Source organism: Geotrypetes seraphini, chromosome 12 (assembly GCF_902459505.1).
Source record: "Geotrypetes seraphini chromosome 12, aGeoSer1.1, whole genome shotgun sequence".
NCBI classification, from domain to species: domain Eukaryota; kingdom Metazoa; phylum Chordata; class Amphibia; order Gymnophiona; family Dermophiidae; genus Geotrypetes; species Geotrypetes seraphini.
In genome coordinates this window covers 116361108-116468116 of record NC_047095.1, presented here as the reverse complement: position 1 = coordinate 116468116, position 107009 = coordinate 116361108, and the positions used below count along the sequence as shown (strand labels likewise).

The following is a 107009-nucleotide window of genomic DNA, read 5'->3' as shown; positions in this document are numbered from 1 at the left end:
TGAGACCACTGATCTAGAACAACTGCTCGTGTCTACTATTTATAGGGAATTCAGGAAACGACTAAAAACACATCTGTTCCTGAAGTACTTAGGTAACTGACCTATACAATCTTAGTCCTCAACAAAAGATCTTTAGAACTGTTATTCACCAACTCCGAACTTTGCTTATTCCACTCGATCTGTAATACCTTATAATCATTGTAAACCGCATAGAACTTCACGGTCCTGCGGTATATAAACTGTTATTATTATTATTTGAAACAGGCTGAAAGGCAAGTAACTAACATGGAGAAAAAGACCTCAGTGTTTCAAGGAAACAACCAAGAAACTATATGTTCAGTTATAAACTTCCATACAAAACACATCCCAGGTCAAAAAAACTCCATGGAAAAGATTCATAAAGATACAGTTTAAAATACACAAATTAAACTGCAAATAACAGCAAAAAACTGTAAAAACTTGCCCTTATCTTCCATTCATCTCCCACAAGCAGTGGAATTAAATATCCGTTGCTCCAATACGGAACCAGACTCAATTTTCAAAGAATGAACTCAGTATTCCCGACAGGCCCTGTTTCGCCAAGTGGCTGCGTCAGGGGGATATCTTTAGAAAAAGAGCAACTGCTTCAAAAAATCTTCCGCGGGAAAAATAGGGCCTGTCGGGAATACTGAGTTTATTCTTTGAAAAGTGTGTCTGGTTCCGTATTGGAGCAACGGATATTTATTTCCACTGCTTGTGGGAGATGAATGGAAGATAAGTGCAAGTTTTTACAGTTTTTTGCTGTTTTTTTTGCAGTTTAACTTGTGTATTTTAAACTGTATCTTTATGAATCTTTTCCATGGAGTTTTTTGACCTGGGATGTGTTTTTTATGGCAGTTTATAACTGAACATATAGTTTCTTGGTTGTTTTCCTTGAAACACTGAGGTCTTTTTCTCCATGTTAGTTACTTGCCTTTCAGCCTGTTACCTTCCACTATTAGCAGCTTTATTCTGAATATTTGTTGGTTATTTTTTTGATTTTTTTGGATATTCAGCTTGTATACTTTTTGATAAATGTCAGTTTGAAAGTGGCCCCCACAATATTAGGTGGTAGGGGTTAAGTGAAATGCGTACTGACAAACGCTAGTCCCAGGTTCAGTTCCCTCACAGATGACTCACCAGGAAGTAGAATAATAGACACAACCAGAGGTGATTGCATAAAGAATATATTATAGAAATAGTCTTACAGAAAAGTAATATTTATAAGCATTACAATTAAGCAGAGAGCATTACACTTAAGCAGAGAGCAAGCAGTCTCATTGCCTTACAGAGGTCAGAGGCAGAGAGGGACATAGAAGCTTGTAGTTCTAGGAAGCTTCGTGTTAGATAAATAAAGGGAAGGATAGACAGAGAGAGGGAGAGCCAAGACAGAACCAGAGTGCCGAGCAAAGAGCCAAGAGATAGCTCCATAGAAAAAGAGAGAGCGATCACTTGATAGAGCAGAGAGCAGGCTTTTATACCTTGGAATCTTATTCTGAATAGAGAAAATATTGTATCTCCCAGTATCTTTCTGTTTAGAATTTGTAAACTGTTTGAGACAATGGTTAATTTAATTGCTAAGGAGGGTGAGATACCTGTAAGCATGGTGATGGGATTAAGTCTCTGGCTTGATCTGTGCACCATTGTCCTAAGCACCCTCTTAATCAGACGTTAACACCTTTTAGCTAGCCATGATTCAATCAGGGCTACTTAAAACAGTTTCCCTGCACTAAGGGTCTATCTGCCTTCCCATGCCAGGGTCAGATTGATATAATCTCCCAGAGACCTCTAGGCTGACAATAATTTGTTATTATTATTATTTGCCCAGGACTTTTATGCACTCCTCAATGCTCCTATTCAGTTTCCTGTTGTTTTTCTTTCCCAAGTGAACATGGACTACAATGGAGATCTCAGATCACAGATAAAATTGTTATTCAGCACTGATTCTGAACTACTTCCCTGTGCTGAAGAGGAGAGGTGTTTTCCCAGCAATGTCACAAAACAATGGTCACCTCCTCCATACTCAGACTTTCCGGCTTTAACTTTGCAAACAGAGGTGTGACCTGCCGTTAGACAAGTCTTGAGTGTGCAAGAAGTGGAATGTTTTCAACCTTGTTCTGTTGGGGCATTGGCTAAAGCTACCAGACGTCGGACTCCTGATGTACCCGGACATGTCCTCTTTTTAGAGGACTGTCCAGTCATCTGGACGGCTTTTCAAAACCCAGCACTTTGTCCGGGTTTTGAAAAGCTTCAAGCTCAGGGCAACGTCTAGAGGGCATTGTGCATGTGTGGATGCAACGCGGTGACATAACATGCATGCACACGTGTGTGTGATGTAATTGCATCACACCTGTGCATGCTCGGAAGCCTTCCAAACATGACTCTGAGCTTGGGGAGAAGAGGTTGTGGGGGGGGGAGATGGGACCGAACGGGGCGTGACTTGGGCATAGAAACATAGAAAATGTCGGCAGAAAAGGGCCACGGCCCATCTAGTCTGCCCACATTAATGGCCCACCACCTAACTACCTCCATGAAGAGATCCCACATGCCAAATAGAAACATAGAACATGACGGCAGAAAAGGGCCACGGCCCATCTAGTCTGCCCACCCTAATGGCCCACCCCTAACTACCTCCATGAAGAGATCCCACATGCCAAATAGAAACATAGAACATGACGGCAGAAAAGGGCCATGGCCCATCTAGTCTGCCCACCCTAATGGCCCACCCCCTAACTACCTCCATGAAGAGATCCCACATGCCAATCCCATCTTTTCTTAAAATCTGGCACGCTGCTGGCCTCAATTACCTGTTATGGAAGATTATTCCAGCGGTCAACCACCCTTTCGGTGAAGAAATATTTTCTGGTGTCGCCATGAAATTTCCCACCCCTGATTTTCAACAGATGCCCTCTTGTCGCCGTGGGTCCTTTAAGGAAAAAAGAGATCCTCTTCCACCTCGATACGGCCCGTGACCTATTTGAACGTCTCGATCATGTCTCCCCTCTCTCTGCGTTCCTCGAGTGAGTACAGCTGCAACTTACCCAGTCGTTCCTCATACGGGAGATCCTTGAGTCCTGAGACCATCCTGGTGGCCATTCGCTGAACTGACTCAACTCTCCGCACACCTTTTTGATAATGCGGCCTCCAGAATTGTACACAGTATTCCAGATGGGGATCTCACCATGGATCTGTACATCGGCATTATGGCCTCGGGCTTACGGCTGACGAAACTTCTACGGATACAGCCCATGATCTGTCTAGCCCTGGATGAAGCTATCGCCACTTGATTGGCAGTCTTCATGTCTTCGTTAATAATCACCCCCAAGTCACGTTCTGCTACAGTCCTTGCTAGGATCTCATCATTTAGGGTGTAAGTCCTGCATGGATTTTTGCCGCCAAGGTGCATGACCTTGCATTTTTTGGCATTGAAACTTAGTTGCTAAGTCTTTGACCAATGCTCCAGCAGGAGTAGGTCCTGCGTCATACTGTCGGGCATTGAGCTTTTGTCGGACACTGTGCTTTCATCTGTTGTGCAGAACATGGCGGGGCTGGGTGGACCTGGGGGCAGGGTTATGTGTCCGGATTGTACAATCATAAAATATGATAACCCTAGCATTGGCTGTCCACAATAAATCTACTGTGTAAGCACAGCTGCTGTTTATTAGTTCCAGCAAGCACAACTTTAGGCCAGTCCTGGTTTTGAATTTAAAATCCCAATGCGGTATGGGATTTGTAGTCCTTGATTCTGCTTATTGAAGTTTCATGTGTTCGAGTTTATTAGGATTTTGTATACCGCATGTTGCTGGTCCATGTCACAACACGATATGATTGTCTGAAATCCAGCCCTGATCTAGGATGTCCCCTACTGGTACTGGGAAAGTTGGCAGCTGCATTTTCACTTTTGGTTTTAGGCCTGGGCTTTCCAGTAAAGCACCCTCCTTTTCCAAGTTCCGACTATAGACACTTTCTATCACCAAGCAAGTCCTGGATGCAGAACTACCAAGTTACTGTACCAGGATGCAGCCTTTTAATCCTGCTTTTGAACTTGCATTCCCAAGTAGCCTGGGATTAAGCCCAGATTTTACTTATCCCCAAATTCTGTATATGTAAAGATGTGCACGCACAGCTTAATTGATTATAGGGCCTAATTTGTGCAGGTAATTGGCAATAAACACCTCATACTTTAACAGCCTGATTTAGGTTTGGACGGATCTAGGGCAGAATTTTATAAGCTTCTGGGGCAAAATATTGCGACCCCTTTGGTTTTCATCTAATATAATAAAACCCTTACCCGCGCATGCGCAGTTGAAATGACGTGATCCCTGCCACCGTGATTAGTGCCTCGGTGGCCGTGTTCCATTTGCGACACATGCGGCGGTTTCAGCGATGACGAGAGCAACGGTAGGAAGGTGTCCTTTGGCCTGGATGAGGCCGACAGGGTGCGGGTGCTGCGAGGTGTCCAGCTGCTACTGATGCACAGGGAAGTGGAGGGGGAGAGGGAAAGGGGGCTGCTTTGGGGGGAGAGGTGTGCTGGGGGGCAGGCAGCAATCTTGGTTTGCTCTGGGGGGGAGACAGAAGGGGCCATTCTATTTTATTTGGGTTCATTATGGGATAGTCCTGTGGTGGGATCTCCAAAGGGGGTGCTATTTGGTAAGGCAGCTGCCTGTGGGGTATATATATGGTCAAGGAAGATGCCTTTTATTTCAGAAAGCTTGTATAGTGGGTCATAAATGTCATGCAATATTGGTTACAAACAGAACCTCCTAGTTTTTGGCATTGGAGGAACCAATTACATTATGTACTTTTATTTACTTTACTAGTGTTTAAGCCCGTTACATTAACGGGTGCTAGAGTAGATGTCTGTCTATCTTTTTTTTCTTTTCTTTGTCTCTCTCTCTCCGTGTACGCTGTCTGTCTTTCTTTCTTTCTCTGTCTCCCTGGCCCCCTGCCTGCCTGTATTTCTTTGTTGTGCCATGCCTGCCTGACTCTCTGTGACCCCCTTCCTATGTTCTTAATGTCCCATCTTATGTCTTTAGTGCCTCCTTCCTATGTCCTTAGTGCCCCTTCCTATGTCCTTAGTGCCCCCAGTGCCTCCTTCCTGTCCTTAGTGTCCCATCCTATGTCCTCAGTGCCTCCTTCCTATGTCCTTAGTGCCCCTTCCTATGTCCTTAGTGCCCTCAGTGCCTCCTATGTCCTTAGTGCCCCCAGTGCCACCTTCCTATGTCCTTAGTGCCCCCAGTGCCTCCTATGTCTTTAGTGCCCTCAGTGCCCCCTCCTATGTCCTTAGTGCCCCCAGTGCCTCCTTCCTATGCCCCCCTCACTGCCTTCCAGACTTTGTCCCCCACACCCCCAAAGCCAGCCAGCCTGCCTGCCTCCCTTCCTCCCCCCCTGTACAGTAGAACCTATCATTTTTCTATCCCTCCCTCCCATCCCCCTGTGCAGTAGAACCCTTGAGCAGCATGTTTCCATCTCCCCCCCCCGCCACTACCGCAGAAGTGCAGCCAACCCCACTTACCCTCCCATACGACCCTCCCACCGTGAGATGACCAGAAACCTCCCGGCTCGAGCAGCGTCCGCAGCACTCTAAACACGCTGCTTCGCGGCCTTCTACTGCCCGTGATTCCCTCTGCTGCATTACCGGCAGAGCAAATCTGGGCAGTAGAAAGCCGCGAAGCAGCGTGTTTAGAGTACTGCGGCCGCTACTGGAGTCAAGGTTTGTCGGGACCGTAGGAAGGGAAGGGGAGCGGCGGCAAGGGACTAAGGGAGCCAGCCAGACCACAGTTGGAGGGTCGGATGGGAGGCTCAACGGGGAATCGGGTGCGCCGAGGTAGGGGGAGCGAAGACGACGACACTCAACCTCTCGCTGGGGGCAGAAAGTCTATGGACGCGAGCTGGGAGGAAGACCAGCATTTGCTGCGGCTGCGGCCGCCCAGAGACTGCGTTCAGCTGCCCAGGAACCCCGTTACACTCTCGGTGTGCCTCCGGGTCCATGTGTACGGCCTGCACTGCACACTCCAAAGAGGAGACGATAGCCAAATTCCACCCATACTCGCACCGGTGGAGGAGGGTCGCGGTAGCTTCTCAGGGAGTGAGGATGGCCATCAGAGCCATGGTGAACAGGACTGGACAGCAGTGGACATGGGCCTAGAGGAGCTGGACCGGTGGATATTGTGACAGGGAAGCCTGCTCTAAAACCCTAAACCTAAGCCAGTTCAGCAGCCAGAGAATAGGGTTTTAGGCAGAGTAAAACAAGCGGGGTTAAAACAAGAGAGCCATCCACCAGGAAACCCAGGAGGGAGGGCTCCCAAACCACAGTCTAATTTCCATTATTCCTTTCCCAAGAGCAGAGAAGTTTCCCTGCAAAACCAAGCTGGGAAACAGAGAATCAACCCAGAAGGGGGCGGGGCTACACCTGGGAAACTGCAAGCACGTAAGCCTTCAGACGTGAAGCAGAAGGGAAATAAATTAACTCCAGCTGAGGCTGGAATAGAGATTCGAGCCCAGCCCACAGCTCCACGCTGGACATTCTTTCCACAGAGACAAATGCAGCTTTTTGCTACCAAGAGAACGACAAACAGAAATTCCCCAAGCAGCTAAGTACTGGGACCTTGCAGAGGGTTTTGTAAGGGAAAGGCAAAGTAATTCTACAGAAGGGGGGGGGGGAAGGGAAACTCGGCCAGCCTGCTCTTCTAACTACCCTGAAGGGGGAGGGGAATGGGAAAATGTAAATGCAGAAAGCATGGAAATAGCTGAGTATGATTGTGATACTAATAGTATGGGCTGGGAGAGCCATGCTAATATCCCAGAAGAATATCATTTGCCAGAAGAAGGCATGGAGTTGTAATGAAACTGCTCACCAGCACTGCACTTTGCAAACATTTCTCCAGCCAGAATATTAAATGAGCTAGGAACGTGTATGTGCTGGGGAGAGGGCTACAGAGTGCTGATAAGAAACAGGGACCAAGCACAAGTGCTAGGGGAATTAGCCAATCCCTTGAACAAACTTTTAAATTGCAATGCAGAAGCAAGGGGTGCTTGGAAACTCGGGTGGCGCATAGCACAACTTTATGCCTAGGAAGGGTTGTTTGGTTTCCACCCCCACTGCTTAGGCAGAATGGGAGAGGTCCCAAGAGAGAAAAGCAGTGAAAGCTGAGAAACCAAAAGTCAATGAAAACTGTTTTGGTTTATTGTTTGGACTGGCTATGATATACCAGGCATTGCCTTAACAGAGCGGAGTAAGCTGGCGAGCGCTCCCTAGCAACCTGCGGGTAAGGGTCCCCACAGAGACTATCATATTATTTGGACAGTAGTTTTAGAGGCAGATGAAGCCTGGTGGCAATGAACTATGAAAGGAAATACAATAATGAGAATGAATGCTTTACCCAGGTGGCAGTGAAGACTGAACTTCAGGGAAATTATCACTGAATTTAAGTCTGATATTTTTGTTTTTTTTTCTTGTGGACAAATAAAGTGTAATTCCGTGTTTTTCTTTTTACCAACCAAATCAAAGGCGCCCAAAATCTTGCCTGAGGTCCGAGCTGGGTCTTTCGCTTGCCGAGAGCCTGGCCCGGCCACAATATTCATGAAGGTGTGGAAGGAGCCAGCAGGTAAGAAAGAGATTCTATTTCTTGAAGTTTATAAAATAGATCAAATGAGACTCTTAGAATGTACTGATAGTTTTATGGGGTTTTTTTTTAAATGAAGGTCAGCAACAAAAGGAACACCCAATGATTCCACAGGAAAAGGGGCAACCCACAAAAAAAAGAAGACACTGTAGAATTGATGTTCTGGATGCAAATGTTTATCGAGGCATGAAATAAAAGCTCAAGAAAGGGCTAAGAGGCAATGAAAGCAATTATCTCAAAACAAGCAATGCAAGTAATATAAAGCCGATAAACCAGGGGTAATATATGATGTGGACCCAACGTGGTCCGTGTTTCGGCTAAAAAAATGCCTTCTTCGGGGGTCCAAATGGTATAGGATCGGGCTGAGTTGGAAGTAAAATGAAATCCAAAAAAATAAAACTGTAAAATGAAAGTAATCACACGCTGCCTCTACTTTGCCTCTCGTGCCCAGTACACCATCAATTGCGCACAAGACAAACGCACGCAGTCAAATACACACAGACAATTGTGCACAGGAGAATTGGCACGCACGTTTCTCTTGCGCGCATTTGACTGGTCACCCTCACGCCCACAACTTTCAGAAAAGCTAAGTAAAAAAAAAAAGTTTTCAGAAAAAGTACAGACAGGAATGTGTAAATCAGACAGCATGACATCGGAGACCAGCACAATGACATCATCAGTGGGGTTGGTGGCTCACTGGATGAGCGGCAGAGGCTGCTCTCTTAGTTGCTCGGCAGATTTATGCAAAGCAAGATGGGTGGCTGTTGCGTATTTAAAAAGGAACGGGTAGTGCATACTGGGGGCAGCAGAGACATCACTGTGGCTCAGCCTCTGCCGCAGGGGTGCAGGAGGGCCACGGCAGCTCTTCAGGGAGTGAAGAGGAACATCAGAGCCGTGGTGAACAGGACTGGACAGCAGCGGACTTGGGCCTTGAGGAGCTGGATTGGTGGATATTCACGAGGTTCTGGAAAGAGCCATCAGGTAAGAAAGATAATCTATTTCTTGAAGTTTATAAAATAGACCATATGAGACTCTTAGAATGTACTGACGGTCTATGTTTTGTTTTGTTTTTTTATCACATTTGTCTCTTCTCTTTCTACAGAGTTGCCTCTTTCTCACAGAAGAAAGCATGAAACACCTCGCCCCTCCCCCACTCATGTTGACCCCTCCTTCAGACCATCATGGAAGAGGAGGAACAGGTAAAGATGAAGCACCCGGAGGTGAGGGAAGCTAGCGTTTGAAGGAGACACCTTTAAGCCTATTCTCAGAGTCTCCTTCTATGGCCTGCCCTTAGCACTACCATCTCTAGGGGGCATTTTGTTCTCCTTCTAGCCCTCCCCATCCTTTTCTATTCCTGTAGGCCTGCCATACCATCACTAGGGATTGAACATCAAGAAGCTGCCATGGCTGTCTCTGTTAGACAGTACTTGGACAGTAAAGCCTCAAGATGCTGGAAGAGACTTTGAGACTGCTCCATAGAGCTCCCAGATACAGCATCAGAAGAAGACATGCAATGTGGAATCCACAAAAGAACCATGTAACTGATATTTATTCCATTTGGAAGGTGATACATCTTAGGGATGTAATAAAAGGAATACAAGTTGTTAAACATTCTCTTTTTCCTTCACAGTTAATTGACAAGAGAAGAAAACATTGGCTGAACTAGAAAGAATAAATGATGCCAACAAGAAATCTCCTGAAGTAAGGATGTAAAAAAGAGTTAATTTTGTGCATGTGTCTTTAGACAGAATCATTACAGTTCCAAAAACGTTTTTATCCTTAATCTCATAGTCTTTTTACTCCCTCACCATTTTGTCTTTTCCAGAAACCTCCCATCCTCCATTCTCTGTATAAGAAAAGCTAAATTTTAAAAAAAGAATCTTCAGGAAAAGCACAGACAGAAACATGTAAATCAGGCAGTATAACATCAAAGACCAGCACAATGACATCATAATAAAATTAGGTTGTTTTTCCCAGCTCTCTATCATAGAGCTGTTCTTTTCAGCACCCTACTTCATTCATGGTGAGTGGACAGCTCCCAGGTCTGGAATGAGCCGGCAGTTAAGAAAGATAACCTATTTCTTTAAATGTATAAAATAGATCATATGAGACTCTTAGAATGTAACGATGGTCTATTTTTTTAATCACATTTGTCTCTTTTTCTACAGAGCTGACCAAATAGACCATATGAGACTCTTAGAATGTACTGATGGTCTTTTTTTATAATCACATTTGTCTCTTTTTCTACAGGCTGGCCTCACCCCCACTCATGTCCACCATACCTTCTTCAGACTTTCATGGAGGAGGAAGAAGAGGAACAGGTAAAGATGAAGGGCTCTGAGGTGAGGGAAGCTAACATTTGAAGGAGACCCTTTGAGCCTGTTCGAGTATCCATCTATGGCCTGCCTCCTAGCACTTCTGTACTTGCCCCCTACAGCTTCTGCTTGTGTCCTTTTCTGAAATAAACAAGTTGGTTTTACATCACTGATCTTCAGTGGAATGTTCATTATCCATTCCCACTTCCTTTTGTACTGTTTTATACCTGTGGGTTCTTTGTCCTGTTGGACTTTTTGGTGTTTACTGCCCCCTAGCACTACCATCGCTAGGGGGCATTTTTATTTTCTCAGGTGATGCTGTTTCCATCTCCTGGCCCTTCATATCCTTTTCTCTTCTTGCAGGGCCGCGCCATATCCTCAGCCATAACATCCACTGTGAATCGAACATCAAGAAGCTGCCGTGGCTGTCTCTGTTCGCAATTCATCAGTAATTGGATAGTAAAGCCTTAAGATGCTGGAAGAGAAACAAGAAAATGTACAGAATGCAACCTTGTAGTTGCTTCATAGCACTCCCAGACTTGGCATCCCACGTGGGAAGGGGTGGGGGACGGTCATCGGGCAGAAGGGGTTGGGCTCCCTCCTGCTGCAATTGTACTTGGGGGGTGGGCGGTCATCGAGCAGGTGGGGTTTGGCTCCCTTCTGCCGCGATTGAACATGGGGGGGATGGGCGGTCATCAGGCAGGAGGGGTTGGACTCCTTCCTGCCGCAATCGTACGGGGGTGGGCGGACTGGCAGCCGCAGCCACTATACTTATTGCGACAGGGAGATCCCTTGCTATGATAAGTATAGCGCATGCGTCTACAATAACCGGCATCTGTAACATGGACATTGGTTACAGAATCGGGTTCATTTTGGATGGGCCTAGGCCCGATTCTGTATAGGACGCCCTTCCCGGGCGCCCTATACAGAACCCGGGCCCAAATGTCTGAAATGAACTTTCTGTAGAAAGGTAAAAAGGCAGAGGTCCAAAGGGGAGGAGCCATAACTGAAAAAGAAGAAGCGTAACTCTCAGTATACTTTAGGAGATTATCCCACTAAGAATCCATTCTCTGAGAGGACTGATTAGGGAGGTAAGTGGCATCTTTTTAGCTCCCTCCACCGTCTTGATACACGGCGAGAGAGTGAAAAGAATTATTTTTCTCCTGATGCCGAGTCAAGCAAAGCAAGTGGCTGTCGTTGAGGACTAGAAGACTGTGTGTTGGAATTTGGTTAAAGCTGACTGTAGGTTTTTTTGAAAGTGATCATGAGTTGAGGTAAGTAATTATTTTAAAATAAATTTCCTGTGCACATCCACTTTTAGGAACATTCTTTTCAAGGATAGCTTTTGGTGAAGAGAGCATCATGCTAAATATTGATGAACTGCTCCTCTTTCTTCCTAAACCCTCTGATCCTCTCCCTCCGTTCTCCGTCTCTATAAATAATACTGTTATCGCTCCTGTCTCCTCTGCTCGTAACCTTGGAGTCGTCTTCAACTCCAACTTCATTTTCTGTCCACATCAAGTAGACTGCTAAAGGCTGTTGCTTCTATATCTACTGCTGCAAAACCTCCCCAACCCCAAGAAAAACAACTGACAAGGGGGAGAGACAAGAAGAAACCTCAATCTAAATTAATCAGCAAATTACACATGGTGTGAAACAGGAGAACCCTCAGTAACACAGCCGCCCACTAAGGGAAAGGCTGTCACCGGCTGACACTCAGAAAGAGTGTAAACTGTGAAACATCCCCGGGTTCTTCCTGTGAGTGAGAATAAATCAAGTGCACCCCCAAAAAGTGCTACGTGTGAAAAAAGATTCTAGAAATCAAAAAAACACACTATGAGGTTAAGAAATTCTTGTCTCTACTCCTTGCCAGGGGGGCCAAACAAGGAAGGAAAGTGTCCAAATCTGTCCAAATCAGAACCAAGCCAGTCAATGAATGGAAGTACTTAGCTTCTTTAGACTGTAGAACAGCCAGCCGATGTGTGACATCATCCGTCCAACGGGACTCCGTTTCGGGGGTGCACACCCCCTTCCTCAGGAACAACTGGACTGTAATAAGACTGGTGATTCCTCCGGCGTGGCTTGGAAAGTAAGGCAGAAAATGGCCATTGCCACTTGCCATTTTCTGCCTTACTTTCCAAGCCACGCCGGAGGAATCACCAGTCTTATTACAGTCCAGTTGTTCCTGAGGAAGGGGGTGTGCACCCCCGAAACGGAGTCCCGTTGGACGGATGATGTCACACATCGGCTGGCTGTTCTACAGTCTAAAGAAGCTAAGTACTTCCATTCATTGACTGGCTTGGTTCTGATTTGGACAGATTTGGACACTTTCCTTCCTTGTTTGGCCCCCCTGGCAAGGAGTAGAGACAAGAATTTCTTAACCTCATAGTGTGTTTTTTTGATTTCTAGAATCTTTTTTCACACGTAGCACTTTTTGGGGGTGCACTTGATTTATTCTCACTCACAGGAAGAACCCGGGGATGTTTCACAGTTTACACTCTTTCTGAGTGTCAGCCGGTGACAGCCTTTCCCTTAGTGGGCGGCTGTGTTACTGAGGGTTCTCCTGTTTCACACCATGTGTAATTTGCTGATTAATTTAGATTGAGGTTTCTTCTTGTCTCTCCCCCTTGTCAGTTGTTTTTCTTGGGGTTGGGGAGGTTTTGCAGCAGTTATATATTTTTCCTCCCTATACATTTTTGGGTTCTATTTTGTGCTTCTATATCTACAACATCACCAAAGTTTGCCCCTTCCTCTCTGAGCACACTACTCAGACCCTTGTCCACACTCTTATAACCTCATGCTTAGACTGCTGCAATCTACTTCTAACAGGTCTCCCACTGAACCGCCTCTCCCCCCTGCAATGTGTACAAAACTGTGCTATACAACTTATTCTGCCAGCCTTGCTACACTCACCTCACCCCTATTCTCAAATCATTTCACTTGCATCCTAGCCGCCTTCACATACACTTCAAATCCTATTCTGCTGCCCCTCAATATCTCTCCTCTCTTCTCTCTCCTTATACACCTCCCAGAGAACTCCGTTCTTCAGACAAATTGCTTTTATCTGTACCCTTCTCCTCAACTTCCAATTCCAGACTTTGTTCCTTTCATCTCCCCGCCCCATATGCCTAGAATAAACTACCTGAGTCTGTCTGTCACACCCATTCCCTTGTTCAAAAGTAGGCTGAAAACCCACCTTTTTGAGACAGTCTTCAACTCATAACCCTTCTCCCCTCTGCTCACCACCCTAGCCAGCAGTTTAATCATCCCCTCTAACTGTGACCCCTACACTGGCATCCTGTTTATCAGTCTTGATCGTTTAGATTGTAAGCTCACTTGACACAAGCAAAAACGTTGACCCTGGTTATTCCACAGAAAGGAATCCAACAGAAACAAAAGACTCTGTGGAGAGTAGATGTTCAAGATGTAGGCTTTATTTTTATTTTTTTTCCCATTATTTTTTATTTTCAAATTTTACATAAAGTGTACAACATATTAGAATACAATTGATAAATACACAATATCACTTTTATATCTAATACATCATGTTCTAAATATATTTTCTCCCTCTCCCTCCCCCCACCCTTCTATTACTTTTCAATCATACATTGCATATTATATATCATATTATATAAAAATTATTTTCATTACCTCCCCTCTATGTGTGTCACTCAAAAATTATTAAAAAGAAGAAAAGAAGAAGAAGAATTCTATTGTTTATTCATTGCAATATTTTGTCAATGGCCCCCATATTTTTATAAATTTAGTATATGTCCCTCTTTGTATTGCTATTACTCTTTCCATTTTGTATATATGACAAATTGTATTCCACCAAAATGTATAATTTAGGTTTTTATAATTCTTCCAGTTGTTAGTTATATGTTGAATGGCAACTCCTGTCATAATTAATAAAAGCTTGTTATTTTCTGGTGTAATTTGACTTTTTTTCCTCATCATCATTCCAAATAATATTGTATCATATGATATTGATATATGATTTTCCATCAATTTATTAATTTGTGGCCAAATTGAATTCCAAAAAGTTTTAATGTAGGGACAATGATACAATAAATGATCTAATGTCCCTGGTTCTAGATTACAGTGCCAGCATTTATTAGACTTAGAACTGTCTAATTTTTGTAAACGTGTAGGGGTCCAAAAAGCTCTATGTAATAAAAAGAACCATGTTTGTCTCATAGATGCTGACACTGTACATCTCATTCTCCAAGACCAAATTAGTGGCCATTGAGATGCATTAATTTGATGCTTAATCTCAATGCTCCAAATATCTCTTAGACCATTTTTTGGTTTTTTATTCAAATATCCAGATATTAATTTATACCACAATGCGGCTTGATGTCCTAGGAAGTCTGCTTGAAAGCATAAGAACTTTAAACTATATTGATTATTCAATGACCCTTGTAGGGGGCGTGGCTTAACGCGAACACAAATGGAGGTGTGATCGCGACACTCCTCTCCACTAGACAATTATTAATTAAAAAAATTTAACCCCTTATTACATATATTCATCAAAAATAATTTCCTTCGATGCTGATTTAAAGACAAATCGATATTGACCTTCTTTTACTGAGACGGAAGAGAAGCCTAAGAGAGAAAAGCTAAGAAGTAGAGGTGCCGTTTTTTTTTATCTTGAAGCAGCGCGGAATTAAGGGCTGGATGAATGACGGGTTTTGAAGGATCTTGAATATTGAAGTAGACTGGCATTAGACTACCCGATGACAGAGAGGAAAATAGAGAAGTTTCCCTTTTGACTGATTTCGCTGGAAAGCTGATACCTGTCAGTATATAAAGTGTGACAGTTCGATGTAGCCCTCCCCTGCCGCTGTTGAAGCGAGGTCTTGTATGCTGTATGACATCAAATAAACAATTTTTTTCTCTCAACGCTAAAACGGTGAGTCATCGGGGGTGAGTAACTGACAGAGCTGGTAAATTGTTGTGGAAGAGGGAAGAGAACTGGTAGATTAAATATTGCCCTCTTTCGCCGAAACTGAGACAGGGCTTGAGAGAGGAGAGCCAAAGGAAAAGATTAACGATTTTTTCTCTCAGCGCTGGAACAGCGAGGCACTGGGGACAGGAAACTGACAGTTGATTCAAGATTACTGTGAGGAAAGACTTGTGCCTGTAGACGCTGGAAAAAAAAAATAAAAATCCTGAACTGAGACCCTGAGGGTGAAAGTTAGTGACTTTCTCTCTTTTAATGAAACGGCAGAAGATTGAATATAGGCTACAGTGAAAGCGCGGCATTGAAGCAAATAACTGACAGGGAAAATCTGTTGAGAAAATTTCTGCTGCCGAAGCTAAAACAAAATACAGAGAGAGAAAGACTCAGAAGGAAAAAAAGAAGATCAATTTCTTTTATTGAATATTATCTCTGGATAAATTGCTGATGAAGTGACTGACAAAGAATTGTAATCTTCTTAATGCTGGAGTAAAGCAACAGCAAGAACAGGTTGCTAAAGGTGCTAAATGTAAACAAGATTTGGAAAAACACTGAGAAGAAATTTTGTTCCTGTCAAAACTGAAACAAAACCTTAGAAGAAGAGCTAGAGAAACTTGATATTCCCTCACTGTTTGGTGTAATAAAATATCAAAGACAGATTACTGGGAATTGTGACTGAAAAAAGAATTTTGTGTCTACTAACAACTGTAAAGAACTAAAACCTAAGAAAAAGAAAAACAACAACATGGCAAGCACCAGACAAAACAAAAATGAGACTGGCATGTCAGCAAAAAGACAAAAACAGGATCAAATAACACCAAGCAAGATCCCACTTCCTACTGAAGAACCTGACATATTGAGTAAAGCAGAAGTTATGGAAGAACTAAGACAAATTAAACAAATGCTTAAGGAAACTGTAACCAATATGTCTGAAATGAAGGAAGAAATATTAAACATTCACAGACAAATGGAAATTAATAACAAAAGAACAACTGAATTAGAATCTAAAATGGAGGTCATAGAAAGTGAAGCAAACAGATGCAAAAATGACAGTCTGGAATTGAATAAATTGAAAGATCAACTGGAAGACTATGAGAATCGAGGAAGAAGGAAAAACATTAAACTTTTTGGAATACAAGAAAATTTAGAAGGGAAAAATGCAATACAATTTCTAGAAAACTTAATTCCAAAAATATTACAACTGGACTTGAAGCAACCACTAGAAATAGAAAGGGCGCATAGGATTCCAGTTAAAAATGTAGAAAATAAAGGCAGGCCAAGACCACTAATATATTCAAAATGCTTAGATACCAACAAGCATTAGAAATATTAAATGCTGCAAAGAAAGACAAAAATCTAAATTATAAAGGATCCAGAATATGGTTTTTACCGGACTTTGCTAAAAACACAGCAAATAAAAGAAAGAGACTATTAGACATGAGACCTCAACTAAAAGAAAAAGGTTTTAAATACGGACTATATTATCTGGCAAAAATGAGAGTATCATCTGGAGATAAATCCTTGTATTTCGAGGATCCAGAAAAACTAAAAGCTTTTCTTTCTAAATCAGAACCTATGATATTTTAACATAAAACATTAAGATGGGTTTTGATGACATTATGAAAAATTATAAAAGTATGAAATATTGAAATATCTGAAGAAAGAAAAATATGATATAAAGAAAAGACATTAACAATATAAAGAGAGAAAGAACAAGATATAGGAAAAATATTAATAACATACTAAATATATGTTTAAGATAAAATTTTATGATGAAAATAATAATACTAAGGAAATATAAATTAAAAACTGTTAAATGGATAAAGATACATTAATGAAATGTTAGATGAAAATATGACTAAAGATATTAAAGGTTAATATAGATAGATAGAAGGGGATTTTGATTGAACATTGATTGCCTAGGGGGGAGGAGAATGTTCGGGTTACAATTCCAATGTGTATCCTTAAGCAGTCATTGTATTGGGTGGGAAAGGGAGGGAAAGTGAGAGTATTTACTAGAATGATTAAGGAAAAAATAAATACGGGTTTGGATACTTTAGGGGTAAATATGTGTGTCATGAAAAACATTTTTTGGATTCTAAATATGAAAGAAAAGGGGAAGAAGATTATACTGATAAGCTTTAAAATATATAATGTCTTTTAAGATATACTCTATTAATGTCAATGGCCTGAATCATGTAATTAAAAGAAAAAAGGTATTAGCATTTTTAAAAAAGCAAAATGCGGATATTTACTGTCTGCAAGAGACTCATCTTAATACAAAAGAATCACAGAAATTAACGGGTGGGTGGGTAAAAGAAAGTTTTTTTGCTCCAGCAGAGGGTAAAAAAGCAGGGGTAGCAATTCTTATAAATAAAAAATGTATGGCCAAGATTAAGGTAATAAATTCAGACCCACATGGAAGATGGATACATGTTGATATAGGTATGGGAAATAATGCCCTGACGTTGTTTAATATATATGCCCCTAATTCGAATCAATCAGAATTTTTCAAAAAATTACAAAATATGTTATTACCACTGGCTACTTCTAATTTAGTGGTGGCTGGAGATTTTAATGCTGTAATGGATCCATTATTGGATAAAAAACCAGGTAAAAGTATAAAATCTTTAGGTTTAGATAATTTGGCTCAATCATGTGATTTGAAGGATATATGGCGTATTCTTCATTTTAATGATCAGGAATTTTCATTTTGTTCACAGGTTCATAAATCATTTTCAAGAATAGATTATATTTTTGTTTCAACAAATAAAGTGCAACAGGTGATTAAAGCTTCCATAGATCCTATTATTATATCGGATCATGCGGGAGTATGGATAGAATTACAATTAGATCAATTAGAGAATAGTAGACCTCTTTGGAGATTTGATAATGCATTGCTTGTGGATGACAAATTTTTGGAAAATTTCAAAACACAAATTAACGATTTCTTTCAAATAAATTTAGTGGAGGATACATCTATTGAGAATGTATGGGATACATTTAAAGCAACTATGAGGGGTAATATATCATATTCAGCTTATATTAGGAAACAGATTAAAATACAATATATAGAATTAGAAAAAGAAATAAAAATATTAGAAGCTAAATTGGTAAGTAAATGGGAATATGAAGTTTTGCAAGCTCTTTTGAAAGCAAAAGGTAAATATAATGAATTAACTTCAAAAATGATAAGAAGAGATTTGTTTTCCAAGCAAACAATGTATTATGGAAATTCTAATAAGGCGGGAAGATTATTGGCTAATTATCTTAAAGCAAAAAAAAGAAGAACTAATATAAATGGAATAAAAGATGATAATGACATAATAACAAATCAAACAAATATAATTTTAAAACAATTTCTGAAATTTTATAAGGACCTGTATTCTTCCGAGCCTTATTTTGAGAGACAAAAAGATGGTAAAAATTTTTTAGATTTTATTAATGGACCTAAGATCCCTGATCATATAAAACGGAGTTTAGATGAACCTATATCATTAAAAGAATTAGAAACAGCATTGAGATCTCTTAGAGTTGGATCCGCTCCAGGTGGTGATGGTTATACAGTAGAATTTTACAAAACATTTCAAAATGTCCTTTCCCCATATTTACTAAATTTATATCAGACACAACTTATAAAAGGTATTATTAAAGGTACTATGGCTGAATCAATAATAATTGTTTTGCCTAAGCCAAATAAAGATCCTACTTTGGTTTCGAACTACAGGCCTATATCTTTGATAAATGTGGATAATAAACTTTTGGCGAAAATTTTGGCTTTGAGATTAGCCAAAGCTCTCCCACATATTATAGATATGCATCAAACGGGTTTCGTTGCTAAAAGACATTCCTCTAATAACTCTAGATTATTGTTTCATATGTTAAATTTATCAAAAAAAATGGATGAACCGACTTTTACAGTTTCATTGGATGCAGAAAAAGCGTTTGATAGGGTAGAATGGAATTTTATGTATCAGGCTTTAGAATGGTTTGGTATAGGATCTGGATTTATACAAATGGTAAAAACTTTGTATAGCTTCCCGATTGCAAGACTAAATATTAATAATAAGATATCTGATGGTTTTCAATTGCAGAGGGGAGTTAGACAGGGTTGTCCATTATCTCCTTTGTTATTTGATGTTGTATTAGAACCCTTATTGTTAGCAATACAGCAAACGAGGGAGATACAGGGTATTCCATATTCAGATATGGAATATAAAATTTCGGCTTATGCTGATGATATTTTACTTTATTTGAGAAATCCAGAGTCTACCTTATCTTCTTTATTGGAATTAATTGATAAATTTGGCAAATTTTCAGGTTATAAAATTAATTGGAATAAATCTGAAATTATACCTTTAAATATTCATTGTGTAAAAGGATTATTTGATACTTTTCCATTCATATGGAAAGAAGAAGGATTTAAATATCTTGGCATTCAAGTTAAAAATAAAATTGAAGATACTGTAAAAGAGAATGAAAAATATGTATTAAAAAAAGTTACGGAGTTATGTGAGCAATGGAACCCACTACATATTTCTTGGTGGGGTAGAGTTCAAACTATTAAAATGATGATGTTACCTGTAGTTTGCTACCAAATGAGTATGATACCTATTTATTTTCAGGGGTCCTTTTATAAAAAACTTAATAGCATATTAACAAAATTTCTTTGGCTTGGTAAAACACCTAGAATAGCTTTAGTGACTTTGCAAAAATCAATTAAGGAGGGAGGGGTAAATTTTCCAAATTTCTATAGGTACCATCAAGCCTATATTCTACATCAGGGTATGTATTGGATCCTCCCAGAACTTATAGATAATTCACCAGATTGGTTATATTTGGAATGGCGCCTTATGTTTCCCCTAAATTTAGTTCACCTGCCAAGTATTAATATACCTAGAAGATACAGAGAAAATAAAATATTAATGGATACTTGGAAAACGTTGAGGTTTATTAGTAAATTAACACCTATCCCAATAAACAAATCAACTAATCAATCTCTATGGATAAACTCCAAGATCAAAATTGGCGGAGCTCAAATCCTTTGGAAGAACTGGATTATTGCAGGCATTAGATCTCTAGATGATGTTATTTCAGAAGGTAAACTGCTGGATTTTCCACAATTGCAACATAGATTTGGTCTTAGTAAAACACAAAGTTTTAAATGGTTGCAATTGAAGCAGGCCATTCAGGTTGGGTTCCCTGAATAGATGTAGGCTTTATTAAAAAATCTACTTGGTAATCCACATAAAAATGTCTAGGACCCAATACATGGGGAACTTTGGACCCAACACGGTCCGTGCTTTCACAATACAGTCTTTCTCAGAGGCCCCTATAGGTCCTATGATAAGACCTCGTGGATTAAGAAGCCCTAATTAGGAGAAGAAGATTGTGTTGTTGAAACACGGACCATGTTGTGTCCAAAGTTCCCAGTGTATTGGGTCCTAGACATTTTTATGAGGATTACCAAGTTGAATTTTTAAAAAAGCCTACATCTTGAACAGCTACTCTCCACAGAGTCTTTAGATTGTAAGCTCACTTGGGCCATATTTCGACCTTTCTTCTGTTAGGTTATTGATGCAGTCTTTCATCCTGAGCACTTTAGATTACTGTAATTTTTTCTATCAATTTGAAAAAACAAAAAACACAAAACCCACACTAAAAGGTTGCAGCTGATCTTTGGATTGAAAAAATCCTATCATGTGTCACAGTATTATCATAAGCTACATTGGTTGTCCATTGAGGCGAGAGTGATTTTCAAGTTTGGTTGTACATGTTTTAAGGCTTTGAGTGGGTTATTACCCAGCTACTTTCTCGATCACTTTGAATTTGCCAATAGGAAACATTTGCGTGGTCTACGATTTTTGGATTTTCCATCTATTAAAGGATGTGTCTATAAACGATTTTTTGGTAGGACCCTATCGTATCAGGCTGGAATGTGGGATAAACAAATTGGTAACTTTATATCAACTTCCATTTCTTACCAGGCTTTTAGAAAAAGCCTGAAAACATATCTGTTTGGCAAATATTCTGAATAGCTGATTGTGATCAACTGTGAATGTTAAGTAATTTTATCTTTTGTTAACCGTGTTTGTTATGTTATGTTATGTGTATGTCTGGTAGTGCTCTAGAAATAATTAATAATAGTCGTAGTAGTATTCCATTTGGAAGGTGATAAATCATGGGGATAAATTTAGAGGACTGTTTCTAACCATTTTCTTTTTCCTTCTCTTTCACAGTTAATTGACAAGAGAACAAAACATTGGCTGAACTAGAAACAATTTTTCTTTGTTGAACTAGAAACATTAAACGATGTCAACATGAAACCTCTTGAAGTAAGGATGTCAAAAAGAGTCCAGCTGAACTAGGACTTAAAATACTTAAATATCTCAACATACCGAAGGAGGTAGTGTCATTATCACTTCATGAGGACTTGGTGGAGACTCAGAAGTCCATATGGAGCACTCCATATACGTCGAGGGTGACTCGTACTCTGGAGCACAAATACAAGGTACAGGATGTGGCGGGATTTGGTAAACCACAATTGCAGCATCAGTCATTAGTGGTCCGCTCAGCTTTGAGGAAATCCAAATCCCCTAAAGATTTTGCTTCAACTCCCCCTATTCGGGTCATGAGGATCATGGAGGGCATGGGGAAGAAGAGGTCATATCAGAATTCCATGCTTTCTGGAAAGATTGCTGTTCATCAATTTTTCTATACACAGTACCTGTACGCCAATATGGAGGACATGAGAAAACTGGTAGAAACCCTACCTGTGCCCACTCAAGAAGCATTCAATTTGATTCTTGCCAACTTCAAAAAATTCTCAATATGAGCAGCGGATGATGGGTTCGATACAGCTATGAGGGGAGCAGCTACGGGCATTTGCACCAGGAGGCTGGCCTGGTTGCAAAGTTCTAAATTGGGAATCGATGTACATGCTAAGGTAGCAGATGCCCCTTGCCTGGGGGACAGCTTGTTTGGAGATAAGGTCAAAGAAGATTGCACCACTCTGGATGCCCTGAAGGAAGACACTGTTCATCACTCCAAGCAGCCATTCAAGAAGCAGCAGTCTTACCACGCACAGAGAAATTACAATTCCAAGGAACCATATTCCTCTTCCAGGCACCATATTCCTTACTATCCACAGAAACAATTTCGACCATTTAAACAGCAATATTCAGCCAGGGCACCAAGGTACCGAAGATCACAGAAGCCTTCCCAACCTGCTGGCCAGAAACCCAGCAATCATTTTGACATCCTTCCACTTCCATCTATCCCAGTGAGAGGCCAGTTATGGTTCTTCCTCAATGCTTGGCAGGGCATTACCACAGACACTTGGGTTCTTCGTATTGCACAAAATGAATACCGAATGCGTTTCCAGACTTCACCTCCATGGTGCCCACCATCGCTTCAGATCATTCAACCGGCTCATCTTCTTCCATTACAGCAGGAATTGTCTCGGCTGCTTGACATCCAAGCAGTAGAACTGGTTCCAGAGATTCAGTGAGGTCAGTGGCGTACCAAGGGGGGGGGGCGGTCCACCACAGGTGCAGCCTTAGGGGGCTGCACAGCCAGCCCGGTCCCTATCGCACTCCCTCCCTCCTTTATGCCGCCCTCCCTACTGTTGCCATCGAGTTGAATCAGCTCCCTTTCTCCCTCCCTGCCCCTTACCTTCGTGGCGCTTTCACCCCCCCCCTTACCTTCGTGGCGCTTTCACACACCCCCATTCCCAACAGGCCCGGTCTGACAAACCTCCCTGCCCTGTGGCCGGCGATGTCTAAACTGCCTTCTTACAGCAGCCGGAGCATTGTAATTGTTATCCCCATAGTAGCACATCTTCGCAAGCAGGGGCTGTCAATCTTCTTTTATCTAGATGATTGGCTTATTTCCACTTCAACGTCCAGCCTCACCTGCCAGGCATTGAGTCAGACCGTAAACCTTCTTTTGAGATTGGGGTTTCTGCTCAACTTTCCAAAGTCTCATCTCAAGCCATCTCAAACGCTGCAATTCATAGGAGCAATCTTCAAGACACAGAATGCTGCAGTCTTCCTGCCACCCATGAGAGCTCGAGCGCTTCAAGACTAGATGGTTCAGGAACCGGTATACCCAGAGAATACTGTGCACGAAGATAGCAGGGAAACTCACCGGATCATAGGCAAGACAGAAATCATGACGGAACAAAAGGGACACAAGAGGGAAGGAAATGCAAGAAAGTATCAGGCCGCAAACTCAAGTGTATGTACACAAACGCAGGGAGCCTAAGGAATAAGATGGGGAAACTGGAAGAAATGGCCCAAAAAGATAACCTTGACATCATCGGCATCATGGAAACATGGTGGACCGAGGAAAATATCTGGGACACTATGCTACTGGGATACAAGTTATACCGCAGAGACAGAGTGGGTCAAAAGGGGGGGGGGGTATTGCCCTATACGTCAAACAAGGAATTGAGTCTACCTGAGAGAACTTGTTGGAAACGAAGAATAAGTTAGAGTCCCTATGGGTCAACATTTTGGGAACAAATGGAACAGAAACGAAGATCGGCATCTACTACCAACCCCCAGGGCAGTCTGAAGAAATTGATGGAGAAATGACGGACGAGATTAAACGCAACTGCAAGGAAGGCAACACCATTATCTTGGGTGACTTCAATTATCTGGGGATAGACTGGAACCTAGGCACCTCCGGCTGCAGTAGGGAGACCAAGTTCCTGGATGCTGTAGGTGATTACTTCCTGGAACAACTTGTCAAGAAAAATACGAGAGGAAATGCAATTCTGGACTTAATTCTAAATGGACTACGAGGACTGGCGCAAGGTGTAGAAGTAGAAGGGATGCTGGGAAACAGTGATCACAATATGATCCGCTTCAACCTGGACACAGGGGGAAAACATCGATCCAATATGACGGCCACGGCACTGAACTTCTGAAAAGGGAATTATGAAGGGATGAGACTCATGGTGGGAAATAAGATTAAGAAGAGGATAAGCACTGTAAGAATGTTAGAGCAAGCATGATCCCTTTTTAAAGACACAGTCACCGAGGCGCAAAATCTATATATACCACGTATCAACAAGGGATCCAAGAGAAAAAAGAACAAGGAACCGGCATGGCTCACTGTATTGGTGAAGGAAGCAATCAGAGAGAAGAAGACTTCATTTAAGGAATGGAAAAGATCAAAAATGGATGAAAACTGGAAAAAGCACAAACATCAAAGCAGGTACCATAAGGCGGTAAGAGGGGCCAAAAGAGACTACGAGGAAAAAATAGCCAAGGAGGCAAAAAACTTCAAGCCGTTCTTTCAATATATTAAGGGGAAACGACCCGCAAAGGAAGAGGTGGGGTCATTGGATGACCATGGAATAAAGGGAGTGCTAAAGGAGGACAAAGCCATTGCTGACAAACTGAACACATTTTTTGCAACTGTATTTACCAAAGAGAATATACACAACATAACGGAAGCCGACAGGCTATATGCAGGAAACGAAGACGGGAAACTGACAGGGTTGACAGTCAGTCTAGAAAAGGTATACAGGCAGATTGATAGGCTTAAAAATGATAAATCCCCGGGACCAGATGGCATCATCCGAGGGTAATTAAGGAACTGAATGGGGCTATAGCTGAACTATTTCAACTAATAGCCAATCTGTCGATCAAATCGGGAAGGATTCCAGAAGACTGGAAGGTGGCAAATGTTATGCCGATCTTCAAGAAAGGTTCAAGGGGAAACTATAGACTGGTGAATCTGACCTCGGTACCAGGAAAGATGGCAGAGGCACTGATAAAGGACTGCATCATTGATCACCTTGACGGTCACAATCTGATGAGGACCAGCCAGCATGGCTTCAGCAAAGGAAGATCTTGCATGACGAACTTGCTGCACCTCTTCGAGGGAGTAAACAGGCAGATAAACAAGGGTCGACATTGTATATCTGGATTATCAGAAGGCGTTCAATAAGGTTCTGCATGAACGACTAATTTGAAAAATTGCGAGCCATGGAATTGAGGGTGAAATACTCACGTGGATTAAAAACTGGCTGGCGGATAGGAAACAGAGAGTGGGAGTAAATGGATGATACTCAGACTGGAAAAGTGTCACAAGTGGAGTGCCGCAGGGTTCGGTGCTTGGATCCGTGCTCTTCAACATATTTATAAACGATCTGGAAATTGGTGCGACAAGTGAGGTGATTAAATTTGCAGACGACACAAAGTTATTCAGAGTAGTGAAGACGCAGGAGGATTGCGAAGACCTGCAATGTGACATAAACATGCTCGAGAAATGGGCCACGACATGGCAAATGAGGTTCAACGTGGATAAGTGTAAGGTGATGCATGTCGGTAACAAAAATCTTATACACAAATACAGGATGTCCGGTGTGGTACTTGGAGAGACCCCCCCCCCCCCCAGGAAAGAGACTTGGGAATACTGATTGACAAGTCGATGAAGCCGTTCACGCAATGCACAGTGGCGGCAAAAAGGGCAAACAGAATGCTAGGGATGATTAAGAAGGGGATCACAAACAGAATGGAGAAAGTTATCATGCTGCTGTACCGGGCCATGGTAAGCCCTCACCTGGAATACTGCGTCCAGCACTGGTAGCCGTACATGAAGACGGACACAGTACTACTTGAAAGGGTCCAGAGAAGAGCGACTAAAATGGTTAAGGGGCTGGAGGAGTTGCCATACAGCGAGAGATGATCAAAACATTCAAGATAATGAAGCGAATAGACATAGTAAATAAAGACAGGTTGTTCACCCTCTCCAAAGTAGAGAGAACAAGAGGGCACTCTCTAAAGCTAAAAGGGGATAGATTCCGTACAAACGTAAGGAAGTTCTTCTTCACCCAGAGAATGGTAGGAAACTGGAACGCTCTTCCAGAGGCTGTTATAGGGGAACACCCTCCAGGGATTCAAGACAAAGTTAGACAAGGTCCTGCTGAACCGGAACATACGCAGGTAAGGCTAATCTCAGTTAGGGCACTGGTCTTTGATCTAAGGGCTGTCGTGTGAGCAGACTGCGGGGTACAATGGACAACTGGTCTGACCCAGCAGTGGCAATTCTCATGTTCTTATGTTCATCCTTTGTCCCAAGAAGCGGTGGCCATATGGAACCTGGTCATACAACTCCAGTCCACATTGCAAGCAGTTTACCTTCTGGGCAAGGACAACGTGCTCGCTGACAAGCTCAGCCCTCACGAGTGGTCGCTACAGAGCACAGTTCCACAAGAGATATTCGCCAAGTGGGGAACGCCTTAGATAGATCTCTTTGCGTCCCAGATGAACACCAAATGTCACAAATTTTGCTTCAGGTACGGAGAACAGGACTGCCTGGCAGAGGATGCGTTTCAACTCCACTGGTTCGACCAACTCCTCTATGCATTCCCTCCTATTCCTCTGATAGGAAAGGTCATTCAGAAGGCGATCTCAGACAATGCCTCCATGATCCTCATCACACCGTGTTGGCCCAGGCATACATGGTTTCCAGTACTTCTCAACAAGGCATCTCAGTCCCTGTGGTTTCTTCCAAAGTGCCCAGACCTTCTCACATAACAGAATGGGCAGTTACTTCAACCAAACCTTCAGTCTCTCAATTTGACAGCATGGCTTCTCCGTCCTCGCTAACTGGGGATCTCACCTTTACACCAGAAATCCTTCGCATTCTCATGGCTTCCAGAGCAGACTCAACTCAGCGTTCTTACACAGGAAAATGGAAGCGATTCCATAACTGGTGTTCCACACATCATGTTCACCCTATCTCAGCACCTATAGCGCAGGTCTTGCACTATCTCACCACCTTAAAAGCTGCTGGACTGACATATAACTCAATCCGCACTCAGTGGCGCTCTCAGTCTTTTATAACCCAGTGGACGACGTATCTCTAGTGCGACATCCTGTGGTCAAACAATACTTCAAAGGACTTTTACATCTCCACTCTCCTCTCCACCCCCTGTGCTGGTCCAGGATCTCAATCTAGTGCTGCAGGCTCTCATGGATCTTCCATTCAAGCCTCTCTCTTCAATACCTCTTAAGCTTACGGCTTGGAAGACACTGTTCCTTGTCGCAATAACATCAGCTCGCAGAATTGGGGAGATCCATGCCTTAGTGTACTATAGTCCATACACTCAGTTTCTCCATGATAAACTTATTACGTACTGTCTTATTACGTATTGTCTTATTACGTACTCATCCAAAATTTTTGCCAAAAGTAGTCTCAGCATTCCACTTGAACCAGACAATTGTGCTGCCTACTTTCTCTCCGCCACCGCATGCTTCTCCAGAGGACAAGAAGCTGCATACGCTGTACTGTGCCAGAGCATTGCGGACCTATCTGGACAGAATGGCGGGGCCTCAGCGGCCGTCTCAACTATTCCTACCCATAGTGCCAACCTCATCTCCTCGGCTGGTTTCAAAACTGACCTTATCGCGTTGGATTTCACAGCTGATTGCGTTCTGTTATTCATCAGCCTTATCTCCTGCTCCTCAAGAGTCTTCTCCGCATGTTACGGCGCATGATCTCAGAGCTATGGCAACAACCTGGGCCCACATTTGTCTCGCTCCACTCCAGGAGATATGCAGAGCATTATTGCCTTGATGTGGAATCCGGTATAGATGCATCGCTGGGTTCTGTTGTATTGCAAGCGGCATTATGAGGCGTCAACTTCCCTCCTCTGCTGTTTCTCAGGTAACAGACTGTTTCTTTATATTATTCATGCATATGATTTGTCTGTTACCTTCAGCTCAGGAGGCACCAACTTGTATGGCTGGAAGATCTGTGACCAAGGAGAAATAGAAGTTGCTTACCTGTAACAGTAGTTCTCCTTGGACAGATGATCTTACAGCCACGCAATCCCGCCCATACTCCCCTTCAGTTGCCGCCAGCTATACACCAAATTAGAGGGTGACAGTTGGGGGCTTGTGTTATGTGTATGTACAGTAGATACATTCAGGCGGGAGGGCTGGCGCATACACCAAGCTTTTAGCTTTGCGGCTTGTAGACTACCGGGTCAACTCCGTCATGGTAACATCACCAACTTGTGTGGTTGTAAGATCATCTGTCCAAGGAGAACTACCGTTACAGGTAAGCAACTTCTATTTCTACATAGTAACAGAGTAAATGACGGCAGATAAAGACCTGAATGGTCCGTCCAATCTGCCCAACCGTACATGCTCCATAAATTAATCATTTAATTTTAAATGGTCCTTTTTTTAGATATTTCTGGGCCAGAAACCCAGAGCTCTGCCTGGTATTGTGCATCTACTGGAGTCTCCATCGAAGCTCACTCCAGCTCATCTAAACCATCCCAGCCCATCCTCAACTGAATGGCCATATACGTGAAACAGACCGTGCAAGTCTGCCCAATACTGGTCTTAGTTCTTCAATATATACCATTATTTTTTTTAACTCTGTCACAGTTTTCCTCTCCACCACTTCCCTCGGGAGCGCATTACAGGCATCAACCACCCTTTCCGTAAAGAAGAATTTCCTAACATTACTCTTGAGTCTACCACCCCTCAACCTCAGATTATGCTCTCTGGTTTTACCTCGGTGTTGTCACAAAATTTCTTCCCCCAGGTGACGCCACAAAGTAATCTCCCTTAAACGTGAACTTCAATCCTGCACATCCCTTTGGCCAGTGATTTCATGAAGTATGAATGATTTCCTTATCTTGTTTATACCTATTACCTGTACATAACCATCAGGTGCTCCTCCTCAACTAGTTCTTTCAGAAACATAGAGCCATATTAAACGGAGGCAGATAAAGATCAAATGACCTATCCAGTCTGTTCATTCATAAAACTACTAATCTTTATTGTCCCTTCCTATCTGTTGTCCCATGCTTTCTTGAATTCAGATGAAGTCTTCCATCTGCCACCACCACTGGGCAGCTATTTCGTACACCCACCACATTTTTTATTCCTGAATCTCTTCCCTCTCCCCTTCATCCTATTTCCCCCTCATTCCAGAGCTTCTTTTTTGTAGAAACATGATGGCAGATAAAGGCCAAATGGCCCATCTAGTCTGCCCAACTGCTGTGACCATTATCTCTTTCTCTCTCTGAGAGATTCCACGGGCCTATCCCCCTTTTCCCATCCATTTAGAGGTATTCAGTGATTTACTTACCTGAGGGCTTATACTCACCTGGTAGCTTTGATCACCCTGCCCTGCTGTGGAGGTATTTATAAAGGCCTCTATCCTATCTCCCCTCTCCCAAATTTCCTCTGTCTCTAAGTGCTTTAAGATGAAGAAGACCATTGACCACTTCCTCTGGCACCACTCTCCCCCTCCATTAGGGCAGCAAGCACTAATATTTGCCAATGATATAAAGGACAGTGATTGGGATGTGGTGATCAACTTGTACCCGCAGTGTGAATGGTGACGAACAGTCTGAATGATCTTTCTGGACAGGTGCTGGTGTCTGGCTATGCCCCATGGCTAATGTGAGACTCCAGAACCCACCTTATCCCTTCCTTATCAAACAACCTATGTTGAGATGAGCAAAGTACTCTATTACGATGTAATTCTTTCAACTTTGCCCTAAGATATCCTGGCTGATATTTAAAAAAAATGCTTTAAATACAAGGCAAAATCATGTAAATGAAATACGTTCAGTGCTAAGGAGCCAATGTAGATCTTTAAGAATAGGTGTTATATGATTCTGACTGAATTCTTCAAACAAAAAGGATACAACCCTTAAAATAATCTCCAAGAATGCATCTTCCCTCAAAAGCAGGGAATGTCTATTTAATGTCAAAATGTACAGCACTGCATACGCCTTTTAGCACTAGTAGTAGTATCATCAAATTAGGTATTTCATGTTAATAGTTTTGTAGGGCTGTTTTGATAATTGTAAAGCTTAATTGTAAGCAGTTAGTTTGATTGTAAACCCCTCTTAAATCTTATATACTGGGCAGTATATAAAGTAAATGAATCAAATCAGATCAAATGTGCTTATCTCTGTCTCTTGGATCAGAGTAGATGCAGTAGCTTGGCTCTGTATAATGGATAGAATTCTGGAGGTAGGTGTATCTGCCAGTAGGTTTCATATATATACACACCGTATATACTCGAATATAAGTCGAGACTCCCATTTTTCCCCCAAAAAGGAGGAAAAACAGTTGACTCGAATATAAGTCAGGAAGCTTAAGATTCAAGTGCCCTGCTCTGCCAGGCTCTGCACCCAGCCCATCTCTACCAGGCTCTGCAGCTAGCCCCCTCCCTGCCAGGCATTGCACCCAGCCCCCTTCCTGTCAGGCACTGCACCCAGCTCCTTCCCTCCATCTCCTGTCAGGCACTACACCTAGCCCCCTTCCCTCCCAATCCGTCAGGCTCTGCACCCATCCACCCTCCCTATCAGATTCTGTACCCAGCCTCCCTTCCCTGTCAGGCTCTGCACCCTGTCCTATCCGCTCCTCGTACCTGCTCTGCCAATCCCTGGTGGTCCAGAGGTGCAGCGGGCAGGAGCGAGCTTTCCATGCTCCTAACCCACTGCTAACCTGGTCGGTGGTGGCTGCTGCGAGATTGGGTTTCTTCAGCTGCTGTAACATTGTCAGAGTCTCTTTTCCTTCAGTCCAAATCTTAAAATAACATAGTAACATAGTAGATGACGGCAGATAAAGACCCAAATGGTCCATCCAGTCTGCCCAACTTAATGTAATGTAATCAATAGACCAGTAGTATTTTAGGAATGTAGGTCAGAACAGAGACCTAACCTTTCCCTTGATATACAGAGCACTGCACTCTCCAATGTCCATCTTAGATGACCTGCTAGCCATCCTTAGCAAACTGGTCATCACATACAACTGGGTCATCATACTCAGAGACTTTAACTTTGCAAACTACCCAAACGAGACCGGATCTCCGGCAGACTTCATCACTTCAATGTGAATGTATGAATTGAGGACCAAGTGGCTGCTTTGCAAATCTCATCAATAGGAGTAGAACATAAAAAAGCTACTGAGGTCGACATTGCTTGAACTTTGTGAGCCATAACACATCCCTCGAGATGCAACACAGCCTGAGTGTAGCAGAATGAAATACATGCTGCCAACCATGTAGAAATAGTTCTCTTAGTAATAGGACAGCCAAGTCTGTTAGGATCGAAGGAGATGAACAGTTGAGGTGAATTCCTGTGCGACTTAGTTCTTTGAAGATAGTACGCTAGGGCAGTGTTTCTCAACCTTATCAAGCCATGTACCCCCTAAGCCTAACAAATACCAACCGAGTACCCCCGCCCAAACTCCGCCCCTGACTCCACCCCCATAATAATAGTACTAATTGTAATGCAATTTCTTCCATTAACCACAAAATTAAAAAAAACACAAAGCACACTGTACACAGATAAAATATTAATTATGATTTATATTCGGGGGGTTTTCAAAGAGGTCAAGGCAGATGACTTTAAAATATGCAATGTCACCTCAGTAACAGCTGAACAACTATAGAAAAATAGACAATTATAGTGCAAAATATAAACAGCAGATATAAATTCTTAAAACTGACACATTTTGATCACTAAATTGAAAACAAAATCACTTTTCCTACCTTTGTTGTCTGGTGATTTCATGAGTCTCTGGTTGCACTTCCTTCTGCTGACTGTAAATCCAATATTTCTTTCTTTCTGCCTCCTGTATGCTTCCTCTCCTCCAGACCTCATTCCATTCTAGAGGTCTGCTCGGGAACGGGGATTGCGGGAGTTCCGCGGGACTCCCGCAGGGATCCCCCCCCAGGTCTATGGGACTCCCGCAGGGATCCTCCCCCAGGTCTATGGAACACCCATGGGGATCCCCCCCCCCAGGCTCATGGGACTCCTATGGGGATTCATTCCCCAACCAACATCTCTCTCTCTCTGTCCCTCCAGGAGTCCAACTTTTCTTCTTCTCTCATCCCCCAGATCATGTGCAGCATTTTACACCACTGCCCACCAGCCTCATGCCCATATCTCTATCACCCTTCTCCAAAACCATGCCACATCTCTCCCTCCATCACTATACCTAACATTCCCCCCCTTGCATCCCCGTCAATCTATCCCTGTTCCCTCTCCACCACATCAAACATTTCTCCCTCTCATCCTTCTCTTCCCCATGCATCTCTACCTCACTCCTTTCTCTGACCAATTTTCCTTTCCTCGTGCATGATCTCTTTCCCTCTCATTCACTCATGCCCAACAATTCTCCCAAGTTAGTGCTTCCTTCCTCCCTCCCTTCTGTGTCCCATGTTGTCCCTCCCTTCCTTCTGTGTCCCAAGTTTGTGCCCCCTCCCTGCATTCCAGCCTTTATCACAAATCCCCCCCTACTTTCTCCCTTTGTCCTACGATCATGTCGCCTCTCTCCATTACTTGCTACAATGTGCTCACTCCCTTCAGGGCCGTCCAGTTGGGCTGCTCCTTCCTGCCTTCAGCAGCACAGAGATGCATTGTGGGCAGCGACTCTTATATGCTGCCCGTGGCTGACCCACAAGCCTTCCCTCTGACGTCAGCTCACGTTGGAAAGAACGCTTCTGGGTCAGCCATGTGCAGCGTGCAAAAGCCGCTGCCCGCAACATATCCCTCTGTGGCTGAAGGCCAGAAGGATCAGCCCTGGAGGAGGTAACTGGGATCTCCTGTTGACTCAGAAGGATTCCCTCTGATATCAGTTCTGACTTTGAAGGGAAGCCTTTTCGGGTTGGCTTTGGCGGAAATGTAGGAAGGAGGGCATGGGATTCCTGGCGGCAGCGATTAAGGAGGAAGGGGGTGGGAGAACCGAGCAGTGCCACGTACCCCCAACAAGCAGCTTGTGTACCCCTAAGGGTATGCTTACCGCATGTTGAGAAACTCTGAGCTATAGAGTCCCATAGTGAATAAGGAGGAAGGGGGGCGGGAGACCTGAGCAGTGCTGCGTATCCCCAACAAGCAGCTCGTGTACCCCCTAAGGGTATGCTTACCGCATGTTGAGAAACTCTGAGCTAGGGAGTCCCGAATGTGAGAATATGTTGCCTACTAGTCCTAGGATAAAGCAGTTACTTACCATAACAGGTGTTTTCCTGAGACAGCAGGCAGATATTCTCACATCCCTCCCACCTCCCCTGGCTGGCTTCTTAGCTTGTTTACGGAACTGGGGTATCCTCAGCAGTTGGGAAGCAGTTCCCTCTAAGCTGAGCAGGTGTCCTCCAGCTGCATTGCTACCACTAGGGGGTGGAATATTTTCAGTCGCTAAGGACAGGTATGTTCCCTGGAGTCCTGCAGAACTTGCCTGTCCCTCACAATTGAAAAATGTGACAGTAAAACAGCACCCTCTATTGGTGAGACTGTGGGTGGAGGACTCCTGCTCAGCTCATGCATGTGTGGTAGCAGGCAATCTGGAATGAGAGGGCAAAGGATGAAGTTAAGAGGTGATAGGTGCAGGAGTAATCTAAGGAAATACTTTTTTACAGAAAGGGTGCTAGATGCATGGAACAGTCTTCCGGAAGAGGTGCTGGAGACAGAGACTGTGTCTGATTTCAAGAAAGCCTGGGATAGTCACGTGGGATCTCATAGCGAGAGGAAAAGATCATGCTTACTGCGGATGGGCCATTTGGCCTTTATCTACCATCATGTTTCTATGTTAAAGTGCCAATGCACTATTTACTGTCTGTGCCGGGGCTCCATGGATGATGTTACCCACATGTGAGAATATGCTGCCTGCTTGTCCTAGGATAATAGCTCTATCTCACTAATTTATAGGGGCATCTGACTGTGATGATGCTATCTCACAGTTCTGTAACAGTGCTATCTGAAAATTTTCCCCCTTTTTACAAAACCATGATAGCGTTTTTTAGTGCAGGCCAGTGCGCTGAATGCTCTGAGCTGCTCCCGATACCGAGTTCCTATGAGCGTCGGGAACAGCGCATTCAGTGCTTTAGCCTGCGCTAAAAACCCCTATCAGGGGTTAATTACAGAACAATCTTACCCACTATTAATAGAGCTGTCTCAAAAGTCTGTAAGTTACGTGTGTAACCGAGAGGCCCACCTATGATCCATCCACATATGACCTCGCATTTCTGTGCTAACCAATTTTGTATCCCTACTACTTGTGCACACATTAAGTGATATTGCATAACTTACTCATGCAAGTGGTGCCTATCTCTAGGATAACATCAACTATACGGGTGTTATCCTAGAGATCAATAATAATGCTATTGTACTAATCTACAGTAATAATAGTGTTTTCTGTCCTCATGATATTATGGTTCATTAATGTGTTATCTGATGAATATAACTAAACATATTTTTCTGCTAGCATGGAACTGGTCAACGTCCAATTTTCTCTAATTTGCTAAGGATCCAACCATAATACCAAGACCTATGTCAATGTCTTGAGTGACTGCAATGGAATCAAGCCCGAGAGAATCAGCAACGCAGCCAAAAACCTAACAAAACTCAAAGCAAAGAAACAATGTTGCTTCTTCTATTTCACCCTATGGCTCACGGCCCTTGGTTTTGGTAGTTTGAATAACTGCAATCAAATGAAAATTTCAAGTTTGCATAGACAAGATACAACCCCCATATGAATATAAGCCAAGCTGAGTCTTGACCAGGTTCATTGAGCCCAGCATCCTGTCTCTGACAATGGCCAGTCCAGAGTGCAAGTAAGAACATAAGAATAGCCTTAATGGGGCAGACCAATGGTTCATCCAGCCCAATATCCCATCTTCACAGAGGCCAATCCAAGTCACAAGTACCTAGCAAAAACCCAAATAGTAGCAGCAATCCATGGTCAATCTCAAAAAGGAGGTATCAGGACCACTTATCCTTTACCATTCCACTCCTCCTCTCTCTGGCAAAATAACCAGATGCATACACACCTATCTCATATCCCCTATGGTACGAGAATATGTATGTAAGGGAGGAGTCTTAACACCAATGGATGCACAAGGAAATAATTTGTGCTTCTACCTTTAAGAGTTATGCTCTAAAACTAGACCTTTGATTTTACTAGGAAATGTCTAACTACGAAGCAGAGGTTCCTAATCTTTATAAGAACTCAAGAATTGCCATAATGGGACAAACTAAAGGTCCATGAAGCCCAGTATCCTGTTTCCAACAGAGGCCAATCCAGGTCCCAAGTATCTATCTGGATCCCAAATTGCAAAAGATTCTTCTATGCTGCTTATCCTAGGAAAAGCAGTGGATTTCCCCAAACCATCTCAATAATGGCCTATGGATTTCTCTTTTAGGAAATTATCCAAACCTTTTTTAAACCCCGCTAAGCTAACTGACCACATTCTCCAGCAACAAATTCTAGAGTTTAATTACACGTTGTGTGAAGCAATATTTTCTCCAGTTTGTTTTAAATCTACTACTTAGTAAAATCATTACATGTCCCCTAGTTCTAGTATTTTTGGAGTGAACAAGCGATTCACATCTACCCTTTCCACTCCACTCATTGTTTTATAGACCTGTATATCACCTTTGAGCCGTCTCTTCTCCAAACTGAAGAGCCCTAGCCGCTTTAGCCTTTCATCATAGGGAAGTTGTCCCATCCCTTTTATCATTTTTATTGCATTTCTCTGTACCTTTTTTGAGATATGCAACCAGAACTGCACACCCTCTTCCTAAACCACTTATCTACTAGTGACTACTTACAGCTAAATATATCGCTAACTACTGTGTCGTTAAAACTGCAATAGTACAGTTAAATTACCACTATCTCTCCTAATAACTGCCTTTACTCTTGAGGATTTCAATAAATTGCTTTAGATTTCAAGATCAGTTTGTTCTTTACTATGATACATATCCAGGGCAGGAGGGGAGAGGGATTCTTTATGTCATAAATTGATTTTTTAATATTTATAATTGGGATGGGTGTGAAGATATCATTATTCAGAATAGATAGGATATTTATGATAATATATGTTTGTGTTATATGGAATGATAATTGTTTGGGTGGGTGGGTGGAAATGGATGATTATGAACATGAGAAAGATGAATGTGCTTTTATTGTATTACTATGAGATTGCATTGGTTGTATTGCACTGTTGTAGTTTCGAAAATTAATAAAGAATAAAAAAAAAAGATTTCAGATCCTTCTTCACGCCCTATTTGACCTGTTCCCTTTGGAGTGCAGGAAGCACTGGTGATGAACCCCTGCTGTCGAACCTAACATGTTTCAAAACCAAGACAGACCACCATCTGTATCTCAGTAAAAAATGAATAAGTTGACAGACAGCATTAGGAATCACTTTACTGTTCAGTATCCTGAATTATTTCCTTGATCTTTTCCTGCCTTTACAATACAGTACTATACAAATTTTAATAAATTAGCAGAGTAAAAGAAAAGACATGATCTTCTGTTCAACATTTTTTAATAAAATAAATACTTTTGAATTTGTAGTTTTGAATTTGGTTATTAATACAGATAAAGCAGCACGTGGTGACAAACAGATTAGTATTAAAACAATATTATTCAACAAATGCTTTCAATTATCTAACAAGATCTGTTATCTGTCACTCTGGCAATAGGCAAAAATAACAGAATTGCACTATTCATTTTTAGGTAAACTGGAAGTACGAAATAATTCCAATGTCCACCAAAATCTGATTAATCCACTTCCTCTATGGTGGGGCCTGTACTAGAGGTGCGTGGGCAAGGCTGACCTCCACAACCTCTCCCTGGCATTCCCTGATACAATTTGGTGATAATCGGGTTGCACACTTTCTCCAACTCCTTTTGCTGATGCTCATACTCCTCTTTTTCAGCCAGCTGGTTACTTTCTAGCCAGGAGATGGTCTGGTTGCATTTCTCCACAATTCTCCTCTTCTCATCTTCACTGATCTTGCCTTTCAGGTTCTCATCCTCCACAGTACTTTTCATGTTAAAAGCATAAGATTCAAGGGAGTTCTTGGCAGAGACCTTTGCCCGTTGAGCTTCATCATCAGCTTTGTACTTCTCTGCATCTTGCACCATTTTCTCAATCTCATCTTTGCTCAGCCGGCCCTTATCATTGGTGATGGTGATCTTGTTCTGCTTGCCTGTACTTTTGTCAACAGCAGAAACACTCAGGATGCCATTGGCATCAATGTCAAAGGTGACTTCAATCTGTGGCACACCACGAGGAGCAGGTGGGATTCCAGACAATTCAAATTTACCCAATAGGTTATTGTCCTTGGTCATGGCTCTTTCACCTTCATACACCTGGATCAGGACACCAGGTTGGTTATCTGAGTAGGTGGTGAAGATCTGCGTTTGCTTGGTTGGAATGGTGGAGTTGCGTTTAATAAGAGCAGTCATTACCCCCCCTGCTGTCTCCAGACCCAAGGACAATGGTGCCACATCTAAGAGAAGCAGATCCTGCACGTTTTCAGATTTGTCCCCCATCAAGATGGCTCCCTGCACAGCTGCACCATAGGCCACAGCCTCATCTGGGTTGATGCTCTTGTTCAGCTCACGGCCATTAAAAAAATCTTGCAGTAACTTTTGGATTTTAGGGATGCGGGTAGATCCCCCAACCAGCACAATGTCATGTATCTGTGCCTTGTCTGTCTTTGCATCTCTTAAGGACTTTTCCACTGGCTCCAGGGTCCCTCGGAAGAGGTCAGAACATAGTTCTTCAAAGCGAGCCCTGGTGATTGAAGTGTAGAAGTCAATGCCTTCATATAGGGAATCAATTTCAATACTAGCTTGGGTGCTGGATGATAAAGTCCTTTTAGCTCTCTCACAGGCCGTCCTCAACCTCCTGATCGCTCTCTTGTTCTGGGTAAGATCTTTCTTGTGCTTTCTCTTGAATTCATCCATGAAGTGGTTCACCATGCGGTTGTCAAAGTCCTCTCCACCCAGGTGAGTGTCTCCCGCTGTGGCTTTCACCTCAAAGATCCCGTCGTCGATGGTCAATATGGAGACGTCAAAGGTGCCCCCGCCTAAGTCAAAGATGAGGACGTTGCGCTCTCCTCGGCCGCCCTTGTCTAGGCCGTAGGCAATGGCGGCCGCAGTGGGCTCATTGATGATCCTCAGCACATTCAGTCCGGCTATCACCCCGGCATCTTTGGTGGCCTGGCGCTGGGAGTCGTTGAAATAGGCCGGCACCGTGATGACAGCATTGGTGACTTTGTGCCCCAGGTAAGCCTCAGCAATTTCTTTCATCTTGGTCAGCACCATGGAAGAAATCTCTTCCGGGTAGAAGGTCTTCAACTCTCCTTTGTACTCCACCTGCACCTTGGGCTTGCCCCCGTCGCTCACCACCCGGAAGGGCCAGTGCTTCATGTCGGATTGCACCACGGGGTCCTCGAACTTCCGGCCAATCAGCCTCTTGGCGTCGAAGACGGTGTTCTGGGGGTTCATGGCCACCTGGTTCTTGGCGGCATCACCGATCAGCCTCTCGGCGTCGGTGAAGGCCACGTAGCTGGGGGTGGTCCGGTTGCCCTGGTCGTTGGCCACGATCTCCACCTTGCCATGCTGGAAGACCCCCACGCAGGAGTAGGTGGTGCCCAGGTCGATGCCGATGGCCACAGTTTTGGATGACGACATCTCGGCTCGCTTCGACGAAAGGCTTCGGGCCCAGGTCCTCTTGCTTCAGTTTCCTTTCGCTAACTGCCGTTTTCCCGCTCGGCGACCCGCTATTTATGGCACCGGCTCTGCCTTCCAAAGAACGCGGCGCGAGCGAACGCGCCCCCCTTGCCCCGACCAATCAGAGCACGGCATCGCCAGGCACCATGGCAACGGTGGAGAGCTTCAAAGGCAAGCGCTCGCTCGCGCAGCCAATAACGACGGGCTGCGGAAGCGGGCTGTCCCCCTAGAGCCAATCAATGTGCGGCCCCTGCTGATGCGCCTCCGCCCACTTTGGGAAGAGCTCTCCGGGCTGGGCTCTTGGTCCGAGAGGCTGGTGCTAATGTGCCTTTCGCTGTTCGGCCGGTGATCAGGGCTTTAGCAGTTTCGTCTTCTTTATTCCCGGTTTGACTGCGGGGAATGAGTTCTTACTACCCAACTCCTCCTAGAGCAGGGGTGTCAAAGTCTCTCCTCGAGGGCCGCAATCCAGTCGGGTTTTCAGGATTTCCCCAATGAATATGCATGAGATCTATTAGCATACGATGAAAGCAGTGCATGCAAATAGATCTCATGCAGATTCATTGGGGAAATCCTGAAAACCCGACTGGATTGCGGCCCTCAAGGAGGGACTTTGAGATCCCTGATTTGACCTGTTTTAATTGTTTTAACTAAGGAAATACTTTTTATTTACAGAAAGGGTGGTAGATGCATGGAACAGTCTAATCCAGGGGTAGGGAACTCCGGTCCTCAACAGCCGTATTCCAGTCGGGTTTTCAGGATTTCCTCAATGAATATGCATTGAAAGCAGTGCATGTAAATAGATCTCATGCATATTCATTGCGGATATCCTGAAAACCCGACTGGATTGCAGCCCTCGAGGAGGGACTTTGACACCCCTGTCCTAGAGCAGTGGTTCCCAACCCTGTCCTGGAGGAACACCAGGCCAATTGGGTTTTCAGGCTAGCCCTAATGAATATGCATGAAGCAAATTTGCATGCCTATCACTTCCATCCTATGCAAATATCTCTCATGCATATTCATTAGGGCTAGCCTGAAAACCCGATTGGCCTGGTGTTCCTCCAGGACAGGGTTGGGAATCACTGTCCTAGAGCAGGGGTGTCAAAGTCCCTCCTCGAGGGCCGGAATCCAGTCAAGTTTTATGGATTTCCCCAATGAATATGCATTGAAAGCAGTGCATGCAAATAGATCTCATGCAGATTCATTAGGGAAATCCTGAAAACCCGACTGGATTCTGGCCCTCGAGGACCGACTTTGACACCTGTGTCCTAGAGCATTGCTCTGGGTATCAGTTGTAGGATAGGTTGGTGGTGGTACCAAAATTTGCAAATGTTTTCATGCTCCCGTTGCTTTGCCTCTCTGGGCATGGACGTGAGCACAAAATTCTTTTAACAAAAACATAATGATGCAAACAAAGGGGCTGGAGACCCCCCCCATCATTTTGAAATGGATGAAAGAGACTGGCACTGGTAGATCCTGTCCTGAGCGTATTGCAGTACATGCTGGGGCTTGTAGTTCCCCATTGCATGCTCTAATAAAAGCACAACTACACGTCCTTGCATGCAATGGGGTACACACAGCATTGGACTCATCCTTTCAGGCAAATCTGGATCCAGGTGAGAACCTTAGGTGTGTGGTGTACAGTCTCTGTCCTTCTCAAGTGCACTACTACTACTGTGAATTATTTCTATAGCACTACCAGACGTACGCAGCGCTGTACAGAGTCACAAAGAAGAAAACAGCTCCTGCTCAAAAAAGCTTACAATCTAAACAGCCAAGACAGACAAACAGGATGTCATGGCTACAGTTAAGGGGAAGGGTTAATCAGCTGGCTCGGTTGGAGGGCAGAGGAGTAGGGTTAAGGATTGAAGGCTATATCAAAAAGGTGGGTTTTTAGACTGCTTTTAAACAAGGGAAGGGAAGGGGCTTAACAGACAAACTCAGGTAATTTATTCCAGGCATAGGGGACAGCTAGATGAAAGGAACAAAGTCTGGAATTGGCAGTGGAGGAGAAGGGTAAAGCTAAGGGCAACTTATCTGAGGAACGGAGTTCTCTGGGAGGTGTATAAGGAGAGAGGAGAGATATTGAGGGGCAGCAGAATGAACACACTTGTAGGTCAGCAATATAGGAGCTTGAACTGTATGCGATGGTGGATAGGGAGCCAGTGAAGTGATTTAAGGAGGGGTGCCATAAGCATATCGAGATTGGTAGAAGATGAGGAGAAGGGGTAAAATGCGGCCCTGACGGATCTAAAACCGCACGTCCTTAAAAATCTGAGGTCCGTGCCCCTTGTAGTTTCTGGCTCTGACAGATCTCAATGACAATTTAGCGCTGACGGATCCGTCTCAGCATAGGGAGGGAAAAGTATTCGGATCCGTCAGCGCTAAAATGTCATAGAGGTCTGGCAGAGCCAGAGACAAAAAGTGGTGCGGCTACTTTGCTGGCAATAATTGAATGTTTATAGAGCCCGGACGGTTGGGCTGGGTCCCCGTCACTGGTATCTTTTGCAGGAGAGATTTTCTGCAAAAGTTCATTAAGGGGAATGGTCTTAGTCTCTGGCTCTGCCAGACCTCGATGACATTTTAGCGCTGATGGATCCTAATACTTTTCCCTCTCTATGCTGAGACAGATCCGTCAGCGCTAAATTGTCATCGAGGTCTGTCAGAGCCAGAAACTACAAGGGGCATGGACCTCAGATTTTTAAAGACATGCGGTTTTAGATCCGCGAGGTCCGTGTTTGACCCCTTCCCGAAGATGAGTTGTGCAGCAGAGTTTGCACAGATTGCAAGGGGGAGAGGTGACACTGTGGGAGACCAGTTAGAAGTAGATTGGATAAAATTTTGTCTTTTTTTCGGTTTGGTGTGGGAGGTTCTGTTTCGATAGTTGGGTGTAAACTGAGTTATGTTTGTGCTGTGATCTGGGTAGTGTGTTAGGGATCTGAGTGTTGGTGAAAGGCTGGAATAGGTGTGTTAGGTCTGTTGAGGGTGTAATGGATCGGAATTTTTGTAACCCATCCCATTCTTCTACACCATGTGAGGTGGAGCAGCAGGGAAGGTCAGCATGATGGCCTTGAACAGTGGTTGATTTTTGAGTGATATTGTGGGAAAGGCTGGGCTTCAGTGGTGCTGGAAGCGGGTACTAGAGTTGCAGGACAGTCTGTTTAGTCTCTGACCCTACAGTCCTATTGGTCTCATAGGAACTCTATGACCGCCAGAGCAGTGTAGAGTATTCAGCACACTGGCGGGTGCTAAAAACCTCATGCACAGTTTTGTAAATTAAGGGGGGGGTAGTATTTGTCATTTTCTTCATAATTCTTCATTTGGGGGGGGGGGGGGTCCACTTTTTCCTTGAATCTGGATCAGTTTGGTCAATTTATTTTTTGGCATTCAGGCCAGCCCTTATTCTACCTAGGGAGTTTCAAGGTTTCTCCCTATACTTTTCACTCAACCTCCTCGGGCCGCACCAGAACCCCTTGCACTTTAAAAGGTAAGGGGATCTTCAGAATGGGGTGAGGACTGGAGAAGGAAGGACATCCTGGACCATGGGGGCCTCTGGAGCAGCTGATTTGGGAAAGATGATGAATGGCAGGGCATGTGGTGGACTGGGGGATGGGAAGGAGGCGGAAGGGAGAAAGTGTGGTGGGTGGGAAAATTTGGGGAGGATGCAAGGAGAGGTATTGGGGGCCCCCCTTCATTTTTGCTCTGGGCCCCAAAGTGTCTAACACCAGGCCTGCTTAGCACTGTCAACATTTGGAACCCTAGGCTGTTGCCTATGTCTAAAACCAGCTTGAGTATCATTTTAACAGGTTTGTTCCAGGAGGAATGATGTTGGAAAAATCACTAAGATATATGCCAAGAGAACAGAACAGCTGCCGTTTTCTAAACTTAAAAAGGGCTCTGCGTCTTTAAAGAAAACAAAACAAAAAAAAAGAGTCCCGCCCCTTATTTGCCCACGTTCAAAATCCGGCGCTCCCTCCAAATCTCGCGAGAGTTGGAGCGTCCTGACCCGCGCTAGCGGAAATGACCTGGACGTCATAACCGTTCCCTTCTTGGTTCCGTCAGGCGACTCTCGCGAGAGCAAAGAAAGAGGCGGATTTAAACGAACCGAAGAAAAAAAAAAAAAAGCCCTGGAGGAAGCGTGGGAAAGGCCGGAGCGACGATGGTAAGGAGAAGGGACGGTTTCCGCGATTCCCCTCGGGGTGCAAGTGGTACGACCACGCGCTTATAGGTGCTGTGCCGAGCGCGCGCCGAACCCCGCGTCTGTGGGGTTTTTTTTCCAGCGCGTTGGGTTCTGGGAAGGAGCTGAGCGTTCTGTCACGTGGGCTGCGTCCGTGCCTGTGTTTGCCGAGTGGCTGCTCGTGGGCCTCGTCCTCGGTGCAGTCGCTTCTGATCTCGCATGCAACTATTACCACTGCTATGAATTATTTCTATAGCGCTACCAGATGTACGCGGCGCTGTACAGAGTCCCAAAGAAAACAGTCCCTGCTCCAAAGCGCTTACAATAGACAGACAAATAGGATGTCATGGATACACTTAAGGGGAACGGTTAAGCAGGTGGGCGGTGGGAGAGTACAGGACAATCAAGCCATTGTGACATCACTGAGGAGGTTGGCTCTTATTGGTGGAATGTGGCGTTATGACATCACAATCCCAGCTCGGCTTCTCAGAGACTGAAACGCTTCACACTACTACTATGAATTATTTCTAGAGCGCTACCAGGTGTACCGAGTGCTGCACAGAGTCACAGAGAAGACAGTCCCTGCTCCAAAGAGCTTACAATCTAAACAGCCAAGACAGACAGATAGGATGTCATAGATAAGCAGGTGGGCGGTGGGAGAGTACAGGACAATCAAGCCATTGTGACATCACTGAGGAGGTTGGCTCTTATTGGTGGAATGTGGCGTTATGACATCACAATCCCAGCTCGGCTTCTCAGAGACTGAAACGCTTCACACTACTACTATGAATTATTTCTAGAGCGCTACCAGGTGTACCGAGTGCTGCACAGAGTCACAGAGAAGACAGTCCCTGCTCCAAAGAGCTTACAATCTAAACAGCCAAGACAGACAGATAGGATGTCATAGATAAGCAGGTGGGCGGTGGGAGAGTACAGGACAATCAAGCCATTGTGACATCACTGAGGAGGTTGGCTCTTATTGGTGGAATGTGGCGTTATGACATCACAATCCCAGCTCGGCTTCTCAGAGACTGAAACGCTTCACGCTACTACTATGAATTATTTCTAGAGCGCTACCAGGTGTACCGAGCGCTGCACAGAGTCGCAGAGAAGACAGTCCCTGCTCCAAAGAGCTTACAATCTAAACAGCCAAGACAGACAGATAGGATGTCATAGATACACTTAAGGGGAACGGTTAAGCAGGTGGGCGGTGGGAGAATACAGGACAATCAAGCCATTGTGACATCACTGAGGAGGTTGGCTCTTATTGGTGGAATGTGGCGTTATGACATCACAATCCCAGCTCGGCTTCTCAGAGACTGAAACTCTTCACACTACTACAATGAATTATTTGTAGAGCGCTACCAGGTGTACCGAGCGCTGTACAGAGTCGCAGAGAAGACAGTCCCTGCTCCAATGAGCCTACAATCTACACAAACAGGGTGTCATGCATATTGCTGCTGAACAGCCAACACAACCAGCAAGGTTAGGGATGGGGAGGGGCAGACACAGGGTGAAATATGGACCTAGCCAGTTAGTGGAAACAGTTAGAAAAGCAGTGAGCTAGGTAAGCACAGAAAATTAGGACAGAAAAAAAAGCAGCCCTAACTTTATGCACCAAGTTTAATCAGGCTCCTGTCTGATTGGTGAGCGCCTGCTTAAACTCACCTAGGCAGACCCCAACCCCCCCACCTCACTATTTGCAATTCACCCTCCCTCTCCCTGAAAGAAATGGAAGGCTCTCCCAGTCCCCCCCATACCTACCAAAAGCTTCCCTGTAATCTTCTGGAAATGACCAGAATCTCTTCCTTTTGTAATCCGCCTAGAACCGCAAGGTATTGGCGGAATAAAAGAAACTAATGTAATATAAAAGTAAAAATTTTAGAAAGCTATTAATAACTTTGTTTTAGTAAATTAAGTGTGGTTGTGTGAAATAATGAGCTTGATATTTATTCATTTAATTATATTTTGTTGTCTATGCCGTTGTCCCCAAAGAGCTCAGAACAGGTTACAAGTTAAACATACATAATTTCAGCACAATTTCAGCACAATACATAATTTCACACTAGGGTCTAATATTAATATATACAGTGGAACCTTGGTTTACGAGCATAATTCGTTCCAGAAGCATGCTTGTAAACCAAATTGCTCGTATATCAAATTGAGTTTCCCCATAGGAAGTAAGGGAAATTCGCTTTGATTTGTTTCACCTCCTCCTCCCCCCCCCCCCCCCGAGGCTACCGGTGCTGCTCCATCACCCCCCTCCTCCACCCGCTGCGTGCCGGTGCCATTTAAGGAGAGATCCCACCCCTTGCCTGGGCTGGGCCTTGAGCATCTGCACATGCTCAAGGCCTTCTGGATTTCGTTCTCTGAGACTACATTCATTACAATAAGAGGTGGACAAAACAGACAAGTACAAAAGGAAAAACGGGTGGAACTACAAATTAAAGAAAAGAAGGTAAGAACAGAAAGGGAAGGGAGGTTTTTATCCAATAAAGATGAGCAAGCCGGGCAAAAGTTTCAAGATTCAAGTACATCTTTATATAGCCGACATTTTAGTGTTCATTTGAATCTATTAAGGATCCTTTCTTCCCTAATATAAGATGGTAGTGAGTTCCATATTTGTGGAACTGTAACTGAAAAAATTGTCTCCAGTCGTGTGTGTGTATATATATATATTTTTTTTTAATTTGTTTATAATTTTACAAATTGTTAAACAACAATGTAATAGAAATAAACATTTAAGAAGAAACATAACATAAATTATAAATCAAAGATTCCACAAATTTAACTAAGTTCATAGTCCACAAACTAGGGAGAGAGAATCCTACACCTCCAAGGGAAGTTGGTTTTCCAAGAAATGTTCATTCAAATTAAATTAGGAGATCAAACAGTTGGATTAAATTAAATTATCATCCTGGTTAATAGAAAAGGCATGGAGGGGATTGGAGCTTAACCAGCTGCCTTACCCTCAAGAAAAAATTTCAACTGATCAGGTTCATAAAATATATATCTATTATTCTGATAGGTAATACAGCATTTACAGGGAAAGCGTAACTGAAAAGTTGCTCCTATACTCAAAATTGGCTGATGATAAATTAAAAATTTCTTTCGTCTATCTTGAGTCCATTTTGATACATCAGGAAAAATTGAGACTTTTGAACCATGAAATTCTGAATTGTCAGTTTTATAGAATAGACGAAGAACTGCTTCCTTATCTTGTTGAAAAACAAAGGTTACCAATAAAGTTGCTCTTCCCATAATTTCTTCTTGTTGAGATGTTTCCAGGATGGCTGTGAGATCTAAATCTCCTGCTACGGTTCCTTTTCCTTTATCTTCTTTAGGAATATTTAAATATATATGTATATTTATTTATGGTTTATTTCTCTGTTTTTGTCTTTACCATCTGCTGCAGCTCTTCTACTCTTTCTTCAAATCTCTGGTGGGAAAGGATGTGGTGGTGGAGCTGAAGAATGACTTAAGGTGTGTGCTTCAAATCTGCTTTAACTATTTGCACTCTTTGCCTGCCAGAACACATGGGACGCTTGGAGGCCGCAAGTGATTTGCAAAGACATTGACTGCATAATCCTGCCTTGTAGTAGCTTCTGTTCAAATTTGGTTATACCCCCGCTCCAGATCTCCACAGATATACAGTGCTTACACTATATAATTCCAGCGATCATGTTGAGCCCTAAAAGCATAAATATGTACTAACCCATGCTTAGGTCAGGGTTAAAAGAGGATTCGTTCAGCAGAAATATGTTGATGTTATGGAGACACTGCACTACAAACAAAATCTTTACCTATCTTAAATGTAATTAGCACTATGACAATCACTTTTGCTTTCTGTAAAACGGACTTATTTTTATGAAGATTTTAACACAAAACCCGTTAATGAAAATAAAACAAGTTGGTCAACATACTTGTGTTTAATGTAAGAGGAAAATGTAGGCAGATTTTTAAACACCACAGTGCATTTCAAATAGTTGGCATCCAGCTGCAGTTGAATTCAAGTAACTGCTAAGTTTGTGTTGGACACGGAAACAAATATGTCCCCGCAGGAACTCAGTTTCCCAGCCCCGTCTCCGTGAGTTTTGTCCCTGCCCCGTTCCTCTAAGTTCTGCCCTAACCCCACAAGCCTCAAACACTTACGATTTTAAAGTGTTTGAGGCTTGTGCAGATGAGGATGGAGCTTGCAGGAACGGGGCAGAGACAGGATGGGAAAACGAGTTCCCGCTGGGACGGGGAAAAATTTGTCCCCGTGTCATCCTCTAGTTTCTGTTATTCACTCACAAAACTCTTCAAAGGAACCTCAGTCCAGCATTTTTCATTCCATAGTCACATGGGAGGTGAGCACGCCAGTGATGATGTGCTGTCTCTGCGACATTTACAAGCATGTTTATGCCCGCCACTGGCCAGATGTAAGCGTTTGTACCGAAATGCTGACTTAGATTCTATTCTAGAACATCTGGCTCTCTAGATGCCATTTCAGAGTAGCCCCCCCCCCATCTGCAATATTGTTTACAAAAGGTAAGGACATCCCATGTCTTCTTGCCTTATTTACATTGGCGTTACAGGATTTTTTTTGTAATGACCTTCTCTTTGGTCTGTTTTGCAAAATAAGTTGAAGTTTCTTCATCTATTTTGTTGCACACTAGTTTTTGAATCGCACAGAGCCTAAGTTAAATATACAATATCAAGGATGGTTTTTCCTGCCTATGAGGTTTTAGCCTGAACACCTTATATCCATTCGTGGATGGTGGAAGGGGCTTTTTCCATCCTTGACTTATTGTGCTTTTGGCCTGTTTATATGCAATTAATACCTTGTTGCACGGTCCATGTGAATGTGTGATTTACTTCTGTTTTGTCTGTTACAGTATTTGTGGGACGCTGCATTCGGTTGACCAGGTAAGGAAGTGCATGGCTTTTCCCTCCCTTCTTTTATGTAGTTGGTTTGGCACTAGCATTCAGCTTAATGTGAGAGAGACTGCCAATGGTGTTGGGCTCTTAATCGCACAAGCCTCGAACACTTAGGATTTTAAAGTGTTTGAGGCTTGTGCAGATGAGGACAGAGCTTTCAGGAATGGGACAGGGACAGAAAAAGAACTCGCTGGGAAGACAGGAAAAAATTTGTCCCCGTGTCATTCTCTACTTTGGATGTCTTCCCTATAACTGGGTTTTTTGTGGGGGTTTTGTTATTCTTTTTTGAAATTTTGCAATTTAAAAATTGTTTTGAATGACTTGTAATGGTTTAGTGCAGTAATCAAAACTTTTGAGGTTTTTTTCTGACGCTGCTGGTGCTGTTTTTCCTCTCACTAATTACGAGGGCTTTAAAAACCTTTTTTTATTAGATTTGATTGCTTGAATACTGGTTTGGAGGATTTTCTTTGATATGCAGCTTCGTAGGGTCAGGTGTTCAATATCTGTCTCCTGATCGCTGCTGGAAAATATTTTTAAATCTCTTCTGGAAGTTCCCCAATATAGCTTCCTCTTAACTCAGTGGTCTTGACTAATTTGTAAGCCAAGGTCACTTTGGATCCAAATGAGCTGAAGAGTCGCCAAATATCTTCGTATGCGGAAACAGTGGTGACCAATGTGTGTCCACTAGCCTGCCTTCAAATTAATCACTGGGCGTACGCATATCTTCAGCAAGGTGGGCATTTCCAAATACATTTTCTTGTCCTTTGAGCATGCAGCTGCTTCCCCCATCCATGTCCCCTTTCCTGGTGTAAGAGAAGCAGAGTAGTGAAAAAAAGCCCATAATGATGATACAGACACTCTTGAGGGCCACCAGTGGCTCTTGGGCCTTGCACTGAAGAGCCCTGCCTCATCTGAATCGCTCTGTTGACTAATCAGTTATCTATTGGTGGGAATTACTAGTTGCAGACGGAAAAATCGGTAACTACAAATTAACTCCCATTTTCTTTTTTTCTTTTGCTGGCAGTACTTGAATATCAAATTGACTGATATCAGCGTGACAGACCCTGAGAAGTATCCACACATGGTAAATCCTGATTTGAGTCTTAAATCCTAAACGGAACCTTGGGCAAGACCCTGCGTCTCTGATTCAGTTCTAATCCCCAGTTTGTCACATCTTTCCATTTTTATCATCCAAGTGTAAATATTCTCCTGACTTCTGCACCCCCAAGATGGCTTTTGCATGTGTGTATCTCAAGAGTGGTTCTCAACTCAGTACTCACTATCTTTATTACCTTGGTCGTAGCCAACAGGCCATGTTTTCAGAATATCCTTAATGAATTTGCATGGGAGACATGCATGCCTAATACATTCACCGTGTGTAAGTCTTTCTCGTGCATAGTTTTGTGGGTATCCTGAAAATCTAACTTTGGCGATCGGGCCGGGAGTGAAGACTAAAATCCCAGCTAGTTCAAGTTCAATTTATTTAATATACCGCAAATATAAAACCAAAGTTTTTACAATTAATATAAATTGGGGAGGTAAAACGATAAGGTTAGATTACTTTAAAATTTGCTAGGGAAAAGGGGGAAGCCATTGTATAACCTACTTAAAAGAAAAAACTGTGAGCAAAATGCTTGAGACATATGCATGAGATATGTATATGCAAATCTATTTGTTATGGAGATCTGAAAAAACTGCATTGAGAACTACTGACCTGGAGCTGTAAAGCACCTGGATTACATAAGAATAGTCTTACTGGGTCAGACCAATGGTCCATCAAGCCCAGTAGCCTGTTCTCATGGTGGCCAATCCAGGTCCCTAGTACCTGGCCAAAACCCAAAAAGTAGCAACATTCTAGACAGAATCTCAAAGAATAGCAAGATTATGGAATCCCAGAGTGTAACAAAATCCCAAAGAGTAGCAACATTCCATGCTACCGATCCAGAGCAAGCAGTGGCTTCCCCTATGTCTGTCTCAATAACAGACTATGAACTTTTCTGCCAGGAAATTGTACAAATCCTTCTTAAAACCTATTTGAATGAAATGGGGTTCGTCTGATCTTGCTCTTTTCTATTCTTGTCTCGTTGCCATGTTCCCTTTCAGTTGTCCGTGAAGAACTGCTTCATCCGAGGCTCGGTGGTACGCTATGTGCAGCTGCCGGCAGACGAGGTGGATACCCAGCTCCTGCAAGACGCAGCCCGCAAAGAAGCCATGCAGCAGAAGCAGTGATGTCGCTACCAGAGTGGCTTGCACAGAATTGGATTGGATGGAGCAGGCAAGCAGGGTCATTGGTGATATGACCCTGCCCAATATATTTCTCCTCCCATTTTCCCTACACATAAAACAAATCCCAGCATCTACCCAAAACACCGATTCTTAACTACAGTCTTCACACAGCCCTGTTTTTAGAGCAGTGAAGATAAGACATACATGAGTCGTACTTGCATACATTTCAGCTGAGAGCCAAGCTGATCAATGTATGTGATGTCTCGAAGAACAGGTGCACTTGGGCGTGATATAGAGTTGAGAACCACTAGTGCAAGCGAATGCAGAACCATATCTGCCCTGTCCTGAAAAATGGTTCAAGGTGATGACAGCAGCACTGAAAATGGTATACCAGGGCTGCAATATTCTTGTAGATTGAATTAGGAAATATTGAAATGGGTTTTCAAAAATGAAGCCTTCAGGTAAACTGCCACTGAATCCTTGTCTATTCTCTCACCAGCTGTGACCCTTTGGACCGGGTCTTTAAGCAGACCGGTATGTCGGATCAAATTCCATAATTAAAAAAAAAAGAACCTCTTTATTTTGAAAGATTAATAACTGTAGTTTCCAGGATTCCTGACTTTGGTGTTTGAAGTGGAGAATGAAACTGGGACAAATTTTTTCCTGTCCCCACAGGAACTTAATTTCGCCGCCCCTGCCCCTTCCTGTAAGCTCTGGCTTAACCCCACAAGCCTCAAACATTTATGATTTTAAAATGTTTGAGGCTTGTGCAGATGAGGCTGGAGCTTGCAGGACTGGGGCAGAGACAGGAAAAGAAATCTCGGGGATGGGGAAAAATTTGTCCCCGTGTCATTCTCTAGTTTGAAGCTACATGTCCAACGTTCCTGAAGCTCTTAAAATTTGGTTGTAAATAGGGACGGAGGTGGGTTTTTCTGTTAAAATATACTTCGCCCTTGTTCTAATAACTAGTTTGAGCTGCTGGATTTTCCTAGTCAGTTAATTTTAGATCTGGGCAGATCCACCAGGCTTATTTCATGATGGTCAGGCTGAAGCGATGGGTTTAGTTCACCAGCTTCCTTCATCCCTCCCTCCCCTCTCTGAAACTGGAGAGAAAGACAGTAGGAGCCAGTAGAAACATGCTGACAAATATTAGTATTTAATTTGGGGAGATTTTTACTGTATGGATATTTGCCAACTGAAGACACATTCTGTTTTGGTTATGTTCAAACCCAAGTAAGATGGCTGGAATAGCAAGATAGTTGTGTGTGCATTTTTTGTGTTGGAAGGTGGGGCTTTTGTTTCTCTTTGTTGTGATCAGTACGATCTGGAGACCAGATGAAACTTTTTTCTTTTTTTCTATCTGTGTGATACATTTTATTTGTATTATGAAAGAGATATTTTGGAAATAAAAACAGAATCACCTGCTGACTTTTTGTCCTGTCTGTTTATTTATTTAGATTTCTATCTCGTCCTCCCCAAAGAGCTTGGAACTGGTTACTGTTTACATTCACAGTGTTACAATATAGGGCTTACGTACAGTGTGTTGTAATATATATCTTCACAGGATTACTTACTGATGCTGGTGAAGGGTTGAGGGAGTGACTAGGCAAAGAGATAGGTTTTTATAACTTTTCTAAAGTTAAGAAGCCCTTTAACCCTTTCAGGACCAAGGGACATATTTGTCCTATAACTTTAAAATCCTATAAATTTTGATTGGGATAGCCTACAGTTCTAAATTTGATATGTACGGATTCCATATGATACTGCCTTTATGTAAACAAACTGGTTCCGACATTCATTCATTAGCGTCGTTGCCAGATTGACGAGAAGATTCACTTGCCACACTGTCCATAAGCCAGAAGTGTGATTTTTTTAAATAAAAATAATGATATTTCACAAAAAAAAATCAATTTTTTGGCATCTGCAAGCCCTTTTTACCATAAAAATGTCGTCAAAACCACAAAAATTGGCCTACGATCCTTATGGTCCTGAAAGGGTTAAGGGCTCTGATATGAGGAGCTAGGCTGTTCCAGAGATTTAGATTTTTTTTCCAGGGTACCGTAAGGTAATGGCGGAATAGAAATCTCTAATGTAATGTAATGCACTGAAGAATTTGAATGTCAGCACCACTATTTCACCTGCATAAGGTATTGGAGAAATTCTTTCTGATTTAGTAAGAAGATCCTAGGGCAGGGCTTCCCAAACTAGGTTGTGACAATCCCCCTCTCCCATGGGGTTTCAGCTGGGGTGGGTGCCTGTAGAAATGAGTCACAGCCATAGAAAGTTTGGCAAGTGTGTCCTAGAGAGAGTGGTGAGGCTTGCATTCAGGAGAATGGTCTTCATCGTGCCATTTCCAGCAGTCAAAGAGCTATTTTTAGATTCTGTGCCTGCTTTCATGGCAGAATTCTGGGAGCCTCTTCGTATTGGTAGCTGAAGCAATGATCTTGGTAAATAAAGAGTCATTAACCACTGGTTATTAGCAAAAACTGTGATAGGAGAAAAATGTATCTGTGGTCCTGTCATGATTGGTGACCTTGCAATATTGTTATACCACGGTTAGTAATTCTCTCCCCCCCCCCCCAATCATATGTTCAAGCAACCACAAACAGTTTTCAAACTAGCATGAGCCATTTTTAATCATGAATATTAATGGTCAGCATTACAATAGTCATGGTAAGTGACCAAAGCTGCAGTGAGGTTGCTATACAAAGGGTCTGTCTGAATAGTTTTTGCAGTCTCGCTTTCCAGCCCCCACCCCTTCTGAGTATCTATATTTTGTCTGGGTATTTTGGAGACATTCCCAGGACCCATCACAACGTTATCTGGCTGGGTAAAATTAGAAGGGCAAGTTAGTCTATACAAGAAGCTTTCCTAAAGTCAACTGCATAAAGCTATGTGGTTAAATTTTATCCAGACATATTTAGAGAAATGCCACTGCAGTCCAGATTATGCACCGTTTGCCAGCTTAATGACTATAGTCCATATTGCCACTCATTGGCCAGCTTTGTGCAATGCTCAGTATTAAGAACATAAGCAGTGCCTCCGCCGGGTCAGACCATAGGTCCATCATGCCCAGCAGTCCGCTCCCGCGGCGGCCCAAACAGGTCACCTGTCTGAATCATCAGAAGGGGCCCCCTTGCCACCCTGGTTTCCCATTGAAGTCCTATCTTCCCATCGAAGTCCTAACCCTCCGGTTTTGCACATGCACGACCTGGTCGGGTTTCTATACTTATTTCCTGGATACTTCTCTCAGTATCCCACGATCCCTTTATCCCTCAGGAATCCGTCCAATCCCTGTTTGAATCCCTGTACCGTACTGTGCCCGACCACCTCCTCCGGCAGCGCATTCCAAGTGTCCACGACCCTCTGGGTGAAAAAAAACTTCCTTGCATTTGTTTTGAACCTATCTCCCTTCAGTTTCTCCGAGTGCCCCCTCGTACCTGTTGTCCCCTTCAGTCTGAAGAATCTGTCCCTATCCACCCTCTCTATGCCCCTCATGATCTTGAAGGTCTCTATCATATCTCCCCTGAGCCTCCTTTTTTCCAGGGAGAAGAGCCCCAGCTTATCCAACCTCTCGGCGTATGGGCAGTGTTCCAGCCCTCTTACCAGTTTCGTCGCTCTCCTTTGGACTCTCTCAAGCACCGCCATGTCCTTCTTGAGGTATGGCGACCAATACTGCACGCAGTATTCCAGATGCGGACGCACCATCGCTCGATACAATGGCATGATGACTTCCCGCGTAATGGCATGATGACTTCCCGCGTTGGAGATGGATAAATACTCCCCCCCCCCACACACCCATCAAATCATGTGCTGTGCAACAGAAAGGCCAGTTATTCTTTACAGTTGCCCGTTTTTCATAGTTTCAATGCTGTAGAACTGAACCTCAAATTATAACTCTATAATGGCAGCAATGAATTTTAAATAAATCTCCATCTCTTCAAGTGTACGTGGAAACGAAATGAGGAACCTACCAAGACACAAAGGAGCCCGACTTGATTTTCATTCATCTCTGGTTATGATTTAGAGCAAGTGGATGTCTTGTCCCCTCTGCTTTCCCTTCCCTCTTGTCTCCAGCTAGTGCAAAACCCTCTGAAGGTTGTGATACTGCTTTGCATCTGCTCCATCTTTTTTAGCTTTTTTTTTTTTTAAAAATCAGCTTGCAAGGAAATAAAGGGTGGAGGGTATAATTGTTGGCAGTGGTTATTTTGTACCTAAATGTTCAGGACTGGATGCCATCTGGATATCTGCACTAAATATCTGTGTATGGGGCAGTTAAGATCAGTGACCTTGGAGTATGGTCACACTAGTCTTTTCCCCATTGAACAGTGGCAGTGCCTGGTTAAATCATTAATTTGCCCTCAGACACTTAACTGCATAGTGCCACAATAGGGTCTGCTTGAATTTTCAACAGCATTATCCAATTAAGTACTGCAGAAAATCCAATCTATGTTAAGTAGCTCTGAATATGGGGCCCTTAATCCATTTGTAAAATCACAAAGTCCAGCAGCTGTTTTAGTCACACTTGGAAGATCATTAAGCAGGTTTATTAAACTTAATACAGTATACCACCTAACTACTGAAGCTTGACTGAGAACTGCTGTCTCTCAGGATCAGGAAAGCAATGAACTGAATAAAGGGAAGCAGATTTGTTTGATACCAAGTCAGCCTTGGGCCTTTGTTTCTTTAACCATAAGACCTGTTCAACCAAAGACACAAGAAGTTAATATTTATAACTCTGTTTCCATCATATTACTACCTCTCAAAGCTTCACAGTGGTTGCTTGTTGAGTGTAGGGTTACAATTTAAAATCTGGGTGCAGAAGGACATGGTGTGGACTGCCCTGGGCACTGACAGGGGTTCCAGTGCCTCCCATTCATCCCCACCCCAGCGATGGGATGGGTCTCTGAAGGGCACCCTTCCCCACCACCATTACCTCTTCAAATCTTCACCGACAGCAACCAGCGTTACCTATGTGCTGCCTGCACCAGCCTTGTCCCTCGCGCTGATGTTCATGGCCAAGAAATGCTGTTTTTAGCGGGGGGAGACAGGAGAGGGCGGCCGTAGAAGCAGGAGAGAGCAGCTGGAGCGCCAGCGAGTGAAGGAAATCACTCGCGGTATGCTCCGACCGCCTTGTCCTGTACTAAAGTCGGGCCTCACCAATCAGGAGAAGGGTAGAAGGGTATAGATAGAGTATTACTATACAGGTCCTGGACCTGATGGGCCGCCGCGTGAGCGGACTGCTGGGCATGATGGACCTCTGGTCTGACCCAGCAGAGGCACTGCTTATGTTCTTATGTAAGTGACGTCAGAAGGAAGGCTCAGCCAGTACAAGCACTGAGTATTCCAGCCTGCTTGCTGCTGGTGAAGAGGTTTGGGGCTGGGTTGGCAGGAAAGAACACATCCCCCCCAATTTGGTGCACAGGGCACCAAATTCTCTGCACCACTACAGGCACAGGTTCACTTTATGGTTCATTCTTGAGGTATACTTTAGTACAGTCACTTTAGGCTTTGTAAGCTTGGAAGCCATGGTATACAAGCAGTGGTGTAGTAAGGTTGAGCGGTCATGTCGGTGTTGGCTCGCCCTTTGACGTCACTTCCTAGGTGCGGGTCCTGGAAGTGACATCGGAGAAAGCGTCGATGCCGACGCGGGCAGCAATCTCATACTGGGGAAGTAAAAAAGGTACGGCAAGGGAGAAGAGGAGGGGTTCTGTGCCCCTAGCAAGATGGTGCCTGAGGCAGACCGCCCCCCCCCCCCTTTACTACTCCACTGTATACAAGTCCCGTCTCATTTACCCTTTGTCTTTAGCAGTACAAAGTATACTTAAGCGTGGTAACATGCCTGCCAGTGACGGTCTTGAAATTTCCATAGCTTTATTTGTTATTACTTATGTTTTATCTTCTTTGTCCTGGACAGATTGTGAGCTCTGTTGAATAGGGTCTTACATATTCGTGTACAGCGCACTTCCTTAATGATAAGTAGTAATAATAGTATTTTGGCTTTAAGAACATAAGCATTGCCATAGTTGGACACCTCAAAGATCCATCAAGCCCAATAGCCAGTGGTCAAATCCAGGTCACAAGTACCTGGCATTATCCAAACTTCACTGGCTCCCAGTTCACTCCAGAGTCCTCTTTAAACGTGCCTGTTTAGCATTCAAGATCCTACATGGCATCCTCCCTCCCGTTATCCCACTCTTCTGGAACTCCTCTAACCCTAATTCCACTAGATCCTCCCAAAAACTGAAACTATCATTCCCCTCTACAAAAGGTATATCCCGCGTAGGAAAACTAGGAACATCCCTCCCCTTTAGAACCACAGAACTCTGGAATAACCTCACCTCCCCACTCATAGTTTCAAGTTCCCTCCAATCCTTCTGCAAACACCTGAAAACTTGGCTCTTTTCAAAAATCTAACACCTCCCGCTCTTTGGTTCTTTATCTTCCTAGCTCCTTTCCTATAACCCTTCATTGTAGCTCCTTTTCAACCTAACCCTGTAAACCGTGCCGAGCTCTACGCTTGTGGAGATGATGCGGTATAGAAACCTAAGGTTTAGTTTAGATTTTATACTGCTTTTCTAGAAATAAGCAGTGGATTCCCTCCAGTCCATTTAATAATGGCTTAATGGACCTTTAAAAAAAAAAAAGCCTGCTATGCTAACTGCATTTATTACATTCTGTGGCAAACAAATTCGAGTTTAATTAGGTACTGAAAGAAGAAATATTTTCTCCAGTTCGTTTTAAAATGACTACTTAGTAAATTCCTTGCATGCGCCCTAGTCCTAGTATATTTGCAAAGAGTAAATTTGCAATTCATGTCTTCCCATTCCACTCATAATTGAATGTTATCCAGGTAGAGCTGCAACACCATGGTTATATTACTACTGTACTGTATTTGCTTGTATCATGGCGCTAAAGTTACCTGCCGACCAATAGGTGGCGCTGCCGATACGCTGTAACGCAGCTTCGCTCACACGTAGCGGTTGGGGTGACCGTTGTCGGTCAGCAGGTGACGCTGCTGCCACGCCATAAACCCGATTGCGTCACATTTATATATAGTGGTTCGGCCATTTGTTAGCATCACCCACCCAGAGCTCTCCAGTGACAGCTTCCCGGCGGCAGGTGGCGCTGTGACCGCCTACACCTCGCTTCGCCGCGTTCTTCCTGCACTTCAGGACCCTGGATGCGGGGGCTGTCCCAGGCTCGCCTGACTAGATGTAGTGAAGGGAAAGCTGCTTCCGTCGTTATCGTCGGCTAGGGCAGAGTACCGGCGTGTACGTCTGGTAGGTCGGGAGAGAAAAGAGAGGGCTGGGCAGGGGCAGCCGCAGGTCGAATGTGTGTGTGTGGGGTGGGGTGGGAGAGGGGTCTTGAGATGGGGGCGTGGCCTGGAAGGCGGAAGAGGCCCGGCAAAGGACACGTGGGTGCTGCGGGGGACAGGTGAGAGTTTGGGGCAGTTGTTGTTTCGTGTATATGTCTTTTCTTGGGAAGTCGATAAATTATTATTCTTATTCTGCTGTTGATCCCAATTCTTGCCTGCAGTAGTTTGGAGCATTCCCTGCTTGGATCACTTGGCATCAGTTGTGTTCTAGTTCTTGATTCTTTGTCTCCCCCCCCCCCCTCCCAGCCTTAATTCTGCCAAAGAGGATCAGAACTGAAGGGAGGCAGAACCAGGGTTGGATCAGCCCTGTGGGGATGAGCACAGGGCAGAATAGATGGTAAATGCAAGTGGTGGTGTCCTAATCTGGGGAAAGCAGTGTCTTGCGTGTGCTGGATGGAAAAAGGATAAAGGGATGATGGATTTGATAAACTGCCTTTCTGTGGTACAACCAAAATAGGTTTTATAGTGGGGGAGGGGGGGAGTGTTTCTTCCTTTGCAGCTCAGATAAGACTTGCTTTTTTGGTGGGGACCCCAACACCAGATGGTGTTTATTTATTTTAGGTATTTACATACCGCCTATCAAAGTTGTCTTAAGTGGTATTCAATCAGGTACTCATTTTCCCTATCTGGCCTGGTGGGCTCACAATCTGTCTAATGTACCTAGTTATTGATATACTAGTACTTAAGCCGGTTACATTAACGGGTGCGAAAATAGATGTGTGTGTCTGTCTCTCTTTCTTTCTCTCTCTCTCCTTGGCCGCTTTCTGTCTGTTTACATACTTGATGTAATAAAAAAATGCGAACAAGAAAGGGATTTGGGGGTACTGATTGACAGTACCCTAAAGCCATCGGTACAATGTGCGGTGGCGGCGGCGAAGAAAGCTAACAGAATGTTAGGCATAATTAAGAAAGGGATCACGAGTAGATCGGAAGATGTCATAATGCCACTTTATAGAACAATGGTCAGACCGCACTTAGAATATTGTGTCCAACACTGGTCTCCATACCTCAAGAGGGATATAACTCTGTTGGAGAAAGTGCAGAGGCGAGCCACGAAACTTGTCAAAGGAATGGAGCATTTGAGCTATAAAGAACGACTCAGGAAACTGGGATTGTTTACCCTCGAGAAGAGAAGACTGAGAGGGGATTTGATAGAGACTTTTAAAATATTAAAAGGATTTGATATAATAGACCAAGAAGCAGCATTGCTAACATTTTCTGATGTGACACGGACAAGAGGTCATAGCCTGAAACTGAGCGGCAGCAGGTTCAGGACAAATGTCAGGAAGTTCTGTTTCACACAGCGAGTGGTGGGTGCTTGGAATGCACTCCCGGAGGAGGTTGTGGCGGAGACTACTCTACTGGGATTCAAGCGCAGGTTGGATGCACACCTTCTTGCATGTCATATTGAGGGATACGGTAAAGTCGGGTCTCCAAAAAGGAGTACCTAAATGGGCCGCCGCGTGTGCGGAGCACCAGACTAGATGGACCTCGGTCTGATCCGGTGAAGGCGTTTCTTATGTTCTTATGTTAAAAATGTTATAAATAAATTGTTATAAATACCTAAGTGGTGTAAATGCGCATGAGGCGAGTCTCTTTCATTTGAAAGGAAGCTGTGGAATGAGAGGGCACAGGATGAAGTTAAGAGGTGATAGGCTCAGGAGTAATCTAAGGAAATACTTTTTTACAGAAAGGGTGGTAGATGCATGGAATAGTCTGCCCTTAGAGCTGGTGGAAGCAAATACTGTGACTGAATTCAGGAAAGTATAGGACAGGCCCATGGTATCTCTTAGGGAGAGGAGGAGATAGTGGATACTGCGGATGGGCAGACTGGATGGGCCATTTGGCCTTTACTTACCATCATGTTTCTATCAGGGGGTTATGGTAAAATATGTACCTGGTCCTTTTTATATGAAGTTCACTGTAGTGCAGTGCTCTGTGGCCAGTCTACTAAAAATGACTTGTTTTGTGTGTTTTTCTTTTGGCCGTTTTTTTTTTTTTTTCTCCAAAAATGTTTTAAAAATAGATGCACATATTAGAAATGGTCTTTTTTGAACACATCTAGAAATTGTCTTTTTTGAAGGAAAAAAAAGACATTTTGCTGTTTTGAAAAAGGCCATTTCTCTGCCTGATTTTTGGACACACCTCCAAAAACGTCTAAGCTCGGATTTAGATGTCACATTGAAAATGGCCTTCTATGTCTCTCTCTTCCTTGAAAATTCCAAATCATTTTGCAGTGAACAACCTCTCTCCAACCGTCACTCTGCTAGTGCAGGAACTGCAGGATACCAGCTGACTGAGAGAAATGCCTGGGCGGCCGCACGAACCGAGCAGCACGGGTCCCGACCATCCGTTTCCCCTCCCCCTGTGGAAATCACCTTCAGAGGGGCGGATTTGAAGCCTCCGTTCGGGCTTACTGTCGGCAGCTCTTTTCACGGACCGAACAGCCAGGGCCCCGACCATCCGCTTCCCCTCCCCCTCCCCAGCTGGGAATCAACTTCAGGGGCGGATTTGAACCTTCCGATCGCCGCTCCCCCTACCTCCCCAGCCTCGCTCGCTCCTCCATCCATGCCGCCGCCGCCGAGATGGCGATCCAGGGCGGCCGGGTAATGGCGTACGCCACATGCGGCCACTGAAATAGGAAGGCCGCCGCAGCCTCCCTCCCGATCTGTGCTGTAGCTTTTCCGATTAGGGAGAGCTCTTTTTTGCTGGCTCCGGAACGAGTGTGGGGCCGTTACTGCAGCGGCGCGGGGTGGAGAGCAGGGAGGCTTGTCTGGCGAGCATGCGCACTCATACTGACCACAGGGTGGCAGATCAGGGAAGCATGGGGTAAGAGTACACATGCGCGCTTAGCGTTTTATTATATAGATTATATACGGAGGGATGTAAATTTATCAGGGCTGTGAAGTCGGTACATAAAACTTTCGACCCAGACTACTTTATGGTATCTCCACTTCAACTCCGTTATTTATATATCTGTATAGGTGTTGTACTACATGCAAGGTGTGGCTCCTTAGGATATTAGTTTAATTTATGTTTGGTTTTTTTTTTGTTTTTTTATTTATAAATTTATTCATTTGTTACAACTTATAACAATTCCATGAAAACAAATAATCAAGGAAAATACATCAAAATAAAAGAAAATCTAATTCAAGTCCACATTATATGAGGGCTGCTTGTTCTATTGGCATCACCAAATCATAAGTAAAAATAGTTTAATTTATGTTTTATCATTTTTGGATCAACTATTATGGATTTCGCATTTTTGTTCTGTGTGTGTGATCAAGATATTCTGTGAGCATGATTTTTCTATGCAGCATTTTGGCTTGTTCAGTTGTCTTGATAGTTGGTGGAGGGGATATTTGTGAGGGGGAGGGGGCAGATGGGTTTTGTTGATCCTTGTTCTGTATTTGTGATTTATAAAATGACAGTTGTACAGAATATTGCTTCTTTTTATACTTTGATAAAATGATTTCATTCTAAAATCATAACTATTTGAGGCTTTGTGCGGATGGGATCAGACAGTTTGCGGGGATGAGGCAGGGAAAAATTTTGTCCTCGTGTCATTCTCTAGGTGCCACTTTCTCTAATATAAATATCATTAAATATATTACTTTTTTATCATCAAAGCTAATACTGCTGCGGCCAGTGATAAAAAAAAAAAAAAATAAAGCCTAACACGGCTTCTTAAAAGGGGGGATAAATTAAAAAGAAAAAAAAATTTTTTTTACCTGTATGATTATATGATTCTTTATCTTCGTTTATGAGGTTTATATTTTCAAAAGTGAATAAAACCGAGAAAACATTAATAGAGGGCTGTGGCCGCCTATATGATTCTTTAAAAATAGGGGAGGTTTTTTATTGCCGATGATTTATTGATTGAATGTGAGCAAATGTGATTACTCCATACTGAATACCTATATAGGTGCTGGCTCCACTGAGGCTTTTCCTACCCCTTAGTTGACAGATATATGAGGGCTCCTCCCGAAACCAGCGCGGTTGAACCTCTCCTCCTGGCGCGGTTTTTCCGTTTGTGTGACAGTTTTGGATAAGTATTGTTTCTTTTGGACATGTTTTTCACTTTTTGGTATGGTTTTTGACTTTGTTTGTGATTTTGCGTGAGTCTTTTGAGGGGGTTTGGCTGGCAGGGTTTGTGTGGGGGTCGCTCAGGTTGCTTGTGTTGAGTTTCATTTACTCACTTTGATTGTTGATTGGTTTGATTTCTGCACACACAGGGCGCTCGATGATGGTGTGCGGGTGGAGGCTTATGGCCTTGGCCCAGAAGTGAAGTGTCGGAGCTGTGCTCCTCTCACTGAGGGTTCACACTGAGAGCGCCCTATAGCATCATATAATGTGACATGTTCTTTGACATATTACACTATATTTGGTTTGCAAGTTGTGAGCCAAGTTAGGCACTCTGAGCTTCCCCCTCACAGACCTTGATGTGACTTGGTTGCCTTCCTTGTTTTTTCTAGTTTAGGATTTGTTTGGCAAATTAGGAGTGTGTTGTTGTTGAGATATATGAGGGGTGACATGATCGAGACATTCAAGTATCTCACGGGCCGCATCGAGGTGGAAGAGGATATCTTCTTTTTCAAGGGTCCCGCGGCAACAAGGGGGGCATCCGTGGAAAATCAGGGGCGGGAAACTGCACTGGGACACCAGGAAATTCTTTTTCACTGAAAGGGGGGTTGATCGCTGGAATAGTCTTCCACGTCAGGTGATTGAGGCCAGCAGCGTGCCTGATTTTAAGGCCAAATGGGACAGACACGTGGGATCTATTCCCAGAGACAGGTAGGGGAGGGCCATTGGGGTGGGCAGACTAGATGGGCCGTGGCCCTTATCTGCCGTCTATTTCTATGTTTCTATGATATATATCACCTTTGTATTTATTGAGAATTTCATTTTATTAAATGTATTGTATTGTTTGACCACTACTCCACATATTTTGGTTTGGTATTTCTAATTTGTTGTCAGTCACTTATTCTGTCTTTGGAGAGAATCCATCGGTTACTAAGGTGAAGGTTTCTACTACTGTAGTGTGTACGGATCTGGAGCAATCCAACCTGCTTTTCCCAGAGGAGGTGTCTCAGTGTTCAGAGCATGATGTACGGTAATATTTGGTGCTACCTTTTCATAACAGGATTGTTGCTGTTTGAATTCTGAGTGTGTAGAGTTGTTTTGGTATAAGGGATATGCAAGGTTTGTTTCGTATGTTTTATTGCAGGGTATTAATTACCTTGTTTAAAAGCAGATTGAAATTCCACCTTTTTGATGTAGCTTTCGATCCATAACTCTACTCCCTCCTGCCCTAGCCAGCAGATTAACCATTCCCTCTAGCTATATCCATGACATCCAGTTTGTCTTGTCTGTTTAGATTGTAAGCTCTTTCGAGCAGGAACTATTTTCTTCTTCTTTATGACTCTGTACAGCACTGCATGTGTCTGGTAGAGCTATAGAAATAATTCATAGTAGTAGTAGTGTGAAGAGTTTCAGTCTTTGGGAAGCAGAGCTGAGATTGTGATGTCATAATGCCTCATTCTACCAATAAGAGCCAACCTCATCAGTGATGTCACAATGGCTTGATTGTCCTGTACTCCCCTCTGCCCTCCAATCCAACCAGCAGATTAACCGTTCCCCTTAACTGGATCTATGACATCCTGTTTGTCTGTCCTGTCTGTTTAGATTGTAAGCTCTTTGGAGCAGGGACTGTTTTCTTTGTGACTCTGTACAGCGCTGCGTGCGTCTGGTAGCGCTATAGAAATAATTCATAGCATCAGTAGTAGTGTGAAGAGTTTGCAGAGCTGAGATTGTGATGTCATAATGCCTCATTCCACCAATAAGATATAACCTCATCAGTGATGTCACAATGGCTTGATTGTCCTGTACTCCCCTCTGCCCTCCAACCCAGCCATAAGATTAACCGTTCATGTATCCATGACATCCTGCTTGTCTGTCTTGGCTGCTTATTGTAAGCTCTTTTGAGCAGGGACTGTCTCCTTTGTGACTCTGTACAGGAGTAATTACAGTGGACCTTGGCACTGGAGAGAGCTTGTGTTGCTGTTACCGATTTGACACCAGACTCTGGATATGCTGGGTTTAGTTATGAGGAGCAGTAAAGGGAAGCAACTTAGCCCTGCCTTTCTTTCTTTGCATTTTGCTGTAATGGTTCTCCTTTCCTCCTTGGGGAGCATGAGATTAGGCTGATCTTAATGGATACACATTACCATTTTTTTCTTTTCTTTGCAGGTGAGTGCTGTCAGAGCTTCTCCTGGATCCTCAAAATGTTGACCCTCTACCTCTCCCCACACCGGGACAATTTCCACAACTTGCGGGTGCTGATCGCAGCCCAGTATGCAGAGATCAAGCCTCGGGTGGTGGAAATCTCCGCAGCTGCGGGCGATGCCCTGAAACGCTTCCCTGTGCTGCCGGCGCTGGAGTCAGAGGGCGGGCTTTCCATCTCGGGCCCTGCAGCAGTGTCATACATGCTGGTCTCTCGCCGGCTGAAAGGGTCAGGCCTGGCCAAAGCTGCCCTGATCCAGCAGTGGGTGAACTTTGCTGAAAACGAGATCATTCCATCTGCCTGCGGCTGGACCTTCTCGGTGTTGGGGCTTGCACAGCTGGGCAAACAGGTGAGGGATGAGAAAAATAGAGGCGGTGGATAGAAGGAAAAAGGTGAGGGGAGGGGGTCAAGGAGAGAAAGTGAGGCAGAAAAGGAACAAGGAACAAACTTTCGTTTGGATTAGAAAAATTTGCCGGATTATGATTATGTAAAGACTTTTATGGTTCATTAATGACATAATATTGGGTATGTAATTACTGGATTATGGTGTTTGAAATGTTTATATATATATATATATATATATATATATATATCTAATATAATAAAACGGTAAGCCGCGCATGCGCACTTCCTATGCGTGCGTCCGTTTTCCGTGAGCTGTAGCGACCCATAGGAAATGTGCATGCGCGGCTTACGGTCTGGCCTCACACGAGGCAAGACAAGTGCGCATGCACGTCCTTCCTTGCTCTCCACCTGCAGAGCGGCGGCTGCCGGCCGCTAGCACCCCCTGCGATCTCTGTCACCTCCCGGCTCCAGCGGCGTAGGCAGCACTATAAACACGCTGCTGCGCGCCCTTCTCTGCTGATTTCCTCTGCCGCGTCTCTGATGACATCATCGGAGACAGACGCGGCAGAGGAAATCGCCAGTAGAAGGCCACGAAGCAGCGTGTTTAAAGTGCTGCCTACGCGGCAGGAACCCCGAGGTTTGTTGGCGGTGGGAGGGTCAGGAGCAGGCCGGATCGACAACGGCAGTAAAAGAAGGGGAGGGGCCGAACAGAGCAGGGAAGAGAAGGGAAAGGGGGAGTGGGGGAAAATGCTGCTACTGCTTCTACACAGGAAAGGGGGGATAGGAGGGAAATGCTGTTGCTGCTGCATAGGGAAGTGGGATGGAAATGCTGCTGCACAGGGAAATGGGGAAAAATGACAGACAGACAGCGGGAGGGAGGGAGACAGAAAGAAAGAAAGACACCGGGGCAGGGAGAGGGACAGAAAGAAAGACAGAGAAAGGGGGCCAGAGAGAGAGTCAGCGGGAGAAGGAAAGGGGGCTGCTTTGGGAGGAGGGGTGTGCTTGGGGCAAACAGCTTTGCTCTGGGGAGGAAGACAGAAGGGGCCATGGAGAGACAGGGAGAGGGATAGGGGGCTGCTTTGGGGGGAGGGGTGTGCTGGGGGGAGACAGAAGGGGCCATGGAGAGATAGGGAAATGGGGCTGCTTAGGGGGGAGGTGTGCTGGGGACAGACAGCTTTGCTCTGGGGGGGAAGACAGAAGAGGGCCATGGAGAGACATTTGGGGGGGAGGTGGGTGCTGGGGGCAGACAGCTTTGCTCGGGGGGGGAGAGGGGGAGACAGAAGGATACAGACAGCGGCCAAGGAGAGAGAGATAAAGAAACACAGACAGACAGACACATCTATTCTAGCACCCATTAATGTAACGGGCTTAAAGACTAGTAATATATATATATATATAGTCTTGAAGTTTCATTTGAATTTTTAGTTTAAGTATGTAAGCAGTGGGTTATAAAATCCTGTTGCCTTAGGTTTGTGGGCTGTGTTCGTCTTATGTCTGATCCTTTCGCCTTACAGGTGATGGAGCGAGCGAGGCAGGAGTTGATGCAAGCGCTGAAAGTCCTGGACGCACACCTGAAACTGCGCACCTTCCTGGTTGAGGAGCACGTCTCGCTGGCCGACATCACAGTGGCGGTCTCCCTCTTGCTGCCGTACAGATATGTAAGTCTGTTCCAGCTCCAGTGGCTTTGCGCGATTACTGCGGAGTAGCAATGGAGTACAAAGTGAGGGATGTCTTCTCTTGTGAATTAAGTTCAAGTTTATTTGTTGTTTGACAAGACTATAAACAGTGACGTTTCGAGGGTAGCAGGCGCCTGGGTCGGTAGCACCCTCCCGTTCCTTCTGTGCCCCCCACACCAGACACGTGTCCTCCCTTATCACCCCCGTACCTCTTTAAATCTTTACCAGCGCAAGCAGCTTCTCCGGCCTGGCTTTCCTTCTGAAGTCACTTCCTGGCCCCCACGACCCGGAAGTGATTTCAGAGGGAGTCAGGCCGGACATTGGGCTTAGCATTGCAAATGTCTGCTGCCATTCATAGAGTGAAGAGTGGATTTTCATCACTCTTAACCCCCTTCTAGCCTTATGATTAGAGCAGCAGGCTGGGAACTAGAAGAACCAGGGTGTAAGTCCCTCTGACTTTTTTTTAATGTTGAAATCTTTTTACTGAACAAAGAAATAGCGCATAAAGAATGGATTCCGTCCAAACAAAGATTTACCAAATACAGTGGTACCTCGGTTTACGAGTGGACCGGTTTGCGAGTGTTTTGCAAGACGAGCAAAACATTTGCAAAATTGGTGCCTCGGAAACCGAGCATGGCTCGATTTACGAGCACCCCCCCCCCCCCCCGCAATCCGGCACCCCCCCTGCGATCCAGCACCCCCCCTGCCTCGAACCGGCACCCCCCGCCACTATCTGACTCCCCCCCTCCCCCCGCCGCTTCTTACCCTCATCTGGGCACTCTTGAAGATCGGCCTCCTCGTCTGCTGGGCCTTGAGCATCTGAGCATGCTCAAGGCCTGCGAGCTCAGATGCTCAAGGCCCAGCAGACGAGGAGGCCGATCTTCAAGAGTGCCCAGATGAGGGTAAGAAGCGGTGGGGGGGGTGCCCAATTGTGTCGGAGGGGATGTCGGATCGTGTCAGGGGGGTGCCCAATCGTGTCGGGAGGGAGGTTGGATCGTGGCGGGGGGGTGCCCAATCATGTCAGGGGGGGTCGGATCGTGGCAGGGGGGTGCCGGTTCGAGGCAGGGGGGGTGCCGGATCGCAGGGGGGGGCCTTCGAGGGGAGCAATGCCGGTTCTCGGGGAGGGGGGGAATGCATCAAAGCGAGTTTCCATTATTTCCTATGGGGAAACTCGCATTTTGGATTACGAGCATGCTCCTGGAACGGATTATGCTCGTAATCCAAGGTACCACTGTACAACTCTTTATAGTTTCTCCTCTCAAAACCCTCCCCTTGCCAACCAATCCCAATTACCTCTGTAAGAAAAAAATTAACTAGTCTGATTGGAGCTATTCATCCAGGATAAGTCCAACAAGTATTTAAACCAAACTAGAAAATAAGTTGTTGGCATAGCAATCAAGCTAGTCATATAGAAAGTCGAACTCACTTCTCCCACAGTCTCTACCCCGATGCTATCCCTCCCCACCTACCCCCTTCCAAAATTGAGATCGGGGGCCGAGAAAAATGTGCATAAAACAGCCTAAAAGGAGTAACCTTTCTCAGGGCCAGCCTTTATATCTTTATAAGAAACTCATCCCCCATTATTCTCCACATACTTTGAGGTCAACAGACCAAAAACCTTTACAAATTCCTTCAATCAAAGAATTCTATTATACCCGGAAAACAAACTTTACAGTTGTCGCCTCAACACTATGGAATGCTTTACCACAACAACTTAGAGAAGAATAACATCTAGATAATTTCAAGACCAATTTGAAGACATTTTTATTCCGAGATGCTTTTGTCTGTTCTTAGTTCCACCTTTTTCTTCTTCCCTCTTTTTTTTGGTTTTGTTTTTCTCTTTCTCCTAAATTCTTTCCTTTACTTACCCTACTTTTTCAATCTTTGCCTACCTTTTTCTCCTCTATCCCGCCCTTTTCCTTATCTTTTCTCTTCTTCAGCTGATTCGTTTCAACTTATTTAGCCAACCGCTCTAATTAAACCGAACCTACCCAATATGTTTTTTCCCTACCCTCACTATTTCCCTCTCTCCTCCAGAATATGTAACTTCCCCCCCCCTTCCCCTCATATCCTCACTTTCATGTTAGTCAAATGATGTCTTTAATGTTCACCCACTACATTTTATATTTTAAATTTTATCTCTTTTTCCTTTGTATAAATTGTATTGTAAACCGGCCAGATACTTGGTGATGGTCGGTATATTAAAAAGTTAATAAACTTGAAACTTGTGGCCTTCAGTCGATATCAACAATCTCTCCCCTTTTTGGTGGAATTCAATTTGTCATATATATAAAATGGAAAAAGTATTGGCATTACAACAAGGTTATATTAAAAAATTTAATAAAATATGGGGACCATTGACAAATTATTCTACTGATCAGATATAATAACACATGTATAGAACATATAGAAGGGGTAGGGAGGGAAAACTATTGTAATATTAATATGTAATGTAATGTAATTTATTTCTTATATACCGCTACATCCGTTAGGTTCTAAGCGGTTTATAGAAAATATACATTAGGATTATAAATAAGAAAAGTACTTGAAAAATTCCCTTACTGTCCCGAAGGCTCACAATCTAACTAAAGTACCTGGAGGGTAATAGAGAAGTGAAAAGTAGAGTTAGAGGAAAAATAAAAATAAAATAAACATTTTAACAAGACAGCATTGATCTAAATACTTTGGAAGGTAGAAGAGAGGAGAGAAAGGAATAGAAGCAGAAGGGGGAGCCGTTGAACAGTAGAATTCTGGAGAAATTTAAATGATAGAAATAGAACAAAACAAAGACAAAAGGCAAAACAATAGATAAGATTAAAGATAAATCATAAGCTGGAAAGAAAAATAAAATAAAACTTTGTCTTCAATCCACGGTTTCAGCGTCAGTGATGAAGTGGAGTAAGTAAGTTTAGGAGGAGCGATTGACGTTTCCAGAAAGGGCTTCTTCAGGGAAGAGACTTGGCCGACAGTCCCAGGATGCCTATGTCTCCTCCCCTGCGATGTTCTCCCATCCATGCATTCCCTCCCAGACACACTGCCCGTGCCCCAGCCGCTCCAAGGAGGCTGCCCCAGATGAGGCCCACGGTGAATGCAGGATTCTCTCCTCTGCGGGAAAGCCGCCCGGAGCCGACAGTCGATCTTCTTAGCGGATTGCATGATATAAAATTCTGATAAAGGGTTTATTTAATTCACATTGTAAGAACATTTAATAATAATTTCAAGTGTTTTTTCTTAATTGAATGTATTACATGTATTTCACTTGATGTAAGAATTTAAAAAAAGAATAAAAAATATTTATTAAAAAAAAAAAAAAAAACAACAATCTCTCCCCCAAGCCACTGGGGCTGTTTAACCTTCCGTTGCCTCAGGCACAAAATTTAGATTTTGAGCCCTCCAAGGGACAGGGAAATACCTAGTATGCCCGAATGTAACACCTTGAGCTATTACTGGGACGGCCTGAGCCAAAATGCCTTCCCTTTCTCCTTTAGGTTCTGGATGCCAGCTTCCGAGCATCGTTCGCCAATGTCACTCGCTGGTTCCTCACCTGCACGCACCAGCCGGAGTTCCAGAAGGTCCTTGGGAAGGTAACGCTCTGCGAAAAATTGGCACCAGCCGACAGAGCTCCCGACGATCCTTTGAAGAAAGGTAGGTCTGGGGAGGGAAACGAGGACGAGAGGGTTTGGCCTGTAGCAGTGGCTCTAAAACGTGTCATCTGGGCTAGAGAATGACACGGGGCACAAATTTTTCCCCGTCCTCGCAGAAACTCAATTTCCCCGTCCCGTCCCCGCAAGTTTTGCCACTGTGTCTGTCCCTGTCCCATTCCTGCAAGCTCTGCCTCAGACACTTCTGATTTTAAAGCGTTTGAGGCTTGTGCAGATGAGGACGGAGCTTAGGCATTGGTGGAATGAGGCATTATGACATCACAATTGAGCGCTACAGTGTTGCTACTTAAGAGGCTTGTGCAGATGAGGACGGAGCTTAGGCATTGGTGGAATGAGGCATTATGACACCACAATCTGAGCTCTAGAATCTTGCTACTTAAGAGAGTTGTGCAGATGAGGACGGAGCTTAGGCATTGGTGGAATGAGGCATTATGACATCACAATCAGAGCTCTAGAATGTTGTTTCTACTTATGATTTTAAAGTGTTTGAGGCTTGTGCAGATGAGGACGGAGCTTAGGCATTGGTGGAATGAGGCATTATGACATCACAATCAGAGCTCTAGAATGTTGTTTCTACTTATGATTTTAAAGTGTTTGAGGCTTGTGCAGATGAGGACGGAGCTTAGGCATTGGTGGAATGAGGCATTATGACATCACAATCAGAGCTCTAGAATGTTGTTTCTACTTATGATTTTAAAGTGTTTGAGGCTTGTGCAGATGAGGATGGAGCTTGCAGGAATGGGGCAGGGACAGGAAAAGAACTTGCGGGGATGGGAGAATGAGTTCCTGCAGGGATGTGGAAAAATATGTCCCCATGTCATTCTCAGCTGGGTGTGGTTTTTAGTATATTCACAATGAATATGCTTGAGAGTTTTGCTTGCAAATGTCTATCTTCAGAATTCAGATATTCTAAAAACACTACTACTACTATTACTACTTATTTCCATAGCGCTGCCAGACGTACGTAGTGCTGTATATTAAGAGGTAATCCCTGCTCGATAGAGCTTACAATCTAGTGAAAACAGACAAACGGGACAAATTTGGTACCTCAGACTGAAGACTATAGAGAGAATTTCTGTGCCTCATTCCAGGGGAGCAGACCACGGCTGCCGAGACACCTGTGGGGCCTGCCAATGAAGACGGGAAGCCAAAGAGCGCGGCACAGCTGAAAAAGGAAGCCAAGAAGAAAGAGAAACTGGAGAAATTTCAGCAGAAGCAGGACAAACTGAAGGAACAGCAGACTGAAGTTAGTGTCCCTTCGCCCCTTCCTCAGCCACCATCATTCCCTTTCCTTGCAATAACAATTTATTATTTCTATAGAGCTACAAGACGCACCCAGCACTGCACATTGTACACGCAAGAGACGGTCCCTGCTCAGAAGAGCTTGCAATCTAATTATGACAGACACACAGGACAAAAGGGGTATCAGAATATAGTGCTCATGCAGGGAAGTGGGGAAGGGGGGGGGGGCTGATGAAGTGGAATCGTATAGGAGAAAAGGGAGTCTGAGCTTAGTGCTCAAGAAGGGAATTAGAGGGGGCTGGAGAGGTGGGAGGGGACTATTGAGAGGCTGACAAGACAGATAGGTTGAATACTGCCAGAGACGGAGCCTGAGGCTCCGCAAAGTAGAAGGGACGGAGACGGGAGTTGGCAGTAGAGGAGAAGGGTACCGACAGGAGGGACTTGTCTGACGAACATGTGCTCGATTACTGCTGAGTTGCAATGGAATGCAAAGTGAGGGATGTCTTCTCGCTTATGAATTAAGTTCATTTGTTATTTGACAAACTGCAAACAGTGGTGTAGCGAGAGGCGGTGGCACCCTCCCGCTTCTTCCCTGCCCCCCCCCCCACGACACACTCGCGTCCTCCCTTCCCACCCCCTTATCTCTTTAAATCTTCACCAGCGCAAGCAACTTCTCCGGCCTGCTGCTTGCGCTGGCTTTGGCTTTCTTTTTGAAGCCACTTCCTGGCTCCACAACCTGGAAGCAATTTCAGAGGAAGCCAGGCCGGTGTGAGCAGCAGGTCAGAGTAGTTGCTCACGCTGGTGAAGATTTAAAGAGATACCGGGGAGGTGGGAGAGGGTGGAAAGGTGTCGGCAATACCACCAAGATAGCGCCTGGAGCGGTCCGCACCGGGCCCCTCCCCTCGCCACTGACTGCAAATCAGTACAAAAAACCCATCTAACTGGTGTTATCTCAGAGTTAAGTGATGTCATTAAATAGTGATCAGTGTGCGGTAGAATCCACATTGCTGAGATCACAGCCCAAACTTTTATCTTCTCCTCCAGACCCTGGTAATTATGCCTAGAGGGAAGAGGACAGGGGGCTTTGAGCTGAGCTGCACCGTAGATCTGCCTGTACTCTGATTATTTCCCCCCTCCCCCCTGTGTTTCTCCAATTAATCCAGAAAAAGCCAAAAGCAGAGAAAAAGGAGAAGAAGGACCTTGAGGTGATCACCTACAATTTGCCAACTCCTCTGGGCGAGAAAAAAGGTACTGGAACTCTCTGGCCCCCTCGAGAAAGTGTGTAAGCGATTAAATATGTGTTACAAAGAGGAGATAGCCCTATAGTGGAGTTGATGTGGTGTGGGAGGCCTTGGGGGACAGATGAGAATATATATTTAGGATTTGCTTGTAGTTTATTTTTAAGTTGAGGTTTACGATTGGACTGGTATTGATGGTGATCACATGGAGACGGTGACATGATTCTAGTGGTGTGAATGCTTTTAGGAAATCTGATGTGATAGATATACGAAATAACTGACCCTTAAAGATAAATTGTCAATAGAGGGTGATCAAAAAATATATAAAAAGCTCAGAGATGCGAAACTCTGAAAGGAAGGCTGAAAAACCTCCCTTGAAGTAAGAGTTTACCTTCCAGTCATTGCAACTTTATAAAGTTCTGATCACGCTCAATGACTCAACATAAATTTAAAATGGTGTTAAAGTATTTCACTATTTCAAAGTGCAACAATATCTTCTTTCTTTCTCGATATATCAATAATGCATACAGTCACTGCACGAGGTGTGGTAAAAATTAGCGTTTAGAGGAAAGCTTGTAATACTGCCCCCGGAGGATTCAGCGGGGTCTGCTCCAGAAGGGCTGAGGGCCTGATTCTATAAATTGCACCCTTATCACAGACACCTAGGGCTCCTTTTATCAAGCTGCGGTAGGGGGGGGTTTAACGCACGGAATACCACGCATTAAACCGCCTGCCGCGCTAGTCACTAACGCCTCCATTGACGAGGCGTTAGTTTTTTGGCTTGCCGCAGGAGTTAGCGCGTGCTGAAATGTCCGACGGGCTAACCCCCGTAGTGTGCCTTGATAAAAGGAGCCCCTAGTCATGCCTAACTTACCCTCCCCCCCTTTTATGAAGCCGCGTTGGGCGCTTTTATCGCCGGCCGAGGCGGTATTAGTTCTAACGCTCATATTCCTATGAGTGTCGGAACTAATACCGCCGCGGCTTCGTCAAAGGGGAAGGGGGTTAATTCTGCACAGAATTAAATTATTTTTAATTGGTTGAAATCAGTGGTCTCAAACTCGCGGCCTGGGGGCCACATGTGGTCCACCAGTTACTATTTTGAGGCCCATGGTATGTTTGTCATAATCACAAAAGTAAAATAAAACAGTAATATAATAATAATAATAATAAGTGGTATATAAGCTGTTATTATTATTATTATTATTATATGTCTCTAGCTATAAATTACAATATTACTATTAAGACTTAGCTAAAAGGAAAGATTTATAAACTATAAAGAGTTTTACCTCATGCAAAATTGTCATTTCTTTAAGACATTAACTATTTTTTTATGAGGCCCTTCAAGTACCTACAAATCCAAAGTGTGGCCCCCGAAAAGGGTATGAGTTTGAGACCAATGGTTTAAATGGTGTGGTAATTGACCACGCCATTAAAAAAAAAAACAGATTACAAATTTTTTAATGATCGATTTTAGGTTTCACGCGGAATACCATGCGACGCCTAAGTCGAGGGCGCCCAACGACGCCTATCCAAAAAGTAGACGTTAGTGGCAGAGAATAGGCCTGGTTGACTTGGGCATCGCCAGGTGTCATAGGTGCCAGTAACTTCTATAAGTGACGCCTCACAGTTGATTGACAACCGCGCCGACTGACGCCTAGAATTCAGTTGCCATTTATAGAATCTGGTCCAGTTTCAAGTTTATTAAAATTTTGATAGAAACATAGAAGATGACGGCAGATAAGGGCCATAGCCCATCAGGTCTGCCCACTCTGCTGACCCACCCCCAAGTCTACTATCCTAGGGATCCCACTCCTGGTGACAGGTTCCCTTGGCTTAACCCTCTAAGGGATCCCACATGGGCATCCCATTTGCTCTTAAATTCTTGCACGCTGTTTGCCTCCATCACCTGCACCGGGAGCTCGTTCCAAGGATCAACCACTCTCTCGGTGAAGAAATATTTCCTGCTGTCGCCATGAAATTTCCCGCCCCTGAGTTTGAGCGCATATAAATTGTCTAAGTGGTGTGTACTTGATTAAAAAACTAAAATTATAAAATTAAAGGGTAATCGTGGTAACCGAGACAGACGAACACGTTTGTAGGGGGAAAAAAAGCTGGTGTGGGGGGGGGGGGGGGAGGGGGCGGTGGAGAAGACAGATACAAAATTCAGTAGGAAAGAAAGACATTAAAAGGGAAACACGAAACATAAATGTGTTTAAATTTTGTAAGAGAGGAATCTTCTCGAAGGTGAAAGGGCATAACTGTCCCATGGAGATGGAGCAGTGACAGAAAAGGTTTGATTTTCTGGTCGTATCGTATATTATGCGTCGAGTTGATGGGACCCCTAATAAATTTTGATTGCTTGAATGTCGTGATCGTGTGGGTGTATATGGCGTAAGATATCTAGGGCCCTCTTCTATCTAACTGCGAAAGCAGTTTTTAGCGCGGGGAGCCGCGCTTCTGTCGCAGTTTGATAGAAGAGGGGCCTAAGTGTCCCCGTAACACAGGATTCAGCGTGGACTGGGCTGAGTGTCTCTGACACATACTCAACCCTTTTCTCTCCTTTAGATGTCACCTGCCCCATGCCGGAGTCCTATAGCCCTCAGTATGTAGAGGCTGCCTGGTACCCCTGGTGGGAGAAGCGAGGATTTTTCAAGCCAGAGTATGGGGTAAGCAAAAAGGGAACAGGCAGGGATGGAGGTAGGATTGCAGGCACTCCCCTGCAGCTATGTGCTAATTCTCCCCCCTTCCCAATGTCTGATTTAATTGCTACTGCTGACACCATTGCCGCCTCCTCTCCTGGGTCTGTTTCCCCCCCCCCCCCCCGCAGTTTTGACCACGACCCGCCTGCACAGTTGTGTCCAACCTCTCTGATGACTTCCCTGTTTAAAGCAGTAGGACACAACGGGGCCTAGCACTGCGGCGACGAAGGAGGTTTAATTAACAGGAAATGGGATCACTTGACAGTGCTGAAGCCATCTCCTCATGCTGCCGCCATCTTGATAACACTCAACACGGTCTCTGATTGGTGCTATCTCCGCTTCACGTCAAGTAATGGGCCAAGCCCGCTTTTGCTGTCTCCCGTCACGTAAACCTCTTTGGCAGTGACAGAGTCAACAAAACCAGAGGGAATTGGCAGCGTAAGCCAAAGGGCAAGGAAAATGAAATGTAGTGGGCCTAGATGGGAATAAAAAGAGGTGGAGTCTCGAACAAGACAACGCAATGGTTTATTGATGGACCACGACAAGGCCCATGTTTCAGCTGAATGCCCATGTCAGAGGTCGTATTGTTTGCCTCCTTAAAAGACTTGGTCCGATGGTTTCCAAATACAAAGCTACTGCAGTTCCTCCCTGGTTAGTTGTTCGGCTTTTTAGCTCTGAGATTTGGAAGTGGGAAACCCGAGAGATGCTGGAAGCTGTACACTAACCTGAGAGGAACAAGAGAAGCTTTATATTTGGAGACAGACCATCGGACCGAGTCTTTTAAGGAGGCAAGCAATGCAACCCCTGATGCAGGCATTCATCTGCAACATGGGTCATGTCGGATCCACGAACCACCCGTTGTTTCCTCAGGTTTGAGAATCTGCCCCCCCCCCCTTTTTTTTTTTTAATCTTTATTGATTTTCAAACTTTTTTTTTTTTTAATATTCTTTATTCATTTTCATATTTTACATCAAGTGCACAAAATATTAAATTACAACAAATTATTACACAATATCACTTTTATATCTACTACATAAAATTCTAATAATATTTTTACCCCCTCCCCCACCACCCACCCTTCAACTGCTTTCCGATCACCATATACACATTATATAACATATTATAACATATTATGTAATCTTATTTCCATTACCCACCACTCCTGATGTGCCATAAAGAAGAAAAAGAAAAGAAGAAGAGAAAAACTGATGATTATTCACTACAATATTTTGTCAATGGCCCCCATATTTTTATAAATTTAGTATACGAAGCAATGAGGGAATTGGTAAGGAAGAAACTTAGGAACACTTCCAAAACATGGCTAACGGTAAATCATGCCTGGTCCTTCTTCAGGGACATGGTGAACGAGGTGCAAAATCTGTATATCCCCAGATTCAGGAAGGGGTGCAAAAAGAATCGAACAAAAGACCCGGCGTGGATAACCAAAACAGTGAAGGAAGCGATAGGCAATAAGAAAAATTCATTCAAGAAATGGAAAAAGGACAAATCTGAGGGGAACTGGAAAGAGCACAAGAAGTATCAAAAAGAATGTCACCGTGAGGTTCGGAAAGCTAAAAGAGAGTATGAAGAAAGGCTAGCCAGGGAAGCAAGAAATTTCAAACCGTTCTTCAGATATGTTAAAGGGAAGCAGCCAGCTAGAGAGGAAGTGGGACCGCTAGACGACGGAAACAGGAAGGGAGTGGCAGAAAGGCTTAACATGTTCTTCTCGTCTGTATTTACTAACGAAAACATGTCCAACATGCCGGAACCTGAGCAATTCTTCAACGGAAGTCAAGCAGAAAAATTAACATTCATAGAAGTGAGCATTGAGGACGTTCGCAGGCAGATAGAAAAACTAAAAACTGACAAATCCCCGGGTCTGGATGGCATACATCCAAGGGTTCTGAAGGAATTAAAGGAGGAGATAGCGGAACTACTGCAGCAAATTTGCAACTTATCCCTGAAAACAGGCGAGATCCCGGAGGATTGGAAGATAGCCAATGTTATGCCCATCTTTAAAAAGGGATCAAGAGGTGATCCGGGAAACTACAGGCCAGTGAGCCTGACTTCAGTTCCTGGGAAAATGGCAGAAGCACTGATAAAAGAAAGCATTGATCAACATTTTGAAAAGCACGAACTTCTGATAGCCAGCCAGCATGGTTTCTGCAAGGGACGATCGTGCCAAACAAACTTATTGCACTTCTTTGAAGGGATTAACAAACAGATGGACAAAGGAGACCCCATTGACATCATATATCTAGATTTCCAAAAAGCCTTTGACAAGGTGCCCCATGAACGCCTACTCCGGAAACTAAAGAACCATGGGGTGGAAGGAGACGTACATAGATGGATCAGAAACTGGTTGGAGGGTAGAAAACAAAGGGTAGGAGTGAAGAGCCACTACTCCGACTGGAGGAGGGTCACGAGTGGTGTCCCGCAGGGCTCGGTGCTCGGGCCGCTACTATTTAATATCTTCATAAATGATCTAGAAACAGGGACGAAGTGCGAGATAATAAAATTTGCGGACGACACTAAACTATTTAATGGAGCTCGGACTACAGAGGAATGTGAAGAATTGCAAAGGGACTTGAACAAACTAGAAGATTGGGCGACGAGATGGCAGATGAAGTTCAACGTTGAGAAATGTAAGGTATTACATGTGGGGAGCAGAAACTCGAGGTACAACTATACAATGGGAGGGATATTATTGAATAAGAGTACCCAGGAAAGGGACTTGGGGGTATTGGTGGACATGACAATGAAGCCGACGACACAGTGTGCAGCAGCCACTAAGAGAGCGATTAGAATGCTTGGTATAATCAAAAAGGGTATTACAGCCAGAACGAAAGAGGTTATCCTGCCGTTGTATTGGGCAATGGTGCGCCCGCATTTGGAGTACTGCGTCCAATATTGGTCGCCGTACCTTAAGAAGGATATGGCGTTAGTCGAGAGGGTTCAGAGGAGAGCGACACGTCTGATAAAAGGGATGGAAAATCTTTCATACGCTGAGAGATTGGAGAAGCTGGGTCTCTTTTCCCTGGAGAAGAGGAGACTTAGAGGGGATATGATAGAGACTTATAAGATCATGAAGGGCATAGAGAGAGTAGAGAGGGACAGAAAGAGAGAGAGAAAGGGAGACAGAAAGAAATAGAGAGAGAGAAAGAAAGAGACAGAAAGGGAGACAGAAATAGAGAGAGATAGAGAAAGATTGGAGAAACTGGGACTCTTTTCCCTGGAGAAGAGGAGGCTTAGAGGGAATATGATAGAGACTTACAAGATCATGAAGGGCATAGAGAGAATAGAGAGGGACAGATTCTTCAAACTTTCGAATAATAAAAGAACAAGAGGGCACTCGGAAAAGTTGTAGGAGACAGATTCAAAACAAATACTAGGAAGTTCTTCTTTACCCAACGTGTGGTGGACACCTGGAATGCGCTTCCAGAGAGCGTAATAGGGTAGAGTACGGTACTGGGGTTCAAGAAAGGATTAGACAAATTCCTACTGGCAAAGAGGATAGAGGGGTATAGATAGAAGATTACTGCACAGGTCCTGGACCTGCTGGGCCACCACGTGAGCGGACTGGTGGGCACGATGGACCTCGGGTCTGACCCAGCAGAGGCATTTCTTATGTTCTTATGTTCTTTGTATTGCTATTGCTCTTTCCATTTTGAATATATGACAAATTGTATTCCACCAAAATGTATAAGGTTACTATGATTCTTCCAATTGTTGATTTTTCAAACTTTTAATAGTGCAATACAATTGATTGAACATATAAAAACTGCATAAAACACACTATTAACTACACAGATAGTACATTAAACATTATTTTCTCCCATTCATATATCAATTATTAGTACAATAATGCATATAATGTAATTACAATATTATGAGTAATTTAACTCCTCAAAATACATTCCCCTCCCCCCATCCGCCCACCCTCCCTGGATGTGTAAGGAAATCCATTGAAAAAGAAAGATATACATTGAAGGCAACAAATGCCTTCAATGGACTCCACACTTTATTAAATGATTTACTAGTCCCTAAACGTTCCGCCATCATTCTTTCATATTTATATGCGGTACACACATTTTCCCACCAAAAAGTATAATTGATCCTGTCATGGATCTTCCAATTATGTGTGACCATTTGAACAGCTATTCCTGTCATGATCAGGAAAAGGCGACTTTTGTATTTAAGAACATAAGAAGTTGCCTCCACTGGGTCAGACCAGAGGTCCATCGCGCCCAGCGGTCCGCTCCTGCGGCGGCCCATCAGGTCCATGACCTGTGAAGTGGTTTCTGACTAATCCTATAACCTAACTCTGCTTCTATTTGTACCCCTCAATCCCCTTTTCTTTTAGGAACCTAGCTAGACCCTCCTTGAACCCCTGTAGCATGCTCTGGCCTATCACAGCCTCCGGGAGCGCGTTCCATGTGTCCACCACCCTCTGAGTGAAAAAGAACTTCCTAGCATTTGTTCTAAACCTGTCCTTTTTCAATTTCTCCGAGTGCCCCCTTATACTTGTGGCTCCCCACAGCCTGAAGAATTTGTCCCTGTCTACCTTCTCTATGCCCTTCATGATTTTGAAGGTTTCTATCATGTCTCCCCTAAGTCTGCTTTTCCAGGGAGAATAGCCCCAGCATTTCCAACCTGTCAGCGTATGAGAAGTTTTCCATACCTTTTATCAGCTTTGTCGCTCTTCTCTGGACTCCCTCAAGTACCGCCATGTCCTTTTTGAGGTACGGCGACCAGTACTGGACACAGTACTCCAGATGTGGGCGCACCATCGCCCGATACAGCGGCAAAATGACTTCCTTCGTCCTGGTCGTGATACCCTATTTGATGATACCCAACATTCTGTTCGCTTTCTTTGAGGCTGTCACACACTGTGCTGATGCTTTCAATGTTGTGTCCACCATCACCCCCAGGTCTCTTTCAAGGTTGCTCACCCCCAGCAACGATCCCCCCCATTTTATAGTTGAACATCGGGTTCTTTTTCCCTACATGCATGACTTTGCATTTCTCAGTGTTAAAACTCATTTGCCATTTTCTTGCCCAGTCTTTCAATCTCGTTAAGTCCCTGCCCCTTTTGTTCCCACCTTGGCACCACAGTAAGTTAGGTAAGTGTGACATCCCTCGAACATCGATTAATATCTGGCTTTTTGTGTTCTGCTGATCTCGGGAAGTGGGGTGGGGGGGGCACTTTTTTTATTTGCAACTTTCCACAAGATAACTGCAAAGCAAAATTCATTGGCCTCTCCATCCCCTCCAGCCTCTGATGTGGGCCTGCATGCTTTGAGCTGGTCTTTGTGTGGATGTGGGTGTCCCACAGGGCTCCACAGTGTGTGTGGCTCAAGGTCTGAAGGCTCCTTTTCACTGCTGTTATAGAAGCTGCCTCTTTAGTGACCGTGGAGGCTCTTTTGCACTGCCCAAGGTGATAATTGAACAATACAGACCGGTGAGGAAGAGTGTGGAGACCAGTGTTCCCTCTAAGCGGGCGGGTGTTGTGAGCAAACTTTTTTCACTGTGAGCTAAAAATATCGGGCGCCAGCAAGTTATGAGCCAAATAAATATGTTGTCAAAGTTGCTGATACATGAGGACGAGGTATTCAAAGGAATTTTAGGCCTACACGCTAAATTAAATAACGTTAAATAATATTTTTAAGAACACAAAACAACGCATTAATTCTTGAAAGTACAAAATTCTTTATTTTTTTTTTTTTTTTTTTTTTTTACCAGAAAAACTCAAATTTATTTTAAAACAGTCTACAGAAATTGTAGGGATGAAATGATATCTTAATAAATGTTTTACAACAAATGTAGTTATGTCTGTTACATCCATATGTGTAAACTGTAAATTAAAAACAGTCCAGAAGACAATACGTTTGATCGCCCCCCTCCCTGCTCGCACCCCCACCCCGACGTCCGATTCCTCCCCCAGCCTCCCCTTACCTTTGCGACGCGTTACATGGACTGCCAGCTCGCCTGCCTGCAAGCACGTGTGTGCGCTGTGACGAGAAACTTGTGCGCTGCGATGTAATATTTTGTGCGCCAGCGCACGCCAGCGCAGCTTAGCGGGAACACTGGTGGAGACCTGTCGTAAACTGTAAAAATTCTAGAAGCAGCAGCTGTTGGCTTTTGGGGCTTGAGAAGTGATGTTACTTTCATATCAGGCAGCTCCTTGGGATTCTGTTTTTCGCCAATTATTTCCCACTTCTTAACGCAAATTTTAGAAAACTACTCTAGGCGTATTTATATGATACATTTTTATAATTGTTAACTTTTTTTTGCTTATTGTAAATCGCAAGGATCCATATGGTTTTGCAGTATACAGTTGACATGTTATGTTAGCGCTTCACTATTCTAGAAATTACTTTTGATATAAAGAGGAGTGCAGGGAGCTTTTAGGTTTTTGATGTCATTGAGGAGGGAACAACTGGGAGGATGCTGTATTTACTCTGTGCTGGTGGGGTGATTGTTGTGGTTTTGGAGTCTTTCCCCCCACTCTCCAGTGTGATCAGAGGTGTTTGGGTACTTGGGGATCCTAGCTAAGAAATGTCTCTTCCTTGTCTTGTACGTCTTGCAGGTGTCCAGCCTGAAAGAGCCAAACACTCGAGGCATCTTCATGATTTGTATACCACCCCCTAACGTGACGGGGTCCTTGCATCTTGGCCATGCTCTAACTAACGCCATTCAAGACTCTTTAACGCGATGGTGAGACCTAGAAAATGATCTTGTGACTAGGTTTTTTTGCGGTGGTTTGCACATTTGTGTGTGTGTGTAACAAGGTGGGCTAGGGTGGCGCTGACATCTTATAGATTAATGTTTTCAGGCACAGGATGCGTGGTGAGACCACATTGTGGAACCCAGGCTGTGATCACGCCGGGATCGCAACACAGGTCGTCGTCGAGAAGAAGTTATGGAGGGAGCAAGGCAAGACCCGCCATGACCTGGGGCGGGAGAGCTTCATCCAGGAGGTGTGGAAGTGGAAGAATGAGTAAGTGACACTCGGTCCCCTTGAACCGGCTTACGTTAACCTTTTTATAGCACTCCCGCGTCGTATCTTGGTACAGTAAACACTGTGTCTTTGCTGTGCTGGGCTGTGTGAGCATCGCCTTTCAGCTAATCTCTCCATCTCATTCTCCTAGGAAAGGGGATCGGATTTACCACCAGCTGAAGAAGCTGGGTTCCTCGCTGGACTGGGACCGAGCCCGTTTCACCATGGATCCTGTGAGTGTGTCTGCTTTTTTTTTTTTTTTGTTGCTTGTTTAATTTTTTTTTTTTCAAAAAAATAACATCAAACGTTACAACTGCAACATTGGTTACTTACGAGGGACATTCAATAATTTATCTGAGTATGAAATAAATTAGCAAGTTTGTCAAAACAAGTCTGTGCATGTTGTGACATGTCTCGAGGTTACTCATGCACAGTTGCAGCTCAGTGCGAGTCTAACATTCCAAGCGACAGGATGTTAGGAGAGTCCTCATGCAAATTAAGTAAGAAACTGCTAGATTTGGACCATCATTTCTCACAAAAGAAGGGAAAAAACCAAAGGAGATCCATAAACCCATGACTGCAGTTTATGGCGAGTCTTCCCCCATTATCCTACAAAGTAAAATGTTGGCGCAAGCAGTTTAAGTGGTAGAGAGAGTCCATTGAAGATGACCCTCACACTGGATGGCCTGTGGAAGTGACTTCCACAGAAATGTGCAAGAAAGTTGTCTTCTATCTGTTAAATTTCCACTTCGGTCAAGAGAAGCTTCCCTAAATAATCTTAAGTAAGTGCTTAAAATCTTTTACATTTGATGATAATCGTATCTCCTTCGGGAGGTCATTCCATAACTGCGAGGACCCTTAATGTAACAAAAAATCTTTGCAATTTTATCAAAATCAAATGGAAAGATCTCACTATATTTTCCATGCAGAGACAGAGTAGGTCAAAAAGGTGGGGCTATTGCCCTATATATCAAAGAAGGAATTGAGTCTACTGGAGAGAACACACTGGAAATGAAAAATAAGGTAGAGTCTCTATGGGCCAATATTCCAGGAACAAATGGAATGGAAATGAAGATCGGTATCTACTTCCGACTCCCAAGGCAGTCCGAAGAAACCGATGGAGAAATGACGGATGAGATTAAACGCAACTGCAAGGGAAGCAACGCGGTTTTCATGGGTGACTTCAATTATCCAGGGATAGACTGGAACCTAGGCACCTCCAGTGGTGGTAGGGAGACCAAGTTCCTGGATGCTGTAGGTGATTGCTTCCTGGAACAACTTGTCAAGGAAAATATGAGAGGAAATTCAATTCTGAACTTAATTCTAAATGGACTACGAGGACTGGCGCAAGGTGTAGAAGTAGAAGGGATGCTGGGAAGCAGTGATCGCAATATGATCCACTTCAACCTGGACACAGGGGCAAATCATCAATCCAGAACAATGGCCACGGCACTGAACTTCCGAAAAGGGAATTATGAAGGGATGAGACTCGTGGTGGGGAAGGAGATTAAGAAGAGGATAAGCACTATAAAAACACTAGAGCAAGCATGGTCCCTTTTTAAGGACATAGTCACCGAGGCGCAAAATCTATATATAGCGCGTACCAACAAGGGATCCAAGAGGGAAAAGAACAAGGAACCGGCGTGGCTCACTAGTGGTGAAGGAAGCGATCAGAGACAAGAAGACTTTGTTTAAGGAATGGAAAAGATCAAAAATGGACGAAAACTGGAAAAAGCACAAACAACATCAAAGCAGGTGCCATAACGCGGTAAGAGGGGCCAAAAGAGACTACGAGGAAAAAATAGCCAAGGAGGCGAAAAACTTCAAGCTGTTCTTTCGATATATTAAGGAGAAACGACCTGCAAAGGAAGTGGTAGGGCCGTTGGATGACCCTGGAATAAAGGGAGTGGTAAAGGAGGACAAAGCCATCACTGACAAACAAAACACATATTTTGCATTTGTATTTACCGAAGAGGATATACACATCATACCGGAAGCCGACAAGCTATATGAAGGAAACGAAGACGGGAAACTGGCAGCAGGGTTGATGGTCAGTCTAGAAGAGGTATACAGGCAGATTGATAGGCTTAAAAATGATAAATCCCTGGGACCAGATGGCATCAATCCGAGGGTCATCAAGGGACTGAAAGGGGCCATAGCTGAACTGCTTCAACTAATAGCCAATCTGTCGATCAAATCAGGAGGGATTCTGAAAGACTGGAAAGTGGCGAATGTTACGTCGATCTTCAAGAAAGATTTGAGGGGAGATCCGGGAAACTACAGGCAGGTGAGTCTGACCTCTGTACTGGGAAAGATAGTAGAGGCGCTGATAAAGGACCGCATCATTGATCACCTTGAAGGTCACAATCTGATGAGGACCAGCCAGCATGGCTTGAGCAAAGGAAGTTCTTGCTTGACGAACTTGCTGCACTTCTTCGAGGGAGTAAACATGCATATATTTCATGTGACCCGGTCGAAATTGTATATCTGGATTTTCAGAAGGCGTTCAACAAGGTACCGCATGAATGACTACTTCGAAAGATTGCGAGCCATGGAATCGAGGTTGAAATACTCACGTGGATTAAAAACTGGTTGGCGGATAGGAAACAGAGAGTGGGGGTAAATGGACAATACTCGGACTGTAAAAGCGTCACGAGAGGAGTGCTGCAGGGTTCGGTGCTTGGATCCGTGCTCCTCAACATATTTATAAACAACCTGGAAATTGGTATGACGAGTGAGGTGATAAAAGTTGCAGACGATACAAAGTTATTCAGAGTAGTAAAGACGCAGAAGGATTGCGAAGACCTGCAATGTGATATAAATATGCTCGTGAAATGGACCGCAACATGGCAAATGAGGTTTTAACGTGGATAAGTGTAAGGTGATGCATGTCGGTAACAAAAATCTTATCCATGAATACAGAATGTCCGGTGCAGTACTCGGAGAGACCCCCCCAGGAAAGAGACTTGGGAGTAGTAGTTGACAAGTCAACGAAGCCATCCACGCAATGTGCGGTGGCGGCGGCAAAAAGGGCAAACAGAATGCTAGGAATGATTAAGAAGGGGATCACAAACGGATCGGAGAAGGTTATCATGTTGCTTTATTGGGCCATGGTACACCCCCACCTGGAACCAGCACTGGTCGTCGTACATGAAGAAGAACACAGTACTCCTCGAAAGGGTCCAGAGAAGAGCGACTAAAATGGTTAAGGGGCTGAGGAGTTGCCGTACAGTGAAAGATTAGAGAAATTTGGCCTCTTCTCCCTTGAAAAGAAGAGACTGATCGAAACATTCAAAATACTGAAGGGAATAGACTTAGTAGATAAAGACAGGTTGTTCACCCTCTCCAAAGTAGAGAGAACAAGAGGGCACTCTCTAAAGTTAAAAGGGGATAGATTCCGTACAAACGTAAGGAAGTTCTTCTTCACCCAGAGAGTGGTAGAAAACTGGAACGCTCTTCCGGAGGCTGTTATAGGGGGAAAACACCCTCCAGGGATTCAAGACAAAGTTAGACAAGTTCCTGCTGAACCAGAACGTACGCAGGTAAGGCTAGACTCAGGGCACTGGTCTTTGACCTAAGGGCCGCCGCGAGAGCGGACTGATGGGTACGATGACCTCTGGTCTGACCCAGCAGCGGCAATTCTTATGTTCTTATGTATTAGATCCGCAATTCATCAAGTTGCTAGGACTTGTGGGGGGGGGGGATTAATATGGTGACTATAGCTCACTACTTCATAGCTCATACATGATAGGATTAAGCAGGATGCACAAAGGAAGTTTAAATGATGATGCATGTAAATGACAACTAAAAGGTTTAGTATATATATTTACAGAGGTTAATGATATAAATAAGTATAATGAATGGATATAGGGATATTGTATTCTTAATTGTTGAGCCAATCAGAGGATAGACTTAAGATAAATAATTTGTATGTGTAAATGTATAATGGACATCTCAGAAACAATCTAATTCTGTATGTAACACCATTTACTAATCTCTTTTGTCATAGCTCCAGCAGGGCAGTGTTATTACTCCTTGTCTATAATTCATATATTATTACTCATGTATTGTACCATCATTACTGAAGTTAATGTTCATATGTCCATCAAAGCTGCTCATGTAAGCCGCTCTGAACTGACTTTGTAGTCATTAGTTAACGTATATAAGCTTTAAATGATGAACAAGGTAACCAGTGACTCTCGGGCACAGTTGCCCCCTGAGAAGACCTCACTGGGTGATATGCCTGGTGGTGAAATCAGCCGTCAGTGATTCCTCTTTCGTCGCCTTTCCCCCATATCTGCAGACACTGTCATACGCCGTCCAGGAGGCTTTCGTGCGGCTGCACCAGGACAGTGTGATCTATCGAAGCAAACGCCTTGTTAACTGGTCCTGCACCCTGAACTCTGCCATCTCTGACATCGAGGTATGGGTTGTCTGTCGGTGGGGGGCGGTGAAGGGACACGTATCATGTACCTTGTAGTTTTCTTTCAACTGTGTTTGAAGCTGTAAATCCAGACCTTGTTTGTTTTTCCTTCTCTTGCTGAAATACTGCAAGGCCATTTTATGTTTGAGAAGATGTGTGTTCTCATCTTATTGTGAAGTGAATTCAATTGTTTTCATAATCGTATTTGCAAGAAGCTTTAGATAAAGAAAAAGGCTCTGCTGACCAAAGCACCTTTAAACTTTGGCCTTTAGATAGTAAGATGCTTGTTATTTCTTTTAAAGTTTCATGTGATCTGTGTCCATATATGGTTTGTATTTACATCACATGCTGACACATGCTGACAACACTGATTCATGTAAAATGATATAAAAGAGTTGTAGAGATGACAATAAACTGGACATGTTTGGGAGATTTCTTGTCTCTAAGATATTGTCCCCAGATGCATCTGTGGGGCAGTAATTGGGATCTAATCCTTTCAGGCGGGAGGAAGCCTGTGTTCGTCCTGACAGACCTCTTCAAGCCTTAGTGTTATACTGTGGGGTGCAGGGTAAACTGTGATATCGCTTCCCGCTCAGAGGTAATTCGGGGTTAATGATCACCTCCCTCTGCAGGTGGATAAGAAGGAGCTGGTGGGGCGAACCCTGCTGCCGGTGCCTGGGTACAGAGAGAAGGTGGAGTTCGGCGTTTTAGTTTCTTTTGCCTACAAAGTCCAAGGATCTGGTGAGTCCCCTCCCCTCAACTCCCTGAAATAGCAGGGCTTATAATCCTTGGCATGTATCTGGGTAGCAGGTGCCATTGTCCAAAGCCATATCCAGAGCACCATGCTGAAGAAACGACTGCCCTAGCGTTATCTCTATAAAGGTGGTACAGTCTGGGAGAGGAGCTGGAGTGTATCCCGATACTGGCTGCCTCGAGCTTCCCAGATCCCGGCACTGAATATTGCCGATATTCAGATCATGCCGATGACCTCTTTATACCCGGATCTGTTATCAGGAATGCTGACCAGAGAGTTCAAATATTGGCTCAAATGTTACCAAAATGTCATATAAAAACACCAGGCCACAGATGTTCTTAGCATCCAAAAGCTTGTTGTAGGTTTCCACGTATCGCTGCGTTACGACGATACGGCGACTGCGAGACTTGGAAACCTGCACCAAGCGCAGTGCCAGCTGCGGAAGCCCTGAGGGAACATGTATGGGTTGGGGGGGGGGGGCGGTTTCCTTTAAAATTTGCAAATCAGATTCTTCTCCATTTCATTCCACCTGTATTCCTCTACCACATTTGGATTTTGGCAAGAGGAGAGGGAAACATCGCCATGTCCCTTCTTTTTCCATCACGGTTTGTAACATATGCTCTCCCTCCCGATTAATTACAAAGTGTCGATGTTATTTCCCACCAGTTCCAGCTCTCCCTGGCTTAGAACCGAGCCCTCTTGCCTTTGACCTGCTCAGGTGAAGCTTTATTGCACATTAAATCCATTTAAAGTGTGAAGCCTTCCCACTGTGCAGTGCGTCTGGGAAGTTCCTCGAGATGTGTCTGAGAAGAATTGTAGAAATTCTTGATACGGAGTATTAAGGTGGTTTGTTTGTTTTTTTTTTTACTTTTCCCCTACCCCTTGCGCATGGATAGATGAGGAGGTGGTTGTGGCCACAACACGTGTGGAGACGATGCTGGGAGATACGGCGGTAGCTGTGCACCCTCAAGACCCTCGATACCAGGTAACGTCCTTGCTTCGACCCCCATCACCATCTGCCCTTGCCCATTCATTATCTGTCCATACCATGCCTGTGAACTCTTACGGCAAAGTCACTAATGACACGATAAGCCATCTGGCACAGGGGATTTCTTGTTTCTTTTGCAAAGAAAGGATTCTTAACGATGCCTAACTTTACTTTTTTGTGCTTTAACCTCTAGCATCTGAAAGGAAAGAGTGTGGTTCACCCGTTCTGTGGCAGGGACCTACCTGTGGTCTTTGATGAGTTTGTGGACATGAATTTTGGCACAGGTAATTGTAGGGGCTTGTTGAACATGCAGAACCATGGTGTAGTTGTACAAGCCATTATCCCAGGACAAGCAAGCAGCATATTCTTAACTGATGGGTGACAGCACCAATGGAGCCCCGGTACGGACAATTTTAGAGTGATTGCACTCTAAGAACTTGGAAAGTTCCAGTAGGCCGCACCGCGCATGCGCGGGTGCCTTCCCGCCCGACGGAGGCGCGCGGTCCCCAGTTTCTTAGTTTCCGCGGAGCTAAGAAGATGCGTTTTTTTAAACCAGCCGGTGAAAATTTTTCTCTTGCCTTCCCGCTCACGCGTATTTTTCTGGAAGTTTACTCTTCCTTGTTTTCTTTTCGTTTCCTTAAAAAAAAACCTTTCTTTTTTCTTTATTTTCGTCTCGCCCCGGCGGGGCCTGTTGGCACAATCGAAGCCTCCGCCTTCGATTTAGCGGAGGCCGTTTTCACCTTCATGCCCCCGCAGCCGGGATTTAAGAAGTGTCAGCGGTGTGCGCGCCCCATCTCTTTGACCGACCCCCCCACAATTGGCATCTCCGGTGCCTGGGTCCGGATCATAGCGCTTCATCTTGCACCCGTTGCGCTTCTCTTAAAAAGCGCACCTTGAAGAATCGGCAAATCCAACAAAAACTCCTCTTCGGTGCCGGGATGGAACCATTGACATCCACGCCGACATCTGCTGCCCCCTCTAAATCGGCACCGATTCTTTCGACACCGCAAGACCTTACTTCGGTTGTATCACTCTGGACTCAGTTAAATATAAATGCCTGAGTAGATTAAATTCAAATATTTAATTGCCTCCCCTGGGCCTCACTAAGTCGACCTCTTGTGCACAGGTGCTGTGAAGATCACGCCAGCCCATGATCAGAACGACTACGAGGTGGGAATGAGACATGGCCTACAGTTCATCAACATTATGGATGACAACGGGTTGCTGGTTAATGTGCCGCTGCCATATTTGGTAGGTGAGGTGGGGGGGGGGGGGAGAGGCTAGTCACTAAGATGCATTAATGCTGCGTAAGGCAGATAAGTCAAACTCTTGACTAATGATGGGTCTGTTCGATAGTCTGCACTAAAGTATTTGCCTTCTCCATTCTCAAAATCCTACAAGTGGGGATGGAACTGTACATATCGACCAGGGATAGATTAAATATTAATATAACAGTCTCTATCCTATATTCATTACATTACATTACATTACATTACGGATTTCTATTCCGCCTATACCTTGCAGTTCAAGGCGGATTACAAAAGATTTGACTGGACATTTTCCAGTGAAGATACAATTTTTTTTTTTTTTTTTTTGACAGAGGAGAGATAGCTGGATAGATTCCTAAGGGGATTTAGGGGTTGGATAGTAAAATGACAGTGTCGAACTGTGTGATATGGACAAAGAGAATATTGTTAGAGTAGGTAAGATTACCATCTAATTTTTGGGGTCTGTTTGCTTGGAAGGTGTTTAGGTGGGTTATTTGGGGACGTAATATCTTGAGGTAGGTGAAGAATGGTTAAGATATTTGGATGAATTTTTTGAAAAGCAGGGTTTTGATTTCTTTTCGGAATGTTTTGAAGTCGTCCGATGTTGTCAGCAGATTGGAGATGGTATGGTTGAGTTTTGCTGCTTGTGTTGCCAGAAGGTTGTCAAACAATTTCTTGCGTCATGTGTCATGGACCCGACATGGTCCGTGTTTCAGCGTTTGAGCCTGTCTCAGGGGTGGAATCGACATCGAAAGGACGAAATTTAAAAATATTAGTATAACAATGAACCAAAACTATCGTAAATAAAGAGAACAAATTTTTTGTTATACAGTTAGCCAGAAATTAAATTTAGAATGTGCATTATGGTTTTTATGTTTGTGTTTTCAATATAATTTTTATGTTATATAAAGATTAACAAAGTGCAAGGAAAGAACCAAAATGCACATGAGCAGTCATATTAAAACATTACAGTGAATTGTTAACAGTGCATAACGTAGAAAGAAAATGATCTCGTTTGAACCACTTACAATTAGAAGTAATGGAATCAAAAGAGATCTTCCTATTTCCTGAATAACAGAACTGAATTCCACCATATAAAAATAGTGAAACTGGAGTTATCTTTCAAATGTTGTATGATTAGTTTCAATGCGTAGAAATAAGGATATCAAATAGAGAAACACCTCAATGAAATTAATACAGTTCCTGATATACCACACCATAACCACTAGGTGGCATCTATGTGGTTTACCACCAGGTAATTTTCACAAAATATGTCCAAATAGCAACAAACTCTCTTTCAATATTTACAGTGTTGCCAGCCAGCGGTGGGATTTGCCACAAGAGAAAATCATTACTCAAAAACGTGGAGTTTTTTTAACTGCCCATGATACGATACGAGCGGCTTGAAATCAAAAGTGATTGCCGTCTCTGAAAGAAGGACTTGAGGCTTTTTCTCCACGTTTTCTCTTTGTGGTAAATCCCACCGCTGACTGGCAACATTATAAATATTGAATGGCTGTACTCTGTTTCCCTGTCTGTCCCGGTGGGCTCACAATCTAGCTATAATACATGAGAATACTTGTGAAACCAATAGGAGGAAATATTTTTTCACTCAAAGAATAGCTGATTTCTGGAACATAGCATAGCTGGGTTTAAAAAAGGTTTAAGAACATACATAAGAATAGCCTTACTGGGTCAGACCACTGGTCCATCTAGCCCGTCTTCACGGTGGCCAATCCAAGTCACTAGTACCTGAAAAAACCCCCAAATAGTAGCAACATCCCCTGCCATTCCGTGGACAAGTTCCTGGAGGAAAAGTCCATCACATTCTATTGAGACAGGCATGGGGGAAGCCACTGTTTGCCTAGGATCAGTATTGCATGGAATGTTGCTACTATATGGGTTTCTGCCAAGTACTTGTGACCTTTATTGGCCACTGTTGGAAACAGGAAACTGGGTTAGATGGACCATTCCTAAAGTATCTAGACAACTGATCCTCTCTTCTCTCTCCCCTCTATAGCAATTAACTTGTTCTATTGATCACTCTCTCCTCAAAAATGGATTTCCTGTCCTATTAACCCTCTTTCTTCCTCCCCTCTTAAAGTCAATCAATTTGTACCTTTGCTTAATCTTTGTAAACTGCATAGAACTTCACGGTATTGCGGTATATAAGCTGTTATTATTATTATTATTATTATCCTTGTCCTAACCCAGTCTGGCTGTTCTTAGGTGCCATTAGAGAATAGGCCTGACCTGACGGTGTCAGGGTACGTAAAAGGCAAGGCCCACTTGCAAAATTACTTCCTAAATGTGCAGTCCCAACGTGGTAGAGAAAGAGAGATAAGCTTATGTTTTCAGTATGCTTAGTAATTGACCCCTAAATGGTCTCGTGTAGGGCATGAAGAGGTTTGAGGCCCGGAAGGTGGTGCTGGAGGCTCTGAAGCAGAGAGGACTCTTCAGAGAGGTGAAGGATAATCCCATGGTGGTGCCTGTGTGCAGGTGAGAGCGAGCTTGTATGTGTGTACTGGTGATATAAGGACCATCCAAAAATAATCCCACCATCAGCTAAGACAAGTGAATGTGGTGATTTAAGAATGGGATATTTATCCAATTATATATATATATATATATATATATATATATATATATATATACACACACACATATACTAGTGTTTAAGCCCGTTACATTAACGGGTGCTAGAATATATGCCTGTCTGTCTTTTTTTATTTATGTCTCTTTCCCTGCTCCTGTCTCTTTCTTCCTTTCTTTCTGTCTCTTTCCCTCCTGCTATTTTTCTCTCTCTCTCCCTGGCACCCTTTGTCTGTCTGTCTTTCTTTCTGTGTGTCTCTCTGGTCCCCTGTCTGTCTTTATTTCTGTCTGTCTCTCTCCCTGGCCTCCTTTCTCTGTCTGTATTTCTTTCTATCTCTCTTCCCCCCCCCCTTCCCCACTTTCCTTTGCAGAAGCAGTAGCGGTATTTCCCTTCCCCTCCAGATCCCTATGAAGTAGTAGCAGCATTTTCAACCCCCCCCCCCATTACCTTCTCTCCTCCCCCCACTTTCCTTTGCAGAAGCAGCAGTGATATTTCCCTTCCCCTCCAGATCCTTGTGAAGTAGTAGCAGCATTTCCCCCCCATTCCCTTCTCTCCCCCCCCCCACACTTTCCTTTGCAGAAGCAGCAGCGGATTTCCCTTCCCCTCCAGGTCCCCTTGCTGCCACAAATGCAGGACTCTACTTTTTGGAAATCGTGGTGGCTGATCCTCCTCTAAAGAGCAGCCTGCGATAGTGGCCGGCTTTAGCGAACCTCGCAAGCCGCTCTCCAACTCGGTAACACGTTCCCTCTGACGCGATCCCGTGCGTCAGAGGGAATGTGCTACCGAGGTTGGAGTGCGGCCTGTGAGGTTCGCTAAAGCCGGCCACCATCGCAGGCTGCTCTGAAGAGGAGGATCAGTAGCAACGGTGGCAGCAGCAGCAAGTGAGGGCGGGAGCTGTGTTCCCTGCCGAGGACGCGAGCAGGGAGAGAGCTTGCCTGGCTTCCATGGTGAGTGAGAGCGGGAGGAGGGGAGTGGCCAGAATGTTCCCTGCCGCCAGGTTGGCGGCCACGGATCACACACCACAGCGGCAGGGAGCACGAAATCCTAAGTGCGCATGTGCGCTTAGGCTTTTATTATATAGGATATATATATATATATTTATTTTTTTTTAAGTAAAAATTAAGAGATTCAATAAAGAGGAGAGAGGTTTTATAGGAACAATGAATATAATGTGAAACCATGTCTGACTTGGCTGAGGTTTCTGAGATACCTTTTCCTCTCCTATCCATACCTTATACCTTAAGTGGTGGGATTATTTTTGTATTTTTGGACTGTTTCCATCTTGATCCCACTTACCATCTTCTTTAGATATCAGTGTGTTACTGTGATATAAGGACTATCCCATGATGTTCGTTGTAGAGGGTGGTGAGCCATTCTGTAGCATACTTGTGAGTTTTGTGTGTGTGTGTGAAAGCTAGAGTTTGAAAGGGGCCATCCCACGGTTCTAATTGTGGGCAGCAGCTTCTTGAGGGGGGTAAGAGAAGGGCAACTGCAATGAAAGCAGAGCAATAGATCCAAACAGCCATATTTAACTCGAAGAGCCATCAAAGTATATTTTTACCTGCAGAAAAGGTGACCATCTCCCCACCCCACCCCCGAAATTTCACATTTAAGGGCATGATGTATTGGAGGGGGACCAGTTAGAAGCCTGAAAGTGAATTGAGTGGGAGGGAGCAGTAAGGTGAGAGCATAGAGGTGCTGCTCAGTGATGCAGGGCATGTGCACAGGCAAGCTGAGGGACTGTCGCCCCCTAGTGCCACCTGTGAGGGTTGCAGAACTGTAAGTCTTGGCATCCCAGAGTGTTGTGGGGGAGAAACGATGCATATTCGTCATGGGTCCCTGTCCAAAAAATTTCACACAGTTCCATGCCAGAAAGAGGTTGCACGGTCCTTGCACCCCCCTGTGGTGGCAGCATCTGTGGCGCTTTTTGAAGTTTTGAATCATAAAGGTCTATAGCAGTGGTTCCCAACCCTGTCCTGGAGGAACACCAGGCCAATTGGGTTTTCAGGCTAGCCCTAATGAATATGCATGAAGCAAATTTGCATGCCTATCACTTCCATCATATGCAAATCTCTCTCATGCATATTCATTAGGGCTAGCCTGAAAACCCGATTGGCCTGGTGTTCCTCCAGGACAGGGTTGGGAATCACTGGTCTATAGGATGCAATTTTGAGGTGAAAGGTGCCACGTCACGATTTCTGATTCTCACTGTTCGTACAATATGTCCCATAACTGCTACAGCCGCTCGAAGGACATTGTGGAACCGCTGATGAAGCCGCAGTGGTATGTTCGCTGCCAGGACATGGCAGCCCAGGCGCTGGAGGCAGTGCAGAAGGGCCAGCTCCGCATCGTTCCTGACTTCCACATCAAGACCTGGAACAGCTGGATGGAAAACATCAGGTGAGGGAGGGTCGAGGGGAGAAGAGGGCCTGGTTCTCTGTCTCTCCCTTGCTGTCTGTCTCAAGCTCTGTTTCCTCTCCCTCCGTCAGAGACTGGTGCATATCCCGGCAGCTGTGGTGGGGACATCGGATCCCTGCATACTTTGTCACTGTCAATGATCCTTCCGTCCCACCAGGCGAGGTAAGATGCTTCCACACAGCTTCACAGACAGGCCCTACATGTCCTCCCGTGGCGGTGTTAATGATCTGTGTGTCTCATTAAGAACACTTTTTACTAGGACACAGATGGGCGGTACTGGGTGAGTAGCCGCAGCGAGGAAGAAGCTAGGCAGAGAGCAGCCGCAACATTCAACGTGGCACCAGAGAAGATCTCTCTCAGGCAAGGTGTGTACACAGTTAAAGTTTAAAGACCCCCTAGGGTTCAAGCATGGTTTTGTGAGCAGAAACTTTTGCCAGTTACTTCTGTGACTTCCAGTACCATATCTGTACCATTTCCTGCTTCAAAATTATTTCCTTTGACTCTCGGATCCTGCGGAGCAGCATTGATGTGACATCATTTCAATTCATTTTAAAAAAACAACAAAGTTATTTACCTAATCTGATCTCTGGCAAGGATTTGAAAGAAAACAAAACAAAAAACAGCTTTGTAAGGATTTGAAGGAACACATCCTGAACTTTATGCTCCATTTCCTCAGTGCAGGAACTGAGCATATAATAATGCTGGCACTTTCATTTGTGAAAGCAATAGAGCCAGTGATGTTCTTTCTGGAGAGCAAGTGGGTTCCTCATTCCTGCACCCTTATCTCCAGCAGATTATGATAATTCTCCTCTCTTCTTTTCCAGATGAGGATGTGCTGGATACCTGGTTCTCCTCCGGACTCTTCCCCTTCTCCATCTTTGGTTGGCCAAATGAGGTGAGGAGGGGAAGAGTGGGGTAACATAAGGGGAAAGCAGGGACATTAAGTAGATACAGAACCTGCTGAGGGTCAGAAAGAGAGAGAAACAGGTGAAATGAATATTTTTTTTTTCCTGCATGTGAAATATGTTCTTAAGTTTTACAGTTTGGTTTTGCAGACGGAGGACCTTCAGGTGTTCTACCCTGGGACTCTGCTAGAGACAGGGCACGATATTCTGTTTTTCTGGGTGGCCCGCATGGTGATGTTGGGCCTGAAGCTCACTGGGAAGCTGCCCTTCAAAGAGGTGAGGAAAGTCTCTTTTTCCCACCAGCACAGATTCGGGGAAGCATTCCCTGTCGCTCTCGGCGGCATGTGGTATCACAAAAACCAGCTTCCATGCCATGGAGAGACCAGGATGCCCCGCTCCCTCTGTGACCTTTTCTAAACCCGCCTTGCGCCTTCACCCACAGGTGTATCTGCATGCGGTGGTGAGAGATGCTCACGGCCGCAAGATGAGCAAGTCTCTTGGGAACGTCATTGACCCGCTGGATGTGATCAAAGGCATCTCTCTGGAGGTAACATGCTAGCCAATTAAACAGAGCAACTTATACCTCAGGGACAACAAACCGAGTGGGTGATAGGACAAAGCTTGTGGATGAGAAGTGGGGAGGGGCATTAAATGTGATTTACCCCCCAATATAAAATAGTTCAGGATGACCTGAGTAGGCTTCAGGGATGCTGCAATCTCCCTAGATGGCATGGTGGAGCAACCTAGCGGTTAGAGCGTCAGGTTGACATACAGGGAAGATCGAGCAAAAGAGGACCCGGTCTTCAAGCCAAATCAGTCTTTAATAGCAATCATGCAAATGATGACAACACCAAGACTCAAGTGCACATTTTCAAAATTATCTTCAAGCACATCAGTTTTCTTCTCTAATTCAAGTTTCAAGTTTATTAAAAAAAATTTTATACCGCTTATTCAAATTTCTAAGCGATGTACAGCAATAATAAAAGAGAAATCATTAAAAGAAACAAAACCAATTAAGGTTAAAATATTATACAATACGGCGTCAAGCTAGTAGACTTTAACATGAACACATATACTAACTGAACACAATTGGGAAAGTAGGACTGAACTAAATTAATTTAAGATAAAGCACACTTAGGGATAAAACAATAGGGAGGGAAAGGGACTATAGTTAGTTTAGGCCTAAAAAGGACAGTTTTATCCAAAAGCATTCCTCAAATAAAAATGTTTTGAGCTTTGCTTTAAACTACTTTATCGAGGTTTCCACAAGTAAGTGATTGGGCAATGAATTCCATAGGGTGGGTGCAGTGACAGCGAAATTATTAGATCTCAACATATTAATTAAGGGGTGCTAACCGTGCCCATCGCAAAAATTAATCTAACCGCAGTATTCTGGAGTAACTGCAGTTTTTTTGATCAGTTTGGATCAGTTCAAATATAAAGAATTACAGTAATCAAGTTGAGGTAACACTAACATCTGAACCAACAGTGCAAAATGATGTTCAAAAAAGCACTTCACAAGCCTAAGTTTCCTCATAATATATAAAACTAGTTTTTTAGCCCGTTACATTAACGGGTGCTAGAATAGAAGTGTAGACTTAGGCATTTCTTTTTTCTTTCTTTCTGTCTCTCTCCCTGCTCCTTTTCTTTCTTTCTGTCTCTTTCCCTGGCCCCCTGTCTGTCTTTCTGTCGCTCTCCCTTCCCCCTGTCTGTCTTTCTTTCTTTCTGTCCTCTCTCATTCTTTCAGCTTTAAGGAATACTTCTCCCATCCTCTCCTCTTCTGAAAGGAAGACTCGCCTCCCCCTCCTTTCTGTCCTATTACAAATCTGAACTATCAGTACTGAAGAACTTCAGAGCCCCTCAGCCTCTCTCTTCAGGGTTGATTTACTTCACAATCTCCCTGAGGACACGCTTTACATGCCGAGAGCTAACGGCCTCGCATCCCACCCCCGGACAGCCACAGCGCCCGCCCACTTAACAGTGTCCGTGCTCTCAGCCGGGAGCCCCAGCCAATCGCGGCCGCCTTGTTATGGGCCGCTCCGCGGCGATTGGACAGTCTTGAGCAGCTCGGAGCCCTCCTCCCGGCAGCCGCCGCCAGCACCGCGAGAGGAGCCGCTGCAGCGTGTAAAGAAACTTTGGCCGGTAGGGCTCAGCTTAAGTTCATTTTTTAGTTCAAAGCCGACACCGCGGCTCCTCTCTCGATCTCCGCCTGGTGCGGTTCAAGAGAGGAGCAGCGGCTTTGATTTTAAAAAAATGGCGAGGAGAGTCTCCGCCGCTGTCACGGCCTGCTCTGAAGGGAGGGGGGGAAGTCCGCTGTATAGCAGCGCCGCCTCTCTCCATCCCCGCCAGGCCCGCACATCCGTCCTCTTTACCTTTTGGCCCCTGTGAGGGGCTGCTGGAGACTTGCAGAGGTGGTGGGGGCGCTGACCGCCCGCGATCCCTCTCCTCCGAGACACCCCCCCCCTCCTAACACAGCTGCTCAGTGTTAAGCCTGGCCTGTGAATTTCGGCTCAGTGTCACTGAGGCTTCCTTCGCTCTCCCGGGCCTGCTGTCCTTCCCCTAAGTCCCGACTCCTCAACGCGCCATCTAGCGCATGCGCACTCGTGCGGCCACATCCCGACAGAAAAAGGATCAGGGAACAGGCGTCGCGAGTGCGCATGCGCGGGCTAGCATTTTATTATTTAAGATCTTCCTCCATAAATTAGAAATTTGATCTTCAGATGTAAGAGAAGAGTCTAAAAGAATACCTAAAACTTTAGACGTTTTATATACTTGCAGGGTAGTACCTGCATGTAAAGTAAGAAAAGAAGGAACAGAAGATAGTGAATTGTGAACCAAAAGAACCTTCGTCTTGCTTGCGTTCAATTTCAACTTATTAGTAGAAGCCCAATCTCCAATTCTAATCATGCAATCAGTGATCTTAGCTGAAATGTCCTCCTTATTTGAACTTGATGGAATTAATTAAAAAAAAAAAATATCATCAGCAATAGGATAACAATACAAACTTCGGCTGACAAAACGTATTTTTTGCAAAGTATTCATAGGAGAGATAGAGGAGCCTTGTGGCACTCCACTGAAAGAAGTCCAGCTCCTAGAAAAGGTTCCATCCTTTAGCACGCTAGGATTCCTGTTTACCGAAAAATCGTTATACTACAATTAAGTATAGATCCACCCATCCCAACCTACTTAATTTGTTGATCAGCAAAATATGATCAACTGAATCTAAAGTTGCACGGATATCGAATTCTAATAAAATAGATTGATAACCATTGTCCCAAGACTTGAAGGCCATGGTCGACCTCCAAAGAAGAGACCCAAAATGATGGCAGAGTCAATTTCTGCACAGGAACAAGAAGGTTCCAGCAAAAGAGCAGAGGGGACCCTGGTCTTCAAGCCAAATGGAGCCCACTTCAAATCCCACGTCTGCTCTTTGTGATCTTGGGCAAGCCTTTCATCGCCTCAGGAACAGACTCGGATTGGAAGCCCTCTGGGGACAGGGAAACACCTACTGTACCTGATTGTAACTGACCTTGAGCTATTAACTGAGAAAGGTGTGAGCTGAATTCAAATAAACTGAATGCTGCCTTCACTCTCCCATTCCAGGGTCTCCATGCTCAACTTCTGGACAGTAATCTGGACCCAGTGGAGATTGAGCGGGCAGAAGAGGGCCAGGTAATTCCCCCCCCCTCTCCTTTTCTGAAGATTGTGTCCCCCTCCCCCAACTGTATGAATTTTCTGCTGAATAGAAATTTTTTAATCCCTCATGAGTGGAGGATTGATAGATATATAATTTTTTTAACAAATCACAGCAGGAAAGCGCTCAAGGCTTACTAAAACCTTTTGCAAAGCTTTTTTTTTAATTTTTCTCTTGCTAGAGATTCTTTTTGGTGGTTCAGGTGACACAGCTACTGTCCTGTGGATTTTTCTGCCGCTTTTATTTCCTTATCGCAGTTTCCTCTGGTTTGTCGTTAAGTCTCCGTATTTTCAGACGCTGCTTGGTAGCTGTCTGTGACACTGAAGATAATAACTTCTGTCACCTGTCTGTTTTTTTTCCTTCGTCCCTTCCACAGAGAGCAGATTACCCATCAGGGATCCCGGAGTGTGGCACAGACGCTCTCCGTTTTGCACTCTGCGCATACACCAGCCAAGGTTTGTCAGCATGGCCCTCTCCTTCCCTCATGTGCCTTTTTTTATTTTTAAGACAATACCTTTTAATCATTTGCCATGAGTGCTTTTGTGGTAAGATGTTAACTGTGGCTCCTGTGATTACATAATCTCCTATTTGGACGTTCACTTAATGACTCGTTAAGGTAACTCTGCGAGTGGTACCTCGTTAATGGTACCTCCTATCCCGACAGGTCGAGACATCAACATGGATGTGAACCGGATCCTGGGCTACCGTCATTTCTGCAACAAGCTGTGGAATGCCACCAAATTTGCCATCCGAGGTTTAGGGGAGAGCTTCCAGCCAGAGGAGACGGTCAAGGTAATGGCTGTGGATTGGCTGCTGTTATGTTCTGGTCTTGAACTTGGTTATTTGTTTGTAGGTGGTTGTACAGTAGATATTTGAAGATTTTTTATTTTTTAAGGGAGGCGTTTCCTGACGCAATTTAAAGCTATGTTGGGAACGGTTCATAGACAAGTCGGTGAAAGACAAAGGCGCGCGCCGACAACTGAGCGCAAGACGGAGGCGCGCGCCAAAGAAAATTACAGTTTTTAGGGGCTCCGACGGGGGGTTTTGTTGGGGAGCCCCCCCAGTTTACTTAATAGAGATCGCACCGGCGTTGTGAGGGGTTTGGGGGGTTGTAACCCTCCACATTTTACTGTAAACTTCACTTTTTCCCTAAAAACAGGGAAAAAGTGAAGTTTTCAGTAAAATGTGGGGGGTTACAACCCCCCACAACGCCCCCACAACGCGGCGCGATCTCTATTAAATAAAGTGGGGGGGGTTTCCTCCCCCACTCCCCCCCCCCCCCGTCGGAGCCGTAAAAACAGTAATTTTGTGCGGCGCACACCTCCGCGCTGCGCTCAATTGTCTGCACGCGCTTTTGACCTGACACCGTTGGGAACGCATAGCTGTTTGTACAATGTCCAGAAGGTGGTGTCAGTGTGTCGCATACTGACTTGGAATGAAAACCGCCCAAAGCCCACATGTACCCTCGCTGTGCCTAATGGGGTTTTCTTCTCTTTTGCAAAAAATGTTTTATTTAGAACTATAAAGATAAATACAGTGGAACCTTGGTTTACGAGCATAATTCGTTCCAGAAGCATGCTCGTAAACCAAATTGCTCGTATATCAAAGCAAGTTTCCCCATAGGAAGTAAGGGAAACTGCTTTGATTGGTTCCACCTCCTCCCCCCCCTCCACGAGGCTACCGGCGCTGCTCCATTCTCAACCCCCCACCTTGAGGAATCAGACGCTGTTCCAAACCCCTCCCCGTGATCCAGCTTCCCCCCCCCTGCGAACCAGCATCCCCCCCGCTCGCGTTGCCCCCCCTTCCACCGCAATCCTACTTTCCCCCTCCCGAGCAGTCAATGACACCCTTTACCCGACTTGGCACCAGTGCCGGTGCCCGAAGATCCTCCTTCTTCTGGGCTGGACTGGCTTTGAGCATTTGCACATGCTCAAAGCCTTCTGGTCTTGCTCTCTCCGAGATTGAGAGCGAGACCTGAAGGCTTTGAGCATGCGCAAATGCTCAAAGCCAGTCCAGCCCAGCCCAGCCCAGAAGAAGGAGGATCTCCAACGCACTGCCCAGCCCAGGCCGCGCCAGAAGAGGGAGGATCTTTGGGCACCGGCACTGGTGCCAAGTCGGGTAAAGGGTGTCATTGACTGCTCGGGGGGAGGGAAGTAGGATCGCGGTGGAGGGGGGGGGCAATGCGAGCGGGGGGGATGCCAGATCGCTGGGGGGATGCCGGATCGCCGGGGGGGGGGGCACTCGTACAGCGAGGCAAGCTCGGTTTCCGAGGCACCAAGTTTGCGAATGTTTTGCTCGTTTTGCAAAACACTCGCAAACTGGTGCACTCGTAAACCGAGGTACCACTGTACTTAGTTACTACCACTTTACTATCAAGTTTTTAATTTTGTATTATAACACCCTTCCTCTAAACCAGTGGTTCCCAAACCTGTCCTGGGGGACCCCCCAGCCAGTCAGGTTTTCAAGATATCCCTAATGAATATGCATGAGAGAGATTTGCATACCTGTCACTTCCATTATATGCAAATCTCTCTCATGCATATTCATTAGGGATATCTTGAAAACCTGACTGGCTGGGGGTCCCCCAGGACAGGTTTGGGAACCACTGCTCTTTTTTTGTATAATTTCTTTATTCATTTTTAAACTTACATGAAGTGTACAGTAAATATCAACCAAATATAATACAACATCACTTGGAAAAATTTTCAATATCATACACCAAGAAGATTTAACCCCCCCCTCCCAAATTCATATACAACTAATATATACCACATGAAAATAATATCTTACGACAATCATCTATATATTCTTAATGGAAAAACAAGAAATCCCGCCCCCCCCTCAAATCCACATGTGTATTAACCACTGCTCTAAACCATCATTTTCTGCAACACCAAAGCGGTTCAATGGAAAAGTGTTCAAATCCAACACTGCAGGTACAGTTGGTTACCCATCCTGTTTCTGGAGAATTAAAATGCAGATGTGGGGAGTGTGTGGTTCAGTGATTAGAGCTACAACCTCAGCAGCCTGAGGTTGTGGGTTCAAATCCCATGTTGCTCCTTGTGACCCTGGGTAAGTCATTTAATCCCCCCATTACCTCCAAGTATATTAGATAGAGTGTGAGCCCACCAGGACAGAGAGGGAAAATGCTTGAGTACCTCAATGTAAACCCACTTAGGCTATAAGTGGTATATAAATACTTAAATTTAAAAATAAATCTGTCAGAAAAGACTAAAGAGGGCTCTTCAGCTTGGAAAAGAGACGGCTGAGGGGAGATATGATTGAAGTCTACAAAATCCGGAGTGGAGTGGAACGGGTACAAGTGGATCAATTTTTCACTCCATCAAAAATGACAAAGGCTAGGGGGACACTCGATGAAGTTACAGGGAAATACTTTTAAAACCAATAGGAGGAAATTTTTTTTCACTCAGAAAATAGTTGCCACAGGGAATAATAAATAATCCCTCTAAGCTGAGCAGGTGTCCTCCAGCTGCATTGCTACCACTAGGGGGTGGAATATTTTCAGTCGCTAAGGACAGGTATGTTCCCTGGAGTCCTGCAGAACTTGCCTGTCCCTCACAATTGAAAAATGTGACAGTAAAACAGCACCCTCTATTGGTGAGACTGTGGGTGGAGGACTCCTACTCAGCTTAGAGGGAACAGTGGACTTGCCAGAGGATGTGGTAAGAGTGGTTAACGTAGCTGGTTTAAGAAAACGGTTTGGACAAGTTCCTGGAGGAAAAGTCCACAGTCTGCTGTTGAGACAGACATGGGGGCAGCCACTGCTTGCCCTGGAATGTTGCTACTATTTGAGGTTTTACCAGGTTCTTGTGACCTAGATTGGCCACCATGAAGACAGGATACTGGGCCAGATGGACCATTGGTCTGATCCAGTAAGGCTATTTTTATGTTCTTATAAGATCACGTGAAATGCTAAATAGGACAGTCTGAGGCCAGTATCCTCTGTTATATTGGTCAATCTGTAACACTTGAGAAGATCCCAAATAGGAAAATTCATTCCATGCTGTTCTCTCTTAGAAGTGGGAAGCACAGACATCTAAGGTTCGGTTTTTGAAAGGCGATGGTTTGTCCTAACCTAGTTTCTCTCTCTGTCTCAGCCCAGTGGGCAAGACAGTCTGATGGATCGGTGGGTGTTGAGTCGGCTCTGCCACGCAGTGGACCTCTGCAATGCCGGTTTCCAGAGTTATGACTTCCCTGGCATCACCACCGCTATCTACAACTTCTGGCTGTACGAATTGTGTGATGTGTACCTGGTGAGTGTCGGAAGGGGTCTTGGCTCTTCCAAGCTTGCATGTTCAAGTAATGAGGTCTCCCTGGCAGCTGGCATTAATCTTTGCTCCCCTTCAAACCTCTCTTGTCCTTCCCCCGTTTCTCTCGCCTGCATCCCAGGAATGCCTGAAGCCCATCTTTGCCAGTGAGGATCAGGCCGCAATCCGTGTTGCTAGAAACACTCTCTACACCTGCCTGGACGTTGGGCTTCGCCTGCTCTCTCCGTTCATGCCCTTCTTGACTGAGGAGCTCTACCAGCGGCTGCTGCGGAGGTCCCCAGGAGACCCGCCCAGTATCTGTGTCACCTCATATCCAGAGTCCAATCAGGTAAGGGGAATGCAACACGGGTGGCGTGCTGGGGTCTTTTGAATTTGTCGAAACAACAAAAGAAATTGACCCTGTTCTCTCCACAAGGAGAACACGTGAGAAAACAAAAAATTGTGGAGAGCTGACGTCCAAGCTGATGGCTTTATTGAAACAAACAAGTAATCCACATAAATACATCTAGAGCCGGAACCTCTAGAAACATATGGACCCTACACGGTCCGTGTTTCGACACTATTGTCTTCTTCAGGGGTCACTGCTGGTCCTAAAAGTGAGCTTGTGGATTAAAACAAAGGGTCTTTTTTTTTTTCATTTTCGAGCTTGGAGCACAACTCTTAGTTTGAATGCAAAAAAGAGACCCTTTGTACATCTGTGTTATGATCCTGCTTTATTTACTGTTGCATAATCAGTTCATTTGTATGTGACTGTTATAGGTTGACCACAGAACAGAAAGCTCAGGCTGTGTTTTCTTGTATGACGGCTGATGTTTGGATGCTTGTTTTCTTCATGAGTGATGTTTGTTTGAAAACACATCCTAAGCTTTGTAGTCTATTGCCACTCTGCAGTAGTTGTGTTTGAAAATAGTGGTTTTGTGAGCAAACGGAACAAGTCTGAGCCCACAGGTACGCTGGACATGTACAGGTACCAAGTGTTTGTTTTAACCCTTTGGTGCTTGGCTCTTACAGTACCGTTGGCGAGATGAGGAGATTGACAGGAACATGGAGTTTGCATTGTGCATCGTCCGTTGTATCCGTTCCTTGCGAGCGGATTATAATCTCACCAAGACTAAAGCCGACTGTGAGTGTTCCCTTAATCTGTAAGACTGACAGACAGACACACACACTTCTTTCCTTCTTGGTTCTTTGTGACGCACAAATTCTCCCTTATGCCCAGATTCACGCAGCACCACTTAAGGTGTGTTTTTTCTTCTCTGCCGCTGCTTTTCTGTGATGCAACCAAAGCAGTTGTCATTTTACGTGTGGTACTTTCTCTGACACTTAGTGGCCTCACAATCTTTTCAGTTTTTGTTTCTGGGACAGTGGAGGCTTAGGCGACTTGTCCAGAGTCACAAGGAGCTGCAGCGGGATTTTGAGTCTACTTCCCCTGGCTCTCAGGCCATTGTACTAACCCATCAGGCTACTCTTCCCTCCCTGCAGGTTACTTGACGTGTTTGGACGGTGACACCGCAGCCAGAGTGTCCCAGTATTCTGACTACATCCAGGCTCTCTCTTCCTCTCGGAGTATGCACGTGCTACAGGGCGAAGAGACCCCGCCTGCGGGCTGTGCCGTGGGCATCGCTTCCGACAAGTGTACTGTAAACCTCGCCCTGAAGGTAAGAAGCCCCCTTTCCACACCACGACCCCACTTGGTTCTCCTTCGTGCTTCGCCTTAGAGCGCTCCTCGGGGGAAGAGAGCTAGGATTGATCACCTCGGGTGACCCGAAGCAGTGAACGCAGTGAGGAAAGCAAACAGTATGCGTGGCTGCGTAAAGAAAAGTACCGCCATTAGAAATAACAAAAAATAGTTCACAAGTCAGACCCGCCTTGATTAATGTTTTCGTTTCTGGAGACTATATGACTTTGTAAGGATGTTAAGGGGTAAATTTGTAAACCTTTTTCTCATGTGTAAGTGGCTTCTTAGAAACTTATGCTCACTAAAGTCCTTTAACATGACCTGTGTATTTGGAGGTGGCAGGCAGAGTCATTAAATACTCATTTATTTAGATACTTCAGTCATGCACGCTACATTTATTCTTGCGCAGTGCAAATGTATAGGGTTTCATTTTTGCCTGGTTTTCTGAGGCTATTATAAGGAAAAAGCTATTTATATTAAACTTGAGGCCTTGTTATAAAGGCTGCAGGCCTCTTTTATAAAAGTACCCTCCTAAGACCTGGGGTCTTCAGTAGTTTTTAAGTCGAGGCCGCTGTAGGACCTAAACAGCTGAAGGAAAGCCGGCGAATATCTTACCATCTGACCAGTGTGTGTCGGTGGCATTCATCTCCATCAACCGCTCTCTCTGCCACTAATCTCTCTCCTCCTCCCTCCCTTCCCCCAACCAGGTTCAGCACCTCTTCTTTCCCTTTCCTCTTCCCCCAACCAGATCCATCTCTTTGCCTCCCTCCCTTCCCCCAACCAGGTTCAGCACCTCTTCTTTCCCTTTCCTCTTCCCCCAACCAGATCCATCTCTTTGCCTCCCTCCCTTCCCCCAACCATGTTCAGCACCTCTCCTTTCCCTTTCCTCGTCCCCCAACCAGATCCATCTCTTTGCCTCCCTCCCTTCCCCCAACCATGTTCAGCACCTCTCCTTTCCCTTTCCTCGTCCCCCAACCAGATCCATCTCTTTGCCTCCCTCCCTTCCCCCAACCATGTTCAGCACCTCTCCTTTCCCTTTCCTCGTCCCCCAACCAGATCCATCTCTTTGCCTCCCTCCCTTCCCCCAACCATGTTCAGCACCTCTCCTTTCCCTTTCCTCGTCCCCCAACCAGATCCATCTCTACTCCTCCCTTCCTATCTCCTCCACAAACCAGGTCCCGCATATCTCCTCCTTTCCCTTTGCCCTTTACCCCCTCTCCCCCCCCCAACCAACCAGGTCCAGCATCTCTCCTCCTCTCCTTCTCTCACACCAACCCAGACTCACCTCTGAGGGCAAAAGTGATTCCATCTTTCAAAACCAGTGGCATTTGACTTTGCATTTTTATGATGTGCTGCTAAGGACTCTCCAAGGTTCATATAGGGTCATAGCCCCCTCAGCAGAGTTCATAAAAAGAGACAAATTCTAAGAAAAACAAGACATCTTTCGTGGCACAATAAGTTGTAATGTCCACCTAATTCTTAGTGAGTTAAATACCCCCTTTAGAGGTTGTTTGCTTGGATCCATATGTTCTGAGTAGGGGTTATGCTCCTGAGAATGGTCTTCACCACTCCCTCACCCTTTCACTTCCTCCCTCTCTCTCATCCGCTGCTAGGGACTGATTGATGCTGAAAAGGAAGTGACAAAGCTGAGCGGGAAGAGAGCCGAGCTGCAGAAACAGATCGAGAGGCTACGGGAGAGGACGGAGGGGGCTGAGTACAGAAGCAAAGTCCCGGCTAACATCCAGGAGATGGAGGCAGAGAAGGTGAGGAGGAAGAGGAAGAATTGGGACTCTGCGGAGACTGATCCTCGAGGGTGCTGTGTTGAGGTCTGCGAGGTGGGGGTGGGCAGTTTGCCTCGTGCAGTCTCTCATCTTGCGCTCTGTTTTTTTTTTCTCAGTTGAAGCAGAGCGAGACAGAACTGCAGAAAGTGATGGAAGCTATTGAAAACTTCAGCAAAATGATATAAACACGTCCTTTATAAAGACAGGTGCAAACGCTCTACTGCTCAAAAGATGAAGAACAACTGGAGATCTGAAGTAACCGGGAGATTCTCAGCTGAGCATCAGTGTCATCTTGCTCTGGGGGGGGGGGGGGGGACAATTAATAATATACTCTGCACCCAATGCAAAGCCTCAGCTGTCTGTTACAGTCAATAAAGACAACTTTGCAAAAAGAGCGCAACGTGTGCCTGACATTTCATACCAGCTCTGGAGGGACTGTGAGAAAAAAAAAACCACGAGGCTTGAGTCTGTTTTGTTAAAGGTGGTTTTGCAGCAAGTTTTATCACCTCAAATTTGCAGTTATTGGTAAAGAGATTGTGCTGACCTGTAGCTATTGTGCATTTATTTGTTTCTATTTATTAAATACCTTCATGAAAAGATTTATCTGAGGCCATGTACAACGGGTTGCAAGGATGAAGAGCAGGAGAGGGGGGCATGAAAGGATGATAACCAACAACAAGAAGAACTGGGGTGGGGGTGGGGAGACAAAAAAGGAACAACAGGGGCAATAACCGGTCACAGGAACTACTGAGGTAGAGAGAAGGGCAAGGGGGAACAGAAGGGGCAATAACCGGCCACAGAAACTACTGAGGTAGAGAGAAGGGCAAGGGGGAACAGAAGGGGCAATAACCGGCCACAGGAACTACTGAGGTAGAGAGAGGGGCAAGGGGGGAACAGAAGGGGCAATAACCGGCCACAGGAACTACTGAAGGAGAGAG

General features: G+C 44.5%; 3 protein-coding genes across 7 annotated transcripts; 2 read left to right on the top strand and 1 right to left on the bottom strand.

Moving 5' to 3' along the window:
- Window positions 1–36222: 36222 nt before the first annotated feature.
- Window positions 36223–38526, bottom strand: LOC117346580 (heat shock 70 kDa protein 1A). Its single transcript, XM_033916395.1, has one exon. It carries the CDS (start codon window positions 38396–38398, stop codon window positions 36476–36478), a length of 1923 nt encoding a protein of 640 aa, XP_033772286.1. The 5' UTR covers window positions 38399–38526; the 3' UTR covers window positions 36223–36475.
- Window positions 38527–42486: 3960 nt separating this feature from the next.
- Window positions 42487–51185, top strand: LSM2 (LSM2 homolog, U6 small nuclear RNA and mRNA degradation associated). Of its 2 annotated transcripts, none has more exons than XM_033917112.1 (5): window positions 42487–42596; window positions 46027–46094; window positions 47489–47519; window positions 48556–48615; window positions 49635–51185. In XM_033917112.1, exons 1-5 carry the CDS (start codon window positions 42594–42596, stop codon window positions 49758–49760), a joined length of 288 nt encoding a protein of 95 aa, XP_033773003.1. In that variant the 5' UTR covers window positions 42487–42593; the 3' UTR covers window positions 49761–51185. The 2 variants fall into 2 exon arrangements, with proteins under 2 accessions (XP_033773003.1, XP_033773002.1); XM_033917111.1 differs by lacking the exon at window positions 42487–42596 and adding an exon at window positions 44929–45069.
- Window positions 51186–56829: 5644 nt separating this feature from the next.
- Window positions 56830–106606, top strand: VARS1 (valyl-tRNA synthetase 1). 4 transcript variants are annotated; one of them, XM_033916987.1, is made up of 32 exons: window positions 56830–57040; window positions 63385–63767; window positions 65278–65421; window positions 68928–69084; window positions 70193–70347; window positions 71388–71393; window positions 71507–71591; window positions 74147–74247; window positions 80870–80997; window positions 81116–81280; window positions 81432–81513; window positions 85584–85703; window positions 86336–86444; window positions 87354–87442; window positions 87639–87729; window positions 88572–88696; window positions 91109–91212; window positions 93548–93706; window positions 93796–93886; window positions 93984–94089; window positions 94549–94619; window positions 94780–94905; window positions 95072–95176; window positions 98233–98301; window positions 98700–98778; window positions 98988–99115; window positions 102442–102597; window positions 102734–102940; window positions 103624–103735; window positions 104095–104270; window positions 105904–106053; window positions 106188–106606. In XM_033916987.1, exons 2-32 carry the CDS (start codon window positions 63420–63422, stop codon window positions 106254–106256), a joined length of 3813 nt encoding a protein of 1270 aa, XP_033772878.1. In that variant the 5' UTR covers window positions 56830–57040; window positions 63385–63419; the 3' UTR covers window positions 106257–106606. The 4 variants fall into 4 exon arrangements, with proteins under 4 accessions (XP_033772878.1, XP_033772881.1, XP_033772879.1 ...); XM_033916988.1 differs by lacking the exon at window positions 56830–57040 and adding an exon at window positions 57125–57194; XM_033916989.1 differs by lacking the exon at window positions 56830–57040 and adding an exon at window positions 57225–57472.
- Window positions 106607–107009: the final 403 nt, after the last annotated feature.

Coding starts and splice junctions, on each gene's coding strand:
- VARS1 (XM_033916987.1), top strand. CDS start 63,420: ATGTTGACCCTCTACCTCTCCCCACACCGGGACAATTTCCACAACTTG. Junction 63,768..65,277: donor TTGCACAGCTGGGCAAACAG/GTGAGGGATGAG, acceptor TTCGCCTTACAG/GTGATGGAGCGAGCGAGGCA. Junction 91,213..93,547: donor ATGGTGGTGCCTGTGTGCAG/GTGAGAGCGAGC, acceptor TAACTGCTACAG/CCGCTCGAAGGACATTGTGG.
- LOC117346580 (XM_033916395.1), bottom strand. CDS start 38,398: ATGTCGTCATCCAAAACTGTGGCCATCGGCATCGACCTGGGCACCACC.
- LSM2 (XM_033917111.1), top strand. CDS start 44,953: ATGCTCAAGGCCTTCTGGATTTCGTTCTCTGAGACTACATTCATTACA. Junction 46,095..47,488: donor GAGCTGAAGAATGACTTAAG/GTGTGTGCTTCA, acceptor TGTCTGTTACAG/TATTTGTGGGACGCTGCATT. Junction 48,616..49,634: donor CTGAGAAGTATCCACACATG/GTAAATCCTGAT, acceptor GTTCCCTTTCAG/TTGTCCGTGAAGAACTGCTT.